Source organism: Cornus florida, unplaced genomic scaffold (assembly GCF_030987335.1).
Source record: "Cornus florida cultivar Cherokee Brave unplaced genomic scaffold, ASM3098733v1 CherokeeBrave_3.0.0_Hap2_Chr03, whole genome shotgun sequence".
In the NCBI taxonomy this organism is placed as follows: domain Eukaryota; kingdom Viridiplantae; phylum Streptophyta; class Magnoliopsida; order Cornales; family Cornaceae; genus Cornus; species Cornus florida.
This window is the reverse complement of record NW_026775573.1, coordinates 17,350,415-17,494,593: the sequence shown is the minus strand read 5'-3', so window position 1 is coordinate 17,494,593 and position 144,179 is coordinate 17,350,415. Positions and strand designations below refer to the sequence as shown.

The 144,179-nt window shown below is 34.3% G+C and overlaps 11 protein-coding genes across 15 annotated transcripts; 4 read left to right on the top strand and 7 right to left on the bottom strand.

Moving 5' to 3' along the window:
• Positions 1 to 14,032: 14,032 nt before the first annotated feature.
• Positions 14,033 to 19,721, bottom strand: LOC132301202 (uncharacterized). The gene is made up of 3 exons (XM_059798478.1): positions 19,415 to 19,721; positions 18,188 to 18,486; positions 14,033 to 16,162 (listed from the first exon to the last, which is right to left on the bottom strand). Exons 1-3 carry the CDS (start codon positions 19,719 to 19,721, stop codon positions 14,033 to 14,035), a joined length of 2,736 nt encoding a protein of 911 aa, XP_059654461.1.
• Positions 19,722 to 43,262: 23,541 nt separating this feature from the next.
• On the top strand, positions 43,263 to 46,377 carry LOC132299748 (uncharacterized). The gene is made up of 2 exons (XM_059796545.1): positions 43,263 to 45,825; positions 46,115 to 46,377. Exon 1 carries the CDS (start codon positions 43,740 to 43,742, stop codon positions 44,499 to 44,501), a length of 762 nt encoding a protein of 253 aa, XP_059652528.1. The 5' UTR covers positions 43,263 to 43,739; the 3' UTR covers positions 44,502 to 45,825; positions 46,115 to 46,377.
• Positions 46,378 to 48,967: 2,590 nt separating this feature from the next.
• On the bottom strand, positions 48,968 to 59,130 carry LOC132299747 (sugar transporter ERD6-like 5). 4 transcript variants are annotated; one of them, XM_059796544.1, is made up of 18 exons: positions 58,744 to 59,123; positions 53,313 to 53,375; positions 52,868 to 52,957; positions 52,689 to 52,748; positions 52,216 to 52,281; positions 52,069 to 52,134; positions 51,918 to 51,993; positions 51,771 to 51,835; positions 51,448 to 51,540; positions 51,202 to 51,279; positions 51,035 to 51,119; positions 50,904 to 50,947; positions 50,759 to 50,821; positions 50,619 to 50,678; positions 50,475 to 50,528; positions 49,734 to 49,793; positions 49,497 to 49,611; positions 48,968 to 49,413 (listed from the first exon to the last, which is right to left on the bottom strand). In XM_059796544.1, the coding sequence occupies exons 1-18, from the start codon at positions 58,924 to 58,926 to the stop codon at positions 49,283 to 49,285; spliced, it is 1,452 nt and encodes a 483-aa protein (XP_059652527.1). In that variant the 5' UTR covers positions 58,927 to 59,123; the 3' UTR covers positions 48,968 to 49,282. The 4 variants fall into 4 exon arrangements, 1 of the variants encoding a protein (XP_059652527.1); XR_009480171.1 differs by lacking the exons at positions 48,968 to 49,413; positions 49,497 to 49,611; positions 49,734 to 49,793 and having other exon boundaries at positions 50,472 to 50,528; positions 50,745 to 50,821; positions 58,744 to 59,129; XR_009480172.1 differs by lacking the exons at positions 48,968 to 49,413; positions 49,497 to 49,611; positions 49,734 to 49,793 and having other exon boundaries at positions 50,759 to 50,835; positions 58,744 to 59,129.
• Positions 59,131 to 61,756: 2,626 nt separating this feature from the next.
• On the bottom strand, positions 61,757 to 69,417 carry LOC132299745 (sodium/hydrogen exchanger 1-like). The gene is made up of 14 exons (XM_059796543.1): positions 69,091 to 69,417; positions 68,869 to 68,987; positions 68,236 to 68,333; positions 67,467 to 67,526; positions 67,336 to 67,382; positions 67,046 to 67,240; positions 66,368 to 66,414; positions 65,435 to 65,501; positions 64,756 to 64,856; positions 63,752 to 63,853; positions 63,215 to 63,353; positions 63,070 to 63,132; positions 62,895 to 62,978; positions 61,757 to 62,341 (listed from the first exon to the last, which is right to left on the bottom strand). Exons 1-14 carry the CDS (start codon positions 69,268 to 69,270, stop codon positions 62,018 to 62,020), a joined length of 1,626 nt encoding a protein of 541 aa, XP_059652526.1. The 5' UTR covers positions 69,271 to 69,417; the 3' UTR covers positions 61,757 to 62,017.
• Positions 69,418 to 81,652: 12,235 nt separating this feature from the next.
• On the top strand, positions 81,653 to 85,252 carry LOC132299744 (UPF0603 protein At1g54780, chloroplastic). The gene is made up of 3 exons (XM_059796542.1): positions 81,653 to 82,207; positions 82,794 to 82,986; positions 84,859 to 85,252. The coding sequence occupies exons 1-3, from the start codon at positions 81,761 to 81,763 to the stop codon at positions 85,104 to 85,106; spliced, it is 888 nt and encodes a 295-aa protein (XP_059652525.1). The 5' UTR covers positions 81,653 to 81,760; the 3' UTR covers positions 85,107 to 85,252.
• A 254-nt stretch (positions 85,253 to 85,506) lies between these two features.
• Positions 85,507 to 87,651, bottom strand: LOC132299743 (GDSL esterase/lipase At1g54790-like). The gene is made up of 5 exons (XM_059796541.1): positions 87,289 to 87,651; positions 86,685 to 86,885; positions 86,424 to 86,590; positions 86,007 to 86,277; positions 85,507 to 85,900 (listed from the first exon to the last, which is right to left on the bottom strand). The coding sequence occupies exons 1-5, from the start codon at positions 87,524 to 87,526 to the stop codon at positions 85,632 to 85,634; spliced, it is 1,146 nt and encodes a 381-aa protein (XP_059652524.1). The 5' UTR covers positions 87,527 to 87,651; the 3' UTR covers positions 85,507 to 85,631.
• A 65-nt stretch (positions 87,652 to 87,716) lies between these two features.
• On the bottom strand, positions 87,717 to 94,570 carry LOC132299742 (kinesin-like protein KIN-1). The gene is made up of 15 exons (XM_059796540.1): positions 94,297 to 94,570; positions 94,044 to 94,146; positions 93,758 to 93,801; positions 92,776 to 92,805; positions 92,561 to 92,683; positions 92,430 to 92,455; positions 92,172 to 92,253; positions 91,591 to 91,632; positions 91,480 to 91,513; positions 91,314 to 91,389; positions 91,021 to 91,240; positions 90,853 to 90,944; positions 90,407 to 90,524; positions 90,151 to 90,330; positions 87,717 to 89,674 (listed from the first exon to the last, which is right to left on the bottom strand). Exons 1-15 carry the CDS (start codon positions 94,408 to 94,410, stop codon positions 89,513 to 89,515), a joined length of 1,446 nt encoding a protein of 481 aa, XP_059652523.1. The 5' UTR covers positions 94,411 to 94,570; the 3' UTR covers positions 87,717 to 89,512.
• Positions 94,571 to 96,002: 1,432 nt separating this feature from the next.
• Positions 96,003 to 103,142, bottom strand: LOC132299741 (kinesin-like protein KIN-1). Its single transcript, XM_059796539.1, has 7 exons — positions 103,002 to 103,142; positions 102,675 to 102,718; positions 101,440 to 101,476; positions 101,233 to 101,355; positions 101,084 to 101,128; positions 100,849 to 100,930; positions 96,003 to 97,334 (listed from the first exon to the last, which is right to left on the bottom strand). Exons 2-6 carry the CDS (start codon positions 102,698 to 102,700, stop codon positions 100,919 to 100,921), a joined length of 243 nt encoding a protein of 80 aa, XP_059652522.1. The 5' UTR covers positions 102,701 to 102,718; positions 103,002 to 103,142; the 3' UTR covers positions 96,003 to 97,334; positions 100,849 to 100,918.
• A 3,720-nt stretch (positions 103,143 to 106,862) lies between these two features.
• LOC132299740 (transcription factor bHLH94-like) lies at positions 106,863 to 109,269 on the bottom strand. The gene is made up of 3 exons (XM_059796538.1): positions 108,779 to 109,269; positions 107,283 to 107,687; positions 106,863 to 107,112 (listed from the first exon to the last, which is right to left on the bottom strand). The coding sequence occupies exons 1-3, from the start codon at positions 109,259 to 109,261 to the stop codon at positions 107,017 to 107,019; spliced, it is 984 nt and encodes a 327-aa protein (XP_059652521.1). The 5' UTR covers positions 109,262 to 109,269; the 3' UTR covers positions 106,863 to 107,016.
• A 19,379-nt stretch (positions 109,270 to 128,648) lies between these two features.
• LOC132299739 (E3 ubiquitin-protein ligase ATL31-like) lies at positions 128,649 to 130,413 on the top strand. The gene has a single exon (XM_059796537.1). The coding sequence runs from the start codon at positions 128,911 to 128,913 to the stop codon at positions 130,147 to 130,149; it is 1,239 nt and encodes a 412-aa protein (XP_059652520.1). The 5' UTR covers positions 128,649 to 128,910; the 3' UTR covers positions 130,150 to 130,413.
• Positions 130,414 to 133,504: 3,091 nt separating this feature from the next.
• LOC132299738 (DNA excision repair protein ERCC-1) lies at positions 133,505 to 138,044 on the top strand. 2 transcript variants are annotated; one of them, XM_059796535.1, is made up of 9 exons: positions 133,505 to 133,786; positions 133,926 to 134,034; positions 134,909 to 135,012; positions 135,695 to 135,794; positions 135,962 to 136,038; positions 136,445 to 136,544; positions 136,724 to 136,795; positions 136,893 to 136,961; positions 137,431 to 138,044. In XM_059796535.1, the coding sequence occupies exons 1-9, from the start codon at positions 133,563 to 133,565 to the stop codon at positions 137,761 to 137,763; spliced, it is 1,188 nt and encodes a 395-aa protein (XP_059652518.1). In that variant the 5' UTR covers positions 133,505 to 133,562; the 3' UTR covers positions 137,764 to 138,044. The 2 variants fall into 2 exon arrangements, with proteins under 2 accessions (XP_059652518.1, XP_059652517.1); XM_059796534.1 differs by having other exon boundaries at positions 133,506 to 133,786; positions 133,926 to 134,049.
• The last annotated feature ends 6,135 nt before the right edge of the window (positions 138,045 to 144,179 follow it).

The following is a 144,179-nucleotide window of genomic DNA, read 5'->3' as shown; positions in this document are numbered from 1 at the left end:
TATATATTTCAATAATTGGAAAAGAATAATGAAACTGTGAAAGTAAAGGAATCTTGAAATTGGACCAAGAAAGTTGTTTTATATTATTTTCGTATATTCTTTTCTTGGTTCTTATGTTGTATTGTATCGCATTTTTGAGTATACGTCTTTTTATATTCACTCTCCCTTATAGAATGAAGAATCTATTGAATTACATGTATAATATATTCTATATATGTATAATATATTACATGTATATATAGAATATATTACCAACAAGCTTCATCCGTACACATCATGGATTCCAATAACGTGTGTATATTCTTACTTTGTTTTTACTTTATATTATCAATTTTGTTATTTAATTTTTTAGATATATATATATATATATATATATATATATTTTTTTTTTTTTTTTCTATTTTTTATAATATCATTTTTATATTTTCATTTGAGAATTTTCTTGAGGAGTCTGGAATTGTGGCATGTTGGGCATTTAGTTTCATACCATGCTTTCATTTAGTTTGCAGAACCTTACTCTAAGCTTTGCTATATTTTGATTTCAGTGTATACATATGCTTCAGGAATTTCAGTTAAGGAATTTCAGTTAGGAGCTTCAGAATTTGTCATTGACTCTCTTTGTGTAAGTTCTAATTTGCCCCGCCATGTATATATAAAAATATATTATTCTATATATGTATAATATATTACATGTATATCGTATACATATAATATATTATATATGTTATGTAGATATTCTATACATGTATAATATATATATATATATATATATATATATATATATATATATATTACGATATGTAGATATTCTATACATATTGAATAATGGTCAATCATTTAGAATTGTCTCTTATTCTTTTTCAGCATAGGACTTGTAGGTTATTAACTTCTTATTATATATCATTTTAATTTTATTATTTTTTGTTGTCTATTTTGCAGTATAAGTAAATTGAAAGATGTTATAGAATGTTTTTAATGTTGAATTAACTATTTATTTTTCATTTTTTAATGAATCTGTTCAATAATTATATAATTTTAGTTGATAAAAAAAATAAATGTAGGAGAAATTTTGGTCTTAAACGGGGCGGGGTGGGTACCCGCGGGGGTAAAAATGTTAAACGGGGGTGGCGATGAGGTGGAAAGTCTCCCCGTTTTTGCAGTTTTGGACGGGGACTGGGGCGGGGTTTCTAAACGGTTGCGGGGACGGGAGGGTGTACACTCGCCCAAACACGCCCCTGTTGCCATCCCTAATTGGGCCCACAACTGGAGATAAAGGACTAGGCCCAAAGCAGCACTCCAAAGCTAATATGATTTCCTTTCAGAATTCAGTAATTTTTTTAATTATAGATATGGACCAGGATCACCTCTAGTCCCACAGTAGCCCATTTCCTCCTTTTTGTGTCAATGAACAGTAGTTACTAAGGTGGGTAAAAATGTTTATTTGTTTTATACACAATTTCCATATATATATATATGTATATATATATATATATATGTATACACTGTTCACAAATACTCTTTTTTCTTCCCTCCCTTATTTTCAGTAACCTATTTCAGCACCCCAAATTCCGCCATTTTCTTCTCTCCCAAAATATTGATTTTGACAAAATCCCACCATTTCAACAACCCAGATTTTGATTTCTTTCCAAAATATTGTTTCTTTCCAAAATATTTCAACAACCCATTATCGTTTGCGTGGAGATTTGGAATGCGAGAAGGACCATTGATTTGTTTCCATAAATTCAGATACCAGTCCAGATGTTTGGGATGTTGCTTTCTTTCCAAAATATTTCAGCAACCTAGATTTTGCCGTTTGCGTGGAGATTTGGAACGCGAGAAGGACCATTGATTTGTTTCCAAAATATTGTTTCTTTCCAAAATATTTCAACAACCCATAAATTTCTTTATTCATTTGTTTCCATAAATTTTTACTTCATTTTCTTCGTATACGAGGTCATTTTATTCCGAATTAACATAGCAATATTGGAATAAAGCAACATATGGACTAGTATGGTTTTTTTGTTTAATTATTTGTATACTGCACAACATCCCAAACAGTTTGTAATTTAAGTCAATATAAGTTGTACACAACATCCTAACATAACCTAATAGATTATTTGTAAATAACATCCCAACAGTTTGTAATTTAAGTCAGTATAAATTGTACATAACATCCCAACATAATCCTACTTAACATCCCAAGCAATACGTATTTTGTATCCCAAGCAGTTCTAACTATATTTCATGCTTATGTTATACATAAAATCCCAACAAAATTCTACTAAAAAGAGTGCGAACCAGTGATGTTTGTACTCTTTAATCAGATAAGAAAAAACAGATCAAAAATCAAGATTTATATGAATAAAGCTTAGATCTATGGATAATACTCTGGAGTTTCTGCATAATACTCGCATAATACTCCAGTGAAATTACATGGGTTTTAGGAGTGTGTTTGGGTTTTGAAGTGAAGTTTTGAAATTCAAAAGTTACTGTGAGTCCTTGGAGAGTCCATTAGTGGAAGCTGATGAAGCTTTTAGAGAGAGAAAGGAAGAAGATGACATTTTGGAAGAAGACAAGTGTATTTTAGATACAATATTTAAATGTGTTTATATTTATGGAATATAATATTTAAAGCTTATATATATAAAATACAAGGGTGGTGAAAATTTAGAAACCTAAGATTTTTAATTAATGTGGCCAATTCTCCTCCACTTATTTTAAAATGGTGAAAATGACATACTATGTGACTGGAGTTGATGTTCACCCTTATAGATACGTTACAAAATTTAGAGTACAACGACTTCTGTTGTAATTCTGTTTTCTATAATGACACTATAGAACTGTTGACTTAAATATACTATGCTGGTTAGACAATGATATTAGACCATTCTGGCTTTGAATTCTATTAGATATATTTGTAAAATTACAGGTGCTTTGTCTTTACGGGTGCTTTGTGTGGAAGGACTATTGCATGCTTCTTTTATTTATTCAAGCTAAAAATAATAATTTATTTATACTTTGTTTGGCTCTCAATCAGATAATCAAAACCTTAAAAAAAAAGGCATTCTCCTTCAATAACTCGGCAATCAGAAGTCATGCATCAAGTCCTTTTCCAACTTTAGCCCCTACCCTCAAAAAATTAAGGCTTAATTCGCCAGAAGTTTTCATTAAAATAAATAATAAAATAAAATAACAGCCTGAAGTTGAGCCCCTCAGCCTTCTTATTCTCGGTCAGCAGATATTCAATTGCCCTAACTGAGGGCCTTCACCAAATTTAAGTATGTAAAGCAGTCAGCTGCAAAACGCATCTGAATATGCATCACAGGAGAAACACCAAACTGACAGATTCAAAAGTAAATTAACAAACAAAAAATGGAAGTTTTCATTAAAATAAAAAAAATATAATAAAATAACTGCCTGAGGTCGAGCCCCTCAACCTTCTTATTCTCGGTCAGCAGATATTCAATTGCCCTAACTGGAGGGCCTTCACCAAATTTAAATATGTAAGCAGTCAGTTGCAAAATGCATCTGAATATGCATCACAGGAGAAACACCACACTAACAGATCACTGCTTTCAAAAGTAAACAAACAAAAAATGGAAAATTTAAAATATATTATCCAATAAAAGAAGAAGAATAACAAAGAAAATCTTAATACATACCTGTAGCTGACTGTCACACAATGATTTTTCTGCTGGCAATGATTGAGAGCATATGCTTGTTCACAAAACCGCTGCAGAGAACATCTTTACAGCATAAACATAACCAATTCTCATCGGGATGGTCGCACCTTCAGTAAGGTGGCTGTTAGGGAATGCATTTTCCGGTTAAAGCATAAACTTAGAATACTAAAAGAGGATATCAAACCCAACACAGCAGGGTTGGCTGGAACTACTTGGTGGATATCAATAGCCTAAATCAAACTATTTTCTGCAAATCAATTTTTCTGAATGACATCTATACAGTTGAGGTGGTCACTTCTGAATATGAGGCATTACCAGTAAATTTCACTTACAATTAATAGTGCTTTGACACATGATTCAACTAATTTGACCTAGAAATATTTCTTTTACTTTCAACGACACAAGACCTTTAGGTACAAGTGTAACACCAGGGTCAACCCAAATAATAAGATATATACATAAATCAGCATTCTTTTGATGCAGTAGAGGATCAAGTTCATAAATTTAGGATAGCTATCACTAATAAAACAAATAAATAAGTTCGAAATTTCAAACATATATAACAAATGATATACAAAAAATAGCAAGTGTCATTGATAAAGTGATAAGTCGAGCAAATACAGGGTATTACCCAATGAATAAAGGGGAAAGGCCTCACAAATTTAAAATTGAAGACAACCGTTGTTATTAATTATTGAGATTACAAAAAATTATTATTCCTAGAATGTTTGAATTCAATGTGGACACATTATGCAAAAAGATTATAATTAAGAATTTCAGCTAAAAAGGACATTGTCGACATTAAATTCTGCTAAACATGAAGTCCAGTTATACCCAATGTAACATTGAAAGTTTTGAAGTGAGAAGTGCAGGGTATAAATGTATGAGCTTATCCCATCCATCATCGGGTCATAAACCCTACCATTTAAAATGAGCAGACCGTTCATCCTCTGCTTCTCTGAATCATCCAACTCGGTAGACTCTGATGTGGTTTCCCCCTCCATACTAAGTCAAAGAGTCTTTCCCATGTCACATTCCTTTGCCTACTTCCAGCAGTGCCCTCTTTCCTTACTTATTTTGTTGTTATTCATTTATGTGGGCCCATCTCTTGATGGTCCACTCAATGTGATTTGGAATCAACATGAATTCTAAGGTCTCGACCTCCACTTTCAAATTGAATCTACCATCTAATAGTCACGGTCTCATTTACTAGAAGTGTCTTGCCACTTTCAAATTGATACCGACTATGCATCTTAATAATCACCACAGAGGGATCCTAGTAGTTTGTTTAATGACGTCATACATGGTCGGATAATAGCTTTCAAACACAGTATCAAGACCAACCTATGCCACCCTATCTAATCCTATCTAATGAACAGGAGAGGGCTTCATACTTAGCAGCCACAAATATGGCCTATGATTCCAACTATGCAATTGAATACCCACTAGCTATGCCCACTAAGAGAATGTGAGAAATAGCAAGAAATGCCCATAGTGAGAGTCTTGTTTCTTGTCCGATGTGTCTAGTACATGCTATAGAATTTCATTAGTGAGATACCTCACCCAATTTCACTTTACTCCAGCTAAGCAAATGTTAGCCACATGCACCACCTATTTAAAATACTCACCCTTTCGATAGGCTCGCAATGCGATCACAGATCTGCACAACCTTGGATTGCAATGAAAGGATGATTAATTGCTCCTCTGTTTTACCTTCTAGTGAAGGATTGTACTGAAACGATGGCACTTGTGGCCATTCCCTCCTCCAAGTTGATCAGAAGCTAATCAGAAGCCAAATAACCAAACATAGATCAGTGTTAGGAAGAGAAAATCATGGCAGCAAAAGCATAACAGTAGCATATTATATATATATACACACACATATATGTATATATACAGAACTCATTAACTACATATATTTGCTTGAATTTTCGAAAAAAAAAATGTTGATCAGAAGCCAAACAACCAACCATAGATCAGTGTCAGCGAGAGAAAATCATGGCAGCAAAAGCATAGCAGTAGCATATATATATATAGAGAAACCATTAACCATGGCTTCAAAATCTTGAAAGTCCCCACACATTCCCACCCACAGAAACCCTATCTCTCCACTTACCGACGTCTTCTTCTAATGTCTTTCGCTTCATATTGCTCTCGATTGCATTCGTGCGCCCTCAAAGCTCGACCCAGCGGTAGTGAAATTTGGAGCAGTATTGAAGGTGCCTACAATTCTCAATTGATGAGGAAGTCGGTTGTCTCGCCGGCAGTGGATGTCGCCGGCAGTGGATGTTAGAGGTATTAGAGAAGTTTTAAAACTTCCAACTCTAGAATTTCTATTGGTTAGAAATTCAAAAATCCTTAACTGATTTACTGTAGATGATAATAATTAAATTAAAAGGAATTAAACTAAATGCTATTACTGTTAAGCCAACGGCACATCTAGGTTTATACCAGTTGATGAAAAGACCTGATAAATTCTATTAATATGTAGCTTTTGATTAGCGGAGAAATTAATAAAATAAGATCTCTTCTACTCTCAAAAAAACTACTGCAATTATATTATCTCTGTGCAATCATACAGTCCACTCCTATTATATATATATTCTCTATTTCTCTTGGGCAACGTGACATCAAAACTTGGTAAAAGCTTCTATGTGATCGGGATCGTAATTACCTGCACGTAAGGGAGACTTCAAAGGCTTTAGGACAGCGCATTGCGTGCCTCTCCATCAAATGGGCCAAAACTATCGATCTTTCTCTGTTTTGATTTGTTTTCTGTTTTAATACAATTATATTTGTTGTTTAATTATTATTGAATATTAATTGTTTTATTATAATTATTCTCTTTTTTAAAAACATCTTTTCCATTCTATAAATAGAAGTATTTTACAATCTGTAAATTATTAATATACTTAACAATCTAAAGCCTTTGAAATAAATTGTTGAGTGCTTAGATATATATATATATTTCTACTATTTCAATTTGGTAATTTATTATTCACATATCGTAATTAATTTTGGTTCTGTTGATAAAAGTTATTTACTTTGTTTGCTTTTCCATTTAGATTGTTGCCGTGTATATATATATATATCTGATTGTCTAATATCAGTAAATAATCTCAGTCCATCTATCAGTAAATAATTTTGATATTGATATTTTACTGATATCTTACTGATATTGACATTTTACTGATATTGATTTTATTATGATTGTTTATGTGATTGATTAAGTGTTGCCGTAATAATTTTGATTATTACTGATATTTTACTGATATTGATTTTATTATAATAATATTGAGTGAATTATATGACCTTTGCATATGCATTGATATTGTATGAAAAAGAGATTAGTTGTATAATATCGTTGAGTGAATTATATGACCTTTGCATATGCACTGATATTTTATAAAAAGAGATTATTACTTAAATCCTTACTGATAGAATCGTTACCTTATAGAATCATTACTTTATAAAAAGAGATTGTGGCTTTATAAATTGTTATCGGAATATTGCATGAATTATTTTCAATTTAATTTTTTTTTAGTGAGTAATTTTAAATTAGAAAGAGTTAATTTTTCTTAACATCTTTCATTCTGAAAGTTAAACAATATTGTTTCAATAATAATAATAATTTGTTTAATTATTTTTTACTCTATTTCACATTTATTGAATGTCCTGTTTAGAATACAAATAATTTATTGTATGCTTCACTGTTACTTGAATTGGAAGATATTATTTAAAAAAAAAAATAGAATTCTATAGTGACATCTTTCTTTTAGTTTCTAACAGATTTGTATATCTCGATTTGCCCTTTGTATTTTTGAGGAAACATGAATATGCCTAAATTGGAAGAAGCTAATACTGTTAAACCAGAAAAGTTTAGTGGTGTGAATTTTAGAAGGTGGCAAAAACAAATAAAATATTGGTTGACTGTCTTAGGACTTCTATCTGCCTTAGGAGAATCTCAAGGTAACTTAGTATTGTCCTCATGGTTAAGTCCTGAACAAATTGAATTTCATTGCCACAATAGAATTTTAAGTGCACTATCGGATCACCTTTATGATGTATATCATACCACAAGTAGTGCCAAAGACCTTTGGAATGCCTTGGAAGCAAAATATGGAATTGAAGATGCTGGTATAGAGCACTTTGCAGTCTCAAACTTTAATAACTATCAGATGGTGGAAAATAAAAGAGTTACTGATCAAATCCATGAATTTCATGAGCTACTTAGGAAAGTGGAAAGGAAAGAAACTAAGTTAAGGGAGGACTTTAGAGTGTCCTGCCTTATTGAAAAATTACCACCCTCTTAGTCTGATTTCGCTAGGTCCCTTAGACATAAACAAGGAGATCTAACCTTGACCCATGTAATTAATTCACTAAGGGTTGAAGAAAAACATAGGTCAAGTGTCCAAAGTGAAAATGAAAAGACAACTAAAGTAAATTTAGTTGAAAATAAAAGTAATTCTAATAACAATAGGAATCACTTTAGACCTAAAGGGAGGAACTTCAAGGGAACAACTAGAAATAACAACCACCACAAACATTTTAATAAGAATGTCTAGAATAATCAAGGTAATACATTCAAAAATACTAAGGACAATGAGGATAAACATTGCTATGTCTGTGGGAGGATCAATCACAAAAGCAATGGATTGCTTTTACAAGAAAACAGAAGTGTACAAGCCTAGGCATAAGTCTTTTCAAAATCAGAGAGGTTCTAAAGCACAAGTTAATGTGTTAGTGGATCAAGAAAATTCAAATGAAAATGCATTAAGGTATAATCTCAATCCAACTATTACTTACACTCACCATAACAGAGATTGGTGGTTAGATTCTGGTGCTAATGTACATGTATGTTTTGATCGTGATTGCTTTTAAAATTTTCAGAACTCAAGTGGAGGAAGTGTAACTCTAGGGAATGACTCGGTCGCACGTGTACTTAGAATTGGAGATATAGAACTAAAGATGACTTCTGGAAAGACTTTGATTGTCAAGGATGTGTTATGTTCCTGAAGTGAGAAGAAATCTTATTAGTGGATCGTCCTTAGTGCAACAAGGATATAAAGTTGTAATGGAGTCTAATAGAATAGTGATTACTAAGAATAATATTTTTATTGGAAAAGGTTATGTTATTGAAGGTTTATTTAAGATGAATGTAATTTCTGAAGTTAATAAGAATTCTCTTCAAATTTTTAGTGTTGAATCTTGTGATGTATGGCATGGAAGATTATGACATGTAAACTTGAAGAAAATTAAAAGATTAATGGATTTAAATTTAATTCCAAAGACTGCGGTTGATTTGAAACAAAAAAAGTGAAGTATGTGTTCAAGAAAAGCAACCTAGAAAACATTTTAAGTCTATTAAAAGAAATACCCAACTTTTAGAATTAATTCACAATGACGTATGTGATTCAAATAGACCTCCAACTAGAGGTGGGAAAAAGTACTTTGTGACATTCATAGATGATTGTTCAAAATATTCTTATGTATACGTAATTAAAACAAAGGATGAGGTGTTTGAAAGATTTAAAGTGTACAAAAATGAAGTGGAGAATCAACTAGAGAAGAAAATTAAAAGACTTAAGTCCAATAGAGGAGGAGAGTATCAATGGAATGTTCTTGGTATATTCTGTAAAGAAAGTGGAATTATACATGAAGTTACTGCCCCTTATTCACCTCAATCTAATGGTGTGGCAGAAAGGAAAAATTGGACTTTGTTGGACATGGTAAATGCTATGTTAACTAGTTCTGGTGTATCCGAGAATTTGTGGGGGGAAGCAATACTCATTGCATGTTTAATACTTAATAGGGTAACTGTTGGAGATAATGAAAAGACCCCATATGAAGTTTGGAAAGGAAGAACACCTAATATTAAATTCCTACGAGTGTGGAGGTGTTTAGCAAAGGTGGCTATACCTGAAACTAAGAAAAAAAAAATAGGACCTAAAATAGTAGATGTTATTTTCTTAGGTTATGCCAAAAATAGTAGTGCTAATAGATTTTTAGTGTTTAACTCTGAAATTAGTTAAATTAGTGAAATATCAAATAATACAATAATTGAGTCTAGAGATGCTACATTTTTCCATTTAAAACAAGAATTCCACACCATATAGTTGAGAAACAATCAAACTCTACTCACGAGAAACCCTCTTCTAGTATTTCTTCCGAAAAGGAACCTGAATCTCAAGTTGAACTTAGAAGAGTAAAAGACCCCTAATAGAGAAGAATTTTGGAGAACGATTCTATACATTTGTAGTAGAAGGAGAACCAAACACCTACAAGGAAGCCATGTCTTCCATAGATGCTCCTTTTTGGAAGGAGGCTACAAATAGTGAATTTGAATCTATAATTCAAAATAATAATTGGGTGCTGACTAATTTGCCTCCTGGAAATAAATCCATTGGTTGTAAATGGGTATTTAGAAAGAAGTTAAGACCTGATGGAAGTATAGACAAGTATAAGGTAAGACTAGTAGTTAAGGGATTTACACAAAAGAAAGGAATAGATTATTTTGACACTTACTCACCTGTATCTAGTATTACCACTATTAGGATATTAATAGCTTTAACATCCATACACAATTTAGTAATTTATCAAATGGATGTAAAGACCGTATTTTTAAATAGAGATTTAGATGAAGAAATCTATATGGAACAACCTGAAAGTTATATTGTAAAAGGACAAGAACACAGGGTATATAATTAGTCAAATCATTATATGGTCTTAAGCAAGCTCCTAAGCAGTGGCATGAAAATTTTGATAGAGTTATTTTGGATTATGGATTTAAAATAAATGAGCATGATAAATGTTTATACTATAAAGAGAGTAATGGAGATCATGTGATACTATGTCTTTATGTGGATGACATATTAATTTTTGGAACAAATTTGGAAATAGTAAAAGATATTAAGACATACTTATCTTTGAGTTTTAATATAAAAGATTTAGGAGAAGTTTATATGATCTTAGGAATGAAAATTGAGAGAAATTTAGAAGGAATTACTATAAGTCAATCTAATACAATTAAGAAGATGTTGAGAAAATTTAATTATTTTGAGAGTAAACCTGTGTCAACTCCTTATGATCCTAATGTACATTTGAAGAAAAATAGTGGTGATCCTGTTTCCCAATTAAAATATTCACAAATGATTGGATCTTTACTATATTTAGCTAATAAAACTAGGCCTGATATTTCATATGCTGTGGGAAGACTTAGTAGATAGACTCATAACCCGAGTACAGAACATTGGACAGCTTTAGAGCGAGTTTTTAGATACCTAAGAGGGACTATTGAAAATTCTTTATGTTATAAATGTTTTCCTGAGATGGTAGAGGGATATAGTGACGCTAATTGGATTACTGATAGTTTAGAGGTTAAATCCACTAGTGGCTATGTATTTCTCTTAGGAGGAGCTACAATATCATGGAGTTCCAGAAAACAAACAATTATATCCAGAAGTACAATGGAATCAGAGCTTATAGCATTAGATACAACATGCATTGAAGCTGAATGGATTAAGAGTCTCTTATTAGATTTGCCATTAGTAAATAAATCAATTCCAGCAATACATATACATTGTGATTGTAAGGCAACTATTAATCTAGTGAGACAATCCTATACAAATAAGAAAATGAATAGACATATACAAGTAAGATTAAGTCTGTGAGGAGCATGTTGAATAGGAGTATAATCTCCTTAGAATATATTAAGTCAGAAAAGAACTTAGCTGACTAATTGACTAAAGGTTTGTCTAGGAGCGTAGTCCTAGATTTATCGAGGGGAATGGGCTTAAGCCAATAAGGGAGTCACCTTCGGAGGTAACCCATCCTTTGTGATTGGAGATCCCTTGAAGAAGGTTCAATGGGTAGAAACAATCCGTACTGCGTGACTCGTTTACAGCACTTTATTTAGGAGGTTTCTCAAGAAGATTCTTTCCTACCCATCCCTATGGCATTTGTGCTGTTTAATGTGACGTTAGGAAGGGCATTGCCCTGAATGAGCCCGAGGTAAGCATACTCTTGCAAGGTATCTGTCACATGTACCTTTGGAGGACTCACCTAAATGGGAGCTGTCGTAAGGTCGCGACTATAAGAATTGGATTGTTCTCTAATAACTCTTATGAGAATCAAGATACAAGCGCATGGCCATTAATAGCATTAAACCGTGAAACCAAGTTTATCGTCAATATTGTGCGTGTGATATGTTAAAGTTTGACTCAAGGGCCGAGTTCAAGACCTAGTCTCTCAGAACCCTCAAATGAAAACTATCGACACAAAGTGCAAGTTCAAGTCCGGAAGACTCTTGCACCCATTGCATAGTATTCAGTTGCCCCATTATGATATCTTTTTTAATTACGTATATATTCTATATGATCTTTATTTATTTTTAAGTTTTAAAACTTGTGGGGGATTGTTAGAGTTATTAGAGAAGTTTTAAAACTTCCAACTCTAGAATTTCTATTGGTTAGAAATTCAAAAATCCTTAACTAATTAACTGTAGATGATACTAATTAAATTAAAAAGAATTAAATTAAATGCTATAATTGTTAAGCCAAACGGCACATCTAGGTTTATACATGTTGATGAAATTCTATTAATATGTAGGTTTTGATTAGCGGAGAAATTAATAAAATAAAATCTCTTCTACTCTCAGAAAAACTACTGCAATTATATTATCTCTCTGCTATCATACAGTCTACTCCTATTATATATATATTCACTATTTCTCTTGGGCAACGTGACATCAAAACTTGTTGAAAGCTTCTCTGTGATCGTGCGTATAGGGAACCATTGGAGTTGTATCTTAGAGTTTTTGGTGGATCGTAATGATCTGCATGTAAGGGAGACTTCAAAGGCTTTAGGACAACGCATTGCGTGCCTCTCTATCAAACAGGCTAATACTATCGATTTTTCTCTGTTCTGATTTGTTTTCTATTTTAATACAATTATATTTGTTGTTTAATTATTATTGAATATTAATTATTTTATTATAATTATTCTCTTTTTTTTAAAACATCTTTTCCATTCTATAAATAGAAGTATTTTACAATCTGTAAATTATTAATATACTTAACAGTGGACACCTCCGGACAATTCCACGAAGGACTCCGATGACAACCAATGAGGAGGAGCGAAGGGAAGAAGTGGATGGGTTGATTGAGAAGACTATATTTTGGGGGACGTCGTACCACTTGTTGGTTTTTTTGGATGATTCTTCATTTTGGCAAGTAGGTCTCAATTTCTCTCTCTTTACCTATACACGTGGATTCAATTCTCTGTCCTAACTGAAGCGAGACTGCTTTTCTTTAGTAGCTATTTAAATATCTATTTTGAATGTCATTGTGTATATCATTTCCCCAATAGAATAACAATGGAGTCGTGCTCTTGAAATTTACCATAAAGGCATTGAATGGATTTACCTGAAGTGCTATGGAAGATTCAACCTACTCCCATTGGTTGAATTCAGTCAAAGACAAGAGACTACCTGAGCGCTTCTCAAAAGAAAAAGAAAAAAAAAAAAGAAAAAGCAGTGGCAGTGAAGAACTGTAGTTATGTGAGTACGTGTATATATATATATAGAGAGAGAGTCATATATACGGAGTATATGTTTATTTATAGATAGAGAGAGGGAAGGACCTTGAATAGATGGAGAGAGATCTGGTAAGGTTTTAGGGAGAGGAGCAAAGTAGATACAGAAGAAATCATCAACATATATAATTATATATGGAGGACATGAAAGAGCTTGTTTTTCTCTCCATATTGAGGGTATATAAGTAATTTTATTTATCAAAAAGTGATGGTGCAATTGTCTTTGCAACCTATCTAAGGGCAAATGTGATATTTCTCTATGAAAAGATGCTGACACTAGCAAAAAAACGACATTGACTGGGTTGACCCTTAACCCAAAGGATATAGTATTATGACACAGCTAAATTTGAGAGAGGTCCATGTAATTTTTGAAAGCGGAGGGTAACTGTGTGTAATTCGGCCTAACCTCGAGGGAGGTAGGTGCTATTTCCCAAAATACAATATTTTTTCAAATGTATGAATAGTGCAAAAGTGTTCTAATTGATTTTTTTTTTTTTTTTGAAAGGTTAAGCAATGTATAGATAGAAGAAAACTGTACATGGAGGCCTTTGGCCATAACAGCCCATAAAGGGCAACAGGCCTAAAGAGGCACAAAACAAGAGGCCAATGGCCAAAACAAACAAGAAACAAAACCCCAGACCAATACAAGCCTAATAACGTTGTTTAACAAACTAATAAAAAAGCCGTTAAACTAAGTTGTCAAGCTTTCAATCCGGTAGCAAAGCCCTAAATCGGCAAAAGGGATCCCTCTGTAATAGCTAATCCGGCGGTCTCGGAGGAGGACGACAGCATGCCAGAGACAAATTCCAAGGCTGCAAAATACATCTAGATGCTTCACAATCCTTAAGGCAGCGCAATTGGAGAAGGCTTGTGATTGTATTGCTGACCTTAGTCAACACCAATCTCTGCGAAGACGATTTGCCTTTGAAGATTCGATTATTACGTTCTTCCCATATGTGATACACCATGGCTGAGAGGCATATCTTCTGAAGCATATTGATTGGAGAGCTTCCCTTCCATCGGTGGCTAATCCACAAAATCATGTCCTCCCAAGAGAGGAATGGTTTGTAGAATTTGCACCTATCTTGTATGAATTTCCACAATGGTGAGGAGAAGATGCATCTGAAAAAGAGGTGGGAGTGGGATTCAGGCTCAGAATTGCATAGAGCACATATGCTATCATGACTAGCCATTGCTCTGCTGTCGAGGGTTGGGAGTCTACTTTGGGCTGCGAACCACATGTTGAATTTCATCCTTGGAATTGTGAGAGAGCACCATACAAGGTTGTTCCAAGCAATTTGATCACCGTTGCCTGCAAGATGGAGAGTGGTATGTTTGAGATTAAAGGTACCAGAGGGGGATGCTGACCAAATTAGCTTATCTTTTCTGGTTGAGCATGGCTGAGGAAGAGCAAGAAGTTCAGGAACGGCATTGGAGAGTGAATGGGGGAATGACCATGAGTTATTCACTATGAATCTACCTACAAGAGTGAACTCATCAGCTCCCAAGTTTGAGAGGATGTGGGAAGGAAAACATAAGCTGAGAGGACCTGCTGGAGACCAATTGTCCAACCAAAAGTTGGTATCCATTCCATTGTCGATGACATGCTTGATGATGAGTCTAGCTGGATGCCTCAGCTGAAGAATTTTCCGCCAGCTCCAAGAGCAAGGTTGGGGGATCTTCAAGCTCCAAAAGCTTCTATTCTTTATGAGGTAAATTCTGCACCAATTGATCCATACTCTGTCTGAATTGTCTGTATGAAGGTCCCAAATATATCTGAGAATAGCAGCTCTATTTGCAACCTCAAGGTTAGGGATGTCTAGGCCACCTTCAGCTTTGGGCCTGCAGACATTATACCATGTAACTTTTGACCCTGTAGATTTCAATTCTGGTCCAGACCAAAGAAATGATCTGAAGATCTTGTTCAGCTCATTGATTACACTTTTTCGGAGGACAAAAATACTAGACCAATAGAGCTGAGTTGAGACAAGGACAGCTTTAAGAAGCTGTAAATGACCTGCATAGGAAAGGGATCTGGCAGACCAGTGAGAGATCCTATGAGTGATTCTTTCAATGAGAGTTCTACAATCAGAGCTCTTGAGGTTTGTAGTGATCAGTGGAACCCCGAGATGTCTAATAGGCAGACCGCCTTTCTGAATGCCAAACATATCAATGATTACTTCTTCCATCTGAGGGTGAATGCCTGCACAAAAGATTGAACTTTTTGACAGGTTGATTGTTAGACCAGACATCGAGTAGAAGAGGTCAAGGGCTGATTTCAGTATGGATATGGATTCAATGTCTCCATGGCATAGTAAAAGGAGGTCATCAACAAATGATAGGTGGGTGATACGTTGCTCCTTACATCTCCAATGATGCTTGAATCTTGGAGCTCGAGTAACATAGTTGCTGATAATGGATGACAGAGCTTCAATAACAATGACAAACAGGAACGGGGAGATTGGATCTCCTTGTCTCAACCCTCTCTTCCCCTTAAAAAACCCCTGAAATTCTCCATTCAGAGCAATTGTGAATGATGGGGATGAGATACAAGACAGGATAAGGGAGATAAACTTTTGAGGAAATTTGAGAAGAGTGAGGCAGTTGGAGATGAAGTCCCAATTTACAGAGTCAAAAGCTTTCATAAGCTCAATTTTGATAGCACACCTAGGAGGGCCAATGTCTTTGTGATAGCCTCTTAAAAGCTCATGTGCAAGGAGGATGGAGTCAGTGATCTTTCTGCCTTGGACAAAAGCTGTTTGAGTAGTGTCAATGATATGAGGAAGGGTAAGTTGAAGCTTGGAAGCCAACAATTTTGCTATACACTTGTGGATGGTGTTGCAGCAGGATATTGGCCTGTAGTCATTAACAGATGAGGGATTTGAACACTTTGGAACAAGTTAAATGTAAGTGCAGTTGATCTCATAAAGGAGCTTCCCATTCCCGAAGAATTCAGAGATGGAATTCAGAGATGGCCTTAATAATTGAGTTCCCCACAATGTGCCATGTCTTTTGGAATACTTTAAAAATGCCTGAAGTACATGTGTCAGGACACCCAAAACCTCGGACAGAGGTATAGCTCATTTATCTTACATAACAAGCATATCAAATAATTCAAACTTATTATAAAATTATTCATAGAACTCGTGTATTATGCTCATTTGCTACAAAATAGTGAAAACACTAAATTACTCAAAATAAATAAATAAAATAAAATAATAATATACAGGTTTGAGGATTTGATAACATAATTCAAACTTATTATAAAATTATTCATAGAACTCGTTTATTATGCTCATTTGCTTCAGAATGAGTGACAACATTATTTTACTCTTACAAAAATAGAAAGAAAAATATTATGTAGGTTGGGAATTGATAAAATTATAAACTCGGACACTTACCTCCACCTGAGTTCACGTAACATGGGAAGTACTATAAGTTACAAAGAAAATTCAATTAGTGCCACTGCTTGGTGGTACAAACTTGAGCAAAACAAAAAAGCACTAGTTGCAGTTACTTTGTGGACATCAAAGGGAGGCCGGGTCTATACCTATTATACCTCTCCCAACACCCTGAAGTTAAGGGTCTATTAGACATTAATGCTCTCTATGGCATTAGTTGCAGTTGCTTTAAAGTAGGCGGTTTGAATTTTAAAGACCAGAATCAGCAGCGGTATCTTACAGCAGTTCGAAGTATGGACATACTCTCTTCCCCTGGCTTGTTTTAAAGTAGAAAGTAGCAGGCATTATTACTTAAAAATTTGTCACTTGTTGCATACACCAACACATGTATAGAAACTTACATCTTGAACAATTTACATCTTTTTAAAATTTGGGACTTTCGAAAATCAAAGATATTTACATCTTGAACAATTTAGTTCCAAAGGAAGATAGATACATCTCAAGCCAATAATTCATAATAACACAAAATTTAGTTCGTTATTATCATTTTTTTTTTTTTTTTTTCTCAACAACAGAAAATTTCATTAAAACACCCGCACACACCAAAAAAAAAAAAAAAAAAAAAGGTTAAAACCCATCAGGGCATGTTTGGTGTGGTGGAATGGGTTAGAATGGAATGTCTATTCCACTTTTTGATTCCCTTTCCCTTGTTTGGTATTCCATATTTAAAGTGGAATGAGAATTCCAACTAATTCCCTGGGAATGCTCATTCCATCATTTTGTTGGAATCACCATTCCACTTTTAGACCAGTGGAATGACCATTCCATTTCCACTGAGAATTTAATTAATAACTTAAAAGACAAAAATACCCTTTGCCTTATTTGATACATCTCATCTAGTTTCATATTTTCCCAATGGACAACACATTGAAAATGAACTTGCCGGACTAACTTTTTAGTTTGGTCAGTGATGATCACTGGTCTCGTCGGACCTGTTCACGAAGTTTGTCGGAACTATTGGTCGCCGTGACTGAAGCACGCTGGAACTGATGCTTCAATTGAATTGTCGATGCTCAGTGACTAAGTTTTGGATGTGAACTTTGGTGGGTCATCGGAGTGAGCTAAAACTTAGCAACTCGCCAAAATGATGAAGATTCTGCAACTGGAGCACATTGGAATTAATAGACCTTTGCTGCTCGGAATTCAGACCAGAATCACTGGTTGAATGTGTTGGTGGTAGAAATCACTCACAAATAATCACTTATGGTGATTAATATAACCCACAGGAGAGAGATAAACAAAAATTCATTGAAGAAAAACTAAAACACAAATACAGAATTTCTCTCTTTCTCTTTGCCATTCTTTCTTCTTTTCTCTCTCTATATTTCATTCATTTATTTCATATATTCATATCTTCATTTCTAAACTACATATGCAACAATCTATTTATAGGCTTCCAATACGCGTAGAAGCTATCAAGTTGAATTCCACCGGATGGTTGCTTCACGGCACCTTCCATGGTCGGTGGATAGTTGTGGCTGCTTCCAGAAGCTTCTCATGGCTTCTTGTCGATTCTTGATTTTCTTGCAACTTCTGGGTTCTAGTATAACGTTGCTTCTTACATCTTCTTGCAGCTTCTAGGTTCTTCTGGTAGTGAGGAGAATTAAGTTTACTTTCAACATCCCCCTTTAAACTTGATTCTCCAAATTTCTGCATTCCCAATATCATCTTCAGTAATGTTGACTTCACATCAAGTTGGTAAAGCTTCCATCTATTCTGGGCAACGACAGATATCATTAGTCTGATTGTCTCTAGTCGGACAACAGGAGCAAACACTTCTCCATAATCTAATCATTTTCTTTGTTTGTAGCCCTTTGCTACAAGGCGTGCTTTGTATCTTTGAGCTTTGCCTTTTTCATTCTTCTTTGTCTTGTACACCCATTTCACTCCAATAGGCTTATGACCTTTTGGTAGACTACATAGCTCTTATGTATCATTTTTCTCTATAGCTTTGATTTCTTCATCCATAGCCGTCTTCCATTTCTTCACTTGGATAGCTTCTGTGAAGCTAACAGGATCACTATCCAAAAATAAACATAACAAATTTGTTGGGTTTATTTCCTTCTATATGGAGGAAAACCCAAGTGGGTTTTATTAAAAGCCCAAGTGGGTTTTATTAAAAGCCCAAAGTCTAGCCTTTAGGGAAAAGAAAACCCTAAGGAAGTTAGTATAAAAAGAGGGAGTCTCATGGAGTACACGGAGAACTTAGGAAGAGTTTGCGTGTATGATCTGGTGTTGAAATTCTCTACAATTGTAATATCTCTACATATATAGTGAATCTCTTCTCATCCATGGATGTAACCCTGATTTTGGGTGAACCACGTATATATCTTGTGTTGTGTTTGTTATTGTTTTTTTCTTTCTTTCTTTTACTTCCGCTGTGCCCAACAACTGGTATCAGAGCCAAAGGTGAAGGAGATCTAAAAAACACAAGAAGTCTCAACATGTGCTACAACGGGCTTTAGTTGTAGGTGGAGTCAATCGGCTTGGTTACATGGCATGGAGCTTGAGTAGTTAAGGTGGAGCCTTGGGGTTTTGACTGATTAAGCAATGTATAGTGGGGATAATCTGAGTTCTACAACAAGATCGAGAAGATTGAAGTCGCAGAGAATTGTCCAGATTTAATTGCCATGAGAAGCGATAATTGACGTAATAGAATTTGAGCCAAGGTGGAGATACCGGACCATGTATTCAGGTGATCAGATAAAGGAGTCCCGTCCTGGTATCTCAAAGCCATCATCTGCTTAATCAGAAACAATTTATTATTTCCAGTCTGTCTAGCATATAGCTGTTCAAGCTTACTCCATAGAGAACATGCATGTGTCTCTCCACTAATATGGTTCAAAACATTATCATCTACCCATTGCCTGATATACCCACAGACCTGTCGATGTAACAAAGTCCATTCCACATCAGATTTGTTTTCTGGTTTTTCAGCACTAAACACCGGTAAGTAATAATCTTTCACATAAAGAAGATCCTCCATTTTTCCTTTCCATATGTGATAATTTAAACCATTAAAATTAATCATTCTACTTGTATTTGCTTCCATAACTCAAACTGCCAACCTGGCAATCTGTCAACCTAGAGCTCTGATACCACTTTGTTGGGCACATCGGAAGCAAAAGAAAGAAAGAAAAAATAACAATTCAAACCACAACACAAGATATATACGTGGTTCACCCAAAATCAGGGTTACATCCACGGATGAGAAGAGATTCACTATATATGTAGAGATATTACAATTGTAGAGAATTTCAACACCGGATCATACACACAAACTCTTCCCGAGTTCTCCGTGTACTCCATGAGACTCCCTCTCGCCATCAGTGTTCACTCTACCAAACCCGTAACTCATCCCTACCAATATCGTACTCCCTCATGAGGCTAAATCTTTCTCAACTCATAACTCTCAACAATAGCCTAAGTGTCTATTTATAGAGTCACATACCCAATTCATTGGTGGACAAGGATTAAAATTTCTTAGAGCCCAATACATGTTTCTACAAGAAATTACCATAAAAAAATACACTCTAAAATAGAAACTAATAATAATGGGAATTTGAGACATAATTCCTAACAAAATTCTGATCTTCCTCCATTTTAGTAGCTTTATATACTTCCCTCAGGCTTCTCATTTTTCTGGGTCTTTCACTTAAACTCTCATTTGATGAGGGATCATTTCTAGAAGGTATGGGAGATCAGTATAAAAGAATCTGTGGCACCGTTGCAACTTCTCTTGCTGCATTTTCTTCATCTTCTTCTAGAACGAGCTCTATGTTTTTCACTGCTTCGTACTTATCCCAATTCCAAGTTTCATCTTCTTCAAATATTACGTCTCTACTCATAATAGCTTTTTTGGTGATGGGATTAAACAGCTTATATCCCGTTGTTCTGTCACCATAACCGAAAAAAATATAATTTTGTTTTTTGTCGTCAAGCTTGGTTCTTCTGGCTTCTGGGATCTTGGTGTGGGCAATACACCCAAAAATTCTGAAATGATTAATGCATGGTTTGTATGAACTCCAAGCTTCTTCAGGTGTCTTGAAACAAAGTCTTCTGGTTAGACACCTATTCAATAAGTAAATAGCACAAGATACTACTTTAGCCCAAAATTCTTTGGGTAATGCTTCTGACTATATCTAATATAGTGTGATTTTTCCTTTCAGTAACACCATTTAGTGGTGGCGATTAGGATGGTGTTGTTTGTTGTCGGATGCCGTGCTCTTTGCAGAAGTTTTGAAATACATTCGACATATATTCTCCTCATTGATCTGATCGCAGTGTCTTAATATAGTAGCTGTTTTGCTTTTCGACAAGAGCTTTAAACTCTTGGAAGATATTGAATGCTTCTGATTTCTTCTTCAAGAAGTAGACCCAAGTCTTTCTGCTATATTCATTAATGAATGTAAGAAAATACCTATTTTGTCTTTTTGACGTTGGCTTCAATGGACCACACACATCTGTGTGAACGAGCTCTAGTGGCTTTGTTGCTTGTCACTTGATTTCTTTAGTAAAGCTCAGTCTGTGATGTTTCCCAAGTACGCAGCTTTCACAAACTTCATCTGGATGACTAATATAAGGCAAAGATTTTACCATATTTTTGCTTGCTAACAGCTTCAGGCCTTCAAAATTGAGATGTCTGAATCTTAAATGCCAGAACCAATCTTTGTCTTTAACAACAGCACTTAAACATTTTGCTGAATCGTGCTGAATATTAATAGCAAACATTCTATTCTTGGACATATTTATTTGAGCTATAAGATTTCCATTTGTATCTCTGATGATTAGATACAAATCCTTCATTCTGATGTTGTATCCTTTCTCTAGGAGTTGTCCTAGACTCAAAATATTATTCTTCATATCTGGAACATAGTAGACGTTGGATATGAAGTTATGATCTCCATTTTTAAGCTTGATCAGAATATTGCCTTTTCCTTTTACTGGAATTTTTGTGAACTCACCAAATAAGACTTGTCCTTGCCTAGTCTTGTCAAGTTCAACAAACATGTGTCTTTTTCCACACATGTGATTACTGGTTCCTGAATCTAAAAACCATATATTCTCGTATTCAGGATGCGCATCTTGAGCCATTAGTGATCTTGGCTCATTTATATCTTTCTCTGCAAAATTCACTTGCTCTCCAACTTCGGTTGCTGGATTTCCTTTACATTCATTGCTGTAGTGGCCGTATTTGTTGCAGTTATAAAATTGCACATTACTTTTTTCATAACTTTTGTGATTATTGAAGCTGCTTCCATTGCCGCTAGCTCTTCCTCTTGATGGCTGACTTCTTCCACCTTGATTATTATTTCTTTCTCCATTGAAATTGTTTCTTCTATAGCTATCTCTAAATCCAGCACCTCGTCCATGATAGCCACGACCTCGGCTTCTGCCTCGGTCTCTTCCTTGTCCTCTTTGTGAGGTTCCCCATCGCTCTTCTCTATTTTCATTGATTGTAAGCTTTGATTGAAGAGCTTGCTCTAGGGAAACTTGAAGTGACCTATTTATTGATTCTCTATTTGTGGATTTCTAGTGTGGCCAATAGCTCGTCTACTGTCATTGCATCAAGTTCTTTCGATTCTTCAGTTGCAACAACAACATGCTCAAATTTTGAATTGAGAGATTGCATAAGCTTTTCGAGCACACGAACATCTTCAATCTTATCTCCATATCTTTTAATCTAATTAACAATAGTCAATGTTCTAGTGAAATATTTAGAAATTGACTCATTGTCTTTCATGTGCAATAATTCAAATTCACCCTTTAGAACTTGGAGTCGAACTTTGATTATTTTCTCAATCCCTCGATGTGCTTTGCGAAGGATTTCCCATGATTGCTTGGAGGTGTTGACAGCAGAGATCTTCTCAAAACTTGTTTCATTGACACTTTGATAAATTAGATATAATGCCTTCTTATCTTTCTTTCTGGCTTCTTTAAGCACTACCTTCTGGGCTTCACTTAAGTCATCTACTTCCTTCTTTGAAGTTGGTTCATCGTATCTAGTTTCAATCAAATCCCACAAATCTTATAAGGCAAGAAGGACTATCATTTGAATACACCAGTTCTTGTAATTGTCGTTGTCGAAACGCGAAAGCTGGGGTTAGAAGAAATTGTTGGAGGATGCCATCGGATTTGCTTTACCACTTTGGGTGCTTGATTCTGACAAATCGGAGCAGAATTTGAAAAGATGGACTTCGCGGCTGCATCCAGAACAGTCTGTTTAGCTAAAAATAGATTTTTGCTAGGTTACTATTTGGAATAGTACCGTATTTTTGTACAATACGTATTCTAGAACAGTACGTATGTATACTGGAATAGTAACTGTAGGTGATGAGCACTGAATATTGCATATTTGAGCCCCTAAATATACGTATGTTAAGGCTTAAAGTGATACTTCTATCCATAGTTAGACTGATTTATGTTTTATGTGTGTTTATAGGTACTTTCCCAAAGAAATGGTTAAAACCGGGACTTTATGATGATATCGAAGCTTACAGAGTTGTCGATCATCCAGAGCAAGCCGAGAGCTTAAATGGTGAAGTTTAGAAGAATTCAAGGACCAAAGCTCGAGCCCAAGTCCTGAGGCTCGAGCCTTGCAAGGAAAAGAAGAAAAGTTAACAAGGCATTAAAGCTCGAGCCTTGTACCTTCAAAGCTCGAGCCCTAACAAAGGGGGCTCGAGCCTTACCTTAGGGTGCTCGAGCCTTAACCCTCCAACTCGAGCACAAGCTTTCTAAATTTGAAGAGTTGATTTAATGGAAGAACCAAGCTCCCAAGGCCTCGTGCCAAGATTCAAGGATCGAGCACCATCAATCAAAGCTCGAGCCTTGAGTACCTAAAGCTCAAGCCTGGTACTTAGTGCTTAAGCCTATAAAGCTTGGATCGAGCAATGTTAAAAGAGATAACTCCAAAAAATATTCTAAGTGTTGAAGGAAAAGTCGCTTCAAAAAATAGTTAAAGTAATTTGGCAAAGTGTCAAATTGAAGCTCGAGCATTAATCCAATGAAGCTCGAGCCTTGTTCCCAAAGCTCGCGCCTAAACCTCAAAGCTCGAGCTCTACTTCTTAAAGCTCGAGCTTCCCATGATAGATTAGATTTTAAGTTACGGGATTATTCCTTTTTAAGTCGTATTTCACTCTAGATGGGCCAGAAGACCTAAAAGCTTACCAAATCTTTATTTTCTTTTATAAAAGAAGGCATAGGCCTTGATAGAAGAGGTCAGAAATTCCAAGTCCTTTTTCTCGTGTTATTCAGAAGGCAGGTCCTGTGGTGGTGGCTTTTGGGGTTTCTATAACTTAGAAGGTGAAGATCCTGGAAGAGAAGTGCCGTCCGTGACGATGGAGACAACTATAACACAGATGATATTCGGCATCGTAATGAGTAGCTAATTCATCTCCTAGGGCACTGATGTAACCCAATCTAGTACTATGGTTTGATTGTTTTAACTCTGGGATATTTTTAATATATTATGTTTTTGATTACATGACTATGAGCAATTAAGACAACTCAATTGGATTTAATGTTTTAAATAGGTTTCGAATTGTTATTACCTTATCTTAGATATAACTGTTCGTTTTCTATTCTCAACCCATTCTTATTGGACGGTATCTCGCAGAGCCCTGCCCGACATAGGAATCGAGGTCATGTAATGGTGTTCTAACGTTTTTATAAAAGAATGTTTTCGCAGTCTATGCTTAGGAAAGATGGATTGTTTACAAAGTAGTTAAAGTAAGTAGCGTATGTAGGTGGATAGTCCATGCAAACTGCAGATAGGTTATAGTTAACTGCATTTTATAAAATATCTTTCTTTAAAACTTGAAGTGAACGAATGTTATTGAGTTCAATTCCTTTGAAATATAATTTAATTAAATCCCCAGAGTTGAAATAGTTAACTGTTAGCCCCTTGACATTTGTCCAAGGAAAGACATAGGCATTCAGGGCTATGCCATGTCTTAGGAACACCTTAGTTCTAGTTAGACAGCCACAAGGATGCTTAGTAGGCTGTCAGTGTGCACAGGATGCTTAGCGTGCACACAAGATGCTCAGAAGGATGCTCAGCGTGCATTGAGGGGTGCCTAGTGGCATTGACGAAAAGTGAAGTTTGGAGTTTTGGCTTGAGATCGAGAGGAACCTTGAGTCCATAGAAGATGGCTGGCACAGACGGCATTTCATTTGGATGTCGGGAAGGGCCTAAAAGGCCATTATAACTCCTTAAACATAGGTGATGTCTACTCTTGTCAAAGTGCTGATATTCCTTAGAATTATACTAGGGAGGGGTTTGTTGAGCACATCAGTTGGGCTATGGCATGGCTTGCTTAAAAGGGTTAAGCCAACGTGCATGGGCACGTGTTGCACCATTCCAAGATGGTTGCATAAGAGAGGAGCATCCAAACTACCGAAGGGCAAATATGTGTGCAGCGGCGCCCGCGCGGGTATCCAGGCTGGCACGCGGACAGGTGTCCAGCTCGGTGCGCGTGCAGACGTGCAGCGGTGCGCAGGTGGGTGTGCAGCCATGCACGCGCGTGCTTTCAGGCACAGCGCGAGCAAATGAGAACCAACGTGCGCGCCGACGTGCAGCAGCGCGCTTATGGGTGTGCACTTGGGCGTGCATGGCTTGGCACGCTGTGCATTCAAAGACATTTATATATGGGTTTAGACCTATGGGCTTGACTAGATGTGGCTTGTGGAGCAAACCTAAGGCCATGACACTCACATATGGTGGGTAGCAGGTGTGTTTATCAAGGAATGATCCAATCAAAGGGAGACCTGGGGGAACAGTTGAGATATGCTGTGTGGCTTATGTTTAGTTGTTCTATATATGTCTTGTGGCTTATATTCGGTTGTAATAGGTTATGCAGATATGTTGCATTGCTTATAGTAGTTATTTTGGCAGTTCCTAGCAGTTGGGGGATGTCCAACAGAGTATGTCAGACACATATAAGTAGTTGAGGGAGGAAACTGCTATTCTGAGTTGGGCGAGATTGATTGGGACAGTTGGCTGAAAGGTTGGTTCCTTGTACGAGTTTGGTGTCCTTTGTAGTATGTTTAATATAAGCAAAGGTTGGGGCTTGTCCTTGTAAACTGTGTGTGCCTTCTTTGTATTTCAGTATTGTGTGTGTTATGTTATGTGTTGGCTGAGACTTGGTGGCCCCAAATGTAATTACAGAGGCAAAAATCTTGGTGTGAATTGACCTTGTAACAATTGGTATCAGAGCCCCGTTCGACGATGGCTGGAGGCAATAGTCGTGAAAGAATTCCCGTTTAAAATATTTTGTGGGTTTTCCTACAGAAATAGAGGCACAAGATGATGCAGTGAGCCATGTTGTTTAAATCGAGAACTTGGCTTCTAAAGTGGAGATCTTGAAGACTGATCTTGATCGGTTTGGTGACTTCATGCAGGCCACCAAAGAGCAATTGACACGTATCTCTAAAGATGTTGAGTCACTGATAGGCGTCTTCAAGAAGAACCTGAAAGACCTTAAAGATAAAGTGTTCTTGGTGAAGAGGGCCATTCATGGGAGTTCCAGAGGTGGTGGTGATCCTCTGTCACAGAAGATCAAAGTGTCGGATCCCAAGTCTTTCAGAGGTCCCCAAAATGCCAAAGAGTTGGAGAATTTCCTATGGGATATGGAGCAGTATTTCAAGGCTGCCCGAATCCCTGATAGTGAGAAGGTAACCATTACAAGCATGTATCTGTCTGGTGATGCAAAACTATGGTGGCACATACAGACAAAGGATGATGCTTCTGCAGGCAGGCCTCAGATTGAAGTTTGGGAGACCCTGAAGATGGAATTGAAGGACCAGTTCCTGCCTCAGAACACTGCATGGATTGCAAGGGAGTCTTTAAAGAAATTGAAGCACAAAGGCACCGTTTGTGACTATGTGAAGGACTTTAGTTCCTTGATGCTGGACATTCGAATTATGTCAGAGGAGGACAAGCTGTTCAATTTCATGTCCGGATTGTAACCATGGGCTCAGGCAGAATTCTGTAGGCAAGGTGTCAGGGACCTTCCTACTGCCATGACAGTGGCGGATTGTCTTGTAGATTTCAAGATGACTGGATCTACTACATAAGACAAGAAGAAGTCCAAGGAGGGGAAAAAAGACAAAGGTCAGCCCTTTAAGTTTAAGGACAAGAGCCAGAAAAAGGATAAAGGCAGTGGCTTTGTCAAAGCCAAAGCAGATTACAATAACAAAGGGAGTAGCAGTGGGACTAAGCCCAACTATAGTTATTTCATCTGCAATGGTCCCCACCGTGTTAGGGACTGCCCCAAGAGGGAAAAGCTCAGTGCTATTGTCACTGATTCAAAAGGAAACTCAGACTCAGAGGGTCCAACCCGATTCAATCCTCTGCAGATGCTGAATACTCTTACTGAAGAACAGTCCTTAGATCTGAAAGGGCTTATGTTCACTCAAGTGACATTGAATGGCAAGGAAGTATTGGCTATGGTGGACATGGGGGCCACTCATAACTTCATTACTCAGAAGAAAGTAACTTTAATTTAAAGTTAATTGCTCATGCTAATAAGATGAAGGCTTTGAATTTTAAAGCCAAGCCTATCTTAGGCATGGCTACCACTTCTGTGAAAGTTAGTTGTTTGGAGGGCGTAGTTAGTCTTATGGCTGTACCCTTAGATGATTTTGATCTAATCCGTGGGAATGATTTCCTTGTGACAGCCAAAGTGGCAGTTGTGCCATATTTGGGAAGAATTTTTGTTGCATAACAGGGTTCTTTATGCTTTATTCCATCAGTGGCTCTTTATGGGCATAAGAAGAAGGAATAGCGTACGTATGACATCGAAATGATCTCTGTATTACAAGTGAAAATAAGTTTAAAGAGGGGAGACTCTACATTTCTTGCAGCCATGATAAAGATCAAACCGAACCAGTTTGTTGAAGTTCTGGATTCTGTTGCTAAAATTCTTGAGGAATTTGCATGAGGGATGCCACCAAAACTACCCAAACAGTTGCCCCCTCGATGTGTTGTTGATCACAAGATAGAGTTAGAGCCGGGTGCTAGGGCTCCTGCTCAGGACCTATACCGGATGACGCCTTCAGAATTGGCTGAATTGCATGGGCAGTTAGATCAGTTGCTAGAGTCTAGCTACATTCAACTATCTAAGGCACCGCATAGTGCGCCAATGCTATTTCAAAAGAAGTAGGATGGCTCAATGCGGATATGTATGGACTATAGTGCTCTGAATAAGGTGACTGTGAAGAATAAGTACCCAGTGCCCAATGCTGCAGTCTTAGTTGACAGGTTATCAAGAGCATCCTACTTTACTAAGTTGGACCTGCATGCAGGCTACTGGCATGTGCGTATAGCAGAAGGAGATGAACCCAAAACTGCATGTGTAACTCATTATGGGTCTTATGAGTTCCTTGTAATGCCGTTTGGGCTAACTAATGCCCCGACAACCTTATGTCACTTAATGAATAATGTGTTTTATGACTATATCAATCATTTTGTTGTTATTTATTTGGATGACATAGTAGTCTATAGTGAGTCCTTGAAAGATCACTTAAAACACTTGAGATTGGTTTTCTCAAAACTGAAGGAGTTTCAGTTATATGTCAAAAAGGAGAAGTGTGAGTTTTGTTGCCAAGAAATGATGGTTTTGGGACATTGGATCAGTAAGGGCCATGTCAGAATGGATGAGAGAAAGGTGAAAGCTATTCTTGATTGGTCTGTACCTACTAAAGTTATAGAGTTGAGATCTTTTCTAGGGTTGGCAAACTATTACAGAAAGTTTATAAAGGGGTATTCTAAGATGGTCAGTCCTTTAACAGACTTGCTGAAGAAGGACAACCAGTGGGTTTGGTCTGAGGAGTGCCAGAAAGCTTTTGAGACACTTAAGCAAGCAGTGTCTATAGAATCGGTCTTGAGATTGCCGAACTTTGATTTGCCATTTGAAGTGTATACTGATGCCTCTGATAGAGCAATTGTGGGGGTTCTAGTCCCGGAGGGACACCCTTGTGCCTTTGAAAGCAGGAAGCTTAAGGATGTTGAGCAGAGGTATTTAACTCACGAGAAGGAAATGACTGCAGTAATACATTGTCTTAACGCATGAAAGAACTATTTATTAGGTACCAAGTTTATAGTGGTGACTGATAATGTGGCCAATACCTACTTCAAGACACAGAAGAAGCTTACTCCAAAGCAAGTTCGTTGACAGGAGTTTTTGGGGGAGTTTGACTTTGTGTGGGTTCACAAACCTGGAAAGCAGAACTAGGTTGCTGATACTTTGAGTAGGAAAGAAGTACAGGAGTATGTGGCGTCACTTACAACAGTGTATACTGATTTCCTTCACAGAATCAAAGAACAATCCAAGTCCAACAATGCCTATCAGAAACTTAAGCAACAGGTTGCTGATGGTAAAGTTAAAAAGTACTGGATTGAGGATGATCTACTCTATGCCAGAGGAGGTAGATTATATGTTCCTGTTAGAGGGCTAAGACGGGAACTAATGCGGGAGATGCATGATCCTCAGTGGGCTGGACATCCAGGGGTGGATAGAATACTGGCGTTGACATCCAAATCATATTACTGCTCATGATGGAGGATGACATAGAGTTATATATCAAGATTTGCTTGGTCTGTCAGAAAGATAAACATGAGAGGTAGAAGGAGGCAGGGCTACTACAACCCTTGCCTATACTAGAGTGTCCATGGCAATCAGTTTCAATGGACGTCATTTATAGTTTTCCTAAGGTGGAAGGTATGAGATCTATTTTTGTAGTAGTAGTTAAATTATCTAAATATGCAATTTTCATTGTTGCACCACATGCATGCCCACTAGAAGTTACTGCTGGTTTATTTCTTAAGTTTATGGTGAAAAATTTTGGCTTGCTTGAGGATATTATTAGTGATCGTGACACCAGATTCACGGGAAGATTCTAGACAATGTTATTTAGCTTGATGGGTTCAGAATTGAAGTTCTTCATAGCAAACCATCCTCAGATTGACGGATAGACTGAAAAGATGAATCAGTTATTGAAGAGTACCTGAGGCACTATGTCACTGCAGGTCAGAAAAATTGGCTGGAGTTACTAGACACTGCACAATTCTTTTATAATTTGCACAGGTCTTCAGCAACAGGAATGAGTCCCTTTGAGTTGGCAACAGGGCAACAACCTCGCACATCACAGGAGGTGACAATGTAGAGGACTGGTGAAAGATGCCCTGCAGTATACCGACATGTCCGTTCTATGCAAGAGATAGTGAAGGAGGTGTAAGATAGCCTTGCCAAGGCTGCCAGAAGGATGAAAAAGTATGCACATAAAGGGACAAAGCCATTAGAGTTCCAAGTGGGAGACAAGGTTCTATTGAAGTTGACTCCACAGATTTGGAAAAAGATAAGCAGCAAGACTGTTTACAGAGGGCTGGTTCAGAAGTATGATGGTCCTTTTGAAGTTGTGAAGAAAGTGAGGAATGTTGCTTACAGATTACAATTACCTGAGAGACTGAAGGTCCATCCAACTTTTAATGTGAGTTTTCTCAAACCTTTTCATAAGGACACTACAGATACATCAAGACAGCAGGCTGAGAGAGCCCCACCTGTTATTCGACAGCAGTATAACAAGGAGGTAGAGAAGATTTTGTCTTACCGGACCCAGGGTCAGAGCAAGAAAAATCACAGAACTGATTACTTGGTGCAGTGGAAAGGATACAGTGAAGCAGATGCGAGTTAGGAAAGGAATGTGACATTGTGGTAGTTTGAGAAACAAGTTAAGGAGTAGTTGGACAAGTGGACGAGGGCGTCGACTTCTTCTGGTGGGGATGGTTTGTTAGCCCCTTGATGTTTGTCAAAGGGAAGACATAAGCATTCAGGGTCATGCCATGTCTTGGGAACACCTTAACTTTGGTTAGATAGCCACGAGGATGCTTAGTGGACTGTCAACGTGCACACAAGATGCGCAGAAGGATGCTCAGCATGCACTGGGGCTTGCCTAGTGGCATTTTCGTAAATATAACAAAAGTGAAGTTTGAATTTTTGGCTCGGTATCTTTGTGGGAGGAACCTTGAGTCCATAGAAGATGGTTGGCGCGGACAACACTCGATTTGGATGTCGGGAAGGGCCTGAAAGGCCATTATGACTCCTTAAACATAGGTGATGTCTACTCCTGTCAGAGTGCTAATATTCCTTAGAACTATGCCAGGAGGGGTCTGTTGAGCACATCAGTTGGGCTATGACATGGCTTGTTTAGAGTGTTTAGCCAACGTGCATGGGCATGTGTTGCACCACTCCAAGATGGTTGTAAAAAAGGAGAGCATCCAAACTACCGAAGGGCATATATGTGTGCAGCGGTGCGCGGGCGGGTATCCAGGCGGGTGCGTAGGCGTCTAACTCAGTGCGCGTGCGGGCAGGTATCCAGGCGGGTGCGTAGGCGTCTAACTCAGTGCGCGTGCGGGTGGGCATCCAGGCGGGCATGCAGTCGTGTGTGCATGGGCGTTCAGGCACGGCCCGCGCAAATGAAAACCAGCGTGCGCGTCAGCATGCAGCAGTTCGCTTATGGGTGTACACTTGGGCGTTCACACGGGCGTGCATGGCTTGGCACGCCGTGTACCCAGAGACATTTATATGTGGGTTCAAACTTGTTTGCTTGACTAGATGTTGCTCGTGGAGCATGGCTAAGGCCATGGAACTCACATATTACTTAGTGGGCAGCAGGTGTGCTTATTAAGGAATGATCTAATCAGATGGAGACATAGGGGAACAGTTGAGATATGCTGTGTGGCTTATGTTCAGTTGTTCTATATATGTTTTGTGGCTTATATTCAGTTGTAATAGGTTATGCAGATATGTTGCATTGCTTATAGTAGTTATTGGGCAGTTCCTAGTAGTTGAGGGATGTCCAACTGAGTACGTTAGACACAGATAAGCAGTTAAGGGAGGAAACTACTATGCTGAGTTGGGCGAAATTGATTGGGTCAGTTGGCTAAAAGATTGGGCATGTCAACCTTATCATATGTGTATCTATAAGCAGATACATACAACCAGTTATGGCCAGTTTTCTTGAGGGCCTATATATTGGGATGCAGGGGGCATGGTTTAGGCAGAGAGGAAAACACATAATGTGTATTATTAGCCTTGGTTCCTTGTACGAGTTTGGTGTCATTTGTAGTATGTTTAATATGAGCGAAGGTTGGGGCTTATCCCTGTAAACTGTGTACGTCTTCTTTATATTTCAGTATTGTGTGTGTTGTGTTATGTATTGGCTGAGACTTGGTGGCCCCAAGTGCCATTAGAGAGGCAAAAATTCTTGGTGTGAATTGACCCTGTAACATTAACCGTAGTATGAAGGTTGTGGTGAAGTCAAAGCCCTAAGACCTTTCTTTCTCTGATCACTCTAGCTTAATTTTAGTTTATAATCGTGACAACCAATCAAATAATTCAACCAGTTACCTGTAAACTAATAAATGAAGGCAAAGTTGTAGAGCTCGATGAGAGTTACAAGGTGATCGGAGCAGATTTTCATTTGGATGATTTTGGAATTTTTGAAATTTGGAAGCTTTTGGGGTTTTAGCTTGATTTCCTAAGGTAGGGGTTTCTAAACCTCAATTCATTGGGTTTATGTAAATTATTTCCCCATACTTGTTTCATAGCATGCAAAAGTTATGATTTTAAAACATGACATCTATGTGTTTATGTAATGAAATATGTTGAATGCCATGTCTATGTGAGTTGTTGTGAAGATAAGTGTTTAATGTATGTTGTATTATGACTTTCTTGTGTAAAATGCTATGTTTGATAAGTGATAACATAATCATTGTAGTGTTGAATACTTTTATAAGCTTGTTACATGATTGAGGTTCAAAAGTATGGATTTTCATAGCATTGAAATGTATGTAGCATTCATGCAACGGCATGAGGCAAGGGAAAAAAAAAAAAAAAAGAATGGAATTTGATTTAGAAATAGAGAAAATTGTTTTGGGTATAGGTTTTGAAAATGGGGAGTGACATCTCATTGGATGGGCATGCATAGCATTGCACTTATTATGTATGGATTGTATGTGAAAGTGTATGTTGATATATTATTTCCAAAACAAGTATGACATCTTTTCTATGATCCATTCTTTGTTTGGATTCACGCGATCATTAAAGAGAGTGTTTTAGGCACTTTCTACTGAGCCGCTGTGCTCACCCCTTCTTTATCTTTTTCATGGACCGGAAAAGAGGTAGTGGAAGACCCACAACTTTATCCATGCTAGCATCGTGGATATCTTTTGTAAACTAGGTCCTTAGCTTATTTTGAAATTGTAATCTTGATGTAAATAATGAAATTGTAAAAGACCATGTATTTGTTGAGGCTCGTTTAATATTTTGATTTCATGTAAGGCCTTAAGGCCATATTATTATGTAATTGGACTCATTTTGAATTCCGTTAATGTGTTAAGTTTGATTATGATTTAATCTAATGTGTGAAAGTTTAATTACGTCGCAAGCTGTCAAATGAAGTGTTTCGGGACCTATTTTTGTCATGCACAAAGTCATAAGTGAGCCATAAAGGTTCCTGGAGACTCAAACCACCATAAACAGGCCAAAAAAGGCCGTGGAAGTGAGAACCAGTCGATGCCTGGCAACATTACGTCGACTGGTATCTCGTCAATAGCTGCGTAAGGGGTTGGGGGCTAAACCAGTCAACATGAAAATGGGTAAACTTTTAGATAAATGAGTAAACGCCCAATTGTTACAGTTGTGTTTTATGATTTGGTTTGGTTTGGTTCGGTTCCTTTCATTAAATAGTTCGATTTGGCTCTAGATTTTCTGATATCATTAGAAATGATTTAGTTTTAAAAAATCCTGAAACCGGTTCAAACTGAATTGTGTGCAACCCTAAGAACTAGTATTGTTTCCCATCATAATAGGAAAAGAAGAATTCCATCATAATATGAAAGAATTCGTCCGAAACTTTAAATATTTTAAAAATCGTTTAAAAGGATTGCGTATTCTTCACGAGCTATATTATATAGCCGTTAGTTCGTTTAAAAAATTGCATATTCTTCATGGGCAACTAGGTTTTCTCCTCACCACCGCCCCTTTTATAAAAGAGTTCTAAAACCTAATCCCTTTTAAAAATTCAATTGCATATTGTAATATACTCTTTCATAAAAAAAGGCTAATATGAAACTAACTCCAACAATACACACACACACATATACATATAATACGAAAAGTTTTCCTTGTATGATATTGTCAAATATTAATAAATATTTTTTTATATTAATAAATAAATATTAAAATATTTTAAAATTGGCGATACAATTTGGGTATTGTCAAATAATAAATTCTTGTAAGTTTTTATATTAATACTGAAATATTTATATTTTATTTTTTTATTAGTTAAGAAATATTTTTTTTATTTTAATACTGAAATTGGTGGAAGAGTTTCAGTTTTGCAAAGTAATAAATTCTTTTAGGTAATTTGAATTTTATTAGGTAATATTTAAAAAATTATATATATATATATATAATAGTACAGATTTGAATTTTATTAGGTAATTTGAAATTTTGTATAATTTTAAATTTACAATAGAAATTCAATTATAATAATTTTTAATTAAATTTTAAAATAGAAATTCAAATATACTAATCATGCATTAGATTGAAATTGATATAAAAATTTGTTATATGGAGTTTTTGGTTTTTTAGAAGAACCTAGGTTATATTTTATTTTCTTTAAATATATTCTTGTCTAATGTGATAGACTTTTTCTTATAAAATAAAATAGGTAATTTGTGGTAGAGTTATTTTAGTTTCTTTAAATATATCCTTATTTAATTAGATTTCTTTTTATTAAAAACTCATAATAAATAGATAAATACATGTTATATGTGATAGAGTTTTAAAGAAAATAAAATAGATAATTTGTGATAGAGTTTTATAGAATTTATTTTATCTTTAAATTTATTCATAATAAATAGATAAATACGGGTTATATGTGATAGAGTTTTATCGAAAATAAAATAGCTAATTTGTGGCAAAGTTTTATCATAGATTTCTAGGCCTTTTGGTTTTAAAGCTTTTTTTTAAAAAAAAAAAAACTAATAATAAATAGATAATTTGTGTTAGAGTTTTATAAAAATTCTTTTGAAAACTCTTTTTATATTAATTAATAAATATTTTTTTATATTAATAAATAAATACTGAAATAAGTCTGATCCAATATATATATATATAGGTTTTATGTGATAGAGTTTTATAGAAAATAAAATAGGTAATTTGTGGTAGAGTTTTATAGAAATTAATTTTAAATATTTCTTTGTCGAATTAGGTTTCTGTTAATGGCTAACTTATAGGATTTATTTTAATTGTTAAATTATTTTATTATTTTATCTATCTATGATTTGAAACATCGATGTTTGAATTTCAATTAAACAATTACCTATTTTATTTGAATTGGTAATTTATTTAATAATTTGAAGTATCTTGATTGATGTAACGACCCGAGTTTTGATTCAACCCAGTACGTCAGTGATGAACCGAAGATTGTCCCGATGACGGATCCAGATGCAGAATCAAGGAACAAGACAATGGTCTCTAAAGATACAACACGTCTCTAAGACACCAATGTGGCTCCCTCAATGAGGTCATGGAACCCAAAGAAAGTTAATGCGGAAATGACATTTAAAAACGGACAAGAATGAACCTAGGGGCAAAATGGTCTTTTGCCAAAATGAAAGTGGGTGCTGCCAAGCACACCATTGGAAAGACAACAAAAAATAAATCATGATGGACTCAAGAATCGCATGATTCGGAATACAAACGAAGGAGAAACAACAAGATGAAAAAAAAATGAGCAAAACCCGTAAATGAAGGGCAAAATGGTTAATTTACAAATGAGATGAGAGATTTGAATCTAAACAAGTCAAATGAGGTCCACACAATTTGAACTAATCATTTCACAACATTCCAAGAGGTTCTAAGAACTTTGGACAAGAATCCCACAAGAAGCCCTTTCCTGGTTCGAACCAAATCCTGACACTACTTCACTAAAACTTGAATAACTCTCACTTTGTTTTGAATCTTAGAATGGAATTGGTACCATTGTAAATTTGACTCAAAATCCATGAATTTAGGCTCAAGAATCACCCCATTTGGGTTAGAAATGAAGAAGATATGGCCGTTTGAAGTTGGAACTTCAGTGCTGAAACATAGCTGAGAAACTATGATAATGTATGCTATTTCGGTCGACCGAAATGACTAGAAACTTTACTGAAAACAATCTTTTAAGAGGTGGTTACTTCGATAGACCTAAATGAACCATCAGTCGACCGAAATAGGCCCAAACAGTAAAAATGGCTACTGGAACAAGTGTTTTTTATGCTCAATTGAATTCCAAAAGCCATCGGTTGACCAAAATGAAGAAATGGTCGACCGAAATGGCTCAAAATGGTGCTGAAGGACCTGTTATGAACTAGAAATGTTGAGGTTTCACCCAAGCCTCAAACCCCAACATGAATGTGGTCCAAAAACATGGTTTTAAGCTATACAAGCATGCCAACAAATGTACTTCACATATTAAAGTATGTTACAATGGCCCATGGCCTCATTACATATCATTTACAAAATTTGACATGCCAAACCTCCATAGTTGATAAAAATGCATTTCAAAGGCAAAACTTGAAGTTTACATACATACACTTGAACTTTAAAGTTTGTGGCCCTTGGCCTCATGTCATACACACCAAATACATTACAAAAAGTGTACTTATGTACACGTTACATATATGGAACAAAAATACAGGTTGTCATATAAGACTATAAAATGACATTCCATGCTAACATCTACATGGAATGAAAACTTGAAGGCTACTAGTCATCCAAGGAGCAATGAGCATCACGAATCAAGTCTTCGTACCTGACAAATACCCCAAGTAACTTCAGGGTGAGTAAACAAGTTTACTCGTAAAGAATGAGCATGTATTAACTCGATTTCTTTCAAATTTTTAGACTAACATGATACAGTTCAAAAGGGTCGTGCCACCTAACGTCTATGTCAAATATGAGACTCAGGGAGCATCTTAAGCTACCTTAGAGCATTTCTAGCATAAATCACATCATTCTTGCAATTTAAACAACATAGAAGCACATAGTGTAACGCAACAAAATATAGGTATCCAAAGTTATTAACTTTTAACCTAGGATGCGATGAGTACTGAAACGGTTCATGCCACCTAGAAACTAAATCAAGATGTTTATATAAGGTCATTCCTAAGTCATATTAACATGAAGCAACATGAATCACGATGTCTATGAAATTTAACAAAGTTGGGATAATCCAAAGAATACGACAAGTTTACAATTTAGCATGAATTACATTATCAATGTAATTGAACAAGATTGGAATAATTCAATTCGCACGACAAGGATACTTGAACATGAATTATAAGAATTACATTATCAATGTAATTTAATATGATTGGAACACTTCAATTAACAAGACAAGAAAAACATACGGAATCAAGGATAAGGCATAATATCTATGCAATGAAACAAGATTGGAGCATTTCACATAACACGACAAGTTTTAAATCTTTAAGGAATAGCAACTTGAAATTTAAAGAGTGAAATCAACCAATGTGGAAACTCGGATATTGCCTGGATTAAAACCATACTCTTGGGATCACTTTAGGGCTACTAACCCATGGGTACCTTCCCCTAGTGCGCACTATAGTTGTAGAGGGACAATCCCCCGTACTAGAACTTAGTCCTATCCATGTCAATTCTTGATTGATATCCCAAGTCCCAAAATTAACAAGTTGTGCAACCAAGAGTGTATTAAGATACAAGAGATGCATTAACCACGTTTTATGCACAACCAAGATTTTGGAACACACAAGTCATGCCCTAAGTCCTCAACTATGATGGCACGTGAAATGTCAAGAAATCATGGCATGCATCTACATAGACAACAACCAAGACAGAAAGCACATGAAATCCATTGATGTAAAAATACCACAAGTATAAGATTAATGATTTAATTATTTATTAAACAATACATGGATAACTAAATCATTCCAAGACAATTGTGCAAGTTCACTAAGTACATTAATGAAACCAAAATACAAGGGGTCATGATTAAACTGATGGAAGCATAAAAGGGAATTTAATCTACTTAAGGGATTAAATTTTTAAGATTACAAGACAAGTCCAAATATTCTACGTACAAGGCATGTCAAGGACAAGTTCAAAATTAAGTTATAAGTTCATTTCATACAAGACACAACCATGTGAATTTAGTTCCATACAAGGGAAATAATTAAATATAAGTTTCAAAACTTATCCGATTATTCTCAATTTGATACACGTGAAGGAACTTATCAAGGAAATCATGAATACAAGTTAGAAACTTAATCAAGTGCATAGAACCATTGAATGAATTTTAATTAAATCCTTTAATTAAAATCTCTAGATTTTGAAACTCATTCAAATGCTCTTAAATTAAAGTATGTTATCAAATATGTCAAGACTTAATTTAATAGCATGATACAAGTGATTTCTATACAAGATACGGCCATGAGTATTAAACTTTAATACAAGAAAAATAATAAATGAAAGGTTTCAAAACCTAATCAAATATTCTCGATTTAATATATGTGAAACTATATAGCATGCACATCCATAATATCAAGTCGGAAATCCAATGAAGTGAATAGTACACTTGGAATAATTAAGATTAATTAAATATCTCTAGATTTTAAAACATCTCCGATTACTCTCAAATTCACCTATGTTGAAGAGCATGCTAGGGCCTAATATAATATGACAATACATGTTAATTTCAAGCTAGTTAAGGTCATATAAATTAACCTTTCATTTAAGAAAAATATTAAATAAAATCTTCAATACTTGTCCAAATGCTCTTAATTTAATATATTTCAATGAACATGTCAAAGTGTAATATAAGGCCATGCCACAAGTTTAAAACATGCTATAACCCACCGGGAAAATCAAATCTCATACAAGAAAATAAATAAATAAAAATTATAGATTTGATATCCAAGCATGTAAATGAGTTGTATAAGCATCCATAAAAATCAAATCTCAAATCCCCACCGAAAGAAATGTGCTTTGAATCCTAAGATACTCTTTAGGTTTTGTCGGGGACAACAAAGTGATCATTAAACACCAAGGAGGTACCATGAAAATCCAAACTTGAACTTGAAACCCGAACTCAAAAATGGTCAGAAATGGGTTCTAATAAGGGGGAAAGATGCTCGTCGTCAAAAGCGAGCATTAAACACTAAGGTACTACGATATTTCACTCGAGGGAAATGGTCGGAAAAGAAGAAAGAAGGGCGGCAGCCATGGCTTCCATGGAGGGCCAGCCAAGAGAGGGGAGAGGGGAGAGGGGAGAGAGAGAGAGAGAGAGTGAAATCTGATTTTTTGTTCTTAAGTCCCCTATTTATAGGAAAACCCCTAAAAAGGGCCTTGCCGGGTCCAGAATAGTAGAATTTGAGAAGACGCGCTCAAACGGCAAAACTGCATGAACAAAAAAGATTCAAAATGAGAAAATATGAACAACGAAAGAAACAGCATCCAAAACTGAGTCCCGAGTAGAGAGATATGCCCCAAACAAGTTCGGCGGCAACTAGGGCCGGAAACCCTAAAACTGGAGAAAAACGACCAGAAGGAAATTCTAAGAGTTCACGACTCAATGAAAAGTGAAAAGAAATCCTGTACAAGGATCTAGACTCAAAACAAGGTATTTTGCAATAACTTTCGTTAATTGCACAATGACCCCTACAAAAAGGGTTAACGGCAAAACTGCCCCAAAATGAAAATATCTTCCAAAAGATATTTTTTTAGATACCCTTGAAATAAAATATCTTCAAAAGATATTTATGAAAAATATCCCAAGAAAAGAAAAAAAATTCTGAAGAATTGTGCATCCATGCCCCTATGGACACCGAGAGCAACCAGAGTACTTTCTTGCAAAAGTAAAAATACGCATTTCATAGAAACCACTTAGGATGAAGGCACGTGAAGTCAAAAACTAACTCCAAGTATAAGAAGTGAGATTGTGCCAACAAAGTGACAAACAGAGAAAAGACAAAATAGAGAAAAGGACAAAAAGTCCAAAAGTGAATAGTGTCCGAAAAGTGAAAATGTAGAAATGACTTGATCCTCAAAGGAAGTTGTCAATCCAAATGAAAGAGTCTCAAAAACTATTTCCGAGCACTCATGATGACACTAAGTGATGAGAAACAGAACTCGGAAAAGAAAATTAAACGGAAAAAAAAAAAAAAAAATTATATATCCGTAAAATTTCAAGAAAAAGAAAAGGAGGAAAATGACCGGGTTATTACAATTGAATTTACAATAAAAAAATTTCTACGGTAAGTTATTTTATTATTTGGTAAATTATTTTATTAAATAATTTCATATTTAATTTTAATTGGTAATATATTTAATGATTTGAAATTAACATCCTGATTGAATTTCAATTAAAAATTACCTATTTAATTTTAATTGGTAATTTATTTTATTATTTGGTAAATTATTTTATTGTAATACGTAACTTGTTTTAATAATGATTTGAAAAATCTATCAATTAAACAATTACATATTTTATTTTAATTGGTAATTTATTTAATGATTTGAAGCATCTTGATTTAATTTCAATTAAACAATTACCTATTTAATTTTAATTGATAATTTATTTTATTATTTTGTAAAATATTTTATTAAATAATTACCTATTTTATTTTAATTCGTAACCTGTTTTCGTTGTTTTAATAATGATTTGAAATATCTTGATTAAATTTCAATTAAACAATTACCTATTTGATTTAATTGGTAACTTATTTTATTATTTGGTAAATTATTTTTTATTTTATTTATAAATAATTTGAAGCATCTTGATTGAATTTCAATTAAACAATTTGGTAATTTATTTAATGATTTAAAACTAACAATTATTCAATTAAACAATTACCTATTTAATTTTAATTGATATTTTATTTAACGATTTTTAGAGTTTTTTTTTTTTTTAATAAAAACTCTTTTTATGTCAATTAATATATTTTTTATATTAATAAATATTTTATAAACTCTTTTTATAAATGTACACACAAATTTATAAGTATGTACGATGACAATACTTATTGTTGCTATGGAGAGGAACCTGTACAAGTTATTAAAAAGGATAACAATTCGATCTCCATTATAAAGTTTGTATATTCAACAGCAATGCAAAAAATACATAACAAACTATAAGACACAAAAGTATACATATATGGTCCTTTCTTTTTATAATGAAAATACTTATTGTTGAAATGGCTCAATATTTTAAGCAAACATAAAGTTTGTATATTCAAAAGCCATGCAAAAAATACATAACAAACTACAAGACACAAAAGTGTATATATATGGTACTGTATCCAAAAGGATGAAGTTTGTGTGTATATATATGGTCTTGTATCCATATAATTATACAATTATAAGCTCCTTTGTTGGTTGGATCCAAGGGCTGTTGGAGCTTAATCTTGAATCGGGCTATTGATTCTCAATTTCTTACCCCATTCCTCCTTCTTCCATACCTCTATTTATAGACTTCTTGGATTAATAGGATGATGACCTGTGTCCTCTCTTAATAAGGACATAATTATATTGTGATAATTATCAATATTTTTTTTTATATTTTGTGTTAGAGTTTTATAGAAACTCTTTTAATAATAGTATAAATTTATTAGGTAATTTGTAATTTGAAACTCTTTTTTTATAAAAAGAATTTTTGTAATTTGAATTTTATTAGGTAATTTGTAATTTGTAATTTGAATTTTATTAAGTAATTTGAAAGTGGTGATTGATTTTATTAGGTAATTTTTAGAGTTTTATATAAACTCTTTCTATATTTTTATATTACTTAATAAATATTTTTTATAGATAAAAGGTAATTTGAATTTTATTAGGTAATTTTTAGAGTTTTTTTATATAAAAACTCTTTTTATATCAATTAATAAATATTTTTTATATTAATAAATAAATACTGAAATACTAAAACACTAAAACTCTGTGCACATTTAATAATAGTATAAATAGATAGATAGATAGATAGATATATATATATATATATATATATATATATATATATATATATATATATAATAGTAACCACCACAAGAACAATAGTTATAGATTCAATGTAGAATTATGTTAAACATCCATGTATAATTATGGATTCAATACTCATAATGGGTACATGCTTATAGCCAATTGACCAAAGTCCCAAGGAAGCAAAAGAAAAAGAAAAATATAATAATAATTATAATAATAATAATGACAATGACTAAGAGGAATTACATAATCAGCTAGAGAGCCCATGAGTTACGAATAAACTGAGTTTGAACTATCGTGGTTGGGACAAATTTGATTTTCAACTCCTTTAATTTTATAGCTAATTAATTTGAAACATAACTCCAACATCAACCACTAGGATAATGTGCTGAAGAGGATGATGAGGTTTCACATGCACTTGAACGAAATACCAAACTCAATGCTTCCTAACGTAAAGAATTTTGGTCCAACGTAAACAAGTTAGTTATTGGAACAATATACCCTACTATAAAAAAAGTTCATATTCCTTGTATTGTGAAAATTTATGCAAATTCCCTGGTCAATAATTTTGACCAAAAGTTTTCTAAAATTCCAAAATACCCTTAAGGTTATTTTAGGTATTTTATTTTCCTAAGAGTAAAAATAAAAAATATAAATATAAATAAATAAATTTTGAAAAATGCCTTATTTTTATTTATTTATTTTTTAAAAAAAAAATTTATTATTAAATTATTATTATAATATTTATTTATTTCTTTTTAAGAGAATTTTAGGTATTTTAGTTTTCAAATTAAAGAATTATTCTTATTTGCTCAAATTGACGAATGTAGAGGGGGTTTTGAATACCGGAAGAATAATTGAACATTTTTGTATATAGTAGGGGTAATCTGCACTTTACCTAATAATATAACACATAAGCCTATGTAAAAACATTATTATCGTCAAAATTAAGACTCCAACTAGAAATAACACATATTCACTTTAAAGATCCAAGTTAAAAGCCCATTAAAAAAAAAAAAAAAAAAAAAAAAAAAAAAAAAAAAAAAAAAACCCCTAACCTAATTTCAAATCTATTGATCACATTTTGCTTCGCCCTTTTCAATGTATTGGGCATATTTTGTAAAGAATGATCCTCTCGTAGCTCCGTTCTTGCCCTCGTCATTAGAAATAGTAGTGTTTTCCTTGTCATAATATGAAAAGAAGAATTACTATTTTTCTTGTCAAATTGTTCAATTTGGCTCTAAATTTTTTGAAATCATTAAAATTGATTTGGTTTCAAAAAATTTTCAAACCTGTCCAAATCAAACCGCAGACATTCTTAAAAAATAATACTACTTTTCTTGTCATAATAGAAAAAGAAGGGCCATTGTAGAAAAGAATTCGTCCTAAATATTAAATATTTTTAAAATCATTTTAAATTGCGTATTTTTCACGAGCTATCCGGTTACGATATAGCCGTTAGTTTGTTTAAAAGAATTGCTTATTATTCAGGAGCAGCTAGGTTTTATCCCCACAACCACCGCCCCTTTTATAAAAGAGTTCCAAACCCTAATCTCTCTCCAGAACTCACCGATTTGTCTTGCTAGTAAAAAGTTTTGTGCAATTTGTTTTTGAGTGTGTGTTGATTATTGAAGACTCAATTGCGTATTCTTCACAAGTGTTTTCTCCCTACCACCGCCCCTTTTATAAAAGAGTTCTAAACCCTAATCCCTTTCCAGAACTCACCGATTTCTCTTGCTAGTAATAAGTTTTGTTGATTATTGAAGATTCAATTGCGTAATTGCGTATTCTTCACGATTGTTTTCTCCCTACCATCGCCCCTTTTATAAAAGAGTTCTGAACCCTAATTCCCTTTCCAGAACTCACCGATCCCTTTCCAGAACGATCGTTTCTCTTGCTAGTAATAAATTTTGTGCAATTTGTGTGTGCTTTAATTGAAGATGGTATATCGAAGGAGTCAAGAATGGTACACACAGCGCGGTCTTTGTGATGGATTGCTATTGCCATTCGCACCATCTGATATGATTTCCTTGAATGTAACTGTACATAATTATACATACAACAGTAGTATGGTGGAAGTCAATCGCTCTACCAACACCTATTGGTACCCTGTGCCGGCTTCTTTGCTAGAATTTGACGACTTGTCACGCAGATTCTTCAATCACTACGTGTTCCGCAAGGGAGTCACCGTGGATGACCGGATGTGCGATGACATCCTCGCTTTCTCGCGCCGCATGCACCGGGAAAGAAGTCATATTCCCGAGACCGCCACACCCATAGCTATACTTAACGTAGTAATCAAGACATGGCCGTCCTTCCGTGGAAGCTCTGATGATGATCCTATGGAGATAGACGAGGTTGAATCCAATATTCATGATGATTTGCCACTGATTCAGTTTCTACGAACGGCCCTGGATCGGGCTACCAATGGGTCAATGGATCGGGCTATACAGGAGTCCGTGGACGACTATGTCGCGTTGAAGCTGGTACCCGCAACTCAATCATCCATCGACGCCTTGGAGAAGACGACATTCTATTGCTCTTGCACCATTTGTCTGGAAGAGTTCTCGGATGAACAGTCCATCACTCGCATGCCCTGCTCTCACGTCTTTCATGGAGATTGCATTACAAAGTGGCTTAACACATCCCACTCTTGTCCACTTTGCCGTTTCAAGATGCCAACAACTTCTTCATGTATCTAGGTTGTATTTTTCTATGTTCATGCTTTGTTATATCAATCGATTTGTATGCAATGAATTTGTTTTGGTATATAATGATGATGATGATGGTGGTGGTCTGTTTAGGCACTTTTGGTATTTCTTATGTTGTTTTTTTGTGATAATGGTAAAATTGTTTGTTCAAATGTCAGAACTGATTTTAAGAACAATAAACAATTTACATTGTTTGTTAACCTTAACTTTTTTACCAAAAAAAAAATCAAACACATTCCTTGAGAACCTACCTATATAATTTGTCAAACACAAAATTGTAATATACTCTCTCATAAAAAAAGAGTCTAATATGAAACCAACTACAACAATATACAGACATATGTATATATAATAGTAACCACCACAACAACAACAGTTATAGATTAAATGTAGAATTATGTTAAACTTTCATGTATAATTATGGATTCAATACTCATCATCAGTACATGCTTATAGCCAATTGACCTGAGTCCCCAAGGAAGCAAAAGAAAAAATAAAAATAAATAAAAATAAAAATGATAATAATAATAATAATAACAATGACAACGACAATGACAAAGAAGAATTACATAATCAGCTAGAGAGCCCATGAGCTGCTAATAAACTGAGCTTGAACTGTCGTGGTTAGGACAAACTTGATTTTCAACACCTTTAATTTAACTGAACAGAGCTCAACAAGCTAATCCTTGACACAACATGGTTCATTTGCATCCAAAGCTAAAACATTAAAGGGAATCCCTCAGATTTGGGTTTGCAAACTGAGGTCCAGGCAACCCTTGCACCATTCACTACTACAAAATATACCTATAATGACAAAAGTTTAGCAGCATTTATTAAAAAATGCTGCCATTTAACAATTTCTAATAAGTGAGCACGTGATTGCCGTGCACATTCTTTCTTTATTTTTTATTTTTTCATTTCGCTCCTCACTATTTTTTTTGGGCAAGTAAAACGAAATTCGCTCGGTCTCTTCTCACCTCACTCCCTAAGTACCAAAATCAAATTGAAATCCTAGGAATGAGATTCTCTCACGAGCAGAGTTTCTTCTCTCCGTTACTAAGATTTTCAATTAAATCTTCATTTACATTTAGGAGAGAAATCAAAACTGAGCCCTGGGAGTGACATTCTCTCGCACGATCTGAGCAGGAAAAACTCTCTCCTCAACAGCTTCATTTACATTTCACAGAGAAATCGAAACCAAACCAAGCTGAGTTCGTTAATCGGTCTGTTCTATTTGATTTTGGAGCTAAATCGATGTCTGATTCGTCCAAAATTGCCAACGATCAGCATTATATTCATGTTCGTCCACTCACAGGTAAATTCTATCAGATTCGCTTCATTTTTGTCAGAATTCATCTTTAATTGGAGATTGATGTTATTATTTTATGAAACCCTAGCTTTCTAAGAGTTTGAATATGGTTTTAGAACTTGTTTACATTTGCAAAATTATGATGAATTCGATCTTGTTTATTGCTGAGACTTTTTGTGCTTGTGTTAAATGTCAGTTGTCTACTTTCTTACTTGTTTTTTCTCTAGCATTATTTATTTTCATTAAATCATTGAATGAACCTCTGAAAAATGTGTATTTTTCTGTACTGTGCCAGGATTAATTCCACACCAGCTTGAATTATTAGGCTACATTGGTGATAATGATACCTTTATCAAGTTCTAAATCAAATTTAATGTTTGGGTCAAATCGTTAGCCATCAAGGCAACTTTTGATGCATAATTTGTCATAAATGTGATTAAATCATTTTCTTTTTTTATTTCATTTTCCATGTTATTTCTGATTTGCTTTTTTATTCTAAAATTCAAATTAACAATTCATAATTTGTTTGGTTTTGACATATAATGTGATTTTTGTTTCCATGATGGGTTTGATTGTGGTGTAAAATCATGCACCTTTTTGTTTCCTTGTTGTGTAAGATATTAATATTGGTTTGATAAAATGAAAACAGATCAATTGCTGCTTGTTTTCCAAAATTGCTCCTTTAATTACTAACCAATGAGCCTTGGCTCTGTCGGTGCAACAATTTCTTTTGGGGATTTACGTTCTCTAAGCTTGTCAATGAGCCCTGGCTCTCAGTCAAGTCGTGTCACAACTTCAAGGCAGATCTCACCTCCTGGAGCTGGATGTATGGCCATGGAAACAAAGAAAAGGTCTTCAAAAGTGGCTCAAAAGCAACTTATTCATAGGAAGTCCATTGACACGTTTGGGCAGAGAACATCACAATTACGCAGACCTCCCTTACTTTTTAAAATATCCTACACGGACCTTCCTTCCGTTACGATCAACACCAGTTAATGACGAAAATTGAGGACGTCAACCACTATTTTTATTAAAATCTCTAAAATACCCTTATCTATATAATTAAATAAATATTATATTTAAAATATATAAATAAAGCAGGTGGACTCTCTCTCTCCTCCCGCACTCTCTCAAACAACAACAAGAAGAAGCTCTTCCATGGAGTTGGGAACGCCAATACTAATAATCTCTTTAAATGAGTCCCTCTCTCTCTCTCGTCTTTTTTTGCAGCTTTAAATTTTCTTGTTTGAGTCACTGAATTTCTTGTTTACTCATTACTGAAGTGCCTTTTTACCTCTATTTGCTTCTCTGCTTCCAGTTCAATGGATACCCATTGACCATGAGCATGTCTACTTGTTTCTTGAGAGGTTTTTTTGGTTATATTTACATGTTTCCACACATTTCTCTAGTTTTTCATCCGTATGGTTACTGGGTTTTCTAAAATTGAAGATTACACAATTTTATTGGGACTCAAAGAGTAGATATGATGGTGGATTTTTTTCTATTTTGTACACTGCTAATGGAAAAAATCTTTAATGGTTATGCATACTCTGATAAGTAATAAGTTCATTCCAGGCTTTGGGAATTACAATTCAAAGTGGTCGTTAGGTAGAAGTGTAGAACAGGGATAGATTTTTGGGCTTTTAGTTTGGTGGGTTTGTGTGTTCTAATGGAGTCTTGGAGTTATGTTTCTGAGGGGAAGGGTTTTGTATCTGATGAAGCTATTTCAGGTACTGATGCGATTTTGAGAGGTAAAAAACAGTTTATGGATTGGGAATTGAAAACCCCATGCAACTATGGAAGCAATATAGTAGTCTCAGGTCAAGAGGTCATTGAGAATCAGGGATTTGTGAAATTGGGTTTCTCAGAAATGACGAGAAAATCATAGACCAATCACTCAATTGGGGATGTTTGGAGTAGTAGTGGTGATGGAAGAATGGTTAATCCAATTGGGTTTACACCAAATGCATTTTCCGGGGAGGAGGAGTCCAGTTCGAAGCTATCGAGCTCGGTTGTGGAATCGAACAGTCGTGATTCATCACTTATTGATTTGAAGCTGGGGAGGTTTGCTGATCATAGAGATGCTCATGTTCTTGATTTTGTGAAGACAACTCCCATGGTCTCTGCATCTGAGTCATCTATGCCGGGGAAGAGGGCGAGAGCAATAGGTTTAAGTTCTCATACTCCCATTTGCCAAGTGCAGGGTTGTAAGAAAGATCTACCTAATAATTGAGAGGGGTAGTTTCGTAATTTCAGATGTCAAGGAGAGGGTATTTCAGTAATTTCGACAGCTCCGTGAGTGTATTTAACGGTCCGTCACAGATAAGGGAGGTCCGTGTAAGATATTTTAAAAAGTAGGGAAGGTCCGCGTAATTTTCGGAACAGGAAGAGTGCCGCCTGTAATTATGGCAAACCATAGGAAAGGTCTGTGTAAATTACCCTACAATTTGGGCAGAATTGAGCTATACAAGTTGTCATCCCAAATCAAGTAACAGGCATATACATTATATGATGACACCCAACATCAATGATTACAAATGAAAATACGAATAAGAAATAATGAAAAAAAAAAAAAAAATCACATTACACAAGTAATTAACGTTATTTGGCCTAAAATCTAAATCCACGTACAATAATACTCGTTATTTTATTTTTATCTGCTTTAAATGGTCGGTAAATTTTCACTAATTACCAAAGCAATACAAAAACAACAACTAAAAAGAAAAAAGAAAGAAAGAAAAGAAAAAAAGTGAAAGGAAATGTTTGATTCTGTATTAGAATTGTTTCAAACTTTCAACCCAAACTCTGTGAAGGCCAACCCATGCCTTATAGGCTCTGCTTAGGCCCAGTCACCAACCCAGTGCCATTGCAATAATGGACTTGGGCTTTTGGTCCACAGAAATGATCCAAACAGAGAACACTATGCTAAACCTTGTAACTGATAGCTGACCAATCTTTTTCACATGGCTCTGCCTTTATGCTCTGTTTGCCAGAGTAGAAATTCAGAGAGAAAATATAAGTGGAAGGGAAAAAAATTATAAAACCATAATCTTCTGTTTCGAATTTCTTTCCGGAAAGGAAAGAAGAGAAGTGGGAGAAAAATTATATGGCATAACCTGAGCTTGAATTAGAAGAATATTCGGAATAATTAGACACAAGAAAATTGCATAACTGCAACAGCAAGAATCACTTGACACTGACAAATATAAGTTGAAATGAAATCACCCCATTTCAGAATTTGCCTAAAATGCAAAATCCATTTTGTATTTCAACACATTGCATACTAAGTTGACACAAATGTCATAAACTTTTTTGGCAAGATACTGTGTAAAAAGCTGTCCATTTGTATTACAAAATGTTTAATCAAATGAGCTGCGCGAACAATCTTTAAACTACAATTACCTGGGCAGCCATGAAGATGCATCATAACGCGTGCAGTTACTGTTTTACAAGCATTTCGAGTCTATTTTTCCTGTTGAAAATGATTCATTGATGCTTGTATTTCTTCAAGTGTCCGTCCTTTGGTCTCTGGTACCAGTTTTGCAACGAACAGAACAGTCAAGCCACATATGCTTGAGAATATGAAAAATGTTCCTGATAGAGAAGCAGATTATGGTGTAAATTGGTCTACATTTAAGCCTAACACACACACCGATGCATACTAAATCAGGCATTACCTTCCGAGCTCCAATTCAGTAAGAAGTTAAAAGCATACGAAACAATCCAAGAGCCAAGCCAGTTGATTACCGTCACCAAGCTTCCAGCCAAGCCTTTCACGTTTATAGGAAATATCTGAAATAAGAAATCTTATTTCATTAGTCTCAGCTCTAAATACTTCGCTATATTTAGTCTACAGTTATGAAATATCCATCAGGAAAATGTATAAAATTAAGGTCGATCAATTAAGTACTTACCTCTGACATTATAACCCATGGAATCCCTCCCATTCCAAGCGAGAACGATCCTGTAAATACCTGATTGCATAATCAAACAGATCAAGATAGAATTCAACCTCATCCATTAAACTATAAATAAAATACTGGAGTTAAATCCAAAAGTATCTCTGCTACAATGGCGAGAAGAGAGTCCCATGGAGTAGCACACCGTGAAAGGCTACCATACACTGGAGCAGGAAGTGTACAAAGTCCGCTTTTGTGTATTCTCTACCATAGTCTACCTTTGTCTGAGTGGCTTTGGGTCTTAACTCCCAAGTTCTAGGTCAAGGTCAAGGTTTCAAGACTGGTAGATAAGAGAAGAAACGAATTCTTTTACAAACTAAATCATGTGTTTTTTTTTTTTTGCATAGAGAGACTGCAAGGGAAGAAAATTGAACTTAATACATGACACAAAAAATAAAGAAATAAAAATAAAACCTTTCAACTAGCAGCATTGTGTGTGTGTGTGTGTGTATATATATATATATATATATATATATATATATTATATTATTCTATTTGTTAGGTAAGACAGACACACCACTACTGCCCCAATTATAAGGGCTTGAACTCTCAACCTCTTGAATGGGAGGAGGAGATGCTACAAAAGCTAAATGCTCAGTGGTACCCTTCATATTATTTCCGTAAAAGGAAAAAAAAAAAAAAAAAGCAAATAAAAATAAATAAGAAAAAAGAATTGGCATTCAGTCTAACCATTACCAGCATGCCAACAAGAGCAATAATGGGGGCGAATCCCTTCCAGATTTGAAGATCCTGCTCATGCCAAGCTAACTTATTCAGGACATATGTTTGGAAATGATAAACAAAGTTCAACAAAAAAACTAGTCTGATTGTAGAAGAAACCTGCAATAAGTATGACAATCCTAAAAGAAAGCAACCCAAGCATGTTCCTGCTGCAGATATCTGTAACAGTAGTAGACTTCAGTGCCGGCATTTCAGTCAACTACATCTCAAACTTAAAACAGATACCTTGCCCTTCATACCATCAGTAGTGGTCGTCTTCCAGATTTATCCATCAAGAGTGTACCCAACAGGGTCGCTGGAACCTGCAGATTACAATCTATAACATCTTTAAAATGTGAAAATCAATATCCAAAATATAAACCACACACGGAGAGTTCTAAAAACCTGAACAATAACCATTGCAATAGTCCCGAAGCTACTTGAAAAACCTGTCATAATCCAAAAATCACACACTTATTTTCCTTTCTTTATTATTCCCATAAATTATGTTATCATTACCAGAGTGCGTTACTTACCAGCCGATATGAAAATTGCACTTGCATAATATGCAATCGCATTGACCCCTCCAAACTGCTGCAATACCATTAGCCCAACTCCAACCTAATAAAATTTAGGCATTTATAAAATGATTTTTTTAGTCATGAGAAAGTAACGTCTCAAACGCTAAGCTTAGAAGGCTCACAATGAGTGAGTGAGCATATTTCCGCTGGAACAAGTCAAGCACTCTAGCATCCGAGAGCCGAAGGGATTCTGTGTAATCCTATAAATAGTATGAGCCTGTCTTATTTATCGTTTTCCTTGTGAAGAAAATTGAAAATTTTAATTATATAAAGAAATATTAAAACTCAATTATTTATACTTAAATGCAATCACAAAATATAACAAAAAAGAAATTAAACTTTAATGAACCAACAAGTAAAAAAGTTACTCTAATTTCCGCAGCCTCTTCAGAAATATTGGCATTATCTCCCCTAAGGCGTTGCAGAGCAGCTTCACAATCTAAACCCCGACTAATCTTTGCCTGCAGTCAGTTTCACTCACCATTAAGCATGTTAATGGATGCTTTCTTCTATTTATCACATCATCTCACACGGGAATTTGCATTAAATTAGTTATGAGCTTATAATACATCGTTGACTCAAAGGTACCCCGTGAAACCAACAACAAATAAAAAGCAACATGCCCTTTTTAAGCATCACCTGAGCAGGACCTAAAACAACAACTACTAACTGAAGTCTGAATCTGACTCACCAGCCATCTGGGAGATTCCGGAATGAAGAATAGGCCCACAAGCTGTAGCAGACATGGAATAGTTCCTGAATGATATCATATATAAGCATTTTTTTACTGAATTATCTTCAAATAAAATTACAACAGTACATGAGCAAACAAAGTTACCAATTAGAGCCAAGATGCGCCAGCTGATGACGGTTCCAATGAGATACATTACTGATACGCCACAACATACCATCAACTGTAAAATCAGCAGCATGTATGCTCATAAGATATTAATCTAGACGGTTCTATATTTGTAACTGTCGTGATGTACCTGGTTAACCGCTGTAAAAGCTCCTCGAAGATCCTTTGGTGTTATTTCTGCTATATATACAGGTACCTGTTTAGATTTGAGAATGCAAATACCTTCAAGTGTCAAATAGATAACTGAAATATGAAATGCACAACCTGCTGCACTTACCACATAGGATAGAAGCCCAATTCCATATCCCACTGATAGTCTTCCAAGGTCAAGCCACAAAGCACCCTTTTGACAACCATTGAGCAATTAGTGCTATGAATTGTTTCTACAAATATATGTGAATGTCTACCTCTATACATACATCTATACAATCATTATAAGTCAAGGTTTAGTATCCATTGAAGCATCTTCTTCAAGTAAAAATTCAATGAGCATAGAGCATTAGTACACAGCTTTGATAGAATACAAATCAGGTACACGTAATTCAAGTTCAAGCAGGAGTCATTTTCGTTTGTACTATGAAGTCATTGATAGATAGATTAATCTAAAACAACCTGAACATTCCTTTCTTGGTTTGTTTACCAATAAGATGTGTGGAAAGACATGAAAAATTGGAGTATGCAAAATTATTTTCTGTAAAAGTGAGTGAAAGAGAGCTGAGGAGGAAAGAATAGACAGAAAATACAAGAAACCTTCGAGAATGCCATTGCAAGCCACCCCATGATGCAGAATATTTCTGAAAACCCCATTGTCTGCAGCATAAAATCAACCAAAACTGAGAAGAATTCAACAGCTGGTAAACTATTATAGAGTTAAAATTGTTTCTAGGCCCATAGATATCTGAACTCTAAAAAGTAACCGAAAAACTTACACCTCTCCGGCCAATGAGATCGGCTAATTTCCCACTCATTACTGCACCCAGCATAGCTCCAATTGTCAACGTTGAACCAAAAACAGAATACTGCAAATTGATAGCCAATGAAAAGAAAAAAGAAGATCAAATAGATAAATGGAACAAAAATAACTAGCCAGATAATGCAGAATAATAAATTGGCTTGAAGTAGTTTTTCAGACCGTATAACCTACCGTGCTTCGTCAATTAGCCACTTTTCCATCAATTAAGTACTTATGTTCAATTGTGTGAACTCAAGATATATATAGATATAACATATATATGCTTAGCAACTGGTATGAATAGACAGTACATGGACTAAAATATAGAAAGATAAAAAAAAATTAAAAAATGTAAATTAATGTCTATTGTATTTAAATGCCAATATGTGTTCTTTAACATTTTATATGTGTTATATACTTACTTCTGCTAAAGAGAGGCCTAGATCACCCATTATTCCAGTCTGAGCAGGTGACGAATATCCGACCTGCATATTGACTGTAAACCATCAGTTCTGCTGCCACCTTGATTATGTAATCTAGCCATCGAGTCCTATGCATTAAATTTGAATAGTGAAAGACTCCGCTGGTAGTCGATTATAAAGTTCCTATATCTCAGGTGCCTATATGCATTGAAACTGTTACATATTTACCAAAGAGAGTGGCAGAAATCTGCCACATATTCTGATTACAAGATCTCATATGATCCTGCTAAATCACATCCAAGTGTACTACACTGTGGGCCAATTGCAAGCATATAAAGCACAAACAATTACATGATCAGAACCGTTCTGATATAGAAATGTACAACACGTGCATGAAAGAAGAGATCGGAGAAATTAAATATACTTAGTTGCATAGAACAGTGTAAAAAGCAATGAACTAGACATTTTCATACACAAAATACTTAGACCAATTCCCCTTGAATAGCTGATTTCATGCATCTACTAGTGTCTCAGATGGTTTTATATATGTGGAATCACAGATTCATGCAGATACTAGCACCATTCAGCTATGTTACAAAGATATAAGTAGGAGGTAGGTACATGATTCTAAGACTCTAAGTGCCAAACATATCTTAAACTAAAAATGACATGGAGATAGCGCTAAAATTTACTAGTACTTTTAAACATTCCTCCTTTATTTTTAAGATAAATCGATATTTTACATAACATAAAACGTTGGACAGCGTATTTCACCTGGTTTAAAGTAACAATGTAACAAAAGGAATATAAGAAGTATATAGTAAACTTGAACTATTGGATATACTTGCTATTTGCATGTCCAATTAAACCATGCCGAACACATTACCATACCCTCATCAAGGTATCACGGGCACAAGGATTGCACTTAGGGGTCCTCATCCATGTAACATAGCTGTTCCGCATACATGAATATCCCGTATATAACTATAAGGATCGTACTTAATTGATCAGTGAATTAAAGATTTCTTAAACTTTTATTCTGAGTCATTCTTGTAACATTTTATTTTAAGTACAAAAATACAAATGAAAAATGCCAGCTGACCTTTATGGTTTACCAAGCATTTTGTACAATTGATTGACTAATAATATGGACAGCAAGCAGTGGATTTGTGTCCAAATATTTGTTCTTTACAGATCAAATATTAACAATGCTTCTTCCTTAACAGACCTAATGTTGAACATATGGCTCAATTTGAGGCTTGCATCACCCATGATGTCATCAAGATTCTTGGCCTCCAAGAATGTGTGTCCAGCAAGTCTTTTGAGTGGTCACCAAGTAGCCTCATTTTGGTGTCCCATTTTGGCTATAAATAGCATTTGCCCTCCATAGTTTGAAGCATCCAAAACCATCAATTTAGTTGTGTGTTTGTAATATCAGTTAGTGAGTGAGAGAGTTTGGGTGTAATTGGGTTTAAGGTGTGAGCCACTTTGCCTTGTATCTCTTTATTTCCATAGTAAAATATTGTTCTGTCTTCTCCCCGTGGACGTAGGCATAGCCGAATCACGTAAATCCTTGTCTCATTTGTGTGTGTGCCTATTTTTATGTTTTTTTCTCGTCATTAATTTTCTATTGTTCTCATAAACTCCTATTCGATCATTTTTTCATAACAAACTGGTATCAGAGTTCGGATTCGTGTATTTTGTACAAATACTGTTCATGTGTACAGTATTATTCACTGGTACTGTTCACACGTACGTTACTGTTCATAGATACTTTTCGGGCACTACTCACAATTACGATACTATTCACCGAGTAATTTTGGAAAGTTTTTTGAGATGTCGACCAGATACTAGATTGAGAAATTTGATGGCAAGATTAGTTTCAGTCTTTGGCGCATTAAGATGCAGGCCCTACTGACTCAGCAAGGTCTAAAGAAGGTGTTGTTTGGGAAGGACAAGTTGCCAACAACTATGTCCAATGAAGACAAGGATGGGGTCGATGAAAAGGCGCGCAATGCGATTATTTTGAATCTAGCTGATGAGGTGCTGCGTGAAGTTATTGATGAAGACACGGCGGCAAAGTTGTGGCTGAAATTGGAAAGTCTGTATATGATGAAATCTCTCACCAACAGACTTTACCTGAAACAGAGACTCTACACCTTTCGTATGAAGGAAGGTATGCCTTTTAAGGAGCATATTGATAATTTCAATTATATTATTATGGATTTGAAAAATACTGATATTAAAATTGATGACGAGGATCAAACCCTTATTTTGTTGTGTTCTTTACCTCAATCTTATGAGCATTTTGTTACCACATTACTCTATGGAAAAGACACTATTAGTATGGAGGATATTAAATCCTCATTGAACTCTCAGGAGTTAAGGAAAAAAGTGTCTGGAAATATTGAAGATGAACAGGCCGAGGGTCTATTTGTAAGAGACAAAAGTGAGACAAAGGGTTCTGGTAGTAGGGGCAAATCTAGATCTCATAAAAATGTGAAATGCTACTACTGTCACGAGATAGGGCATATCATCAAGCACTGTCCCAAACTAAATGCAAAAAATGGGAATGCCAAAGAGAAGGTTCAAAAAGCAGCTTCTGTGGCAACTGCTACAATGAGTGATTCGGGAAGTGACGAATATGTTCTCATGACAACCTTATGTTTAGGTATGTCATTTAATGATAGTTTGATTCTTGATTCTGGTTGTTCCGTTCATATGTGTCCCAGTAGGGATTCTTTCTCTTCCTATAAAGAGGTGAAAGGTGGTTCGATTTTGACGGCGGACAGGAAAGCTTTCAAAATTTTGGGAATTGGAACAGTCAAGATCAAGACGCACAATGGGTTGGTGAGAACATTGTCAGATGCGCGACATGTACCGGATCTGAAGATGAATCTTATTTCAATAGGTGTGCTAGATTTCAAAGGTTACAAGGTTGTAACAGAAGGTGGAGCAATGATGGTCGTGATGGATTCTCTTGTTGTGCTACAGGGCACCAAGGTGAAAATTTTGTATCTTCTCCAAGGGAATACATTAATAGGTGGAGCTTCTACAGGGTCTTCTACAGTTATCAAAAATCTACGTTCAGGTCTTAGCAAAAGAAGAGTTAGAAAGAGGAGTGAGGATCCTAGTTCTCAAAAGGGTTGTGAGGAGACTACACAACGTGGTGGGAGAATGAAATCCTTTTTCATATGGCAACCAAAATTGCAGCAGTCCTTACAGGGAGGTAGACCTATAGGACAGGTGTGATATTGACTTGCAAATCTTGGTGGCAATGATATAGTCCATTTGAGTGCCATTAAGATGTATGGGAGGTAATTAGTTGGTCACAATAGAGATACGAGGAAAAGTCAAGGATGTCTTATTCTCCACAAGGGTGAGAAGATGACTTTTCATTACCAGCCGGTGGTTTGTGGGCGGTTGGAGAAGGTTGCTAAAAGAGATGTCAAACTTGGAATTTCTGAGGTTGCTTTTGGTAAGCATTTAAAGTTTGACACAAATACTGGAGATATGCTTATGGTTGCGCAAGACATGCATGTGTTGAAGAATGAGAGCCCGAGGGTTAAGTTTGACTCAAACTTAACTGAAATTCTTAATTAATTTGCTTAGTGGAGAAGACAGTTTGTTTAACAGAGATACAATAACTCATTTGAATTTTCGTCAAGGTGGAGATTTGTTGAACATATGGCTGAATTTGAGGCTTACATCACCCATGATGTCATCAAGATTCTTGGCCTCCAAGAATGTGTGCCCAGCAAGTCTTTGAGTGGTCACCAAGTAGCCTCATTTTGGTGTCCCATTTTGGCTATAAAATAGCCTTCGCCCTCCATAGTTTGAAGCATCCAAAACCATCAATTCAGTTGTGTGTTTGTAATATCAGTTAGTGAATGAGAGAGTTTGGGTGTAATTGGGTTTTGGGTGTGAGCCACTTTGCCTTGTATCCTTTTTATTTCCATAGTGAAATATTGTTCTATTTTCTCCCCGTGGACGTAGGCATAGCCGAACCACGTAAATTCTTGTCTCATTTGTGTGTGTGCCTATTTTTATTTTTTTTTTCTCTTGTCATTAATTTTCTATTGTTCTATTCGATCCTTTTTTTCATAACACCTAATATAGTAAGAGTTATTTTAAATGTATGTGGCTTCACTTGCATTCTAAATGAGAGCCTGGCGCATTCTCCCCCCCCACCCACCCACACACACACACACACACACAGAATACATAGAGCACTATTTCTGAATACAAAAAGTAGTACCAGTTTTTCATTTTTTCCCCCCAAAAATGGGGTTATTTGAAATTTTTTGCAAAAATGGGGTTTTTGCAAATTTTTGCAATTTGTCCCCTCAACTATTAGAAAAGTTGTAGAATCCCCTAGGGGTAAATGCAACAATTTTCAATAGTTTAAGGGCATACAGCAAACATGTGTATAATAGAGGAAATATTTTGCAATTAACTAGTCAAAAATATTTGCATTATATACAATGTGCAAGAATACTGACATTTCAATAATACTGGCATTTCAAACAATGAAACTGAGCAATAATACTGACATTTCACCTTATAAGCAATACTACTGACATTTCACACACACACACATACGTATAGAATACATAGAGCACTACGGAGTATTTCTGAATACAAAAATAGTCGACTAATCTCAGCTGATCATATTTTCTTCCAAAAATGGAGTTAGTTACAAATTTTTGCAAGTTACCCCTGCATTGCAATTTGTATTTTCAATTAACCATTCAAAAATATTTGCATTATATACAATGTGCAATAATACTGACATTTCAATAATACTGGCATTTCAAACAATGATACTGACATTTCACACACATACATATAGAATTCTACAGAGCACTACAGAGTACTTCTGATTACAAAAATAGTCCACTAATCTCAGCTGATCATATTTTCTTCCAAAAATGGAGTTATTTACAAATTTTTACAAGTTACCCCTGCATTGCAATTTGCCCCCCAACTATTGAAACTGTGGCAGAATACCCCCCTAGGAGGGAAAATTACAACAAATTTCAATATTAAAGGGGGGCATATAGCAAACATCTGTATAGCACAAGATATATTTGCAATTAACCTTCAAAAATGTTGTTGCATTATTGCATATGTACTTATGTGGGAGCCACAACCCCACTCCCCTTAGTGGAAATGTATCAATCACTCATTCTCTATCTGTTAAGCTCCTGAGGTCCAATTAGAGTGTGTGTATATATATATATATAATCATAGATATATTATACACACTAGTGTAAGGTATAGAGTATACTTTATTGCCTTAGTACTTCCATTATATATACTTTATACATACACTATTATATAGTATACCATATAGCCTTTTTACTTCAATTCCAGCCGATCCATAAACAAGTATGTAAGAGAGAAATTAGTATATAGTAGTAGTACTTACAGCAGATCCAAAAACGTAAGACCCAGAAACGGCGACCAAAGTGCTGAGTACAACCACAGCTGTGGCAGATGAAGACGATGACGAGGAAGAACCACTCTGCCTCTCAAAATCGCCATCACTGACAATATCAGGCTTTACTCTCATGAGCAGGGGACTCGAGTTCTCTCGATTTTCTCTCTCCATATGTGTAACTGTAGATATATATATATATATATATATATAGAAGAAAGAGAAAAACGACGATTTGAACTTTCAAGGAAGAGGAAGATCGGATCGAGTTGTTCCAGCGAGATATTTATAGAGAGAGCATGTTTTCTTTTATTTGTTCGGAAAGTTGACACAGAGAATTGTTTGTATGCGCATAAAGATGAACGTCCGACTTCAACTCGTTTGTCTGTTTTGCTAACATTTTTTTGCTTATCTGTCGTTCTCAAGAATCTTTATGAATAATATACCTTTTTGTTGGAGAGCTACATAATTTTTATTTTTTACCATGGTAAATTAGGGGAAAGGAGACTCCGGTTGAGTAATTATTGCTGCAGTAATGATTAATTTACCTTCTTAATTGCAACAAAAACTTATGTGTAGAGGGTTCAAATTTTTTAAAAATAAAAGCGTAGAAAATAGAAGTAATGGTGTTAAAAATGAGTAATCAAATGATTTGAACATGGTTGAGAGCAATTTTTGTAAGTAAGTAGAATTACTTTTATTATAGGGTATATTTTTATTGAGTAGACATACCGATGATGTCCGGCTCACCCATTATATATTAGTATAATTCATGGTTTGAGTCATAATTGTCACAAAATTTCTTTTAAATTATTGCATTTTCTACAAAAAAATTAGTGCAAAACTTACATTATTATGTAGTTAATATTAACATAATTTTAATATTTAAAAAAATAAAAAGAACAAGAAGAAAAAACAGAGCGCTCAAACTACCATAATACAAAATTAGAAGACACTCGAAGAATTATTTTGATCAAGTAAAATGAAAACAAAGAATATAAAACTTTGATCGATTTGTATTGGTTGTATGTAATTGTTTATGCAAAATTTTGACGATATATTTTTGTTATAACCCCTTTTCAAATGTTTAGATGTATGTGTCGAATTTTGTACATCATCTCGAATTTTTGCTATGGTAGTATCATTTTTCATTTGTGGTGGTGGAAGATATTTATGATTGGGGTAAGAATAGTTAGCACTCTTCTTATTTATATGTTTTTTGGCCCAGGAGCAAGCAATAGCGTAGCTCATGGATTAACTGTGTGTATCCATAAAGATATTTTGGCTTTATTTTTGCTAATGTTTTAAAAAAAATAAAAAATAAAAATAAAAAGAAAAAAAGTTACATTATTATTTAGTATGGCTGAAACCAATGATCTCGAGACCTCGGACTATATAATAATTTCTTGTATTCTTAGATATATATACTCTCTCCATCTCATATTAGTAGTTCATTATTCTCTTTTTACATGTTTCAAATTAGTTGTCCTGAAAAGTCAAAGCAAATAAATTCTATATTTCCATCATTTTCTTTTATCTTTTTAAAAAATTTCAAACTTTATAACTATATATATTTAAATTAGAAGGGACAAGTTGGTAATTTTAAAAGGAAACAATGAATTAAATGCATGTCCCCTTAAAAATTCTAATTTCTAAACATGGATATGTAAAGTGGGACGGAGGAAATATATATTATATTATATATTGATTGAAATTTTATATTACTAAAACATATAGTGAAATTTGAAATTGAAAGTGCTCCCTTTTTAATCATATGCATTCCATTTTAGAGTGAAATGACCAAGTATTTATAATCCATAAATGAAAGAATTATAACCAAATGTGCTTCACTTTTAGGGGTATGTTTGTCATTTATCTTCCGTTATAAAAAAAAAATTTTAAAAAATAAATTTAGTTATGAATATGGGTCTCTTTTTGTTAAAACTACAAATATATTATTGGTATAACCGATTAAAATGTTTGATAATTCACACATGAAAAAGTCAAAAACGTTTTATTGAATCCTAAAAGCTAATATGTGTGTCTCTTAAACCTATTGATATGCATGTTTTTTTATGCATCACTGTTAATGTTAACTATAATAATTGTTTTTATTCCAATAAAATCATAAATTAAACTTAAGCTTTCTTATTCAATTAATCTAAAATATATTTGCACAACAAAGCACATCAAATCACTTTTTCTTTAAAGGTAGAGGTAAAGTATTTTAAAGTGAAATGATACACATTCTTAATTTAGAGTTTGGAGTAAGTACTTTGTCGCCAGTGGTTAGGTTGTTCTCCGTGTTTGAGAGTTTGTATTCGACCCTTACACCCTTCTCTTCTCCTCTAACAACTAACCACTAGCATTCTTGTCCCGAAAAAAAATAAAATAAAATAAAAATAAAAAATAAAAAGTTTGGGAAGAGAAAGATTTCCCTGTTTCAAAACATCTTTACAATTTCCTTGCCCTGAGAAGCATTGTCTGTTGAAATGAAATTGTCTAATTCACCCCAAAATGCAAGCACATCCTTATGATCTCTCCCACAATTAGACCACCTGCATGTTGGTTCTTGACCATCTTAAACAAATTATTTTTTTGATTTTTTTTACCATTCTATAACATAACATGTGATTATTGGTAAATACCTGATCTTGTCTTGATTATCACTCATTAAAAATTACTACCTGCATGTTGGTTCTTGACCATCTTAAACAAATTATTTTTTTGATTTTTTTAACCATTCTATAACATATCATGTGATTATTGGTAAATACCTGATCTTGTCTTGATTCTCACTCATTAAAAATTAAACAAATTTTACCATTCTGTCTAAACTTCTTGAAGAACATTAATATTGCAAAACCCTTTAACCAAAAAAAAAAAAAAAACACACATTAATATTGAAAATTCATCCCTTTCACTGAATCAAAATGTTTCACACAGTTTTATAGTCTTCCAACTGAGCTTCCAAATAAACACACACACACAATACACATTCATATAAATCGCACAACAAAAGAAATTTCGATTAATTTGCACTATTAATTGATAACATGAACAAACTATTTTTTCCCGGAAAATGATAACATGAACATTTTTTTTCCCCGGAAATTGATAACATGAACATTTATTCCAGCATAATCTACAAAAAACATATTTAGAGTGTTCAAATGATCTAATGGCCTTTACTTTACACGGCAACATTTCTTGCTTTCTTTTAGCTAAAAAAAAAGGGATAAAAACAAATGGTTGAACTCTGGATTCAGGGAATCTCATCTGCTGCACCAGTTGGTGAACCAGGAACAAATGGAACGAATCCCCGTCCACCAAAAACCGGCCTCATAAATCTATCATCGAATTTCCTCCAAAAGTAGTGAACTGTGGAAGTTGTGTGTGTCATCAGCAACCTTAAGCTACTTCTCTTGAGGCCTGGTTGATTGTCACCGCTAGTATTTGGCTCTTCACCTTCAAAGAAGGGTAGTCTCAAGTCTTCTAGGCTTGCAAAATCAGTGGCGTCAGAAACTAATGGTTTCGCGTGTCGTAACAGCACTGTTTCAATCAGAGGCTTTGTTATTGAACCAAACACCTGTTGAAAAAAAAAACTGCATATCAACATTCAAGCATGCGTAAAAATTCAATTTATAGAAGATTAAATGAATGTGTATCCTGTTTATACCGAAAGATGAAACCACAACTTGAAAAAAAATGCTGCTGATTACTTCACCAAATGAACACTCAGTCCAGTCGAAATGAAAAACATAGAATTCGACTTTTCTCCCTTTCTCTCACTGGCCTTGTGTTGAGGGTGTGTCGTATTCTAGCCACTTATCTATACTAATATAAAAGTGTATACATTTTATTTATTTATATATATTTTCAGTAATTTTAGCTCATTTTATATCAATTAAAATAGAGATCTATTACAGCTCGTTTCATTTTCCTAAAAGGCACGTAATGTTTGACAACCTCAAGAAAAATTGTTCAATAATCGATTCTTCTTTAAAACAAATTGGATTTAGTCCATTTCTGTCATATCAAATTGGCTTCTAGTATTGAAAAAAGTAGTATTGTAAAATAAAGGGATGTTTTAGCCTAACTGAATATATCTGTTAAAACTAGAAAAGTACCAATAAACCTACCACTGTGCTGAAGAGAACGACGAGAATGATACTGGTGATCATCAGTGAACCCTCTTGTGTTACTGTCTCCTCAGTTGCTGAAAACTGTAACAAATAGATTGCCAATTCAATATTCGGGCAAAAAGAGTCGAATGTCTGGACACTTAAGCTACGAGTTCGAATATATGTTATTTACCTGGTTGTAAGACAAAGCAATTGTAACTGCACCTCTCATTAGACCTGCCCACCATATGATGAACTGGTACTTCAAAGAGTTGGAAAAGTAAAAAAAATTGGAATGAAAAGACAGTGATGTGCTGAAAATGACCACAAGTATTCACCTGTTGCCGAAACTCAATTTTGTCACTGTCTCTTCGTTTAATGCAATTACAAAAATTTGCAAGAGGGTACACGAACGCTGCCCTTCCGACCAACACCAATGCGAACAAAGTTGAGCTGACAGCAATCGAAGTTCCTGCACTGAATGGAAGAGAATGAGAAAAGTTAATTTTATGTATTCATCAAACCTTAAGAAAGAGAATAAGAAAGTGTCGTGTGATGTCAATCTAAAGGCCAGTATATGGTAGGACTATTTCATTTTTGCTAGAAAAATCCAAATCATACTGCTCAAGGTCATTAGAAGGGGTTTAAGGCTTCCTAATATCCAACTTTGATTTGGCACCTCTCCCTTCATGAGGTGGGGCAAGCCGACGAACCAAGATATCTACATTCACCATCATCATAACAATCTGGAAGTTATTTAACAATTTGTATTTGGTTGAACTAATCCCGTATTTTCATGTCAATCTATCAAGGATTAACTAATTGGCAAACAACTTCTAGCTTTATATTTTAAAATGACATGGTACTGAAATTACCTTGCTTTGCTTGCTCTCCATTTGTCAATGTCTAATGCATCCATGCCCACATATAGGAATATAAAAGTTTCCGCAATGAATGAAATTGTTGCAAAGGAGTGCCTGAAAATACGATACGAATCCAATTTGAGAAATTCATGCTTATTATGCCTGACTAATAAATTTTTGTTATTGTTATGGCTTTTTCTTGTAAATAAAGATATAAGATCTCTTATATCTGCGAGTACGAGGTCAAAATTGTAAAATGTGTTGCGTAAGAGTCTGATAAAACAACACACATAAGGAATAGGAAACAGGGCTGAAAAATGAAATAAATTGGACCATAATTAAGAACCAAAATAATAATAATACTAATAATAAGGGAAAAACAACAATTAGTTAGTTGTCCATCTGAATTTTGAGATTTTCAAGTGATATACACTCTACTGTTTCTATGCATGATATTTTATGTCCTTCTTTCAAATTTAATCATTGATTTTTTATGTTCTTCTTTCTATTCTAACTATTTTTACTTGATTTTGTAGGCCTTATGACCTTATCTAGTAGTTTGATAATATTCAGTTGTATTTTATGAATCGAAACATTTTTCATGCACACCAGAACTTCTGCATGTAAAGTTTGGTTTTAAATGTTGGATGAGCAATATTATTTATTTTTGCTCATTCACATTATATGTGTCTGCCAACACGGGTTGATTTAAGACTTCCAGTACTTACACAGCTTCTAACCATTAAGTCCCCAAATCGACTTGATGTTACACCAATGAATATATAGAAAAGGAGTGAATAAATTTAGTGTGAGTGATTTATCTAGATTCAGTTCTGGCGAGTTATTCTCATACTCATTCTTGCTTACACTGATAGAACCTTCAACTCAACTAGTAATTTTAGCAATAATTTTGATTACCATTTTTGAAAATTAATAACCATTTAAATGAAACATGTGTAAATTATAATATGTCTCCTCGAAAGTAATATATAAAAATTCAAGAGGATATATCTCACTTGGTCGTTATCCGAGAGCTTTCAGTAACGTTGTGCCATGTGTAATGCGACATGACAATCCCACAGAAGAAAACTGTCAAAATCCCACTAAGAGACAACAGCTGCAACACAAAACAAAAAAACTAATTTATCAGTTTTCAAGATATCTGTAACCAAGAAATGTACTCATAATCATCCGAACAACTCCCACCAAAATTTACTGTGTCTAGGTTTATATTAATTACACAGTCACCAAGTTAAACTAACTTCTTTTTGAATTAAAGTTTATTTCATTTCTGTCATACCAGATAAAATTACTCTCTTTGCCTGGTAAATTTTCTAAATAATCGAAGGGCACACAAAACTGACACTGACAAATGAAACAGAGTTGAGAACTATGCCATTAAAAAGTATAAACCAATTGACGATTGTGCACTAAGGGAATAACAAAGTTATTGAATAACAATGCATGAAAAAGTAAACATTTTAAATTCCATAACATCTCTCTGTTTTCTCTCAATATCAAAAACTCAATTTCTATAGAACTTAATTTCAGCGGGAATAAGTTGTGTGTCTGCTCATACTTATTGTATTCAAGAAAAAAACGACATAAAAAAATGTTTTGGAGGGTAAAGAGCAAATAAAATTTCAAAAGAGATATGGCTTTTAAAAGAAATTTTGGAATGTTTTGTTTTGGTACCTCAGCAATCATGTAGGAAAAATAAGCCATGAGCATCATGATTGCAACTTCACGGTCCGTGGAATGTCTGTTAACAAAAGAACAATGGTGTCAAGATTAATTAAAGCCACAAATATATGGAATAGATGTCAAAAATTGCCCCAAATATAAGATCTGATGACTAAAAGTAAGTAATAGAAGCTTCCACTATTGCAACAAGTCGAGTTTGTTGCCACTATTACACCTTTTAAGTTTCACTCTTAAGTACCAAATTACCAATGTATATCTTCCTCTTAATTTCTTTAACACGACTGTTCATGCATTTTTTTTTTTTCTTTTTAGCTACAATTACTTTTGGCCAGTCCTAATATTTAAGAAAATAAAAAGGAAATAATGTTACAGAAATGTTACATCACTAGTTTCTCTCCAACATTATGTCATATTGATATGCTTATTATTCTTTTTTTCCAAGAGATTATTAAGAAATACTTTAGAACCGCATCCTGCCATATAAGAGTGGGCACAAAATTCTGAAAAGAAGGTTGAGGTATAACATTACCAAAAAGATAATATCCATATAACTCGATACATCTCCGACCTACTAAGACACATGTAGAATTTCATTCTTCGACTTCATTTTGATTTTATTTCGTAAGAATAATTATTACATTTTATTGAATGGTTCTTTTAAAGGTGTAAATTTTCCTTAAACTTCATATCAGTACTAAGTTTGAGCAATTATGAAAGCTACACTCAGCACAGAAATTTGTGATTGGATCAGGTTCAGTTAATGAGCTATGGTTTCAACACCTCCATAAGAGATATCTGTTTAAACATGTTGAAACTATCCAGAGAAGGATCGGGTCCCCAGTTAAGAATGCAGAAATATGAATGAATAAAGCGCACAGCCGATGCAACAACAAATGTGAACAAAAACCCGATTCACTAGTGTACCTTCCAAAGTAAAGCGTCTTTATGCCATAAGCACTTAAAAGTCCCACCTGAGATGTTGCCAAAGAGATCAAGTTAGACAACAATGCATTCCCGCAACTAGAAAATTCAAATTCTGCAAGGTGTAAAAAATGTGTCAAACTTGAGGCTAACGTCACAGGCAATTGCTGAGTTAGAAGAATCGAAGGGATGAGAAGGAGCATATGGATTTTGAGCACCACCAAAATAAAATGGAGTTTTAAATAATATATATGTGTAAATTAAAGACTATACTGGAAACATAAATATAAATTTAAATTAGATTCAAGAGGAGACTGAAGAATATAAAATAAAAAATTTAAGAAAATAACTTGAACAATATGCCATGTCCTAGACAAATTTTATACTGGATTGAATTCTCTTCTGTGACTATAATGCAAATGATGTGGTCATTACTTCACTAAACTTAACCCAAGAGTGGAAACAGAAAGCACAATACATAAACATTTCCTTGTATTCGGAAAGATGCATGATCAATCCAATTGGGAGAATATATATATATCTATATATATATATATCCCAATGAATGAAAGAAGATAGTCTTAATATATGGACTAGGGTTTATCATTTGAGTGAATTGATTTTGTCAATGCTGGAAAATAAATTATAAAGCTAATTGTAAGTTAAGATACTACAACTTACTGCAACACCAAGAAGAGTACTGGTAAAGAAGAGGTATAGGAAAGTTCCCAACAACTTTAAGGCAATCAAGGGTTCAAGGTTGCTGAAATCAGTTGACTGGACCGCATTGAAAAGCACAATAGAGGTAGCATCATTTACAACTCCCTCTCCGAATACAGCACTGTATAGGAAGGGTGTATCTTCTTGACTGAGGACCTTAAACATGAGGAAAAGATCATAAATTAATGGCACATGTCAAATATCGTGAACACACCATTCACCATAGTCCCGAATAAGATTTTTGCATTTACCTGCAATGTACACACTGAATCCGTAGCTGACAATATGGCACCAATGGCTGCAGGTATATTAATTTCAAATAATCAATCTATAAGAATGAAAGTTAATCGATATAAAAAAATAAAAATTGATCATTCGTTACCTAGGTAATCTTGAATATCCAGGGTTTTCAAACCAATCTTCTTAAATAGAAAATAAGCACCTACAAAAGTTTCAAACAAAAAACAGAAAAAGTGAGATTGTTATTTTGATGAGATAAAAAATGAGGAAGAAGTACTATGATGCTACTGAGTCACTAGAGGATTAGTATTATTAAAATGCAGGGTAAGAGCTATAAGCAGAGAAAATAGCTTATCCGATTTTTCAGGTGAACGGCTTCTAAAATGCTAGCAAAAATGTTAACAACTTGTCAATTACTTTCATTTTGGAGAACTTGAAAATTTTATATTTAACAATTGGGTATAAGCATACAAGAACACTTTGAGTGAGCCTCATACTCTCCTTTTCATTTTGTTCTCTGTGTTTTTTTTTGCTTAAAACCAAACTGATAAAAATATCCAAGCCTTCTCTTCTCTCCTCCACTCTATTTCCCCCAAAAAAAATATAAATAAATAGTATTAACTTCATGAAAGCTAACAAGCTGATGTATTGTATCAGAATAGCAGGTCAATAAAATAAATTAAATGGCTTAAAGCCATTGAAAGAAGGCACCAAAATTGTTTAGAATCAAGTGATGGATCATAATGCATCTAACTTGACTATTAATACATACATTAGGGAAAAGGAAAAGATGAATTTTAGGGTTTTTGTAATTTAGAAATGGAAGAAACATAATTGTTGGGAGACTGAATCTAGTTGAAATCTGGATGAAGAATCAATAGTGAAAAAACATGAGAGATTGCAAAACTCACCTACTGATATGAGACAAAATGATATAATCGTACCAAATACTCCGAATGAAAATATTATTGAGAAGTTCTTAAAGAATTGCTTTTTCTTGACCTGAAAACTGGAACAAAATTCAAAAGTCAAAATGACTGATAAACAAGTACAAACACAGTTTAAGAAAATCATTCATATGGTAAATTAAAATCTCAAACCTACCAAACAAAATCCTGTTTCACCAACTTCAAAAAAGGGTAGACTAAATTCAAGCCAAAAAGCACAGTCATTAAAACCCATAAATCTGAGAAAAATTCTTCCCCAGAACGAACTAGAATTTATATAGATTTAAATAAGAACCAAACTGGCTCATCACCTCACCATACAATTTCTTTGTAGTAAATATTAATAAATAAACAAATATACATAATGTAAAAAATTAAAATTTAAAAAGTAAAAAGCAGTTCAGCGCACCGTCTCTGGCATTGCAGAGTCCGAAGAGAGTCAAATATACATAGACTTACCTCCGCATACAAAGAGGTTATTTCCCATTTCCGAACTCGTGAACACATAATATAGCAACCTTACTATTGCGCCAATGTTCATACTCAAATATACATAATATAGAAATATATATATATATATAAGGAAAATGATCATACCCAGCATTGAAAATAATTGGGGGCAGCAAATAAATGAAGAAAAGCTCTTCACTGAACACAAGTATGGGCGAGCTTTTCCCTTTAGTCACCAACAGTACCACGAACCCAGAAGCCAAACCCTAATCCAAACAATACACCATCAAAATGGAACAATTAACGCAAATAAACCAAACTAATCGAAACCCACTTCACTGACTTAAAAACAAGCACAATTCTACAAACCAGAAGAAGAGCAGTGATGGATTCATTAGCCCACCGATTCTCCTCCAAAAGATGTCCAATGACGATGCAAGTGCAGAGAAGAGCTATGAAAACAGTAATGGCTATTATGGTGCTGCTATTGAAAAACGATGACGAAATAGGTAGCGAAGAAAGTCTCTGAATTGTCTCAGAAATCGCCATTTTTGAAGTTCTCTTGCTAAATTTGGCATTCACAATTGGGGTTTTAAACTTTGAAGAAATGGGTACAAATAAATTTGGTAATGAAGAGATTTAATTAGAAAATAGAACTATTGTGATAGATCTCCGAGTTCTACGTATTGGTTGTCATGTGGTTCTCTTCTACTCCAGGGGTGTGTGAAGAATGGTAGATGAGCTGTTTTTTATTCTCTGCGGTGGGAGTTTTTTGTGATTGTTGCAGTCTGACAGATGTTGCGTGAAGAATATAATCTCATAAGTTAAAATTACCAGAATACCCACATATTTCTAAAATGACATGACTATTCTTCAAAATAGAATGTTGTGGGGGGTTTTGATTGGTGAGAGTTGGCCTGTTTTAGGAGAACTAGGGATTACAGGATTAGAGATTGTGTGGATTGCATGGGTCATAAGTGGATGGGATGACCGTTAGTTGGCGCCTAAAAGTTTACTCAGTCGTATTTGAAACTCTTGTACTCTACTAGAAACACGTGGCATTTCTAAGAATATATTGTCATTTACAGCAACCCAAAATGACAAAAGGGGTGTTTAGTATGATCATGTGAATCTCTTGATTATATATAAATATAAGAGGTATGCCATTAAATGATGCTGGTTGTGTTGTGCATCTCCATATTAAGGTAGGAGGAACGTCCTGATGTGGGTCCCACGATAATAGCCTCTCTCCATATAATGTCAAGCACATGTTTGAGCTCATAATTGATCCATCAAACTTTTTCTTAGTTCAATTGTGGCATAAATTGATAAATACAAGTGTTGAGTTCATCAAGCTTAAGCTTGACTAGGGAAGACTGAAGAGCCTCCCTAATTTATTTTATTTTATTTTTTATTTTTTGAGATTTTTGTTTACAGATCTTTTATAATAAGAGTTAATTTCAATAACACTCCTTAAGATTTGGCTAAATATCACCCTCAAATATCTTTCGAAAATAATTATCATTTAGGTCCATTTTTACTTTTCCGTCATAATTTCCGTTAAAAATATGTAAAAGACAATTTTGCCCCTACATACACTTTGACTTGGTCAAAGGTGCTTTCAATCTTAAAAATAAATAAATAAAAAGACTACAATACCCCAGCAAAAGCAATCATTACCCCCTATCTCTCTCCCTCTAAAACCCATACAAACTCTTCGCCAATCCTCTACTTCTCTCTCTCTCACTCTATATCTCTGACTTTCTCTACAGGCAATAACATAGCGGTCGCAGAGCATGTCTGTTAGCTTTAAAAACAAGCACCTCTAGAAAAATAATTAAAAATAAAGAAAATTAGACTTCCTCTCTCCTAATCAACGTAATTTGTCGTGGTCCATTTTAACCACGGTTCCGCTTCCTAATTGTGGTTAATAAACTGTTATCGTTACCCTATGGGGCATCGACGATGGTGGACGATGATGACACCGACAATTGTGCTACGTGATATTTTTCTCCAACAACGGTCATCACCATCCATGTTCGTGACCCTCAGAAAAAGACAAATTTGAACTAAGTTCTTCTCTTTGTCAGCGTCATCATCGTTCACCACTACCATAATCATCTATCCACAACAATTATTTGTCATCAATTGATGCCAATTGTAAAACACAGGAACACTTACTTCTCTCAATTTCGGAACTAACCTAACCAGATTCACATTCTCGTATCAAATCAAAAACACATTCATACACATCTGTGTTTGATTGAACCTAATTTTTTTTTCACTGATTAACCTAATTTCACAAAACAAAATTGGCATCTCCGGCAGGAGTGATGGCATCTTCCTGTTTTAATTTTGGTGGTTGGGTTATAGAATCGGTGGTGGTGGTGGTGGCGGTAGGGAGAGAGAAGAACGGTGACGGTGGTGGTGGTTGTGACGGTGGAGAGAGATGAATGGTGGTGGTGGTGGAGAGAGAAAGGTACAATGGTGGAGAGAAAGAGGAGTATGTATGTCTTGTGTAATATATATATATATATATTTATTTATTTATAATATATACGTGTATATATATATGTCTGTGTATATATATGTGTGTGTTTGGTATATTTATATAATTTGTAAATTTGCAAAATTTAAATGATATTTTAGTCTTTTAATTCAATTGTTTAGGCAAAAGAGTTGTTTTGACAAAGTCAATGGGTATTTATGTCATTTTATATCGTGTTAGAATTGTTGAGGTATGAGTGAAAAACGGAACAAAAGTTTGTAATGTGAGTGATAGTTATTTTCGAAAAATATTTGAGGGTGATATTTGGCCAAACATGAAGAAGTGTCAGTGAAATTAACCCTTATAATAATTGTGGCATCCGGCCAGAAAAATTTGCTTTCAGTAATTTATGTGGATGTCTCTTAATAATTTGTTTGGATGTGTCTCAATTGTGTAGACACGTTTGAAAAATCGTTAACAAATAAAATGTGCGAAGCAAACAATATTTATATAGCGGAGTAGACCATAACAGAAGGTACCAAGGCAAACCTCCAAATGATCAAAAATGGGTAGAGCGTGCAGAAGTCTAACAGGGTCAAGTTAGCGAGGACGTCAAGGCCAAAAATAAAGGAGTGAGGACGTTGGGTACCAAGAGAGTGTGATTACAACGTCCCGCTTCGCTTGAGAGAAAAGTTGCACGCACTTACAAAAAAAAAATACGTTTAGCGAGGAACCGAAAATGTTAGATCCTAAGAGGGAGTGATTATAACGTCCCGCTTCAGTTAGAAAAGAAATTACTTGTACTTATATGTGTAAATGCTTTCTAAATATGTAGACGCATTTTTAAAATCGTAAGTAAATAGTATGTGAAGCGGACAATAAGACGAGTTATTATTATTTTCTTTATAATTTTAATTATACAATGCTTCTTTGATCCCCAACCTAGTATTTCTGATTGTGCCCCCGCTCTAACTACTTAAATGAAAATGACAAGTATCTACAAAATTGAAATCATAATGGGATATACTGCATCACATAAAAAGATCCACTTATCAACGACCTAATTTCTAACTTGATTCAATTTGAAATCATAATCGATCTCAAAGTTTTAATTGGGTGAAATTTAATTTGTTGCCATAAATTAATATTTTATCCTAATTATGTCATAAAATTAAAATCCAAGGTGATGACGTGTAGGTATTTCATTCCCAGATTATGACATTTCTATTCCAGTGTCCAAATTCTTCCTCTCAATATAAACAGGTCTTGTTGATTAATACTCTCATATATATTTTTTAAATAGCATATACATATTTATAAAATATCGCCTCCGAAAGAGTAGTTGTATAATTAAAAAAAAAAAATTATTCACTTGTAAAAGTAGGATAAAAAATATTATTTCTTTTTAGATGGGAGTAAAAACATTAAAATAATAATAATAATAATAATAATAAATATTAAGATATTTAATATATGCACATATAAAGTATGAGAATATATTATTACAGCCAATTTAGAATGTATGCATATATGTTGCTCTCAAACTCTCTTGAGATTTATAACCTGTGAAGTCTGAATGTTTTTGGCTGATAGTTCCTATGAATTATAAAAAATAAAAAATAAAAGGGCAAAGTCCGAAAAAACCCGACTTTCAACCTTTTCCATTAAATTCTCCTTTGACTATTTTTATTCCAAAATACTTCCTCAACTATCAGAGGGGCTAACAGATTCAACGGGACGTTAACTAAGGATGCAGAATGACTAAAGTATCCATTAGGCAAAATTTTGAGTTTGCTTTCTTTTATCATTCATCTCTCTAATTGGGCTAAAGTTCATATAACTAGAGAAATTGTTGACTGATTTATGTTCGTAACTTCCAAGTAAATTATTTCTGGACTTTATTCTCGGTGTGTTTTATTCTCTCTTGATCAATATTTTTCTAGGGTTTTTTTTCTGTGTGATTGATCTAGACTTTTTTTTTTTTTTTTTTCCTTTGGTTTGGGGGTGATCTGTTTGGTATCAATCTTGATAGAAGTATCAGTTTTCAAAAGGAGAAAAAGTCTGATTGTTTTCATTTTTCCATTCCTCCATAGTACTTACATATGTACATTAATACTATATATAGGATACTCACAAATTCAATTTTTTATTTCTTGTATGTCTTCATTTAGTTGATGGAAACAAAATAGGGATTACTGATTTTACTGATTTTGTTTCCAATTTTTACTTTTATTTATTTATTTATTTTTATTTTTTATTGTTACTCCTTTTTCTCCGGCCTCATTCAATTTCATAGAAAATCAAACCAATGTAAGCAAATCACACCCATATAATTATTTTTTAATTTTGTATTCAATATCTATATAAGCTTGTTAAATGCATTGTATATGCATTGTATTGGAACTGTAGTTTTATTCTATTCAATTGCTTCAAACACCACCAATTGGTCTTCCTGATAATGGGTTTTAACTTTTGTGTACTAATTTTATTTTTTTATTTTTATTTTTTTTCTTTTACTAAGTTATGTTGAGTGTCTGATTTGTTTCATCTTTCTATACACAGTATAAAAGATCTTTCCCAAATACACAGTAAAACATTATTTGAATTGGATTCTTTTAAGGACCTAATACTGATTAGTTGCTTAGAGTTATAATAAAGTGATCGGTCTTAGAATCCTCAAAACTTTACCTATGAATATTGTGAAAAGAAAAAATTTCTTAATAAAATAGAATTTTTCTTATTTTTCTTAGGTGAGGGTTACTTCAACACAAAAAGCTAATGAAAGTCGTTTTAAGGTACCTACGTCAACACGAAACACTCATACATTTTCTTGAAGGTATACTAATTTAAATTAATTTTAATAATTGATTAATATATAGGGGTCAGCAATGGACATATGCTCATTCAATTTGATTTTTTCATTTGTCAGGTGACTATATTACACACAAGAAAAGTTGGACTAATGTTTTGAGATGTGCTTTTGATGGGAGTTAGAAGAAAGTTGATTTTTGATGGTTTAATTTGATAATGTTGTGAAGGAAAAAGGACTTTGTTTTTTTTTGTGGCACTGAAAAATATTTATATTATTGGTCATGTGTTTTTACTTTTGGTGATTGTTAATATGTTACTATTGTGGTTTTTATGGTGATGGACTTGGTGTTTTTATGTTATTCTGTGTGTTTATTTATTTTGACAGCAACAAGAAATTGAACACGGATACTACATATATATCAGGCATAAGGGTATTATTGTCTCAAAAATATTTGGGAAACAATTAATGTCCACTTTTGCATTCTCGGTTAACATCCAATTGGATCTCTTATCCCCTTCTGATAGTTGAGAGGTTTTTTTTTAATAAAAATAATCAAGGGGGTTTAATGGAAAAGGGTGAAAGTCAGAGGAGATTTTTTGGACTTTGCCCTAAAAAAAATTGCATCTTACTCTCTTGTCATAATTTTTTCGTTTAATTAGGAGGTAAAATGACTTTATTATCCTTTTTATTAAAAAAATATATATATCATTGAATAGAAAATATATCAAAATGGATGATAAAATCATTTAACTCCTCATTGAAAGAACGAGTAACCACAATGGAATAAAGTAATTTTTTTTTTTATATTTTAGAAGGTTATTTGTCAAAAACATTGTTCAAATTATTATGTGCCACAAAATAATAATACAAGAATTTAAGTGCAATTAAGTGTTATATATATATGTTTATTGATGGACATGTTCATAACATGATCTCCATCTACCGATCAATTCAACAGTACAATATATGTATATATATATGTGTATGTGTATATATATACTCTGCATGTGCATCTGACACTCAGAAATACAATTTGGGATCTGGTCTTAACAAGCAATCTTTGTTAAGTAAATAATTAGTCTTGGATTTTTGTGGTTTTGGAGGGCAAAATCTGCCAAATCTGCGCCTATGGATCAGCATCCAGATCACAGCAAAGTACATGAACCAACAAGATCCTCCCAGACAACTACCGAGTAGAATTATTTATACGAGCGAGTCTCCAAAAGAGGGCGGAGCCAGGTTGCAAAGCGGGTTAAGAGAAAGAGTAATATTATATATAGACCGAGTTAAGAAGACTACTGCATATGGATTCACCGGATTATGAACTAATGTACAACAATATTAAAATTTTTTTTTGGACCTGGCTATAGCCCAGGTTAACCCTATCCGCCTCCAATATATATGTGTATTGTATTAACTCAGACAAGGTGAAATGTAAAATTATTAAATTTATTAAATTAATGCTATTATTTTTTGTTGACAAAAAAAATTTACTTTGTACACTCATTTCCTCTTACGAAAACTTGAATTAACGATTTTTCATTTTATTAGATTACAACGTATATAATTTATCAAATTATTAACTATGAAAGCTAGGAAAGTAAACTCGTCTTTTTTTTTTTTAGCCCTAGCGCATCAAGAAGTTTCGCGTTTAAAATTCAACTCCTCTTGGGTACAAATGATTTCTTGAAGGGTGTGAGTGTGTAAGTATTAACTAAAAAAAAACAAAAAAAAAAAAAAGATGTGGATATATAAGTACTAATTAGAAAATAATAATAATTTGTATAATGATAGAATGAGCCTTTAAGTGACAAGCACCCGTCTACTTTTTCACGTCCAAACCGCCCACATCACACCCACCCATAACGGTCCACTTTGTCACATGATAGCACGGTTTTGCTCTAAACTTTTATCCCAAAAACTTCAAACCTTAAAGATAATACTATTACATATAAATACTTTATTTGTTTTTTACATTCAAAAAATGATTGTATAATTGTAGTGTGCCTCACGACCCTCACACCTCCCGAAGCACACCCGCCACAAGATCTTTATAGTTTGCATATATGTTTGCCAACTCAATTATTTTCGTGTGTGTCTATTATATATGTATATTACAGTAATATAGTTGATTAAAAAATTTGACATTAATTGGCAGTGTGAGGGTGACTGCGCAGCTAGTGTGCATTTAAAAAGCACCACCTGAAATGGACAGTGACAGCGTATGTGGAAGGATCCAAATCAAAAGTAATCACGTGTTTCCACTCATCAAAATCACGTGTTACAATAAACACCAAAACAAAATTGTGATCACAGATTTCACTTAACTATGTTTGCGTCATCGATTTGAGTTAATTAAACGTACATAGATTTAGGAAGTATTAAATCGGTGCATTAAATTTAAAATTATAATTAATTTTTTTTTTAATTTTAAATCTCAATTGGGTGATCTCAAAGATAACAATATTGTATTTGTGTTGAATCCATCAATTCATTTATAATTATATTAAATTTATTTAATTAAATATGTTAAATTAACATGTCATAATAATATAAATAAGCATAATATTTTTATAATAACATAATAATATGAAATTTTAATTTAAGATGTGTCATGTTTTGACTTATTCTTTAAACAATCTATTTATTAAAGAGACTATGCTGTCAACACTTTGCTCATTAAACACGTGATTGCTTTTGATCTGGTGAGGGATCAAAGCCATCTCCATTGGGCCATTCGCCAGCAGATTGGAGAGCCCCGGAGTGGTCGGTATGGCCCGATTGGCTTTTAAAAATTAGAGTTAATTTCATTGACATCTTTTTAAATTTAGTCAAATATCACTTTAAAATAACTTTTGAAAATTACTATCACTCATATTATAAGTGTTTGTTCCGTTTTTCACTCATACCCCAACCGTTATATGCAGAGTTCTGACACCATATAAATTAACTAAAATACCCTTTGACTTTATCAAAATGGTTCTTTGACCTATAAAACTAGATTAAAAGACTATATTATCCTTAAATGTTTTTCAATTTACAATTATATATATATATATATATATATAAATGGAAAAGCTATTGTACAAAACTACCCCCACTAAAATCTGTCACCTCATAAAAATTATGGGTATTTATGTAATTTTAAAAACCAACCCATTCATCTCTCACGCACATTTCTCTTTTCCCTTCACATTGTCTGCAAACCCTCTCACCCACGCCGGCAGTGGAGGTTGTGGAGATCAGATAACCCAATTGTGAAATAAAAAAAAAAAAAACCAATTTAGTAATTAATCTCTCGTACACAAACCAATCAATCATAAACTAATTCAATAAAAGAAAAAATTGAGACCAATAATTAACAAATATCTCTCAATATAGGTGAGAGATGCAGACTGCCTAGAGGCGGTTCGTGAAGGCCAGTCTGCAATTTCCAGCCGGAACCGTTCCTCCATTTTATATGGCGGTCGTGCTAGCCGCTGAAGTAACAATCTCTTTTTGTCTCTATATATATATATATATATATATGCCTGTATTATCTATATCTATGTGTTTATGACTTCAGATCTCTGATTACATTTATTCTTTAAGATCCATATTTACATCCAATTTGGCAATTAATTTAGATAGGAAAAAATGTTTTAATTCCCTTATTTAAATGACTAATTTAATTTTGAAAGGATCTAGCTGGGGATTTTATTATATAGATGTATATTCATTTTTTCTCCGGAATTAGATTTTGTTCTGTTTCAATCTGTTGTTTTGTATTGCAGAGTCTTAGAGTGGCATTGTTTTCTGGTGATTCATAAGCTGATGCTCAGAACGGTAATTTAGAGTCTCATCTTTACCCGGAAGTATTTCAGAATAGGTTTAGTATGCTCCTTTCAGACTTTTTTTTTTATAATTTCAAACAGATATCACAACCCCTAGGTTTGGAAGTGGCCGGTGGTCGTTTGTGGTTGAGAGAGAGGGGAATTTTGGCTGCCTGTCGGGGTTGGGATGGTAGTGGTAGCAGCGCCGGTGTAGGGGGTGGTGGTGGCCCCGTCGACTGCGATTTTGACAGTGTCAACGTCGATTTGGGTTTTTGTTTGTGGGAATGATTGTTTCAGATAAAACCTAGTCGGCATCGTTGCTGGTCTTCATCATCTTTGGAGTAGCTCCGTCGCCGTCGCCGTCATTGTCGTCATCACCGTCTTCATTGTTGCTGGTGCAAGGCCACCGAGCCTATTTGTATATATATATATATATATACACATATATATTTTAGAGAGAGAAACTGTTGGGGGCAATTTTGTCTTTTTAAATTTGTTAATATTTTAGCTTAAAATGAATTTTAAAAATAAAGGTAGATTTGTCTTTTCGCACGTTTTTAACGGTGTTAGTGACGGAATAGTAAAATTGAACCTAAGTGATAGTAATTTTCGAAAGTTATTTTAGAGTGATATTTGGCCAAACTTGGGGGTGTCAGTGAAATTAACCCTAAAAGTTAACAACTTCTTTGCTTACCATGGGGTCTTTTGGGTTTCGGTAAGGGTGACAAAATTTGACATGATTCATTAATATTATACAAATTAAATAGATTTAGGTTGACTTTATATGAGTTTGGATCGTAAATGAGTCGATACGATTAATCCGTTTAGTTAATTATTTAGGTTGAGAGTTTCAATCTGTTTAACTATACGTTATAAACAAATTTCTATTTAAGTTTCAAAATAACTATCTAAATTTGTGTCTTATAATTTATTCTTTTGTAAATTAAAGATTATTTAGTAATTTTGTTGTATTAAAACTTATATATTTTTTTAGTATTTATTATTTGGTTGAATATTGTTAATAATTTAAATAATATAATATTTTGTTTCAGTAAATAGGTCATTAAATGGGTTACACGTGTAACTTGTTTAATAAACAGGTCGGGTTAGTATTGAGTGTTCCTGACATGATTATTAAATGGGTTGTGTTCAGATTTAGTTGTTTAGTATAAGATCCTTATATCGACACGACACGATTATGATTCGCGAACACCAGGGGTGGAGGCAGTGTATGCTCAGGGGCACGTTGCCTCCTGGCTTGTCCCCGTTTACTATATAATATATGTACTAAGTTTATATATTTTTACATGTATATATGAAAAAATTCATATAATGCTCATCCTAAAAATTTTATTTTCTAAAATTATCTCTTAAATTTTGTATTTCTTCTATTTTTTACTCTTTAAATTCATTTAATTTCCTTTTAAATTTTTAAATCAAACTCCAATATTTCCCTTTCAAAATTCTCTCATTTTTCTTTTATTTTTAAATTTTTTGTTAACTGCTTATCTTTATTAAATTACTCATGACATATTATTTTGAGTAATTTTTCTTCTCTATCTCTTGAGTTATAGAATCTATATTTACTGTCGTAATTATTGATTTTTGTTTTTTTTAACATTGTGCCCTCCTCTGAATTTAATTTCTGACTGGTGAACACGAATTGTCACCTCTAGTTTTCGGTTGTAAAAACTCTTCTAATATTAAAAATTCTTTTAAAATATAATTTTCAAATATTAACAAATAAGTCAAATGAAAGTGATAATTTTTTTTTTCTCATGTATAAAAGCGAAAACAAAAACTATGCCAATCGACACCACAGTATAATTTATTGCATATTTACAATGGGTGTGCCTTCAGTTTGTGCCCTCGGCAATGTAATTCAGGAGTCCAAAAATTGAGCAATGGGCTTGCGGGGTAGAAGTGGTGGATTGTGAGTGGGCTCTATGGCATGATTGGTTCAATAGCCTTTGTTTATGCTTGCATGCTACAATGGAGTACTAATTTTGTTTCTCATCAATAAATTCTACTTCTAAAAATAAATTTAAATAATTGAATTATCAAGGTCATAAATTTAAGCGAGTGTCGTGTTGTTTGAGTGTTTGAATTGCTCTTCGCGTTCGAGAGCGTGTTGAAGTCTTATACGTTCTTCTCTAACTACTAACTCCTAATATTTTTACGATCAGACTTTATACAGCTAGATAAAAAAGAGTTGATCAAACTATTTTGACATATTGCCGCTTCAAAGCCAATCAAAAATGATTATGAATTTCAAGAATTGAGATTTTAAAAGTGTGATAATTGAATTATAAGTTGGACCTTTGTTATCTAAGAGTAATAATTCATGATATTTTTTGAATTTAGTTTGGTCAACAGACACATATTGTCGAGTTTTGAGTAAATGTTTCTAAGCCAATTTGATTGGATCAGTTGAACAAAAATCTTCTTAAAAAACAAGAACTTTGATTGGTCCACCTTTGTAATATTGAAGTTTGAAATGAAAAATGAAAAAAAGTTGGTGACCATTTGTTTAATTTGGATTTAGTTGAGTTATTAATTCCTAAAACATTTGTAATCATCTCTCTTCCTTTATCCTTATACATTCTATATTAAATAAGTTAAAAGATCACATAACACAACCATCGGTCCATACATATACCAGAACCTCCACTTCTCTACTAATTATATAAATCATCCAAACTATATATATTTAGTTGAGTTATTAATTCCTAAAACATTTGTAATCATCTCTCTTCCTTTATCCTTATACATTCTATATTAAATAAGTTAAAAGATCACATAACACAACCATCGGTCCATACATATACCAGAACCTCCACTTCTCTACTAATTATATAAATCATCCAAACTATATATATATATATATATATATATATATATATTTATGAGAGAGAGAGAGAGAGAGAGAGAGATTTGTGGGTGATGGGAGTGTTTTGAGGGAATTTTGGGTAGAGAGAGCATTCATGGCTGGCATTGGAGTAGATAAGGTGGGGACGAGATGGTAAGGTTTTGTTTCAAGACTCAAGAACAGAAGTTTGGTATTTTCTAAAATGTTAGGGGTAGTTTTAGTCATTTCAACAACTATTGGTGACAAACATTTTGGCCGGTTTCTTTTCCATCTTGTGTAGTCAAAGGTCCATAAGGGTCTATTTGAACATTTATCCACTATTATCATTTTTGTTTTTATGTCTTTCATTTTCAAAGTAGAAACAATGAAATTTTGTGGAAGGGTGAGGCAACTGAATCATAAATATTTTTGTATTAAAATCATATATATATATTTTAAATTACATTTGGCACTAAGAATTATAGTGATACTTTTTAAACCTTTTATGATAGAATATGAGGGTGCAAGTTTTAATGCAGTAACGTGTGGGACTCATAATTAAATTATATTTTTTAAAAAAGATCTTCAAAGATAGATATTTTAAAAATGTGAATTTATATGGTTCAATTTTTTAAAAACAATTCTAAAAAAAATTTAAAAATTACTTTAAAATTTATAAAAAATAGTCTATTTTTAATTAAATTTTAAAAACTGTTTCTAATTTTTAATTCTTAGAGTACGAAAAACTAAAGTATGATTGGTCTGACATATATAACCTTAAGGATGTAATTGATATTTTCTGAAACAATAGATGTGGTTTTGAATCTTTTGATATATATATATATACACCCTCTAAATTCTCAACCTCTTAATTGGATGTTATAATTTTGACGGACCAAAATGCCCTTCTGTATTTCCACGGCTAACGTAGACGTTATCCAGATCAAGATATCCAAGCCACCCAAAAAATCTGAACCAAACAGAAAACTGAAAAAGATTGACAGGAGACGAAGAAGAAAACAGTTTTCTATCCCTTCGTATCATACCATTGCTGATCTGTTGTTTCCTCTCTCTCTCTCATGGAAACCATTCTCTCTCCTCACTCTTTCTGTCCTCTCCTCAATCCCAAAACTCCATCTTCAAAGACCATTCTCTCTCCACCTCTCCAACCCAGATCAAACTCACAATGTCTCACCAAACCCATTTGTTCTAACCTCAAAATTGAATCTTCTAAACCAATCAAACAGTCTTTTCCAATACCCACAAGCTGGTTTTCTCACGCACGCCATGGATTGGCAGCTCTAGCTCTCTCTTTAGCACTCAACTTCTGCCCAATTTTGCCCAGTAGCTCTGCATTAGCATCTGAATTTGATGTACTAAACGATGGGCCGCCCAAAGAATCGTATGTAATTGACGATGCAGGTGTGCTCAGTCGGGTGACAAAATCCGATTTGAAGCGTTTGTTATCGGATTTAGAGTCGAGAAAGAACTTCCACGTTAATTTCATCACTGTTCGCAAGCTCACTGTAAGTCAGTGCATACCAAGTGTTTGTTTATATTTTTTTTTTTTGGATAAATGTTTGTTTATATGTGTATTGAGATTTATTTACAAATGTCGGGTCTATTGATTAACAGCTTAAGCTTTTGGTAATAGATAGTCTAACATGATATCAGAGCTTTGATTATGGGAGGTGTTGATTTCAATTCTCCATGTTGCATTGTTTCCCAGTTTGTTGGGCAAGTTTGCACTTACATTTATGATGAGTTTGAACTATTTTTTCTTCAATTTCATGCAACTGAACATAGCTTTAGGGTAATTGGTAGTCTAATGAGGGTGAGCCTTGGTGCAACAGTACAATTGCTTCATTGTGATCTAGAGGTCATGGGTTCAAAATTGGAAACATGCGGAGGTAAAGTTGCGTACATCTGACCCTCCCTGACCCCACAGTAACGAGAGCCTCGTGCCCTAGACTAGCCCTATATATATGTATGTTAGTATGTATGTATGTTAATGTAGGTTAATCCTTAAAGATAAGATATGAAATTCAAGGGCAGAAGAATTTAAGGTTAGCAAATTGGGTTTTGAGAGTTGTACATGTTCTTTGCTTGCAGAGCAAAGCTGATGCTTTTGAGTATGCTGACCAAGTTTTGGAGCGTTGGTATCCCTCAGTTGAAGAAGGCAACAACAAGGGCATTGTAGTGCTTGTTACTAGTCAAAAAGAAGGGGCAGTCACAGGTGGCCCTGAATTTGTCAAAGCTGTAGGAGATACCATTCTTGATGCCACTGTATCAGAGAACCTTCCTGGTAACTATCCCATTTGGTTTCTCAGTTTAAAAAGTGCGATCATTTTTCTATTTTATCAGCAAAAACTCCATTTATATATATATAATTGGTAAGGGAATATTTTCATCTGTAAGCTTATGGTTTTGACTACCTCGAATTCCGAGAAGCGCGTATTTTAATTGAAACAATGCATTGCTACTAACCCTGATGATGATAGCATTATCTGAGAGAGCATGTCGAACATAACATTACCTTTTAAATTAGATTATTTGTTGTACAAAGACTAAACCTATGAGGGAGCTACTATACAAAAACTTATGTTGTACTGAATGCTACTAAATAAGCCTGCAACCCACTGCCTAAAGATCATAAAACCAGTTCCTGGCTAGAAAATTCAACTCTTCTCTAGTCCTACCGAAACTACAACACTCTGCTCTGTGAGGGAAATAATATGATTTTACATGGCCAAAGTTTAAGCTACCGAACAAGAGAGATATAACAGAAACTGAACAAAACTTGCATCATTTCATAGTTTTTTGTAGTACAGATGTTTTTAACACTATGGCATCACTTGGTGATGTATTGAGTTCGAAATCCTGGCTGCTGTGCGAAACGGAAGCTGGAACTTTTAACAAACTTTATTTTTTAGTTTGACTACTTCATATGAGTTTCCTAAGGGATTTTGGTTCACTGCATGCTGTGATGGTACGGTCCTTTTTCCAGTAGCAATCTACCTTAGATTTGCTTTTTGACAATTTTGCTGGGGATAATCTAATGGAAAAAAAATCAAGTTATAGTACTGCAGTACTGCCTTTGAATGAAGGTTGATCAGAGGTAGCGATCTACCTCTGCCTTGGTGGCTTTGGGTTTTAACTTCCAAGGCACAGTTCGATGTTTCAAGACTGGTAGAGATAAGAAAGAAAAAAGGAAGGTTGATCAGAGGTGTTTAACTAAAATTTTAGTTTCTCTAGAGGATGCTAGTAGAAACAATGAAGCCCATCAATGACACACAGGCTAAATTCTAACTTCAAATGACATGTTCCAGACACTCATAAGACCTTTGATTTTTTGTACTTTTTCTTGGGGAGGGAAGGAAATGGGCTAATTGTGCCTCACTTCCAGAATTATTTCTCAGGTTAAGAGTGGTTATTTGGTTAGCTCTGATCCAATGGCTCAATTGGAACACGTTGGAAGGATGTCTATGCATACTACTAAGTAGGTTGTAAATGTAGAACTTCTTGAATACTGAGGTCGATCTAGCTGAGTTGAATTGTTAGATTGTTCCAGTGGGTCTTCTATTGAGTTGTCAAGAACTACATTCATCACTAAAGGCTTGTGGTTGATGATATGTGAAACTTTTTATATTCATAAGCAGAGCAGCAGTACTTATTGTAATACCCATGAACAATCTTTGTATGCTGCGGCTTTACCTAGTAAGCTCTTCCCATACTAGCATATGATGTCAAGGGATATCTACATAACATATCCTTTTGTTCTCCTAGAACAACTGTGTCATATTTCCAAGAAACAGAAAAAAAGTTTTTATTTGGATTCAGGCCATTACTAAACAATAAAGCTTTCTCTTTCTAATAGTTGCGTTTGTAGACTTCAAAAACCACAAAGTCGAACAAATTTGAGCAGTCTTGAACTTAGCTGCTATATTTCAATTTCAACACTTGAATCCATTGGAATGTGTAGTTTGGATGGAAAACTTACCCTTACATATTTGTAGTTACAGATACTGTTCACCACTCACTAGTTTGGAAGACTCGATAGTGAACAAACCAGACGATCTCTAGGAGAAAAGTTTCTGATTTTCTTGCATGTGTAGCAGTAGAGTTTCACTTAGGATATTGTAGATGTGATGATGAGATATTGCATTTGTAATTGCAGTCCTAGCAACGGAAGAAAAGTACAATGAAGCACTTTATAGCAGTGCCAAACGGCTAGTCGCTGCCATTGATGGGCTTCCAGATCCTGGTGGCCCCTCATTCCAGGAAAACAAACGAGAATCCAACTTCAAATCCAGGGAGGAGACAGATGAGAAAAGGGGACAATTCACTCTTGTGGTTGGAGGATTGTTAGTGATTGCATTTGTTGTTCCTATGGCACAATACTATGCTTATGTCTCCAAGAAGTGAGTTTAACTGTTGTATTAAAATTATGCCTCTATCATGGACTTTGGAGGAACATGTAAAAATCATTGTACAAATGGTCATTTATAGCAAATATTTGATGAGAAACAGGCTATCAAAGGATGGATATGGAATTTTGGATTCTATGTTTAGTGTGCGCACCAGAAATAAGTTGATTTTTTTTTTCTTTTCATATAATAATTGTACCATTTCTTCGAATTTAAGAGTATGACTATAAAAAAGCTTAGAGATGAACTTTGCAGATCATGTTGCACCGGTGATCAGAGCCATAGAACTCCACATCTATAATGTTTTCCACACTGAAAATGTGTATTTATGGCAAGTAAAGATCTCCAGTAAGCAGTTAGGTTAGCAGAAAAGAGTAAAAAATGTTCAATTCCACATCTCTAGCTTCAAGTCACGCGGTTAACTATTTGTCTAACTCAGAATTCATTGGTAGCTTGCAATATCAGTAGACATTAACACATTTGATAAAAGAATAAAACAATGATAAGCATAATAGGGTGGTCCTTAGAACTTGAGCTTGAGAAGAAAAGGCATCTGTTCTGAGAATGGCGGATCAGAAAACTTGCCGGTGAGTATTTGAGATGAGACATACTGGTTTGCAGCCTCTGTGTAATGAATTCCATCCCAGTTAACATATTCAGTACTGTCGGTGCACGCTTTGGCTGTCACCGAGCTACCATTCAGAGCTTTTGTTTGTCCACAGGCGATTCGACTGTCATAGTTCAATGGTGGACCTCCATATCCACAGCAAGCCATTGTAGGTTGTTCAAACCCTGCAATACAAAAAACACATTCAGTTTTTGCAGTTTCATTGAAATCTAAGTTGTTGATATGCAATAAGAGTATATTATATAATGCAGTGGACAGGGACATACTAACCATATCGTGAATAGTTCGCGATGAGGTTAGATTTTATGGTGAAGATGTCAATGTGTGTAATGTTTGCATCCGTATAATTGCTCTGCAATTTCTTGCAGAGCGCGTGAAGTTGCAGGTTGAGAAGCTTAGCAGCCTGGTTATGCGTGCTGACACAACCTAGCTCATCAAGCTTTGATGGATCAGTCCCAAATTTGGCAACATTCTGAGGCAAGCAACCTAGAGGACCTGTGTTATGAATCCAAAAATTTCTTGCCCCTTGGTCATATAATTCCTGAGAAAACGGAACACAAAACACACACACAAACAAAGGAGTGTGAGAAATTCATTTTTTTCATATCTAAAGACACTGTTCTTAGAAAAAAAGAAGAACAATCATGAGGTTATTCAATTATATTCATGTGTGCAACTTAAACTGACCGTAATTCCATCTTCAAATTCTTGCAAAATTGTTGGAATTGAAGCAATAATTTGATCAAATGTTTTGGAATAGAAGGCACCAGCAATATCATTCTGTCCTATATCAAACATGTAAAGCCCCTTCCCAAAATAATCTTCTGAAGGAAGGTACTTATTATATTTTTTTGCTGCAACAAAGTAAAAAATGGCAACGAAAATTTGGTTAATAATTCTAACATTTGGATCCAACAAATTACAGTCATAGACGATCAAAATAATTACTTTGACTCTGCAGTTGGAGAACACGGCCCTTGAATCTCATGAACTGAGCCACCTGAATCCGAAACGAAAATGGACTCACAGCGTTTGCAGTTGCCGGAAGTATAGTAGACCCTGCAGCAGCAAAATTGCAGCCTTTTCGAAAACTAGGTAAGCCAATGGCTTCCAAATAGGCATTTAGAAATGGCAGGTCCATTGCATCCACTATAACCCAGACCCACAAAGAAAATCACAAAAACATAACGTATATTCAATACTCAAAAACATCTATGATTAGTAAAACTGTTACATTGAACTCTATAGCATTAATCTAGGGGGGAAAATATATATATATATATACACATATATATATATCATAAAAAGGACTAAAGTACTTCAATTTGGACACATTGAAACAGTTTAAGGAGTTCATATCCTAAAATAAGATAACAAATTTGCAGTAAATGTAAATTCAATACTCAAAAACATCTATGATTAGTGAACATGTTACATTGAACTATATAGCAAACAAAGGATTAAGTACTTCAATTTGGAAACATTGAAAGCAGTTTAAGGAGTTCATATTCTAAATGAATGACAAATCTTCAATAAATGATAGGAAATGTACTTAAAAAATCTACGATTAACCGGCCATCGCAGAACCTCCCGGATGGTGTTTTGAAGAAAGTCTGTCCATTAGGAGGAAGAAGGAGGTCACCCATTCCGGCCACAAGGTCGCCTGTGTCGGAATTTGAATCGCCGAAGTTGAAGACCGCAGGGTAATTGAAGTCAATGGAATTGGAAAGAGAAAAGAAGATGGAAAAAAAGGTGAGGATTTGGAGGATAGAGGAGGCTTTGGAAGCCATTTCTGGTGGGAAATGGAGTTTCTAGGTTGCAGTTGTGTTAGTTACCCACCAGCTTCTTTTTGTGCCTCATAATATAAGGAGGCTGGTGGGTTGTGTATAGTGAAAGTTTGCTTTAGGTTGAGGAAAGCCAAAAAATTGAAGTCACAAAAAAAAAAATACCAATATATCCTTTAATGCATTACGTGGCTCAATTAACACTGATCTACTATGTTGAAGTGGACTGAGAGGGGGCACATTTGCTTTAATCAATCAAAGCATGTTTCTTACTAGTTTCTGCAACAAGTCAATTAATTAGAAGAATAAATGTATGTGTGTGTATGAGAGAGAGAGGGGGGACATGTTTGGGTTTAAAAGTAAAGTCGATGGGTAAGTTGGGAATATTAAAAAATATTTGAAATCTAAAAGACAAAAGGGACCAAATCTGAAATCCATTTTCCAAGCAAATATTGGACATTGCTTTCAAGGATGGCAAACCCGAGGCTTGTTTTGCATATCTAGGAAAAGAGGTGCATTACTCCAAAAATTTCTGGAATACCATCAATGCCCTTTCCATTTGGAAAAATGACAACTAAATCCCAATGCAGAAAAGCCCATTCCAAAATTATTTCAACAGCATCCGGGTCGAATCGAACCACCACGAGGTCACACCAAATATTTTTTTTTCCACGAGGTCTTTCCAAATATATTTTTTCGGTACATGTGAGACAGAAGAGATTACAGGAGTGCTTTAAGAAGCTCGACACCACTATCACACAAAAAATATATATAAATAAAGAACATTTGGGCCTAGTTTCCACAAGTTTTTACCAATTGATCACAAGAGCGAACTGGAATGAGTAAGCAAGGTCAATTTTGTGGGCCAAATTACTAGAGCTTTCAAGCAGTGGACACGACAGGACAAGATGCCCAGGTAGCAGCTAACTGATTAAAAACAAACAAACAGTTGTTAAGCAGCTGCTGTCATATGCAGTATTCATGTGACATATAGCAGATATGATCATCGATTATGCAACGAGTTGGAAAAAAATTATTTCCAAATGGGAATCCATACCCCCTATCATTTTTGGAATGACAATAATTGAAAGCCCATTATTGATTGAGATTGCAAACAAAAGATTTCATTACCAACATCACGAGATTATAGTACAAAGAAAGTCGAGGTTACAGACAAAAACTTAAATTACCATCATCATGATGAGTAATGTACACCTGTTTTACACAAGTTATTTTAGAGCCAAACTCAATGAACTCAGAAAAACAAGCCTATTCATTTTCGAGAAATTATTAGATAGTCCTAGACCATCTGACGCTTGGTGACCCAATCCAATCAAAACTAATGTTCGGGTTTCTTTGTAATACATTTTTACACTCTTGTAGGTCCGCTTACCTCATTTTCAGCTCGTTCATATGAACTCTGGAACAGTAGATATTGCTTAGTTCACAAACAAGAACAAACCACCTGGTTGCAGTCTATGCATATAGATGCTAACACAAAAGGCCACAAAATATGAACTTTGAAATCTCAAATTTTTGCATCAAAAGTCATCATATGAAGATGTATAGTTGATGAGTCTAGTCCTTCCATACCCTTCCTTGTCTATTAACTGGAATGAAACTGTAAAAGCTTGTGCTATTAAATTATTCATATCATCATATGATCATCAATCACAATTCCTAGAAGCAAAATGATGCACATTAATATCATTCAGGGCAACCAGCATAGAACCACTAAATGTGCTCAATGACTTCAATTGACCATTGGATCAAATGATGCAGAATTCAAGAGATGACCTACTAATGGAGCAATGTAGATGGACAGTGGAATAGTATCTATACATATTACTTACAGAATTTGTATCTCATTTTCTTTAGTTTTATTCAGTTTTTTTTTTTTTTTTCCCCCCTCTAATCATGAACAATAATGCGATTCTGTCATGTAGGGTTAGAACTACAGAACGAAATTATTGTGGTTGAACAGTTCTCTTTTCACCCTCTTGACATGAAAAATGATCCAAGCCAGGGGATGAAGAAACCAATTTCTGAAATCCTATGCAAAAAGCTTACATTTTCTCCAGCTTCTTTGTGAAGTCTGTCGGATATTTCAACAGCTTCCAGTTTCTCCTTCAGAACTTTGTTCTCTCTCTTAAACTGTAAAAATTAAAACCCCAACACTTCAGAATGAGTTAATTGGATACAAATGATGTCTCAATCCTCCTATCTAAGATTTCAACTCATTGTGAAAGCAAAAAAAAAAATTAGTGTTCGTAGGAGCAGTTCTGTAGAAGAATAATGACACACTAAACTGGGGGACACACACACACACACACACAAAGGCAGCCTTCTACATTATGTTCTAAGATTATAAAATTTGGACCACTTCCACAGTTCCATTAGAGAAACGGGTTGGAAATGGTCTTGGTGCTGAAAGTCACCACCATGTTTGAGGTTAAAACTCACAACAATCAACAATATGTTTCAGCTTCCATCTTGTTATTTTTACTACTATTTATTTTATTTATTTGTTTTTTTGAGACATGAAAGAGACCACCAATTAATTTTCTAGTGTTATATGTAAGTAATAATTCTATATAACTGTTCCTAAGCATCTGAATTTTTCCTCTCACCTCTTCAACAGTGATGACAAGCTCTTCCACAGCTTGTTGCAATGAGGCAATTGTCCGTATGGTAACATCCTCGTAAGCTGATTCCAAGTTTTCCACCAAACTGGGATCAAAGAAAATACCCTCCAATATAAACAATTCCTCAAGTAACTTCACATCTTCGATATCCAGTTTCTCCCTCAGCTGTGTAAATAAAAGTAGAGTGCTTAGAGATTAAAACATAAACTTCATTCCTAGAAATTCACAATTTTAATCTAACCTTGGATAAAATTCTCTCACAAGACTCATTTTTAGTCAGAGAGGTCACTCCTTGCATCTTGGTGCATTTATTATCTTCCTTGCAATTGACACGAGGTGATGCCTTTATATGCTTTGCTCTGCCCAAATAGTGAACAAATTATCCCTTACGGTTTCATTTGTACATGGGAAGTTTTTACTAAAAAGTATGATGTAGAGAAGTTTTGGACACTAAAGAGAACACAACAATATGAGAAGTTCATAAATCTCCTTTTAACCTTTTGTTGCAAAATCTTAATTTAAAAGTGCCATCATTAGAATGACTTTATTCTCGTCGAATCTGAGGAAGGAGGAAGACGATCACGTAAATGAATATGAAGATTGCAGATCCACAGACATCAAACTCTTTCAATTTCATGTTGCAAACCACTGAAACAGTATACATATAAAATACTTGGACTGACATACCTTGCACCAAAGCGAAGAGTGGATAGGCTTTCTGATGCATTTGAAGAGCTCGGAGAGCAACAGCACAGTAATGCAGTTTGGGAGTTCCCTCCCTGTAAGATGAGAACCAGTGAGTACATACAAATCAAAAGTGAGACAGTGAGAGAAACCAGGGGGAAGGAAACTAACAAGAGCATCTTGTAGAATGCGAGTAAGCTTAGAATCACGATATGGAATGTGATTTGCTTTGCCTGGAGTACCACAGGTCAAAGCATTTATTACATTCCCGAGGGCTGAAAGTGACTTGTTGATGGTCTTGGCTTCTTCAAGAACTCTCCCTTCAGCTCCTGTCTTCTCAACTTTCTCAGACCCCGCCAAGTCCACAAGAATCAACTTACCAACTTTCGCCCTGTTCACACTTCCAACAATTTTTTAGACTAATTCATCTGAATCCACAAACTAAATCTAGTATGAAAGAATACCTATTATCAGTTGTTAAATCCTGCTGAACTGTGAATATGTAAACACAATGACTTCTACTACTGGCCATATTCATTTCTATTTATGTTCAAGTTTACACAAAATTTGAAATCTAATGGCCTATATAATTGAGGTATACAATTGAAATAAAAACACAATGAAGGATACGGGTCTCTCCAACTGCTCTGTTAGCTATTCCACTCTGCATTGTCAATGTTTATTTCAGAAAACCAACTATGTGGGATAAAACTAAGAGAACTTCTCAAGAAGTTATCTTACAGATAGGCTTTTAAATGCTTCTGCAGGGTCCAATACAGTGATCTGGAAAGAAGAAAAAAGTTATAGGCTTTTGGATGTGAGAAAGCACAGAATAACTTTCATTGAACTAAAATTCCACAACGATGTCAAAAAGAATTTGAGTCCAACTTTATGCAATCACCCCAGTAATTTTTGTCACCAAATAACATGGTGATAGAGTTACTTGATATTTAATTTACTTTGGAAAAAGACTGGGTCCCTGATTGCATTGGTCTTGTAAATGGTCAAGTCATCCTCCCCGTGAATGAGATTTAGAATGGATGAATCGAATAAGAATAGCTACATTTCTTTCTCTCAGTGTGTGTTTATATGGCTTGTCCCTGAAAAGAAGCACTCAAAACCAGTGGAAAGACTTAAAACTAGGTATTTGGTACAATCCTCAACAGATTTTATCACCCAAGCTGCATGGCCTATATTGAAACAGAACAGTAGCAAAAGAACAGATATAGTATATTACTTACATATTATATTATTAAAACTAAAATTAAGTATAAGGACTTCAGAAAGGGAAAAAAGAAAAAAATAAAAAAATAAAGCCTCACCTCTGTCACTCCAGACAACAATATTCCTTGGGCTTTCCTCTCCTTAATCTGTATGTTGTCCTTTGATAAATCAAAAAGGTCCCTGAAAGAAAGGAACTGCAACATGATTAAAAAGCATATTACGAAGAAGAAGAATATATGGCGTCCCAGAAGCTCCTTAAATTCAATTTCTGCATCGCTGGTTAGATAATCTGCAGAGATTTGACCTGGAGGATAATCACATTATAGAAAATAAATACCCCATTAGGTGATACAAACCTTACTTTCTCCATATAGATTTCCACCTACACGAATCACAAAGAAGGTTTAAGAATTACAGGGTGTAATTAACACTGATTTGTAACCTATGCTAATCTCCGCTGCAAAGATAAACAAAATTATGCTAATACCATGGACAATTTGATCACGTATTTGGATGTTTCTTCAGAAACTTTAGTAGCCTCAAAAAGCCCATCCACTACTCTCGGCAGTAATCCTTTCTTCTGCTCATCACAACATAGGATGCCGGGACCCTGAGCCAAAAAGGTTATGTATGAGCCTAACCTGATATAAGTAACCAACTAACCATCATATATGGAAGAGAATAATCAAATCAGTACATCACCTCCATGCTATATGTCTTCCCTGCTCCTGTCTGTGGCAAAATGCACATGAAGAGTTTGTCAATTAACATAAAAATAATCCATTCGTGCTTTCTATCTTAATCCTTCAGTAAAAAATGAGTTAATTCAAAGGCAATGCGATAAAATTCAACTTCATTTTCATTTGTGAATGGTCCGTCCCAACTGACGTAGAGCTCATCACTTTTTCTCATTCCAAACAAAATGCCAATCATTGTATGATTTAGTCTCAAAAGTGCACTTCCCACCTAAGTGGGACGGATTTTGTGTCAAATCAATATACAAGAATAGCATTTTCTTGAATATTATCAAATGCTAAGACATAAAAAAAAAAAAAATTAGCAATTAAAGTACCACGGTGATCTCTAAGGAGAAGTAAAGTCCAGAATTGGAGGACGTTAACAACTACTTCGAATCAAGGTACCTTTGCTGGGGCCTTATTTCCAAGTGTTACGCGTTGATACCGCTAGGGTAAAGATAGCTCCTAGAGGTAGTGTCACTTCCGAGAACATACCCACCGCATTCAGTGGCTGGTAGAGTTTAGAGTTTAATCCTGTATTGGTCATTCATTGGACAGCAAGTTTGTATTCCCACGTCTTGCCTCAACATGCCTATTTATTCATTTGTTAATGTCCATCTCTCAACCATAACCAGTCACATCTATATTTCAACAATGAGTTTTGAACAGCTGTGGATTCTGTGTAAGCAAAGTCTGTTTGGAAAGCAAACATATGCAACCTCTGACCAATTTGACACATTTAATCACCATAATTTCTTTCAAATTCTTAACAATGATTCATGTAGAAATTTATGTTTATAGTGCAATGATTCAAGCACAGTCTTATATATCTTAATCCATCAACAAGAATAAGTAAAATATACAACAGAAACAAAAACTTCAAAGAAAAGCTAACACATACCGAAAAGCATTATTAGAAACACTATACAAGATTAAGTACATCTTACCTGTCCGTATGTAAGAATTGTCCCATTTATTCCATTAGCAGCGTCTGTTTTATCGAAATAAACAAAATCAAACAAAAACAAAAGCATTTGTTAAGATCTAACCAATTGAAATTCAATTTGGTAATTCAAAGGACTTCATTCCAAAAAATAAAAAAAGGAGCACTTGTAAGGTTTAGCCAATTTAAATTCAAATTGATAAATCAAACCACTTCGTTTCAAAATCACAAATGAAATCAGATCAAAAATGCTAAAAACAATACAAATATATTGTGAATTGTGATAATACCTCGAACAATCGGCCGAGCAAGAAATTCATAGACATCGACTTGCTCTGATTCCTGATAGAACGCCCTATCAAAGCTGAATGTAAACTCTTCTTCTTTCTCATCCTACCACATATCAACATAATCACTACAAATATCAACTGTGCATAATTTTCAATGTCTTCCGTACATACATACATCCATATATATATATACACACATACACATATATGTATGTATATAAACAATAAGCAATAGATCGTAGAGAAAGAGAACCTTCAAATTGAAAGTTTCAGGATCTAGGGTTTGAATGCAGATGGCATCGCCATGATCTCTTCTCTCTCTAGAATTTAGAGGTCTGAATCGTGCGCATACAGTTATGTGCGACATTGCTATTCTGATTACAGAGTGAGTGAAGAAACTCCTCAATCTTACGATGGAATGGACTGATCGAAACCTATCTATATATCACAAATTGAAGAAATGTAAGACTCAGAGTCTCAGAATATCGCTATATATCTGTATCACATTTCTTTTTTGCCCTTTGAAATTTGCCGCCATTAAGCGAGGTGATGTTAGCCCCTTTTTTCAGAATATATATATATATATATATATATATATATATATAGTGTGTGTGTATATATTTTTCTTTTCTCTTTCTTCTTTTTCTTAATTCTAATAAAAAAAAAACACTTCAGTATGCAAATTACCAAGAAGAAAACGTTTTTTTGTTTTTTATAATTTTCTAAAAACATACTATTTCTTGAATTTTTAAAAATTGTGTTTATAAAATTAGATCAAATATGATGATCTATGTTTTGTTGGAAAGATAATGTATATACTGGATGGACTTGCACCTTTCCTTTAACAATTAATCATTAATAAAATATTGATAAAATTATAAAATTTGATTTTTAGGTGTAACTCAGGCATGTATCTAATAGACCTTACACATAAAAAGGTTGAATAAAATTTTAGCATTATTAATTATTGGGGCAAACTTATTTAATGGCATGATTTTAGCTCTTATGGAGTTTCTAATGGCCATAAGATAAATTTATGTATTTTGTAAAATATTTTTACTCCGTATTTTAAATCATTTAGTCATGGTTCGTCTGTTGGGACTCAAGTCCACCTTCGGTTAGGCCCAATAATTGAAATATGTTCATAAAATCTGCCTGACCCAACCCAAACTAAACTCGATAGAGCCTGATTCGTACTCAATGGGCTCAACTTGGTGAACCAATAAAATTAGCAGCTAGATTAATAATCAAACAAAATAGATTAGTGGTATTTTCTCACTAAAAAAGAGGTTAAGGTTTCAAGTTCCCAGAAAGAAATTAATATTTTTTAATCTCAATTATTCAAGTCGATCAACTGCTATATTTATTGATTTAATCTAGTATTATAGTGATGACATGTTAATATTACAAGTATATTTTTATGTACGCAACGCTTTGCTATATAAGCTGCTTTCCTTTATATTAGCTTGGGTCCCACAACACTCTTAGAAGGAGAAGTGGGTGTGGACTGTGGACAAGACAAGCAGAACTTCGACATTGGAATAATTTATGGAATTAATTGGATGTAAAAAAAAATAATAAAAAAATAAATTAGCTTGATTTTTTCATTTGTTCCATTATATTCTATCAAAAATTTTAAGACCAAGTAAAATTTCTGCAATTTCTCATCATAACCAAAATTTTATTTTTATGGTGGGCCAAACGGTTCAAACATATAGTAAAAAGTTATTCATGGCGCATAGGAACTTGTTATTTATTAAGATGTCACAAAACTCTTAACTCTTAGATAAATATTTCATTTACGAGTATACCTGACCTCCCGTCAACATGTCAAAATAATCATGACACTCCATCAATCAATATTTTCTTATTTGAAATTGCTATATAGATCGTATGATTATGTTTGAAACTAATAAAATCAATCAAAAAAATCCTATTTGATGATATTCGACCCATCAAATGGTGTATTCAATTCCATGAGTCCAGTCTGTCCTTCTTTTTTCTTTTTCTTTTTTTCTTTTTTCTTTGGGATATGAAGATCACTCTTATTTGTGGAGTGATGTTAAGTTGTATAGAATAAATAAAAGAAGAATGTACAGGCAGTGCTCTCAAAAGAGCCATATAAAAGGGTCTATCTGACTAGAAATAGAATGGCAATTGCTAAAACAACGGCAAAACAAAAGTACCAGCTATGCTCCAAGGGTGTCCATGAAGTTAAAATATGAGCTTTTGATTCCAACTTTCACTACAAATTAATGGACTAAATAAAACAACCATGGCATTCATTATCAAAACCATAGTAATGTACTAGCGTGATGGTGTGAAGCCGAGGCGTTGGGGAATGCCGCGCGATCGGATATTTTGAATTGTCGGGAAAGGCCAGGCTAGTCTCTTATTCCCTGCTGCCTCTTCTCAATGGAAGGCACCTGATCACCATCCCCCTCCTGATCTGGAGGGGCTGCAAGAGGAGCATACTCGACGGCAATGCCATCCAGGTGGTGACGAAAAGTATTGGCCTGCCTCACATCGTAGTTAGCATCAAAGAAGGCAATGCGATGCTGGAGATAAGCAACAAGGCCATCACAAACCATTCTTTGCCATAACCACCCCACCATAACCATTCTTTGCGGTCCTCAGAGTCTCATCAGTCTTGGCAGGGACAGGCATTCCATTCCAACGGCAAGCCTCTTCGAATAGAGTCCAGGCACGCTGAGCAAACACTTAGGGGCCAGGCTTCCTCCACATGTTAGCAGGATAGTACTCACCGCAAACATTTGCCAACCCTTGCTGGAGCTATTGGATTGTCTTGTTAGGACTCTCATTCCGATACTGTTTAAACAGTTTTAGCCATGTCACTCACTTGCAACTGAAGGACCAGAGAGAGTTTGACATCGTTCAAAGTCAAGTTTCTGACACAACGTGCTTCAAGTCGTCTGTCCCGGAAAATCCTTTCCATGGCCGCACGGCCAGCCTCAGTCTTGAAGTAGTTTTGACTGTTCCAAAGATGTGCTGTAGTCATTGTTGTGTGGTCAGAAGGAATCAAATTAGACCGCACAGCCTCAGCAAGCAAATGATTCATGGTAACCTCATCGTGGTTTCCGACGAAGGGGCGGATCCTCTTGACAAATGCCAAGGTGGTGAGACCAAAATCGAGAACAGAAGCAACAGTGAAGCAGCCACGAGGAACTTTCAGTTTATAAAAGATTTCACAGACCTCATCAATCTCTGCCTGGAGCTGCTCATTAGTTTTAATGGTAGGAGGAGAGCGCAATCTTTCCTGAGCCATGTTACCTGCAATAGAAAAGAGAGGAAGAACAAGAACACCTCAAACTGAAATTGCTATTGCTAACAGCTTCTAAACAAAACATCTCCTGGAAGCAACAAGATCACATGAACGGAAGAGTCCATGATTTATACTTTTTTTGACTCAGAGAGCGATGGTAAAAGAGAGAATTGAATTAGAGATTTCAAAAAACAAGTATTTATTTATAAACAATGAAAGGTTGCAACATTTAATACAACTTTTCGATTTCCATGATATACAACTTTTGGGTGTGACTATTAGTTTCCAAAAGTCACCTTTTTTTTTTTGATACTACAAAAGTCACCTTTGAAGAGTCATGACTCTTGCTTTTAGGAGCCACCTTTTGAATAATAAGGTATTAAAAATAATCTCTCAGTCCTTATATATCTCACATTACATACAGAATTTATATATCATTTAATTTAGTTTTATTCATTTTTTTTTCCTTTAACCATGCAAAACAATGCAACTCTTCTGCAATTGCTTGAACCATCCAGTCATGTAGATTTGAATAGAATTTATGAACTACAGAACGAAATTCTTGTACTTGAACAGTGAATTAATCACATTTTTGGCTGCAATCCTGCACTACGAAGAACAACAGAGCAGTTTGCTTTTCACCCATTTGACATGAAAAATGATCTAACCCGGGGCATGAGGAAACCAATCTCTAAAATCCCATGCATGAAGAATATATTTTCTCCAGCTTCTTTGCTGTCTCCACACTTCAGAACGCATTAATTGGATAGAAATGAGGTCTCAATCCTCCTATTTTAAATTTCTACTCATTGTGAAAGCAAGAAAAAAACTTCTACATTATGTTCTAAGATAAAAAAAATTTGGACTACTTCCAGCGTTCCGTTAGAGAAACAGGTTGAAAATGGCCTTGGGGTAAGTCACCGGGTTTAAGATTAAAATTCACTACTACAAGAATATGTTTCAGCTTCCATTTTGTTCCTTTTACTATATTTTATATTTCTTTTTTTTTGGAGAGATGAGAGAAACCACCAATTATCAGTCTAGTGGTATTTGCAAGTACTAATTCCAAATAATTGCTCCCAAGCACGTTACTTTTATCCACTTAACTCTTCAACAGTAACAACAAGCTCTTCCACGGCTTGTTGCAATGAGGAAATTGTTCCTAAGCCAGGATCGAACTCTCCATGAGATTCATAGTTGCATTACTTATAGCTTCCTTGTTCGTAGACAAAGCGGATTCGGAATTGTCTTTCATTCCAAGGCATAACTTGTATCCATACGCTTCATATTCGCCCGGAGTTCACTCCCAGAAATATAGCCATCCCTGCCCCCTCACGTCAATCCCACGAGCCTCTTATCCATTCTCATTCAATCGCGGCGGGGGTTCGCAGTGTAACATCTTCGTAAGCCGATTCCAAGGTCTTTCACTGAACTGGGATCAAAGAAAATGCCCTCCAATATAAACAATTCCTCAAGAAACTTCACATCTTCAACATCCACTTTCTCCCTCAGCGGTGTAATTAAAAGTAGAGTGCTTAGAGACAAACACATATGTCATAGCTAGAATTTCACAACTTTTATCTAATCTTGTATAAATTTCTCTCACAAGACTAATCTTTAGTCGGAGAGGGCACTCCTTGTATCTTGGTGCATTTATGTTCCTCGCAATTGACATGAGGTGATGCCTTTATATGCTTCGCCCTCCCAAATGGTGAACAAATAATTCCTCACTGTTTCATTCCTACATGGAGAACTTTTACTGAAAAATATGATGTGGAAAATTTTTGGACACTAAAGAGAACAATAGAATTTGAGATGTTCATAGATCTCCTTTAACTTCTTGCTGCCAAATCTTAATTTCAAAACGCTAAACATCACTAGTATGACTTTATTCTCGTCGAATTTGGTTATATAATAGATTATATTTCTTTGTCTACTATTAGGTTGGTGAGTTTATTCAAGGGTAAACCATTCAAAGGGATTATCTTTTCTATTAAAGGACCTGGATAGTGAAGTGAAAGTTTAATTTCAAAGTGACTTCTGGTCTTGGGTGAATCAACCTCAGAAAGAGTTTAATAGGATTTCTGCAGTTATTTAAAGGAAAGAAATCCAACTCTTTTCAATGTTATCTTGCAAATAACTGAAACAGTATAAATATATAGCAGATTTCGAATGACACCTTGCACCAAAGCGAATAGTGGATAGGCTTTCTGATGCATTTGAAGAGCCTGGAGAGCAACAACTCAATAATGCAGTTTGGGAGTTCCCTCCATGTAAGATGAGACCCGGTGAGTATATACAAATCAAAAGTGAGCCAGTGAGAGAGACAAAGGGGAAGGAAACTAACAAGAGCATCTTGTAGAATGCGAGTGAGCTTAGAATCACGATCTGGAATGTGATTTGCTTTGCCTGGTGTACCACAGCTCAAAGCATTTATTACATTCCTGAGGGCTGAAAGTGAGTTAATGATAGACTTGGCTTCTTCAAGAACTCTCCATTCAGCTCCTGTTTTCTCTACTTTCTCAGACCCCGCCAAATCCACAAGAATCAACTTACCAACTTTCACCCGGTTCACACTTCCAACAAATTTTTAGCCTATGTCATCCAAATCCATACCACTAATCTAAGGATAAAAGAGTACCTATAATCAGTTGTTAAATCCTGCTGAACTGTGAATATGTACACCCAATGACTTCTACTGCTGGCCATATTCATTTCTATTTATGTTCAAGTTTAGACAAAATTTGAAAACTAATGGCCAATAGTATTTTGTAAAATTGAGGAATACAGATGAAGTAAAGACACAAATCCAATGAAGGATACGGATCTCTCCAACTTCTCTGTTAGCTATTCCACTCTCCATTGTCAATGTTTATCTAAGAAGCTGAACTATGTAAATAAAACTAAGTGACCTTCTCAAGAAGTTATCTTACAGATAGGCTTTTTAATGCTTCTGCAGGGTCCAATACACAAATCTGGGGTGGGAAGAAAAAGGTTGTAGACTTTTGGATGTGAGAAAGCACAGAAGAATATTCATCGAAGCTAAAATTCTGTAAAGATGTCAAAAAGAATTTTACTCCAACTTTATGCAAGCATCCCAGTCAAAATTTTATTAGACGATTTGGCTTTTGTCACCAAATATCATGATGGTAGAGTTTACCAATAATAAATTAACTTTGGAAAAAGACGGTCCCCAATTGCATTGGTGATCAAGTCATCCTCCCCATGAATGAATTTAGAATGGATAAATGAAAAAAGAAGAGCTACATTTCTTTCTTTCAGTGTGTGCTTGTATGTTTAGTCCCTGAAAAGAAGCACTCAAAAGGAAAGGCTCAAAACTAGGATCTGGTACAATCCTCAACAAATTTTATCACCCAAGCTAGGTGAGTCGGTGATCTATGTGAAAACGGAAAAGCAACAAAAGAACAGATATACTATAATTACTGGCATATTTTATTATTAAAACTAAAATTAAGCATAAAGACTTTATAAAGGGAAAAAGGAAAGAAAAGAAAGCCTCACCTCTGTCACTCTGGACAACAATATTCCTTGCATTTTCCTCTCCTTAATCTGTATGTTGTCTTTTGATAAATCAAAAAGGTCCCTGAAAGAAAGGAACTATAACATGATTAAAATGATTCCTAGAAAGAATATATGACGTTCCAGAAGCTCCTTAAATTTAATTTCTACATCATAGGTTAGCTAATCTGCAGAGAATTGACCTCTGGAGGATAATCACATTATAGAAAATAAATACCTCATCAGGTGATACAAACCTTACTTTCTCCATATAGATCTCTACCTATATGAATCACAAAGAAGATTTAACAATTACAGGGTGTAATTAACACTGGTTTCTAGCCTATATTAGTCTCCAGCGCAAAGATAAACAGAATTTTCGAATACCATGGACAATTTGATAACGTATTTGGATGTTTCTTCGGAAACTTTAGTAGCCTCAAAAAGCCGATCCACTACTCTCGGGAGTAATCCTTTCTTCTGCTCCTCAAAACATAGGATGCCAGGTCCCTGAGCCAAAAAGGTTATGTGTGAGCCTAATCTGATATATGTAACCATCATATATGGAAGAGAATTATCATATTAGTATATCACCTCCATGCTGTATGTCTTCACTCTTCCCTGCTCCTGTCTGTTGCAGAATGCACATGGAAAGTTTGTCAATTGACATAAAATATCAGTGGATGTCCTTGAGATTTCTATAAAAGGAACTCAGGAAATAATGCATATTTGGTTTCTGTCTTAACACCTCAGTTCGAAAATGAGTTGATTCAAAGGCATTGCTGTAAAATCCAACTTTACTCACGAATGGTCCCTACCAACTGACATAGAGTTCATCACTTTTCTTCATTTCAAACAAAATCACCATTGTTGTATGATTTAGTACAGAAGGTGCACTTCCCACCTAAGTGGGATGGCTTTTGTGTCAAATCAATATAGAAGAATAGCATTGTCTTGAATATTATCAAAGCCTAATACATGTTGATTGCACAGAAGAAGCTTCTAGGTAAATACATTTTAAAGTTTAATCCAGTATTGGTCAGTCATTGGACGGGAATTTTGTACTCTTACAACTATTACAGTATAGTGGAGTGTCTTCCTGCCAAATGCCTTGACAGGAAATGAAATGCACTTCTAATTTAGATGCCTCAATGTGCCTGTTTATTTCTTTGAGATTCCTACTGGCAAAACACCCCATCGATGATTCAACAAGAAATGGAATTCCCACATAAAATTCATACATTGTTAATGTTAATCTCTTGAATCTTAAGAATGTAGTAAAACATCCCTAAAAAATGGCAGCCATCTCACAAGATGATGATGAAATCTTAGAAGAGTATCCCATACCGTCACTTGTGGTAGTGGCTTCCATTTCCTTCAATACCCATCCGCAACCATGGATATTTACCTTCAAGTGGTATGTAAAACATTATTGAGCTTTTAAATTTTAAAGGAATCACAAACTTGGCCCAAACTAATATGAAGCCCCAAAAAAAAAAACAAAACAAAAAACCTCTCATCCATGGCAAATAACATCTATCTTTCAACACTGAGTTTTGAACAGTTGTGGATTCTGTGTAAGCACAGTCTAATGAGAAAGTGCAACCTCTGACCAATTTGACACATTTAGTCATCATAATTTGTTTCAAATTCTTAACATTACATTCATGTAGAGATTTATGTCTATAGTGCAATGATTCGATCAAAGTCATATATATCTTACTCCATCAACGAGTATGTAATACAACATAAACAAAAACTTCAAAGAAAAGCTAACACATACCAAAAAGCATTATTAGACACACTTTACATGATTAAGTATATCTAACCTGTCCGTATGTGATGACTGTCCCATTTATTCCATTAACAGCAACTGTTTTATTCAAATAAACAAATTCAAACAAAAACAAAAGCATATGTTAAGATCTAACCAACTGAAATCCAAATCAGAAAATCAAAGGAATTCATTTCAAAAATTATTTCAATAACAGCGTCTGTTTTATTAAAATAAACAAGTTCAAACAAAAACATATGTTAAGATTTAGCCAATTCAAATTCAAAATGCTTAATCAAAGGACTTCAATTCAAAATCACACATAAATTCAGATCAAAAAATGATAAAAACAATGCGAATATATTGTGAATTGTGATAATACCTCGAACAATCGACCGAGCAAGAAATTCATAGACATCGACTCGCTCTGATTCCTGATAGAACGCCCTATTAAAGCTGAATGTAAACTCCTCTTCCTTCTCATCCTACCACACATCAACGAAATCACTACAAAAACCAACTTTGCAATTATGTCTTCGGTAGATACATACCTACACATATATATACATATAAACAATAGATTGTAGAGAAATGAAACCTTGAAATTGAAAGTTTCTGCATCGACTATAAAAATCAATTTTGCATAAATTTCAATGCGATCTACACAGATACATACATACATATATATACACACACATACACGCATATATGTTTATATATAAACAAGAGATTGTAGAGAAAGAGAACCTTGAAATTGAAAGTTTCAGGATCGAGGGGTTGAATGCAGATGCAATGGCCGTGATCTATTCTCTCTCTAGAATTAAGAGGTCTGAATCTCTTTTTTGCCATTTGAAAGTTGCCGCCATCTATTTAAGCGTACATGTATATGCCCTCCTATTATTTTATTTTTTTGCCCTTTTTCTTTTCTAAAATATAAATGAATTCCTTAAAAATATTTCTTTAAAATTAAACTAAACAAACCTTAAGTTTCATTGAAATTTTATTTTATTTTATTTTATTTTATAGTCAATAGGGTTTAGTTAATTCTCACCTCATTGAATCAGATTTTGATATTATTTATTGGAGTAATCTTATTTAATGGCATGATTTAACTTTGATGGAGTTTCAAATGGCCATAAAATAAATTTATCCATTTGTAAAATATTTATATTTTAAATAAAATTTTCATGGTTCTATTCTAGTGATTTTCCAACCGAGAACAATGGTTACTCTGTTGGGCCTCAAATCCACCTTCCGTTAGGCCTAATAATTGAAATCTGCTATGGCCCAACCCAAACTAACTCGATGGAGTGAGAATATAAAGTTTCCCTAGCTTGTAATTATGAAAATAATTTTTTATGTTAAAAAATTGTACAAACATTTTCTACTCGGTGCGATCTTTTAAAAATTATTTTTAAATAAATTAATTATAAAATACATATTTTTATAAAAATATTTTTTATAATTCTCTAAAAATAATTTTTATTATTAAAAAGTATCGTATCAAGAAGATTATTGAAACTTTTAAATCTCTATTAGTCAAATCAATCAAGTGTTATATAACTTGTACTAGATCTATAAATAATTCATTGCATTAATTTTTAAAATTTTTAAAGATTGTTTTAAGAGTAACAAATCAAAAGGCTATTGAAAATTCTAAATCTCTATCATTCAAATCAATCAAGTGTTGCATGTTAGAAGCAACTCCTTCTCGCCAATATGGAATGATATGATTGGATCATATCATGCCACTTGGCACTAGTTGGATCCACGACGAAGTAAATTATTTTTCTTTTTTGACTTTTTTTTTAATATTATAAAAAGGCACATGGTCTAATAGTAGTAGTATTAGACACATTTTTCTTTTCCTTTCTCATTCGTGAGGTGCCAAGTATTGTTTTATATATATATATATATTAGTTTAGTCTAGTGATTCTTATGATAATATAAGTTTATTTATATATTTTTGCAAGACCAAAACGTGATTATCATGCTATATCAACAGTAAGGAGGAGATTACACTGTTGACAAAATAAAAAATAAAAAAATAGCAAGATTTTCTTGTTCATTCCAAGAGCATGTTGTTTATTAAGAAATTGCAAAAACTAACTCTTATATTTTTATGGACAACAATAAACGCCGTAAATGTGTAACATATTCGTTGTGAGAAATATCTTTTAAATTACTGTGCAGATTGTATGATTATATATGAAAATAATACAATCAATAAAAAAATTTCCTATTTGCTATTGGACCCTATCATGTAGTGTTATTCAATTCCTTGAGCTCAATCTTTGCTTTTTCATTTTTATTTTAATTTATATTTTTTTTGGGGATATATATCATGAATGTCACTCTCTTATTTGTGGATTCATTGTTCTTTACTCAGTTTGAGCAAAGGAAGTCATTGTCTTCTGCTAATTCTTCACTGCTTGTTTGGTTATATTCTATTCAACCTAACCCTATTTTAGTGTTTTCTTTTTGTATTCTTCTCCTCCTTTTGAGATTCAACAATCCCAAACCATTTTTGTTAGATTAACTTAAAATATGAGCTTTTGATGCTAACTTATTCAACAAATTAACACCATTAATTAATAATATATATACATATACATATATATATATAGAGAGAGAGAGAGGAATCTTTCAATCCCAACTAAAAAACAACAAGGTAAAACAGATTATATAAAAAGAGAGAATTCTAGGGTTGGAATCTTCTGCATGTCTCAAACACCCTAGAGTTCCTTTACGTACCAATGGATACAAATTTTCTTTCCAGCTATTGGAGGCTTGGACCATTCTACAGTCCATGTGAATGTCAAGTAAAAAAAATTTATAGTACTCCACAGACATATATTGTTGAGCTTGAGATACACACACATATATATGTATTATAAAGTGGTGTGATCTAATTATCTCCTACCACACAACATTTATCTTAGTTTAAAGTTATATATATATATATAAACAAATTAGAGACATCCCCTTTATTTCACTTCCATTCTTTCAGGTACAGTGACTTTGTCTCAATTAACCTCATGATTTCATTTTTCTAAATAATCCATAAACCTAGAAATTCAATATCAACTAGTCACATGCCCTTATTCAAAACATTCCAAACATGGTAATTGCCCAAATGTCTCTTCCAACAATATTTTATCTCATACTTTTACAATAAAATTATTACATGCACATTCTCACTTTAATTCACTCAAAATGTCACACACCAACCTAGCATATTCCACCTATAGGGATGCGAGCCCAAATGTTGTACAACTTCATGGGCCCTCCTTTGTCTCCAAAATTTACATTATTTTGATTTGAATATATTCCATTTATTAAAATAATCCATCATGCATTTCTATTCTAGGTACAGAATAATTTTGAAACCACAATAATCAGATCTTGTTTTTGGCTTGTTTAATTTGGTCTTGTAGATCGTGATAAAATAGTACCTTTGTTTTTAAATGTACTACTACTATATACTAGTATATATGAAAGATATACAGATAGATATAGATATATATATACAGCTAGCCATACAGAAAAAGCTCAAGTGATACATCTTCTAAAGCTGTTCATTGCAGCCTTCTCTCTTGTGTACTACTTTTTTATCTTTCTTATGTGGGTTTTGATAGCTCTTCTTCAAGCTTTTTCTAAGAATAAAATCTTGATTTTAACAGTAAGCTTGTGCATGGCAATCATGAAGAAATGAGAAATCTTTTTTAGTTGACCTTCACTTCAATTTTAAACCACGGGGATGAAAGAGAAATAATACTACTCTGTATTATTTTGTGAAAGAGATTGATATTCCACTTGAACAAAAATACCTTCACACTACACTTGCTTAAAAAAAAAAAAAAAAAAAAAGAGACTAAATTTTATTTATTAAAAGAATCAAGTCTGAGTATGGGTGAGTATTTTAGAGAATAGCGATACGGAGTCCGAAACTCTGAAATAGAATAAGAGATTCTGTTTCAGAATTCGGACTCGATTCTACAATTTATCACTTTCTTGTTTTAAAAAAGAATTAATTAAATTTGGAAGAGAATTTTTGTGCTTATCTTTTTTTTCTTTTCTTTTAATTTTTATCTCATGCTAAGTGACTTTTTTTATATATAAAATTGATTTTTAAAATTTCTCAATTAATATGGTTGACAACCTAAGCACTACAACAACCAAGTAGTGCTTCAATATATAGAACATTCACCAAAATAATGTGACACAACCCTGGAAGACATAATTAATGGTGGAGACATTGGTTGCAATAAGCAATTTCCAAAGTACAGTGATCATAAAAATCAAGAGAAAAGATTGACCATATGTCACATATATATGCTAAATGATGGTCAAAAAAAAAAAAAGTTCCAATTACAATAGGGCAAATTAGGGTTTTTCTAAATCAAGAGAGCCTCTTCCTGAATCCTACCTAGCATCTCATTCACAGCAGTGGCTATTTCTCCCACTGAAATCAGCTTGCAGTCATCTTCTACCTGCAAATCATCAAAATAAATTCTAAATCCTTACTAGGCTTCATATATACATATATATATATATATATATATATATATATATATATATATATATATATATATTCTTAAATGGACATTAGCTAGGCAAATAATGTATATATATAACTGTCATAACAGTAAAATGAACTAACCTTGACACTGAAACAATAGAGGACAATTTGACCAACAGTTGTGACATTAAGATGAAGGATAGTGAGCCTGAGGCTTTGCAGCCCAGACACAACCTTCAAGAGCTGCTTCGGTCGCCTCTTCGACCTTATTTTCAGGTTGGCATGAGTCTCCACCATTGTCACTTCAATGTCAGCTATGGCAGACCGGTTCTCAGCCGTCAGATCATTCGCTGTCACCGGATTTTCACACGTCCCGGTGGTGGAGTACTGTGGGAATGTGAAGAAATCAGCAAAAGGAGGAGGAGGAGAAGAAGAAGTAGCCTCGAAGTTGTGGTTCATGTGCTTGTGGCCTACAAGGCATTGTAGGCGTTGCTCCAGCTCCTTAACGTAGTTAATGGCACCACCAATGATCGATGCTTGATCACCCTGATCAAAATCACAACAGCCCAACATGATCAAAGCAATTCAAAAACAATTACACCTATTTTTTTTCTTCTTTTTTTTTTACGGTAAAAAGAATTCGATTACAAACTTGTGTATTGTATTAGTAGTACATACATTTGAATCATACAGATCTATGTGCCTTTTTTTTTTTTTTAAGTGAAATTAGCCAAAAAAATTTAGTCAAGTTGATTCACATTATTCCAACATTTAATTACTTATTTGTATGCCTAAAAATAAATAAATAAATAAATCAGTAGAAAGATATTTCCCCCACTAAAAAGACCTTTAGCGCTACCCAATATCCCTTCTTTTTTTCACATATTTTTATGAATACGCTTTTTTTTATATAGAAGTACATTTTTATTTATTTATTTTTTTTTTAAAAACCCTGAAATTAAATTTTTTTTCTAAATAGTTTTAACTGTTAGAGTAAATATGATTAAAATATTGCTACCAAATTATACAAGGTCATGAGCACTTTTCACACGATCTGGTGTAGCTTATACTTTTAGTCTAAAATGATAGCGACTGATTAACTATATATATACGCATTTATAGTTTAAAATGACCAAATCAGAATACAAGCTATGCTTCTATATTGTATTCTATATATATATATATATATATATATATATTAATTATACATAGGTGTATAATACAACATATGTATATGTATATGTCTGTATATGTTGTGCTTGTGGCCTGGCTAAAGTGTTTGTAGGCATTGCTCAAGCTGCTTAACATAATTAATGGCACCACCAGTGATTGATGCTTGATCATCCTGATCAAATTGAAACAATTACGAAAAATCAAACTTGCAGAGCATTTTACTAGCTAATTAAGAAGAATGAATTTGTGTGTTTTTATAGTACAAATTAAATTATGTATATGTATACATAATAACTAATTAAATTTACATAATAAGTAGTCCAACACTACCAAAACATTGCTAGAAAACAAGCTAAGCTTGTATATTGTACTAAGAATATACACACAAATATGTATTTATATGTGTGTGTGTGTATATATATATTTATAGAGAGAGAGAGAGAGAGAGAGAGAGAGAGAGGTACTCTTGGTACGTAAGAATCCGGCATGAGTGAACGGAGGACGCCTAGGTACTCGTTCATTTGTTTCCTCCGATTACGCTCAACGGCAATGTGGGTCATTCTCTGGTTCTCAATCTCTTCCTGGTTCTTTCTGCTCTTGGAACGACGTCGTATCCTAGTCGGAGGAGCTGGCACGGTTGGTGGTGAACCAGAGGCAGAGGCAGAGGCGTCCAATTGTGGGAACTCCTCGGAAATTACCATAGAACCCATGTGTGACAACTCCAAATGTGGCACCATTGATGGATGTGTAGGAACCCAATTTGCATCATAGTAGTAATTTTCCGTTTGGTTCTGAGGAAAATGATCAAAGGGGACCACTTTCTCTTCCTCTCTTTCTTCCACACCACCAAAGCCATCACAGCTCCAATTCCCTCCTAACAAATTGTACATTTCTTTGCCACTATAACCAAAGAAGTCTTGTGGATATACCACAGCTTCAAGAGCCATTTGATCTTCTCTCCCCCTCTCCCTCCCCCTCCTCCTCCTCCTCCTCCTCCCCCCCTCTCTCTCTCTCTCTCTTGTTTCTCTCTCTAGAAATTGAGAACTCTGTTTCTAGAGGCAACACATATGAAGTCAGTCTTGTAGCAACCCCACCATATTTTTGGGTGAAGTATGTGGGTTTTTAAAGGCATTAAGTAATGAAGTCTACAGGCCATTGCACGTGAAATTGGATTGAATTTTAGTATTAAAAAGAGGAATGATTATTAAAATCATGATTTTTGTTGAACAGTTGGGAAAAAAAACACATTTGCACGAGTGAACAAGGGTATACTCGCCACTACGCAGACACATTTGTCCAATTTATTTTTTTTATACTCGAGTTTAGGTACTGCCAATTTTGTTTTAATTGCCAAATTCCCCCACTGGGACTTCAATAGTTCATGGGTAATGGACTATAATATATTTAGGGTAAAGTATAATGACATTTATAAGGTTTGAGGTAAGAACAATTATATACAAGTTGGTCTATTTTTGAACAATGACATTTCTGATGAGATTTGCAATCTAAACAGAGCCTAAAAATATGTGAAAAGTCTACTTTACCCTTCATTATTTAATTAATTTTAATGGTAAAATATTAAAATAAATAAAGGACCGAATTACCCTTTTCCCCTCTCTCTCTCTCTCTCTCTCTCTCTCTCTCTCTCTATATATATATATATATAATATACCCATATTTGTTTGGACAAAAATAACCACACTAGACTATGCCACATCATAAAACCTATAGGCACTAATGTAATCTTAGAGCACTACCATTTGAACTCCAAAAACCCGATCGCCTCTCTCTCTCTCAACATTTTCTCTCTCTGCTTTAAATCACCGTAACTATGGGGATGGTGGCGGCAGTTGTCTCTTATGGGATGGTGGCGATGGTTATCGACTATGGGGATGGCGGCGGTGGTTGTCAACTATTAGGTAGGGGTGGCAATTCGTGTTCGTGGGTCGTATTCGTGTTGTGTCAATGTAAGAGTATTATACTAAATAGGTAAACCCAAACCTAACCCATTTAATAATCGTGTCAAGAATTCTCAACACTAACCCAACCCGTTTATTAAACAGGTAAACGTGTTAACCCGTTTAATGACCTGTTTATCAAAACGAGATATTTAATATTTAATCAAATACTAAATAATAGGGAAAAAAATTATCATAAGTAACCCAAATATTCAAAATAAAAAGAAAAATCATAACGCATACACAAAGTTTATGTTGAAATGACTTAATTAACCATAGTAATTGGGTTTAAACATGTAACATATCACATGGGTCATATTTACGATTATAACATGTTGAGTTAAATGGATCATAAATAGGTTACATGGGTTGAACCACTCAACCCTAACCCGACACGATTAAGTAAACGGGTTAATTGTGTCGACCCTTTTATGACCCAAACTCGTTTATGCCAAACCTAAACCCTTTTAACTTGTGTCGTGTTGTCATGTCGTATTGTAATTTGCCACCCCTACTATTGGGATAGCGATTGTTGATAGGGATGATGGTTGTGGTTGTTGTGTGGTAGGGAATGGTGATGGCGATGGTGACGTCTGCTAGTGGTGGTTATGTGACGGGGATGGTGGTAGTGTTATTAATTTTGCTGGCGGTGGTTTTTGTTGTGGAGATGTGGTTCGGCGGCGAAGGTGACAATTAAAACCCATCCCGCCATCGAAAGACATCGATATGACGCCAACGCCATCATCAACGGCCTCCTCTACTGCTATCAATTGTCGAACCTAAAAAGCCTCCGACCCCGCACACCTTGCAAATAGAAACCCTCACGCGTTGCCAAAGTACCGAACAAATCCTTAGTTTCAGTTCTGGCGACCCATCTCAGTTCGTCAATCTCCACGTCTAACCCTTGCTTGTGACCAAACCCCAAAGATCCCTCAGAAATTCGCTGACCAATTATCGTCGTCTCGTGTTATCCTTCTTGATCGTCGTCGATCGAGCACATCCTTCCTCCTTACCTGTGGGTTCTTCAGAGGTCTTTGTTACCGCCGTCTCATTATTGTCGTGGCGCCGGCTCCCGTATCGTTGTGGTGGCGGCGGTAATGAATACATAGTAGTCGGTGGTTTTGGGGATGGAGATGATGGTGGGTTTGAAAGAGAAGCAGTGATGGCTCTGTTTGGGTTAGGATTAGGGTTTGAGAGGGGAAGAGAAGAATAGAGTGAGGAGAGAGGAAAAATGGTTGTACCTGGCAACCCATTTACACCTATTTGATCCAAGGGTATGTTAGTCAATTGAAAATGATTGTATTGTTTAAATGTTTTCATTGTGTTTGTCCTTTATCAAATTTAAGGGGGTGTCATTGTCCAAAAATAGACCAACTTGTATCTGTCTATCCTTACCCCAAATTTCAGGGGGTATCATTGTACTTTACCCATATATTTATTTTGAGTTATGGCAGGAATTTTGTTTAGAATACTAGTAAATTTGACAATCAATTTTTTTTTTTTTTTTTTTTTTGTTGCTATTTCAATCTTAGAGTTCAATATAGGTCCGTCTCCCTTTAAAGTGTACAAACCAATAATGGACACATTAATAGATGATAATACCAATTTGTTGCTTTTATCATTTTTCTTTTGCTTTAATCATTGATCACATTGCAATATGATTTTGACCTCCTTTTTTTTTTTTTTTTGTCTTGTAATTATCGGATTCAAATTTTATGCCCTGTTTGGTAAGTAGGAAGGAAGAGGGGTAGAGGGAAGATAGGAAGGAAGAAATAAATTTCCTTTGTTTTGTAGAGAAGTGGTAAGGAGAGAAGAGACAATAAAATAGATGAGTTATCCTTCCTCATTTACAAGTTTTTATCCCTCCAAAAATGAATAGAAGACCCGAGGAAAAAAAAATGCAAGACTTTTGTAAAAGTTTTTATTTTACAAAACTTTCTTGATAAATGTTTCTAATTTTCTTTCTTCCTACCAAACAAAATAATGTATTATCTCATTCTCTTTTCTTCCATTCAACCAAACAACAAGAAGGAATAACACAATCTCTTCCATATGTATGTCTCATTTATCTTTTCTTTTCTCCCTTGTATCTAATTTTCTTTCTTCATACCAAACAGAGCATTAGTCTCTATTGTCAATGTGTTAGAATTTGTATGGTTATGAGATAACACAAAAAAAAACCATCACAGAGAGTGAGAAAGATATAAATGATTTACTAGAGTTCATTCATGTAATCTTTGTTCTTATTCACGCAAAGAAAAAAAAATTTGTCTGTGATGTCGGATATAGGTAGAATCACATTAAATTTTTGCACTTGTGGGTAGTGTTTGATTTTCGTTTTCTATCAATTCTTGATTGTATTTGTGTTTTGCACTTTGTATGATTCGCTCTTATGCTTCGCACATGCTCTTATTTTCATTCTTATTTTGTATGATTCATTTTTTGTCAATTTCAAACTATAGCTCTCGAATTTACTTTTACACCCACTCCGACTTCATGTGACTGAAATTGTGAGTTTGTTGTAACAATATATATATATATATATATATATATATATGCTCATATTCTTAATCAATCTTAGGATAATTAATCCAAACTCAAATCCAAAACAATAGTACATAATTTAATGTTAGACTCAAATTGGACCAAACACAAAGCAATGGATTAGAGTAACATGCATAGTGAGATTTCATTATTAAAAAAACAAAAATGCACTCGTAACAAGTTGATTAGTTTAGTTGACTCTGTTTTGCAATGGAATAAAGGACAAACACAATGAAAACATTTTGCTCTGCATAACCAATTCTCTAATCAATCAATTAATTAATTAATTAATAGTAGAAAGTGGCATGTACGATTTTGAAGTATGAAGATCGAAGAGCTACTATCAAAAAACTTTTAAGCAGAAGAGAAAAATTCGTCATTTGCTAATAATACTGTCGACCGTACCTCCAACATCGAGAAGGAAAAGGCTGACAAAACCAGAGATTCTAGCAAAAACTAAAGCCACAACCTCAACCTCAACCTATACATATATTATATATATACATACATACATGTATATATAGAGAGAGAGTGTGTATTTGCAGAAGAACCCATGTGATTACATCTACAAACAAACAAACAAAGCTACCCTTTGAATAAACTATACTGCATATAAAACTATATTAATAATACATCCATCTAGTTCTGTGACATAAACTTTATTTTTAACACTTGTGTTAAAGTTTTATGTGACATCAACTTTATTTTAACACTAGTGTAAACCTTTATGCAAAACCCTTCTCCCAATGAATTGTCCATCCATACACCAGGACATTTCTTTCTGGAGTGTTCAAGTAAACTATGACTTTAATCATATATAGAATGTACTACACTAGAAATAATGGAAAAAAATAATTTTTGGTATTTTTTTTTTTTTTATTCCAAAAAATTCAAACAATTAATTATTCACACCAGCAATTATTGTAAAAACAGCCTTTGCTACCTTGATAAATGGTTGCAGCTTTCTTCCATTGTCAAGGGCTTTCAACCTTTTTAAGAATTGTGTCATTGACAGTCAATGTCAAGATTGTCAAATGTCTTCTGTTTAATTAGAGGTGTTTTACAAAAGAATCCCAGCTAAAAATAACAGTTGGAACAGCTAAAATTGTATTAATAATGATTTATAATCTCAAAATTCTTGAATACATTAAAATGAGATCTATTTTGAATGAACGGAGGTGTACCTTTTTCTGATAGCACCCCTGAATATTCAATCAATCGGCTCTCTAAAGTGTTCGGAAGTATTCTATTTTGTCAAAAATAAAATGGATCACCTTTATGTAGTGGGATAAGATAATATATATATATATATAGGTGTGTTTATATATTGGATAAATCTTGCTTACCTTTCTTGAAGTTTTGATTTATGTAATAGATTCCCTCACCTAATCATTTTACTCTTCTAATGTCTTAAATGACATCAAACATTTCATAGACAAAATGGTAAAATAATCACTTACGGAGAGTTGAGTAAAATTATGAAATATAGAGAGACTTTTATGAGATAGTAAGTCAAATTTGCCCTTATATATTTTGTAAAATGTTGTCTAGTTGTAGTATGTAACTGACTTTCTTAAGACAATTCGAAGCAGCTCACTAGGTAGATGCATATGAAAAGTCATGGCAGCTACCAGATAAGATGGACTCCAAGACCAATGACTTTCTAATCATGTTATAGAATTTCTATTTTCAATCGAATCTTCTTTTCTGTCAAATATAAATATATATATATATACATGTATGTATACAAATATGAAATTTCAAATTGGTAAATATTATCATCAGAACTGTAATGGTTCACTTCCATTATTCCATAGCAAATTGACATAGCTCATAAGCTAGTTTTATGGACTCCAGCTTTCTAGCTACTAATGCACTTATATATATATATAGATATATATATATATCCATAGCTATGTAATTAAAGCTTTGCTTCTTTTCATTTAAATTTGTACAAGACAAGGCATGCTGGTGAACTCTGTCTATATAAAAAACACCCAAATGTCACGAGAAGAACAAAGCTTAACTATCTCAGTGAAACAGAATAAAAATAACTGGAGAATTCGAGCAAATTTAGAGAATATTTAAGGAAGTTAATTAAAATATATATATATAGATAAAACACTTTGGCAAAATTTCACAAGGAAATTGCAACGGTTCACATCATCTTGGGAAGTCTGCACTTCTAAGGGCAGTGTGGGGGCGAGTGTTCTGGTCATAATATAAAGGAGAGAGCTTCAATAGTTTTTTTTTTTCGGTGGTTCGGAGGAAGGTAAGCTTCCATAGAGTTGAGTAGGGGCGTCCTGGATACATGGTATCATAGTCAATCCCTCCGTAATATGGGAGAATAATTAAGCTCCCACAATGTGTGATATGTAGCTGTGTTTTCGTGAAAGAAAAGTTACACATATTTATAAGAACGCATTTTTATCAATAAAGAGCAAATCGTGACAAAAATTAATATAAATATTTTATTCATGACGCAATGTGGTGTGACCAAATAGTGGCGGCTAATTTTTGACATTTGAAATTATTAATATAGGTGGCAACAACTTCATTTACTTGTATGATTGTATCATTATTGGCTATTTCTTATTATTGTCATTGTTGAAAAAATTGAACTTTTTATAATTAATTTATTAAGCTATAACCAATAACAAATTAATAGACCCAACTGGCACACTTTGTGAATGTATCTAACAGTATATTAATTTTTTAAATGATACTATGAAATTAAGTCTTCGACAAGGACATATACAACTCATTTAATTTAGATTAAATCTTATTTAAAATTCATATATGTCGTTTAATTTTCAATGTGTGCATGCACTTGAAAGTAAATGAAGCTTTTTAATTAACTTAAACATGCAACGACAAGTCCCAGAATTGTTGGGGGCTATGTGCATTTTGAAATTAAGTAGGTTGGCCTTCTAGAACACCTACACTAGAAATCCTATCCAAAAAAAACATAAAGTGATATATATACATGCATGCATGAAGAAGCAATTGATGTAAGAAGAAGGAAATTATAATTTACTTTCCTTTTTTGTCCCTTCTTTTCCCTACCATTTTCCACTCTCCCCTTAATCACTATTTGTATAAACCTAGTATTAAAGGTAATGTTAGAGGCTCTTGTCCCACATTATATTTGAATGTGGAATTATTTGAGCATATAAGGGCAGTTGTTTAGGTCAGAAGGAAAGCTCGTTACAATAATATCAAAATCAGATTCAGTTTTTGATCATCAGTCATGCAAGTAGTCTAGTTGACGAATGAAATACTAGAATAATCTTCCTTTATTTAAATAAATTTAAGGGTTAAATTCACTAAATCCTCCTATACTTGCACAAATATTAGACTATGCTTTCACATATTTATTGTATAATATACTATGAATATTCTTATAATATTTAATTAAATCTTAAATATCATATTATGTGTTTTAAATAGGTATATTATTTTATAAAAAATTATTTTTTAAAAAATATATTTCTTATATAATTACTATTTTATTATATAATGCAATGTATTTTAGATAGTTTTAGTTATTTTTCAACTTTTAGTATATTAGATTTATGAATTTTTATAGTATAGTGACTAAATTATCAAAAATTGAAAATACAGGAAATTTAGGCTCATTTCATATTACCGTTTATGTATAACCGTTTATATATATATACGGTTTGTGTGTGTGTGTGTATATATATATATATATTCCGGTGGGGGCAAATGCCCCCACTCGGATTTAACGAGGCTCCGGTGGGGGCAAATGCCCCCACTCGGTTTTAATGAGGCTCCGCCGCTGAGTTGGGAAGTCAAATGGGCGGCGCCGAGCTCCTCAGGGAGTGGGTGAGCCACTCAAGCATTAGGCCACCCATTGATTGCCTAGGTTTGAAGAGTATAAGGAAATCCATCAATTACCTTCATGCAAGGGTTATGACAATTTTGTCACAATCAAGGCAACGAGTCTAAAGAAAAACAAAACAAATTTCAAGGATTTAGATTTTGTTGCTGCTTAACAAGGTACAAAAAACACTAATCCTTCTCTCTAATTCAGGACTTATACATGCATATTTACAAAACCTGCACATGCAAGGTAGCTTGTAATGAAATACAGCTCATTACTTAAAAGCAAGATTAATTAATTAATTACAACATATTTAAAGGGAGCCTCAATCCTCTGCCATCGATACCATAGCACGTGTGACTGATAGTGATCGTTCGATCACCATCATTTACATTTTTGGACGTCCGTGTTAATCTTTGTAAGTATCCAATTGTCAACACGCAAAAAAAATAAAAAAATCTATTTGTCACTATCACTTACACGTGTAAGTGATCATGACCATTCGATCACTATTACTCACATTTTCTGACATTCATATTAATCTTTGTAAGCATCTGACAAGCTAAGCATGAGCTATTTATACAACAGCAGATAGCCACTATCACTCGTACGTGTGAGTGCTCGTGACCGTTTGATCACAATCCCTCACATTTTGTGACGTCCATATTAATTTTTATAAGCATCTATTTGTCAACACGCAAATAAAAAGCAGCGTAAACATCAATATAGATTTTTTGGCAGCAGCCCTAAGATTGTTGTGGAGACTTGATATGTTGGCTTCTTAGCTATCACTTTCAAATGGCAAATTGAAAGAATATATTTGTGTCTATCTATGAATATTTAGTGATAATTGATGGGTGTGGTTTGAAAGATTAGAGGTTCCTAGTTGAATTAAATGTCCAAGATTAGAATACTGGTAGTTTTCATATTTTTGGTCACACCGATGATGAAACTCGAAAAGTTGAAATTTCTCCAAATTGCCAAAGTTGAAGGAATTAAATAGATCACTTTTTAGCTAGTGTTTTAAGTTGATTACAATAGATGATTTATCATCTAGTAGGTGCTCATAATTTATTCCATTGAATGTCCTTTTCTGGGGTATATATAATTTGTTCTTTACTTTTATTGACCAAGGCAAATAAAAATAGATAATGCCTTTTCTGTCCGGAATGTTCACATACATTTGAATGGGTCATCGCCATTTCTTGAATGAGAAATGCTATAATCATTTAATTAATTGTCTAAAAGAAAAAGGTATTTGAAAAAAGGAAAGATTTGTATTCACATAATATAAATCACACATTATTTAGAGTACAATCAACAATAATTAACAAGATAATAAACATTAAGCATCATTCTAAATCAAATTGTATGATTCCAAATTAATACCTACACAATAACGTATTCATGTGTATTGTGAACCTTTATAATTTCTTCTCACAATATCCTAAATTTATGTACAACTGATTATTAGTGTTAGAAGTTCTTGTCCTACATGGAATTCGGATGAAAAAATTTTAGAGTTATAACAACAGGTGGACAGCACTACCTAGCAACGGTGCAGTTCAATACTCAACAATCAATACTTAAAACAAGTTAGTTTTTATTAAATTAGACTCGGAATTTTGTTGATTTTTGATAATTATGTTATTCTTTTTCTTTTTTGTATGTCTAGGGATAATGTCCAATTGGAATTTTCTTTTATTTCTTTTGCTCTACTATATATGTAGATATACTGCAGATTTACACTTAACTTAATAATATTTTACATTTCTCAATTTAGTTTCCACTTCATAATAACTCTAATGCCTATTGAAATATATATATATGTATATATATTATTAATAAATCTCATTTATGCATATTCTTATATTGTTTCCATGTCAATTAGTAATTGTTGAGAACACATAGTTCCGAACTATATAATAATTTTTTTTTCTTTTTCTTTTTTTTGATAAAAGGGTAAGCTTTATAAATAAGAAATATGTACAACAACAAAACAACCAAAGGAAAAAGGCTTCCATGGCAGTGATCAAATACAAAAACACCAAAATCTTCCAACAATCAATAAAACTATTACTAGTCTGGACCTATTAAGAACTGATGTACTAAAACTTATATTTTCTAATTAATGGCACATTGATGGTCGTTTTTTTTCTTTTAAATTAAGTATATAATTTAGAAGCAATGCTAGTTGGTATATGGAGTAAATACTTTTGTTAAATCATTTCATGGTGATGTGATGTTTTTATGCAACCCTAAGATATAACTTGAAATGATTGTGTACAATAGAAAATTGTATGAAATACCATTTTATTTAGAGGTATATATAATTAGCCATAACAAGCATACAAAAACTGTTGAAATAGATATTTGACAGATGTTTGTCCACATCAATATAAGTTGAGACCATTAGTATGAGCCCATAGTTTCAACTGCCTAATAAGTATCTCTTACACTGTTTGGGGCACAAATTGTTCATGTATTTGTGGGGTAGTGGCAGCATATCATTTCAATTTCTCCATTTCATACATGACTTGAAAAGTACTTGATTCATCAACTTCAAGTGGAACAAATCCAATTTTTCTTCTGTCACTGAAAATTTTCCAAGAAATACAGTGGAAGATGTGCAAAGAAATATTTATATATCTGTCTTTCTTTCTCTGTGTGTGTGTGTTCATGTGGTTCAATGCATTTGGATATCTTCATGCTTCTTAGGAACATATTTTTATTTGAATAGTGCAACATACTTCATGTGACAGTTGATGTCCTTCTCATGAATTCATAGTCTGTAGAAATATGATTGTCTCACACCATGCATTCCTTGTGTGTGTTTGTGTGTGTGTGTGAGAGAGAGTTATCATAGCTGTGAAAATATGATTGTCTCTCACACCATGCATTCCTTAGTGTGTGTGTTTGTGTGTGTGTGTGTGAGAGAGAGAGAGAGTGTGTTATAATAGTTGTGAAAATATGATTCTCTCACACCATGCTTTCCTGTGTGTGTGTGTGTGAGAGAGAGAGAGAGAGAGAGAGATCCCTTTAAATTTGTTCTTGCTTCATGTGATAACACAAAAGGTTTTGGAAGTGAGACATAAAGACTACATTGCTTTGTAATCCTTTCATGTGAAAAGAAGAGGTGGGGTCTGAAAATCTATACTTTATGTGGAACTTGTATTTATAGATGAGAAGCAGCGAGGAAGATATTCCAATGAGCTGTTTAAACAAACATGGTTCCATTGAATCAGACCTATGTATGTCTATCTTAGAAGCCAAGTCATCAATGAATCAATTGCAAAAAGGCAAATTAACTTAGCAAACCCTTTTGGAGATATAATATATATATAATTACCTAACTAATGGGGCAAAATCATTGTCTACTAAAAAGCTAAATCATATCTATTTTTACAACCCACATATATATGCCTACCAACCCTACATATAGTACCTTTGATTATTGTCATCATTCAAACAGCAAAAAAGTGCATTCATTTCCAATCACATTCTTATCAAGGCTTTGGTTTCTCAAGTGTATATACAAAACCTCTTTTCTTCAAACTACTCATTATTGCATAATGGTCTAATTTTCAATAATTGAATTAATGTTCTTTATATTTTATACCATGTCAACTACGTCGGGTGAGAATCGTCGGCTATATTCAATAAGTGTAATACAGTCGATCAGTCATAAAGAGTTGTGATTGAAACACACACAAGCGCACACACCATTGCATGTTTCAATCACATCCTTCCATCGTGTGCCTAGTACAACAGAGAATTCTTATTCCATTCACAGATAATTAGATTTTCATGTCACTCGTGTCAGAGTCTTGCCTCTGTGTCTTTCTTGAGGACTCAAAAGTAGATAAGAAAAAAAAAAATAATAACAAGGAGGACAAATATTAGTGGATTAGTTTATAATTTTTAGTCTCCTTTATTTTCCCAAGCTTAGTTCTCAAATAATTATAACAATAATGCTACAAAAACTCATTATATATATCAATATTTTATTTATAACTTACATAAGTCCTCAAACAAAATTTACGAATATTAAAGATAACTAATTACAAAAATGGCCAAAAGCTACGAAATCCCACTCATAAATCACCACTAAGATGTTGACATGATCATTTCAACAATAACAATATATCAATAATAAAATACGTTTATTTTAATTTTTTTCGTAATTAATATAAATTGCAAATTAATAAGATCAAATTTAGATTTTAGGGTAACCACTTAGATTATTCATTTAGTTGCTTTATATATCAATGCAACAAATAAAAAATATAAGCAAAGTCATTTAAAAAATTTACAATAGTATATAGAAAGAAATAAAAGATTGGAAGAATTACAATAAAAATAAAATAAAAATACAACGAGCTTGCATGCATGAGTGTCCTTGACCGTTGATAGTTTTTGTCCAAACGTATTTGGAAGGGCATCTTTGGTAAGCTAAGTTTTTCAGCCGTACACGTGTTAGATTCTAATGAAAACGTAGACATCACCGTACGGTTTCAAGATTCAACTGTGTAGTGTAGTGTAGCCAATCAACCTTTTCAAAACAACGGCTCAATACTAGAAAACCGCTTTCACACAGCGGTTTCGAATTTTTGACCCAAACACCAAGCAAAGAATTGACCCAATGTGCCGACCACTCTAACTAGGTCCCACCAACTTCTAAGTGTAGGCCCATTGCTGAAAGGGTGAGATGGATCGTATTGGCCCATTATTATCCAAATGGTTCAAACACATTTTATAAATCTTCTAAATCAAAATTTGAATAATTTGTTAAGAATCTGTGAGTAATTTAAAACTCCGAATTAAAATTGTTTGATACAGATGTTGTGAAAATTAGCTTAAAAAGAAATAAGAACATAAGCAGGAATACACGTATTTACGTGATTCACTTAAAATTCGAGTTATATTGAAGGAATTGTAGAAATTTTACAATAATAGTTTGAATTCTCTCTGCATGCGAATGCAAAACTGTGTACATTTGATATGAAAGACTCTACAGGGACAAGAGTCTTATATAAGGGCTAAGTCTTTTAAAAAAGTGTAAAAATACAATCATATCTCCCCCAAAATTAGGGTTTGGGATGCCCCCCCAGGCCCCAAAAATGTTGGGGTCGCGTCCTTGAGCATTAGGTTACCAAAAAATGGGAGGAGTAAGGGTTGGGGTTTTAAGCATTTCAAGATACAAAATTTGCAAGTTTATGATTATTTATTGGCATTTTTTATAATATTAATATTATTTTGTAAGTTTATGATTATTTATTGGCATTTTCGATAATATTAATATAACTATCATTGTTCCGACAATTCATTTGTTGTCACACTTGATTTTTTTCATCACAGAGGAAAAAAACAAACGAAAAGAAAGAAAAATTAGTCTCGTTTTGGTACTTTTCAGAAACACCCAATAATCTTTTTACTTGTAACAATGGGGCTAAATTGAACCCCCCCAATTAGGGGAGAAGATACGAGAGAATTACAAATGTCATGATAGATATATACACACAAAAATGATTTTATGTCGTATTACTCTTTGTCATGGAGAGAGATTTATATGTGACAATTGTTAAATATTTTTCAATCGAATCATGATATTCAGACCGAGTTGTTTAGCATATTTGTCAAAGTATGGTATGTATTCAAGCATCCATTACTCCTTCAAAATCAGATGATATTCACATCATGGAGAATGATTTTGTTATAAGAGGCTTAAAGTAATAAGAAAATTAATTTGAAATACAGCCGTTGGATTGCATTCAATGGACAAGATGTGATATAGAGAGAGAGAGAATAGAGAGTCACCTAATTATTACACTTTTATATTTCATTATATTGTAGTAATAACTAAAAACATGTGACATTTAAACATGGACTAGGGCTTCCACATAATATGAGGCACTATGGCATTTAGATAACTCCAACTTCTATTTTTGTTTCTTGTAATCAATACAAGTATGGGCATTTCGGTCCATTCAGTTTGGGCTGCTGAATGAAAAAATGGTTTAACATTGATACAATATTAGGGTAAAAGTGAAAATGTCTCACTAATCTTCAATTATTCACCACGATTATGATGGTAATAATGGTTACTTTGTATCTAAAGAAAACTCCAAACCACCATAGCCCTAGAGATATAGGGGCTAGAAAAAACATTTGTGACACTCATGTCCTTTTGTGACTGAGCATGTTCATTGGTGGGCCCAATTTGAAGTTGACATTGTAAAAGATTTTGTGTTTTCTTTCAGCCACAATTCATAAAGTAGAAAAGCAAAATCCAATATTGCATAGAGTGCGTCGTCGTTATTGAGCTTAGCACATGTATAGGTCATGTAATGACAACTTCTATGGGACAAGAAAGCTCCTCTGTGAAACACAATTAAGTTCAAAGAAATACTAATCTTAATGTTGACATAATTTTTTTCCCTAATTAATGTTGATATAATTTGATATATTATACTTTTTTTTTTTTTTAACTCAATTTTTTTTTGTGTGAAGACATTATTTCATTTATTCTAGTCACGCTACGATGATAATAGTATATTTTGAGACATACTTATAATGAGTCAAACGGGTTATAATTGTAAAGTCATAAAGAGTTTATCTCATCCAACAGTTAGTAAACGACGATACAAATATTTCTCATCATATTCTGATTGCATTTTTTGTAGTTTCTGATCAGTAATAATTCAGATGGTGGACTGTCAATTCTAAAACATTGAAAGTCAATTACCTGAGCTTGAATTTAAGTTTCGGTCTAACAAATACAAAGACAAATTACTCTTTGAATTTGAGTTTTCCACACACGCCATGAACAAAGTCTCAACACTTCAAATTTAAAAATAGTCCTCTATTTTCTTTTACAAAACTGTAACCTGTTTGTATCACAAAAAATACTAATCTTAATGTTGACATATATTTTTTCTTAATTAATGTTGATATAATTTGATGTTGATCGGGGTAATAATTCAGATGGTGTGCTATCAATTCCAAACCAGTGAAAGTCAATTACCCAAGTGTTGGTCTAGCTAATAGAAGATAAAATTACTTGTTAAATTTGTGTTTTCACCTCTGACAAATTATGGAGAGTTGTAATACACTCCTTCAACCGAGGCATAATATTTTGACCAAAGTATTAAACCGAAAGACACATGGTTGGGATTCTTTCGACCCAACATTTTAATTGAAGTGAAGTTTTGGATTCGACGAGGATTTGTCAAATTTAAAAACAGTACTACTAGTGTTGATATAAAATTTTTTCCTAATTAATGGTGATATAATTTGAAGTGTTATACCCTTTTTTTATTCTACAATTTTGTGTGTGTGACAGAGAGTGTGAAGATGATGGGATTTGAACCCCATTTATTTGCTTCATTTCTAATTAGGCTAGAAGGATGATAGTATATCCTGAGACACTCATTCACATATCGTTTTCGATTGTACATTGACAGTGGAGTCTATCTCACCTAACAATTAAGAAAAATAATATATAGTTTAATTGTCGGACTTCATATTATTACTCAACAATTAATGAATAATAATACAAATATTTCTCATTATAATTTGACTGCAATTTTTGTAATTTCTGATAGGGTATTAGTTCAAATGGTGGACTGTCGAGTCCAAAACACTGAAATCCAGCAACCAAGTGTTGATTTAGCTAATACAAGATAAAATTATTCTTTAAATTTGTGTTTTCACCTTTTAATGAATTTTTAAATAGTTGTGATACACGTCCGTAACAGAGGGATAACACTTCAACCAAAGTGTTGGGCCGAAAGTGTCCCACCCTTGGAATGAGCCAAGTGAAACTCCTGATTTGGATGTTTTCGACCCAACGCTTTAACTGAAGTGAGGTGTTCGGTCTTACAAGTATCGCCTCCCCCCTACTCACTCCACTACCTTTAGGTAAGTAAATTAAGATCACAATTTTCATTATTTATGCCAGGAGTTATGGATATGGATACTTCACTTAGAGTGTCGTGGACTCAAATATGCATGAGACACGCAGAAACATGTCAAACATAGCTAGAAGTATTCTAAATTTTGAATACTAATACTTTTGAATATTTTACTTTCTAATTGAATACACCTAAAGCATAACATATACCAGTTTTGAATATTTCCATAACACGAATCATACGATGGGATAATTTGTAATTATTTTTAAATGAATAGGATTCAATGCAATTTAAAATATATTACAAATTAATTTAAAAAATAATATAAAAATAACAAAAATAATAAACATCTAACTATAATCTTCAAATTGTTGAATGGGTCAATTGCTTTTTAGGGTGTATGCGACTGTCAGTGTTGGCTCAATCATTAAGCAATTGAGACTGCTGCCTAAGGCTCAGTGATAAAAACATTTTGAATTCAACCCGAATATTTATCTCCTCCTTATTTTTCTACATCTTTTCATTCTTCGAGGATTCTTCTTCTCACTATTATTATTTCTTTTCTTCTTTTCTAGACTGCTTTTAAGTGGTTAATTGAGTAAACTATCTAAAATATATAGACTTAATAAATATAACAAAAGTAAACAAACATTTTTAAAAATTTTTCGCTTTAGGCCTCAACATCCAGTCATCCACTATTAAAAAGAATTAGTCGAGAACACGAAACTTTCGATTTTTATCATGAAATTTGAGAAGAATCACATGTATTTGAGAATAAGACTCAAATGTAGCAACTTTAATATTCTGAATTACAATTTCATTAGCGCTATCCCATTCAAGTGTCCAGCCCAATACTGAATTGGCCCATATCATGGGCTTTAATGGGCCACAAGTCTATAAAGGGTCCATAAGTTGTACCATTTTGACCCACTATCGTAAGACCCCTGCAAATGAATCAGATCAGCCCAGTACGATGTGCTTGTAAAGAAAAAGCCCTTAGGCTAACGGTTAGGATTATATGGATATAAGGTCACATTCGTGTTTAACAAAAGCCCATGAAGTGATGTTGGGGCAGGTGAACTAGGATAATGGGAATACAATGAGATTTTCCTAAAGTTGATCATTATGAGTGTCACGATGAATTTGACTAGGAAGTTCAATGGCAAAAACAGTAACGCGTTAACCTAATTATGATGATGCTCCAGAATCTTTTGGGTTGTCAACTCAAAGTGAAGGGATTATAAGTGGAGAGAAACCTTTCCGGTATAAAATAACGTTATAATGGAAACTCTCATCGTGAGTACACTCTTTTTTGTTGTTAACTAGAATTTTTTTTAGAACAAATCGTTGAAAGAGAATACTCTCAAAAGTAAGAGAAACAAGTATGCTTGATATTGCTGTAAAAAATGTAGAGGGCCCCACTGTTTTTTTAGCTCTTCTCTCTTTCTTTCCCAACCAACACCATATTGATGAATTGGACTTACGGCAAATATGGAGAGTCACATAGCCCAATTAGGTGATATAGCTAATTATATTCATAAAAGTGGAGAGTCTAAAATAGACTCTCCATTTTAGATGCTCATAACATTAGCAATTTTTTTCAAAGCCATAAAAACCTCTTCTGCTCAAGAACTACTACACGCACATGTGTGAGAGAACGAGAAGAGAAAATGTGTTACCATCTCATCTACGACTAGGCAAAAGATGGAGTGCCTCGTACTTTCATCTTCCCATATTGAGGGGCAACCTCTTTTGAGAGCCAATGGACCAATAAGTCAATGTTCTATTTCAAATGGTCATGAGTTCCCACTTAAATCGAAAATGGAGTCAAAAACTAAAAAATGTAACTTCCACAATTTGAAATTTCTTTAGTATTTGGTATTCAAAAATATTTGTTTCTAGAGACAACGTTTTCAAATGGGAATACAAAGCTTTGTTGAATTACGAGGACACATTACATAAGCATGTGAGAAGTCTTTTATGGAAACTTAGAATCACTTATCAAGAACATTTGACATATTAACGAATATTTACTTTTATAAGCTCCCCTTGACCATAGGTTAATCCATCCTATTATTCAAAGGCATGCTTTGAAACTACACCACCAACTTGTTGCAAAATAATAATAATAATACTAAAATCAAAATTACACAACCAACTCATTGAGGACACACAAATAAACACAAGCACATGTATATGCATATAAAGGTTAGTCTTTATTATGTCATTAAGAGATTTGGGAAGGATCAATGTACATAAGGTTAGTCTTTATCATGTCATTATGAGATTTGGAAAAGATCAAATGTACGCGATCATATTTTCATATGCAATTAGGTTGTTTCCGGATTTGAATCCGTAACCTCCATTTATGTAAGGTTTGAGAAAGATCGTTTGCACGAGTCTCACTTTTACATGCGCAGAGAGGTAGTTTTCGACTTCGAATCTCTAGCTTCTATTTACTGTGAGGTTTGAAATGGATCGATTAAATACACGCAGTCTCACTTTTATATGCAAAGAAAGAATTTTAAGATTTCAAATCCATAATCTCCTGCAAGGTTTAGAAAAGATGGGATGCAGTCTTACTTTCACATAACATACAGAGAGATGGTTTTCAACTTTGAATTTTTAGTTTCTATTTAATTATTATAATATTTGAAAAGAATCAGATGCATCTAGCCTTAATTTTAAATGTAGAGAAGTAATTTTTGATTTCAAATCCATAACCTCCGGCAAGGTTTGAAAAGAATGGAATAAGATGTCGATCTCACTTTCACATCCAAAAGAAGTTATAAGTATTTATCACCTCCCAAATTCCCAATAAATATAATATAATATTACAGACATTTCCATGGTATATAAAAAGGAAAATACCAGTATAATATAATATAATATGGAGAGAATGCTATTCTTTGGTGGGACCCAAGAACTTGTGGTCCAAGCCCTACTGCAATGCCATTAAATTTGAACTTTCAACAAGATGATATTCTAATGACTCACCGAAGTCTACATATACCTCCTATGCCAGACTTTAACTTCGCCACCGATTTGCCCATTCATTTTAGGATCACGAATCAATTTGTTTCTAGAAGCTTGTCAAAAGCACTTGTCACATCCCAAGCCAAACCTCTAGGAAAACTCTCCATTTATGGACAAAAATGTGAAGAGAATATTGGTCATCCCTTTGAAATAGTCCACTTCAATGAAAAACATGCCCTTCAATGCTTTTTCTTTTTCTTTTTTTTTTTTTTTAAAAAGAAGAAGCCCTCCAAGCTTTAAATACAGTGCATTTACAGTTGGTTAATTAATGATCAGTAGTATTAATTTATATTAACTTGACTGAGTTGTTCTATTAATATAAGGAGTATTATTGATGTGAATAATTATTACTATAATGATAGTAGATTCAAATGTTTTCATACATTTAATATTCAACTAACATATGCTCGTTAATTTTTAACCCAAAAATAGAAAACATACTCTTTTTTATGTTTAAATCGGTACATCCAAAATGGCAAAAGAAGACAGATACAGATTGGTTGAACTTATTAATTAGATGGCAGTCCCATGTAATTTACTTTTCTCCACAATTTTTATCAAAATAAACAATTTAATAAAAATAATGGTTGATCTAAACCATGATGAAAAAGATATTTATAGACCTCAAAAAGCACTTTAATTAAATGAGATACAATTAAATTGTTGTCTATTTTTTCATATGTACTTTAAAAATAGAAATTCATTCCACAAATAATTTTTTAATCCACAAATAAAAGAGGTAATGGCAACAAGTAATTTTTTACCTAACTCTATAGAACTACTTAAAATATCTGTCTCAATTAGGAAAATGATGTGATTACACAAATATAAATGATTGACCTCGTAGTCTCTTGATCCGACGGCTGTGAGAGCTTCGTGATAAACGAAAGATTTCAAGTCTGAAACAGGAAAGCAGCCAAATATCCACGTGGCTTGCTAAGATCAAAAGCTGACGTAATCACTAACATACTAATCGACGAAAACTCATAGAAGGTCCCATTTGGCACCGGCAAAGTCAGAGCACAGAGTCTTTGTCTTGAGTCACACGATGCCACCCTCACCTTACATTTTCTCTCTCTTTTTGTATCTTTCTCTCTCTATATCTATACATTTACATGTTTACAAACTTTATATATGCGTATATATAACTCTATATACACAGATATATATTTCTTCTACTCTTCCTCCTGCACCACAACGCTGTCTCGGCGCATATTAGCAAACACTTCAAAATCGAAAGAAAAAAAAAATCAACAATCAGTACCTTGAATTTGTTACTCTGTATGTAGCTTAGCACCATGAGCAGCGACGAGAAGATGAAGATGATGAACAATCGCAGCCGTCCGATCACCGGCCTATTCGGTTCCCTCTACACCGCGCAACATGCGATCCTCACTACTTTCTCTCTCTACCTCCTCCTCTCCACTGCAATTCCATCCGTCGGAGCTCAGCCGACGGGAACCGACACACAGTACCCGTACACGAAGTTCAGCCCGTCCATGGCGATCATCATCGTCGTCCTCATCGCTGCGCTCTTCATCATGGCCTTCTTCTCCATCTACATCCGCAACTGCTCCAACGGCGGAGAGAGCGTCGGCGTGCTCGCCGGCATCAGCGCCTCCATGCGCGGCCGACGCGGCGCCGCAGCTGCGCGCGGCCTCGACCCGGAGGTGATCGAGACCTTCCCGACCTTCGCCTACTCCGTCGTCAAGGGGCTCAAGATCGGGAAAGGAGCTCTCGAGTGCGCAGTGTGCCTCAACGAGTTCGAAGACGACGAAACGCTGCGTTTGATCCCCAAATGCGATCACGTGTTCCACCCCGAGTGCATCGACGAGTGGCTCGTCTCTCACGTGACCTGCCCCGTCTGCCGAACCAACCTCGTCCCGCAACCCGGCGAGTCTCCGCGAGTTCCAAACCTAGAAGCTGCTGAGCCAAGTCATATAGCACTAGACGTTGAGAACACGCAAAACGGCGACGTGTCTTTACCGGTAATCGACGATCATGATGTGAATGTTCCACAGCCTCAGGTGGTGGATCGGAATAAGAGTGTGAATCAGAACCGTCCGCCGAGATCGAGATCTGTACGGGCGAGATTGTTCGGGAAGTTCCCGAGGTCGCATTCGACCGGGCATTCACTGGTCCAACCGGGGGAGAACACGGACCGGTTCACTCTGAGGTTGCCGGAGGATGTGAGGAAGCAGGTGATGAACCGGGCGTTGAACCGGACCAAGAGCTGTGTGGACCGTTCGGTGCTGCTGCCGAGAGAAGGGAGTTCGAGGAGAGGTTACCGAACCGGTGGTGAGGGGAGTAGTAGGGGGAGACGCTACAGGCGTCTCGAGAGTTTGGACCGGGCGGCAAAGTCGGACCGGTGGGTTTTCTCTATTGCACCGCCGTTTTTATCAAGGGAATCGTCGTTTAGGTCGCCTAAAGTGGTGGCGGCTGACGGCGAGGGGACGTCGGTGTCGACCGTTAAGACGGCGTCTAATGGTCTGGACCGGAAGAATGGCGATGCTGACTCGGCTCGGCCACCGGTTTAATGGTCAAATTTTGTTTGCCACGTTTTTGCTATTGTATTATTTATATAAAAAGAGTAAGGGTCATTCAGGCCTAGGTCGAGGCCCGTACTGGGCCCACAGTGAAAACAGTGGCAGTGACCAATTCAATATTTGCCTAGTTTGATGACTACGCCTTAAGAATATATATATCTATATATATATTTTTTTTCGGTCTCGAGTATTTTTGTGTGTATACGATGTAAATTATTCAGAATTTTTCTTAACGTCGTTTGTTTGTTTTATTTATTTATTTTAGTTTTTATGTTAATTTATTCAACATTGTCCAATCTTTTCAATGTTGCCGTTCAATTAATTAAACTTGGTCAAGATAATGTTTGATTTTAAAGCGATAAGAATGAAGCTAACTTCATGTGAGAAGTGAGTAGGTGTATCATTATTTTTATCTAAATCTCCCTATATAATGAAACCCCACCTCTCAAATTCTCAATACAATTTTCTTTTGCACTTGTTAGGTGAAGTAAGAATTCACATTGTGTAACACACTCTTTTACATATTATATAAAGATGTCAACTTCTTGTTTATCGTGGTGGGCTTTTTCTTCATTTTTAATCTTACTTTTGTGTGTTTCTTCTTTTCTGAATTTTTAACTTTCTTTTGTTGGTCTATTTGTTACCCTTTTAACTTTTGGATTGGTGTCCTCGCGCTTTTGTTTGTATTTTCATTATTTGTGATTTAATTTTAAGATTTTTGCGTTTCTAATTTTAAATTCGTTCTTACTCTCATTCTGACTTTATGTGACTCTAATTAATAACTAATGTTATTTTTCATATAATTCATCTTAGTATTTTAAATTGCCTTTTTTTTTTTTTTTTTGGGTGACAAAAGGAGATGTAAAATTACAATATAATAGTACCACACCATTTAACCATAAGATCACTTGACATGATCCCACATCAAATAATTGTGCAGCTACGGAGGCAATCGACAACTATTTTGATTCTTTCGATTCTACCATTTTGATTCGATTAGCCTATCATCACTCTATATATGTTATATTGGCTTCGTATTTAGAAAAGATGTAAGGTACAAGTTACAACATGAGATTGAAATGGCTTAAATTGGATAAAGCAAATACTTGACACTCAGTGAATTTGCTTTTTAGTGTAAATTGTGAAGAGGACTTCTACCAGAAGTGTTTGGATGCTTCTAAAAGCCTATTTAATATAGAAGCTTGCCTTGTCTTAATTTGGAAACTTATATCGCCATTTGGAAGTCTCATCGCATACACTAGAAATTTTGTTGGTCTACTGTAAATATTTGATTGGTCAACGTATTTTACATTTTTTTTTTTTTTACAAGGCAAGAAAACAAAGCAACACAACCAACCACAAAGAACACATAGGGCAATCCACAGCTGCCAACTGAATCAAATGCACGGGAAGCTCTTGAAGAACTTGATCCACGAGAAGAATAGACGTAGAAAGCTTAGCTGTTTCATGAGCCAGACGGCTCCCTTCCCGTATAATGTATGAATAGATTTAGAAAGCTTAGCTGTTTTATCAACCAGATGATTCCCTTCCCGTTTAATGTATGATAATTTTGTTTTCGGAAAGCAGTGAAAAACAGACTTAATATAAAAAATAATGAAAGAAATATCAGAAGGACAAACCTGCCTACCATTAATCGTATCACACACCACCCAAGAGTCACATTCAAATCTACTAAAGTTGAAACGTTGAGCCCATTCCACTGCAGCCCGCAACACCCAAGCCTCCGCCATAAGCAGTGTTGCCGCGGGAAATTGCTTAAGCATCATCAATTTTAAAATGGACCCATTATTGACTCTAAAAATGACTCCTTCTCCCGCCAAACCTTTGGAAGCCAAAAAAGAGATATCAACATTACATTTTACTATGTTTGTGGGAGGAGGAACCGTATTATCGGAGACTCCACCCTCCATCGAAGCAACAACAACACTCACTGAATTATTAACATTAGCATTCATAAGCCTGTGATAAGCAGTCACTGCCTTTCGAACCACTTGATTTCTGGCCTTCCAAGTGCACAGACTGCAAACAAACTTCTAAGCTGCAGTCTAGTAGTCCCACCTACAGTGCCATGCCCAAAGAATGACACCATGTCGCAAACGACGAAACGGACAAAGAGATTAAATCAAAACGAGGAGGGAACAACTCTCATACTTGAAGAGCAAAAGAACAACGAAACATGAGATGCTCCACCACCACAAACATGGACAAACCGAATCGAAGGACAGACCTCTCCTATTAAGAGCCTCTTTAGTAGGCAACATATTTTACTTTCTACCGAAGTGTCTTTGGTTCAATGGTATAACCTCCTCATCTTCAAAGAAGAGAGGAGAGGTTCGAATCCCAGCGTGGGCAAAAAGTGTGTGTGTATGTTTGCTTTACTAAAAAAAAAAAAAAAAAAAAAAAAAAAAAAAAAAAAACATATTTTACTTTCATAAGTATGTATTTTACTGGTGAACATACGCAAAAAAAAATGCCTTCTACTGGTCAACATATGTTATTGACATATTCAAATACACATAAACCAATAAAAAAGGCGGGATGGAGGATGATGTTGATGAAATCAATCAGATAATGATTTGAAGGATTAGAGAATTTATTTACTTACGGCAAACCTAAATTAGCACCAACTTGAGTTTACAAATGAATTATTTAAATAATCTTGCTCCATCTATTAATTAAAATATCATAGAAATGTCAAATTGGTGTTAATAACTAACTCATACTTTATACTTCGTTTAATATGAATGAAGAAAATTAAATAAAAAAGTAAGAATAAGAAATACTCCCTGGATGATATTAATATCTTTTTTTTTTTGATTTAATGGAAGAGAAGGAAAAGAAATAAAATATTAATTTATTTGTTAAAAGAGAAATGAGCAGAGGGTTTACTGATTATTAATTTATCTAACAATTATAAAGAATAATGTCATAATTAAAATTTTAATAACAATCTTATTTAGTTTTCGTCCATAATCGCCTTACTTATTTTCTATTTATATTATAAAAATTTATAAAGTATTAAGAATGATTCATGCATATATATATATATATGGATATATATATATATATCACTTTCTTTATTCTCTACTAAATCAAGCAAGTTAGTTTTTCCTTACAGCTTTCCTCCCCTCTTCCTTCCCATCTACCAAATCAACCATTAAGAAAATAAAAGAGAGAATGTTTTAATTAATTATAGAGTCTAATTCAACACTTATCGGACTAACCTAAAAATGAACGGATCAAATCGGACATTGTAGCGTTCGGCAAGTCCCAATAGATTCGGCCTGTGACAGACGGTGGGCCCGCACGGCCCAAAACGGTTCGTGAAAGAAACACTTCCAGCATCGAAAGTTTGCACATAGCGAAGCAGAAAGAAGCGAGAAATGGAGGAAGAAAAATATTTAGATCAGCCGAAAGAGAAGAAGAGTGCGTTCGTTATAAACATCCCATCATACCAAGAAGTCATCGATAACTCTCAATCCAAATCCAAACCCTCTCTCTTCAACCCCTCACCCTCCTTCTCTCAAGCCTTCAATTTCGTCAAAAACTCCGAATTCTACACTCCTCCGCCACCGCCTCCTTCCTCCGCCGCCGACACCTCTTCGAGGTCGTCCTTTCGTTTCGGACTCTGCTATTTTATCTAATTGTGTTTTGTATTTGTGTTTGAGAAATTGATTGGGGAAATTAGGGCTTTTGGTTTGGTTATTTGAATTTTTGTGCTCGGTGTTTTTGTTTGATTTTTTTAGGCAAATTGGTCGACCGGAGATTGTGTCGTCATCGACATCGGTTTCAACTACTACTGCTGCTGCTTCGTCATCGTCTTCGCATAGTGCTCAAAATCGTAATGCCATTCTTGTAAGTCATAGACAGGTCAGTTTCACAAACACACATTTGTATATAATATACATACACACACAGAAACGTAGGATTTGAATGATTCAGATAGAAAAGAAGTGAATTTCGTTACACTAATTCAAAATTGAAAATGGGTGCTTCTGTACATTTAGCTCCAAGTTTAGCTACTTATTGTTTTTTTTTTTTACTCCTTGTTCTGGCTTCCAGAATTGATTATTTATTTATTTATTTAATTTTTTCTATTTTGTGTTCTCAAATATTAATATATGCCTGTTTTTTTATTTTTTACGAATTTCAGTTTAGCTATTAAAGTTTAGGCATCGGTTACTGTACCTTCTCTCTATGTTAGACACTACAAAATTAATAAAGTAGTGATGAGTTGACATGATATATAAAGGCACTGGTATAGGTTAATTGTTAGAAAACTTGTTATCAACTCGACTCTTCAATTGGTGAAGAGAAGAAATACAAATTTTATGTTCACTTGGTGTTATATAGAATTATTTATTTTTTGTTTCTATGATTTTGCGTAAAACCGGCTATCCTATTGCTGAAGAAGAAGGAAAATGGAACTCTTACTGAAGTGAACTCTAAAAGAGTCTCCATGAATTGACTTTCTCTTTGGCTTTAGAGGAATTCTGATTCATATTCCTATGCTACTTCAATTATTTTAGACGAGTGTAAAACCATAGTAGCTACATTTATAACAAGATTGGCACTTAAAAGAATCTATCAGAGTTTGGACATCCTAAAATTTTGAGTTGGATCCGGTATTACTGACAACTGCAAGGCGCACAATTACCCAAACACATTCATCTAACTTTTTTAACCAACTTGAATCTAACACTTGTTAATCTTTTTCCTTCAAATGCAGAAGGGAAATCCTTTGCTAAAGCATATAAGGAACGTGAGATGGGCTTTTGCAGATATTATTTGTGACTACTTGTTGGGGCAGAGCACCTGTGCTCTTTATCTGAGGTCTGAATGTCCACACAATCTGTTATATTCCTATTTTTCCTATGAAATTAAAATGGAAGGTGAGAAGGTCTCAGGAAACATCTTTAGAAGACTTGACAGGTAGCCAAACTATCATGAGTTGCAGTATAGAATTAGCCAGAAGCATGCATTTTTTTGTTTTTTTGTAATCCTAGCTTTTTTAGGTGTCCCAAAAGATTTCACCCCTCCCTCGTCCCTCAAGGGGGAGAAAAAAAGAACAAGAGGAAAGGCTCAAGAAACTACACCGGAGATCCTCAAAGCTAAGTCTGGATAACTTCGCTAATTTGCACCTGAATTCTATTGACCCCACCTCTTTATGGAGTGAGAAGCTGTGTGTATGTTTTTGTGTCGCTTGCCAATGCTAGCTGTGAAATTCGAGATACATCTCTCTTTTGTTATACTTTTTTGTTCTACACTTCATTTCCAAGTCTTGGAGGACACAATTAGGATCCCTTAGAGAATTTGTGTAATATGAGTAGCTAAACTGTCAAGCACACAAGTGATACACATATTATACCTCAATATGGCATCAACTTGCCTAAGTTACAGAACTGCTGTTCAGGCCGAAAATATATTTATATATTGCATTAATTAGTAAATTTTATCTGATGCATGTTGAACCCCTCTTGTATTTATTATCGTGATTAAGTTCTCTTTCAAGCAGTCTTCGGTATCACCTTCTTCATCCAGACTACCTTTACTATCGAATAAGAGAATTGCAGAAGAACTTCAAGCTTCGTATTGTTTTGTGCCATGTTGATGTTGTAAGCCCCTTCACCTAGTCATGAGCTTTTCATGCCTTGCTGTGACATTTTCCTTATTTTGTGGGTTGCTGCACAGAATCTGCATATGATGCAGAAATTAATATATTTCAATTATGTTTTTCATTTAATTGAAGGAATTAACTGCTTATCGTCGTCACTGATTCCAGGAGGATGTAGTTAAGCCTTTACTTGAAGTCACGAAAACAGCTATGCTTCATGATTGCACCCTTTTATGCGGTTGGAGGTACCTTCCTAATGTGATCAAAATAATGAAAAAGAAGTGGTTTTATTTTACACAAGCTTTATTTTTGCTTGCAACTGCCCTTGTTATTTCATCATTACAATATAATGTTACTCTTTGATCCTTCAGAATATTATGTGAAGTTTTGGTAGCGAATTTTATGAGTAATTAATTGAAACTCAGATTGTTGCAAGTGACACATGATTTATTTTTTATGAAAAGAACGTGTTTGTCTCTTGAAATTTATATTAAAAATAACATTTTTTTTTTTTTTTTTGATGTAGTTTTCTCTTTAAAGATCATTACTAAAACAAATGTTCTAAAATTTATCTGAAGGTTGAGTAATGGATGAACAACATCATGTTATATCTCTACAAACTTACTTAGCTTCTTTATTCTTTTGTTCTAGCTTGGAAGAATGTGGTAGGTACTTGGAAACCATAAAAGTTTATGAAAACAAGCCTGCCGACATTATTCAGGGGCAAACAGATACAGACTATTTATCACGGGTATCTTTATTATTAAGGTCATTTTTCTAGTGGTTAAGTTTTTTGGTTGAGAAGTTTTACATGTTAATTTGGGATTTTAATTATGTGCTTTTCTACGAAATAAACTATAAAGTGGGTTAGATGCATAGTTCTTTGGATTTGGATTGACTGAATGGAGATGAACTTCTCTCTGGTTGTAGCTTACGAATGCTTTAACTACAGTCCGACATGTTAACAAGACTGATGTGGTCACCCTTGGTTCTACATTTGGGGTATGCCTTCATTATTTGGATTTGCAATGAGCTATTCAGAAACATTCCTTTATTTTCTTTTTGTGATCCTCTGTGACTTGTTGTTTTATCATTGCAGTCCCTTTCTCACATCATGGATGCCTCTATGGAAGATCTAGCTCGTTGCCCTGGCATAGGAGAGCGCAAGGTGTATTTTCTAATGTTTTCTCATTTGTTCTTTTCATTTTTATTATATCCCATTTGTTCTTTTCATTTGATTATATCAACATTTAAGGGCATACCTATTCTGTCTATGCAACTGAGCGCATTTGTAATCTAATGCAACATCTGGATAATCTGGCTGAGTTCTCTGCTGTTAATACTGGTTTATGACCACACATTTATATAAAATGAAATTAGAACGTTTAAATTGCTAAATTTCAAACACCTGAGTTTTCATTTATTTTCTAGGTGCTTGCACTATGTCTTGTCATTTTATTGATATTATACAAGACCTTACCACATTACTGCAACAGTTTTATTGATTTTCTATATAGGGCCAAGTGAAAGAATTCCCTTTGGTACCTTTTTATATTTCTTTTTCTTTAATTTTTTTTTTTTTCCTTTCGTTTTTGTGACTTGGTAATCAGTGGTATTCTCTATGATGTTTGGATCAGGTAAAACGTCTGCATGACACTTTTCATGAACCATTCAAGCGAGTTCTTCCCAGCCGCCCTTCTGTTCCAGAAACTCCTGGCCAGAACAACGTTGAACCTCACTTGGTGAGTGAGGGAAAAGAAGATGACAAGGAAGCTGAGGAAACAAGCAAACGCAGTAAGAAAGAACCAGAATTGAACATTAAATTAGCTTTGTCTGCTGCTTTTGCCAAGTTTTCCGATAAAATTGGTAAAAAGGACAATAGATCACAATGTGAAAAGGGTGAAGATACCAGTGTTTCCGTGGACGCAAATGCAAAGAACAAGGATATCAGTGAAGATGCTGTAAGTTGACTTAAGCTAACCTTAAACATGGAGATAAGATAGATGGAGATTCTACTGCTTTTGAGTTTTTGCATTTGGGAAGAGAATGGATATAGGCAAGTTGTACCCTCCTCAGAATAGCACAGTGAACAAGTTTGTTTATGTTTCTAGGAATTTTTTTGATCTTCGTCTTCTTCTCTCTCCAAAATTTGTTCAGATTGGGATCTTTCATGGATTACTAATTCTGCAGTGAGCTTTTTTGTAATATATCTTCTTTTGTGTCAAAGTAATTGGAAAGCTCTTGAACCTAACTCTCTACACTACTTCATGAGTCTTCCTGAATGCACACGTGTTGCCTGCGCAACCTCCTCTAGCGGGAGAAGATATTGAGCGACTTGGTATGACCAACCAAATAAATGCACCATTACAGTTCGTTGATAACAATTACGGAGTATATTTTACGAGTGGGACCAATTTCCTTAAATGGTGAATTTTCATTGAATGAGTATACTAATAACATTGTTTTGAGGCCTCTGAGTATCCATATAAAATGGTCACATATTTTTGGCTGGTCTACTACCGTTGTAATAATATACGTTGGCTTGATGAACTAAAACAATCGCAGCAGGGTTTGAGGTGGCTGATGATGTATTATTTGAGCTTAAATTGCCTAATATACTGGTTTTGCTCATTTTATAAAATTATTTATTTATATATTTTTTATAAAATAGTTGAGTAAGGGTAATTTAGTCAATTTAGAGTTTAAATTTGTCTGAGTGATGTATTTGCACTGAATTGAAATTTAGAAGTGTTTTTTGCACGGTGTGTGATATGCATTTTAGAGGTGTTTTTTTACGCTTAACCCATTCAATGATAAGAGGACACAGAGCAAAGAGATAAAATTCAGAGAGAGGCAAATAAGTTGTTTGAGACCGTAGTCGGCCAGCATCGAGTTGAAACTTGAAAGGGAAGTGATGCTGCATTGAAAGAGATGTTGGGGTCGTACAAAATTAGGGTTTCTCACAAAATGTAAGAAATTGTTTAAGTAATCCAAAGGCTGATACCAAAGGCTGATACACTGGCTTGTGTATGGTGATTGCAACATGATTATGGGGTTTGAGGTGGGAGATGAGATTTTCTCTATTCTTAATTTGCCTGATGCACTGGCTTCTGTGAATCCCTTGGATATGGTGATTGGAGTATTTGGGACGCCCTCTCGGTGATCCAGGATGCTAATAGAATTAGGATTCAAACTTATTCGGTATGGGTTAAGCAAGACTCGTGGACCAACTTATTCAATATCGATTTGCAAGGAATTATACTATGGGCTGCACTTTGTTTCAGGAGGAATGGTGAGATACCGCTTGTTGAGAGCAATGGTAGGGTGGTCTCTTACGACCATGCTAACACAGCTGTAAAAAATCTCCAAATTTTTGGGGGCAGAGACTCTGTTTATATGGTTACCTATTCAGAGAGCTTCGCCTTGCTTGATGGAGAGAATGCTAATGTGAATTCTTATGATATGGTTGATTTCAAGGAAGAACCTGTTTCTAATGGACCAAAAGCACCAAATGCAGAGACACTACAACGGCATTCACTCATGCACATCAATCTTTCTTCAGCATATATTGATGCGAGCTACTTCAAGAAGGATACAAAATGCAGTATTAAGAATAGGTTTCCACCAAAGAATGAAGTCTTTTATGTCTTTATCCATGGTGAAAATCAAAATGGTGATATGTTGGCAATGGCAATTTGTAAGTTGTTAGCATTAGCTTACTATTTTTGTTCGTGATCAATAGTGTTACAGTGTGTACTTTCTTATTAGAGTGATGGTAATATGTACTTTCTTATTAGAGTGATGGTGATCAATAATGTTACAATATGTACTTTCTTATTAGAGTGATGGTAATATGATAAACTTTTAATAGTTTTCGTTGACTTCATTGTTATATATTCCAATGTTGCTATCATGTGGTCGTGTGTAATATTGCTTTTATATTACAGTTTACTATCTTAACTTCTTTTCATGAATGGAATATTGCTTTTAAATTACAGTTTACTATCTTAACTTTTTATCATGAATGGAGTTCTTTTTATGGAAGTAGATCTGTTGAGTTGGGTTGGTAAATTTAGGTGACTCCTAGCTTGTGCATTGAGAATTCCATGATCATGATTTTGAATATAGGTGTCATGACTATTAATTTGTCATGGTTATAATTTTTGAAATAACGTGTGTTTAGAACGTTCCTATAGCACTCTTAGGGTGTCAGGGTGTGTTGAAAGAATACTGAATTTTTTTTTTTTGATAAGTAATAATAATATAAAAAAGGCGTTCAAAAGGGGAACGCGTCCCTTAAAGAATACTGAAAAATTGAAAATGGAATTTGGTGTCGGATAACAAGGAATGCTTCAATTTAGTGAGGAAGGAGTCTGGACAGGCATTTGCCTTTTAACTTTATCAATTGCTGATATTTATTCTTGTTAAATAAACAGTATTTGGCTGTACTTGGATATTGAAATTCAACTTTGAATTAAAACTCTCTAAATAGCCAGTACTAATTTGGTCATATATAACTGTTGCAACTTTTTATTTTTATTTTTTTATATGGTATTGAGCAATGATGCAATGTAGTATTTCTATTTCTTGCAGCAGACTAACATCAATAATGTTGTTAACCTTGATGTTGTACACCATCTCATATGGTTGGATGTTGTGCCTCAGACACTCGGAAAGGTTGAGATCACCCCACCAGTGGGCCAGTGCTGATGGGGCTATCTCAAACCCTCCCCATTGCACTTGAAGCCAATATTGTGGTTGAGTTCATTTTATTATTTGTTTTTGTTATTTATTGTTGTTGTTATTATTATTATTATTATTATTTCGGTTTAAAGGTGGTTCGGTTGAGTTGAAAATTGACCATGAGCGCTACAAGAAAAGATGGGTATAGCGGCTAAAATTTTGTGGCAGCCAAAAATAAGCCGCCGCGTAAAACATTTTCTGATAATTTTTTCCTGCAGCATCCATGTAGGCGTAACCAATACTTTGTGGTGATTTCTTCCATATTTTATTGTACTAATTTCTGATTGCTAACAAGATATTAGTAGACATTTTTTGTGAAGCACTGGCATTGTCTCTTGTTTAAACCCTCTCAGTGAAGCAAGAGATGATCTGTTCCAAGAAAAATAGTTCTTTGTTGAGTTTGGTACAAGTGGCCAATTTGTCCCTGTAGTTGATGACTCTGTTTCCCCTGTAACCCATTCAGATTGCACATACACATGATATTGGCAATAGCGAACATGTACAGATCATCCTTTTTGTCTCGATTTTTTTTTTTTTTTTTTAATTCTCTAATTCTCTCCTACCTTTTCATCTGGTATCTGTTACTATAGTTGTGTTGATTCAGTTTTTGCCTTGAAATATTCTTCAACTCTCTTATTCAATTTTTTATTTTCCCAATTCTCTTTCACATTTTGAGCGTTGAAATTTGTCACGATGTTTGTGTCTGAAAGTTTTTATTATAGCCACTCTTGTCATTTCCACAAATAATTTCAAGTTCTGTTCTATTATATATTTAGATATGTTTGTTATTCTCTCAATATGTATTTTGTTCTTCGCATTTTAGTGTCTTTACATGACTTTCAGATGATTCGTGAATTTAACTGCTTTAATTTTTGTCTGAGTTTTCTTGAGAATCTTGCTGTATTGATCTTCGCTAACTAGTGTAATATTATTCTACTCAATTTGCAGGAGAACTAAATGCAAAACAAACATAGCATTTTAACTTTATCCTTTGTATATTATGTATATTTGCATATATGTATTTTATGCATGTGTGTCTGTTATTTAGTGTCTTTACATGACTCTCAGAGAAATCATTTTCTTGGACGTAAGTGCTTCAATTGTTTGACTTTGGACCTTCTTGTGAAAAAATTTCAGCCTTGATATTTGATAGTGTTATCTTATTCCCTCGGAATTAGATTTAAAAGTCTCAAGTGTTTCTTGGGTTGATATTTGTCTTGCTGGTAAGTGTTGAAGAGATTTGTTAGAAATACTATTTGATGGAGTACTTAATGGAGAGATTGTTCAATAGGGAATCTGTTCTGTTATTTCCTTTTTTTTGTTGCACATTCATGTGGTTTCCAATTCTATTTAATGGAGTATATATCTTGCATGGTTTATGAGTTTTGGGATTTTGGAAATGTCAATCTGATTGAACTGAAACTGAGATCAGTACTTTCATTTATGTGATTGAACGTGGCAAATTATATCTTTTCGTTTGTGTATTAAGACCAGCCACATTCATGTTGTCTATTTTCGAATGGAGTTAAAAATTACTTAGCTTTCTGGTTCAAATTGGAAATATCTTAGCTATCTGTTATGTTTGCTTTATACGACACAGTTTCATTTGTTGGAAAGTATGAGCAATAATCTTCTGGTTTCCTCACATTAATGCGTTATTTTGGCTATTTGTTAATCAGGGAATTTAGCTGTTATTCGTGGCTATCGGGACAGGTATGTGATTCAGAGCACTGACTTGCTAGGTCCCCGCTGCATAGTTGATATTTGATATTGTGTACTGTATATATTTTGTATGATGAAAGGGGGTGATTAATTGGTTCATGGAAATTCAGAACATTTTCTGTGTAATGCCCCGCTCATCGGATTAAAAGGGTTTTCTCTCTTTATGATCCAAGTCCTTAACTGTGGTACTCCCGGATTTCTGGATGCGGATTGGCCAGGCCCACGCCCGATTATCCGAGGATATTAAACTAATTAGTAATAATCGAACACAGAATGCAATTAAAAAAACAGGAATAAATAAATTGCTGAAAAGAAACTAGAATAATAATCCAAAAACCTCAGAATAAAATTTTATTAATAAAGAATTATTCTAATATATCCAACTTCTATTACAACTCGGGAATCCATCTAGTGGACCCCTAAAAATCTCACTGAACTCAAAAGACTGGAAATGAAACCCAAGTCTAAAACATGAAATAAAATCCTGGTCATCAGTGGAGTGAATGACTGTATCTGCTCAGTACGATTCAGCTCTAAGTCTGGAACTAACAAACACCTGTAAAAATAAGAGTGGGTCAGGCCCACATGCAAATTCTTCTCTAACTACAATCCAAATAGTGACTCGATACGCAGATACACCCTAGATATCTCAACAATAGCTATCTAGTCCATACATATAGATATATCCACACTAAGGGACATTCACTGGACTACAGTAGGGGTCTCAACCTGAATAGAAGGCAACATGCGAAAACGCACCCAAAGGTGGACATGAGTACCTAGACCTAACAGGGTACACCTCAACCTACTATAGTCAGCTACGCATCCACTGCATATACGCACCATAACCAACGAGTCTGAGACTCAAGCTCATCTCGTGGTACCATAAACATATATTTAAAATCCATTCATATCCATCCATAAGAAATCCAATAAGTCGTTCAGCTTATTCAGCTACACAGACTTAAATATAAGGAGAATTATGTTTTTATAATTCGAACCCTTAATCCAAAATAGGTAGGACTGAGTTATTTTGAATCAGTCTGTCTTTAGTATGCCACCATCCCATACCGGTGCATACAATTCACAAAATCCATATAATTGATTGAACAGGTAAAACTGTTCACCAATTAAAATCCATAAAGTAGGAATGAGCGTTTTGAGCTAAACCATACCTAGTATGTCACCGTCCCATACCGGTGCATACAATCCTCCATATCCATGTAAATTACAACATATAAATAATAAGCAAGTACTTTACAGTCCAAAACCAATTATTCATATCATTGCAGAATAGTTTATACAATGCCACAACAATTACAGTTCAAAACCATAATCCAATTATTTGTAGAATAATATATAAGATTCCACAATTAACATCCAACCCATGTAAATTACAACACATAATTAACAGTTTAGCAATTTACAATCCAAAACCATCCCAAATACTTGCAGGAGACTATTTATAATTTCAGCAATTTAAATCCAAGAGTTAAACCATGTGTTTGCAGGAAACGGTTTAAAGGTTCAACAATTAGCATCCAAAGTATGCGTAGATCACATCTAATATATCAATGACTCTATCATGCATTACAAATAAGTTTTATAATCATATTATAGTCCAATCAATTGCTAAACTAATCTAGGCAATTTAATTCCTTTCATCCGATAACAGCGTACTAAGTTATATACTCGTATTCTGTTTCATCTTTTAGCACAGAGCCATACACTATGCCACAAGTCCAATTGGTTAATTAAAATACTTCACCGTGCATATAAAATAAGTTTTAATAACTTACTAAATCCCATAACAATTTCTGAAATTTAATTAAGCAATTTATTTCTCTTCCATCCGTTAACAGCATAGAAAATTCTTTAATTTTATACTGTTTGTCCCATTGACTTAGAAGTCAACATTAAT

Excerpts from the sequence above, each read along its gene's own strand:
- LOC132301202 (XM_059798478.1), bottom strand. The coding sequence starts at position 19,721 with ATGGAGGATCTTCTTTATGTGAAAGATTATTACTTACCGGTGTTTAGT. Across the intron at positions 18,487-19,414 it reads TCACCTGAATACATGGTCCG|AGACAATCAGACTAATGATA; the intron begins GTATCTCCACCT and ends TTGTCCGACTAG. Across the intron at positions 16,163-18,187 it reads CTATCCACCGACCATGGAAG|TGTTCAAATCCCTCATCTGT; the intron begins GTGCCGTGAAGC and ends CTTGTTCCAAAG.
- LOC132299740 (XM_059796538.1), bottom strand. The coding sequence starts at position 109,261 with ATGGCTCTTGAAGCTGTGGTATATCCACAAGACTTCTTTGGTTATAGT. Across the intron at positions 107,688-108,778 it reads CGGATTCTTACGTACCAAGA|GGTGATCAAGCATCGATCAT; the intron begins GTACCTCTCTCT and ends GATTTTGATCAG. Across the intron at positions 107,113-107,282 it reads TCTATTGTTTCAGTGTCAAG|GTAGAAGATGACTGCAAGCT; the intron begins GTTAGTTCATTT and ends GATGATTTGCAG.
- LOC132299744 (XM_059796542.1), top strand. The coding sequence starts at position 81,761 with ATGGAAACCATTCTCTCTCCTCACTCTTTCTGTCCTCTCCTCAATCCC. Across the intron at positions 82,208-82,793 it reads TCACTGTTCGCAAGCTCACT|AGCAAAGCTGATGCTTTTGA; the intron begins GTAAGTCAGTGC and ends CTTTGCTTGCAG. Across the intron at positions 82,987-84,858 it reads TGTATCAGAGAACCTTCCTG|TCCTAGCAACGGAAGAAAAG; the intron begins GTAACTATCCCA and ends TTGTAATTGCAG.
- LOC132299743 (XM_059796541.1), bottom strand. The coding sequence starts at position 87,526 with ATGGCTTCCAAAGCCTCCTCTATCCTCCAAATCCTCACCTTTTTTTCC. Across the intron at positions 86,591-86,684 it reads TCTCCAACTGCAGAGTCAAA|CAAAAAAATATAATAAGTAC; the intron begins GTAATTATTTTG and ends ACTTTGTTGCAG. Across the intron at positions 85,901-86,006 it reads CGCGAACTATTCACGATATG|GGTTTGAACAACCTACAATG; the intron begins GTTAGTATGTCC and ends TTTGTATTGCAG.
- LOC132299738 (XM_059796534.1), top strand. The coding sequence starts at position 133,563 with ATGGAGGAAGAAAAATATTTAGATCAGCCGAAAGAGAAGAAGAGTGCG. Across the intron at positions 133,787-133,925 it reads GCCGCCGACACCTCTTCGAG|GCAAATTGGTCGACCGGAGA; the intron begins GTCGTCCTTTCG and ends TGATTTTTTTAG. Across the intron at positions 136,796-136,892 it reads CCCTTGGTTCTACATTTGGG|TCCCTTTCTCACATCATGGA; the intron begins GTATGCCTTCAT and ends TTATCATTGCAG.
- LOC132299739 (XM_059796537.1), top strand. The coding sequence starts at position 128,911 with ATGAGCAGCGACGAGAAGATGAAGATGATGAACAATCGCAGCCGTCCG.
- LOC132299748 (XM_059796545.1), top strand. The coding sequence starts at position 43,740 with ATGGTATATCGAAGGAGTCAAGAATGGTACACACAGCGCGGTCTTTGT.
- LOC132299741 (XM_059796539.1), bottom strand. The coding sequence starts at position 102,700 with ATGGGACAGTCATCACATACGGACAG. Across the intron at positions 101,477-102,674 it reads CAGTCATCACATACGGACAG|ACAGGAGCAGGGAAGAGTGA; the intron begins GTTAGATATACT and ends ATTCTGCAACAG. Across the intron at positions 101,129-101,232 it reads ACGTTATCAAATTGTCCATG|GTAGAGATCTATATGGAGAA; the intron begins GTATTCGAAAAT and ends TGATTCATATAG.
- LOC132299742 (XM_059796540.1), bottom strand. The coding sequence starts at position 94,410 with ATGTCGCACATAACTGTATGCGCACGATTCAGACCTCTAAATTCTAGA. Across the intron at positions 92,684-92,775 it reads GGAAGACATATAGCATGGAG|GGTCCCGGCATCCTATGTTG; the intron begins GTGATGTACTGA and ends TTTTTGGCTCAG. Across the intron at positions 90,331-90,406 it reads GTGAGAGAATTTTATCCAAG|CTGAGGGAGAAACTGGATAT; the intron begins GTTAGATTAAAA and ends TTATTTACACAG.
- LOC132299747 (XM_059796544.1), bottom strand. The coding sequence starts at position 58,926 with ATGGAGAGAGAAAATCGAGAGAACTCGAGTCCCCTGCTCATGAGAGTA. Across the intron at positions 52,749-52,867 it reads ATCTCATTGGCCGGAGAGGT|ACAATGGGGTTTTCAGAAAT; the intron begins GTAAGTTTTTCG and ends TTTATGCTGCAG. Across the intron at positions 50,529-50,618 it reads GATTGTCATACTTATTGCAG|GATCTTCAAATCTGGAAGGG; the intron begins GTTTCTTCTACA and ends TGGCATGAGCAG.
- LOC132299745 (XM_059796543.1), bottom strand. The coding sequence starts at position 69,270 with ATGGCGATTTCTGAGACAATTCAGAGACTTTCTTCGCTACCTATTTCG. Across the intron at positions 67,383-67,466 it reads GGATATTCAAGATTACCTAG|CCATTGGTGCCATATTGTCA; the intron begins GTAACGAATGAT and ends ATATACCTGCAG. Across the intron at positions 63,354-63,751 it reads TGGAGAGCAAGCAAAGCAAG|TGCAGGAACTTCGATTGCTG; the intron begins GTAATTTCAGTA and ends TCTTCCATTCAG.